The sequence below is a fragment of the Peromyscus eremicus genome, chromosome 4, assembly GCF_949786415.1.
Source record: "Peromyscus eremicus chromosome 4, PerEre_H2_v1, whole genome shotgun sequence".
Lineage (NCBI taxonomy): Eukaryota > Metazoa > Chordata > Mammalia > Rodentia > Cricetidae > Peromyscus > Peromyscus eremicus.
The window spans coordinates 14937747-15043502 of record NC_081419.1 but is presented as its reverse complement, the minus strand read 5'-3'; the positions used below and the strand labels follow the sequence as shown (position 1 = coordinate 15043502).

At 51.2% G+C, this 105756-nt stretch overlaps 9 protein-coding genes and 2 long non-coding RNA genes across 13 annotated transcripts; 7 read left to right on the top strand and 4 right to left on the bottom strand.

Annotated features, from left to right (window-relative positions):
* Nucleotides 1–4327: 4327 nt before the first annotated feature.
* On the bottom strand, nt 4328–11994 carry Lcn15 (lipocalin 15). The gene is given in 5 exon segments (XM_059258804.1): nt 4328–4427; nt 4614–4688; nt 4762–4901; nt 5150–5248; nt 11974–11994. Coding segments are annotated over 5 exon segments (435 nt in total).
* Nucleotides 11995–20355: 8361 nt separating this feature from the next.
* LOC131909058 (ficolin-1) lies at nt 20356–23839 on the top strand. Its single transcript, XM_059260321.1, has 10 exons — nt 20356–20613; nt 20831–20944; nt 21049–21102; nt 21399–21434; nt 21720–21755; nt 22228–22263; nt 22404–22531; nt 22943–23072; nt 23166–23300; nt 23425–23839. Exons 1-10 carry the CDS (start codon nt 20526–20528, stop codon nt 23673–23675), a joined length of 1008 nt encoding a protein of 335 aa, XP_059116304.1. The 5' UTR covers nt 20356–20525; the 3' UTR covers nt 23676–23839.
* A 2136-nt stretch (nt 23840–25975) lies between these two features.
* Nucleotides 25976–28151, bottom strand: LOC131909057 (uncharacterized). The gene is made up of 3 exons (XR_009378731.1): nt 27510–28151; nt 26985–27135; nt 25976–26594 (listed from the first exon to the last, which is right to left on the bottom strand). It is a non-coding gene; the product is annotated as an uncharacterized LOC131909057 (long non-coding RNA).
* Tmem141 (transmembrane protein 141) lies at nt 26945–29107 on the top strand. Of its 2 annotated transcripts, none has more exons than XM_059260319.1 (5): nt 26945–27039; nt 27291–27357; nt 27547–27630; nt 27813–27920; nt 28438–29107. In XM_059260319.1, the coding sequence occupies exons 1-5, from the start codon at nt 26986–26988 to the stop codon at nt 28449–28451; spliced, it is 327 nt and encodes a 108-aa protein (XP_059116302.1). In that variant the 5' UTR covers nt 26945–26985; the 3' UTR covers nt 28452–29107. The 2 variants fall into 2 exon arrangements, with proteins under 2 accessions (XP_059116302.1, XP_059116303.1); XM_059260320.1 differs by having other exon boundaries at nt 27198–27357.
* A 2592-nt stretch (nt 29108–31699) lies between these two features.
* Nucleotides 31700–40420, top strand: Ccdc183 (coiled-coil domain containing 183). Its single transcript, XM_059260318.1, has 14 exons — nt 31700–31857; nt 32323–32444; nt 32837–32914; nt 33117–33284; nt 33902–34006; nt 35770–35892; nt 37377–37502; nt 37603–37657; nt 38103–38203; nt 38827–38987; nt 39203–39371; nt 39470–39580; nt 39654–39750; nt 40258–40420. Exons 1-14 carry the CDS (start codon nt 31788–31790, stop codon nt 40374–40376), a joined length of 1605 nt encoding a protein of 534 aa, XP_059116301.1. The 5' UTR covers nt 31700–31787; the 3' UTR covers nt 40377–40420.
* A 293-nt stretch (nt 40421–40713) lies between these two features.
* Nucleotides 40714–67233, top strand: Rabl6 (RAB, member RAS oncogene family like 6). 2 transcript variants are annotated; one of them, XM_059260315.1, is made up of 15 exons: nt 40714–40962; nt 46568–46702; nt 47719–47766; nt 51515–51567; nt 53245–53336; nt 56761–56901; nt 57297–57402; nt 61640–61743; nt 62894–63222; nt 63495–63648; nt 64444–64653; nt 64744–65011; nt 65377–65548; nt 66087–66145; nt 66265–67233. In XM_059260315.1, exons 1-15 carry the CDS (start codon nt 40833–40835, stop codon nt 66460–66462), a joined length of 2199 nt encoding a protein of 732 aa, XP_059116298.1. In that variant the 5' UTR covers nt 40714–40832; the 3' UTR covers nt 66463–67233. The 2 variants fall into 2 exon arrangements, with proteins under 2 accessions (XP_059116298.1, XP_059116299.1); XM_059260316.1 differs by lacking the exon at nt 47719–47766.
* A 945-nt stretch (nt 67234–68178) lies between these two features.
* On the top strand, nt 68179–73964 carry Ajm1 (apical junction component 1 homolog). Its single transcript, XM_059260314.1, has 2 exons — nt 68179–68648; nt 70135–73964. Exon 2 carries the CDS (start codon nt 70392–70394, stop codon nt 73323–73325), a length of 2934 nt encoding a protein of 977 aa, XP_059116297.1. The 5' UTR covers nt 68179–68648; nt 70135–70391; the 3' UTR covers nt 73326–73964.
* Nucleotides 73965–75115: 1151 nt separating this feature from the next.
* LOC131909052 (uncharacterized) lies at nt 75116–76664 on the bottom strand. Its single transcript, XR_009378730.1, has 3 exons — nt 76572–76664; nt 75506–75627; nt 75116–75309 (listed from the first exon to the last, which is right to left on the bottom strand). It is a non-coding gene; the product is annotated as an uncharacterized LOC131909052 (long non-coding RNA).
* Phpt1 (phosphohistidine phosphatase 1) lies at nt 75417–76870 on the top strand. Its single transcript, XM_059260313.1, has 3 exons — nt 75417–75650; nt 76022–76146; nt 76614–76870. Exons 1-3 carry the CDS (start codon nt 75494–75496, stop codon nt 76704–76706), a joined length of 375 nt encoding a protein of 124 aa, XP_059116296.1. The 5' UTR covers nt 75417–75493; the 3' UTR covers nt 76707–76870.
* A 2139-nt stretch (nt 76871–79009) lies between these two features.
* On the top strand, nt 79010–86583 carry Mamdc4 (MAM domain containing 4). Its single transcript, XM_059260312.1, has 28 exons — nt 79010–79620; nt 79699–79878; nt 79977–80102; nt 80293–80423; nt 80508–80592; nt 80702–80827; nt 81043–81180; nt 81267–81355; nt 81456–81629; nt 81837–81921; nt 82006–82191; nt 82291–82416; nt 82508–82639; nt 82743–82870; nt 82951–83062; nt 83186–83302; nt 83396–83530; nt 83638–83774; nt 83846–84065; nt 84143–84280; nt 84367–84485; nt 84579–84669; nt 84802–84948; nt 85065–85199; nt 85300–85427; nt 85506–85614; nt 86097–86272; nt 86439–86583. The coding sequence occupies exons 1-28, from the start codon at nt 79146–79148 to the stop codon at nt 86478–86480; spliced, it is 3987 nt and encodes a 1328-aa protein (XP_059116295.1). The 5' UTR covers nt 79010–79145; the 3' UTR covers nt 86481–86583.
* A 1197-nt stretch (nt 86584–87780) lies between these two features.
* Nucleotides 87781–92149, bottom strand: Edf1 (endothelial differentiation related factor 1). The gene is made up of 5 exons (XM_059260311.1): nt 91967–92149; nt 89652–89703; nt 89148–89308; nt 88772–88865; nt 87781–88012 (listed from the first exon to the last, which is right to left on the bottom strand). The coding sequence occupies exons 1-5, from the start codon at nt 92042–92044 to the stop codon at nt 87951–87953; spliced, it is 447 nt and encodes a 148-aa protein (XP_059116294.1). The 5' UTR covers nt 92045–92149; the 3' UTR covers nt 87781–87950.
* Between the last annotated feature and the right edge of the window lie 13607 nt (nt 92150–105756).

Genomic DNA, 105756 nt, shown 5'->3' with positions numbered 1-105756 from the left:
GAGCCATTGACCCCCAGAGATCCATCTATCTCCATTCTCCAAGCATTGCACCACGTGATTTCAAATACACACCACCATGCCTGGCTTCTTACCTGGATTCTGAGAAAAGCACTTTATTAACTGAGCCATCATCCCAACCCCAATGACACAGTTTCTAGGGCCACCGAGAATTTTTTAAGGCAATTTTTACTTTCAATACCAACTTTATTTGTGATTGATATTAAAGCCTCTCACTCTTTGGGAAAAAAAAATATAAAACTGGTACTCCCAAAAGGGCTTGGTCGCCTCGGGACCCAACTCTCTAGCTCACAGATTGTACCCCAGGAGCCCCAGGGTACTCAAAACAACTCTACCCAGGTCAGTATTCCTCATCCTGCAGGATGAGGTCTCCAATCTTTAGGACCCACGTGGAGCTGCTTGAGATCTGGGCAGCTCACAGGGAGGTCACAGCTACTGAAGCCCACCCTCCAGAGGGAACCAGGCTAGAGAAGACACTAGGGTGGGCTGCTAGGAAAGTGTAAGGGATGAGTTAGGAGAGGAAGCACACTGGGTAACACAAGGAACCATCCAAAGACCTTGGGACATCAGGAGGGAAGCTGAGGACCTACTGGTCCCAGCAACAGGCTGACAAGCCAGGACCCCTGGGGACACAGAGACGGGTTTGGCTGGCAGGAGTGAGAGAAAGGGAAGTGGAGTGGGTGGCATCTGGTTCTCTGGATGACCAGGACAGGATGAGGGCAGCACCTGTGCGGGCTGATTACTTCTGGTTCTTCTGTTTGAGGACCACAGACACTGATGAGCAATGGACCAGAACTCCAGCACCTTCCGGATACTCACACCTGGCCCTTGAAGTACGAGAACTAGACCCATTAAAAGAATGGGGGTTCTGTGATGTGAAGAAAACAGCAGTAATGGTCCCTGGGAAGGGACCCCTGTACCCCACCTCTCATTCAAGAGCAATACAGAGCCTACATACACCATGGGGCCTGAGCCCGGATTTGCCTGTCATGTGACCTTGAATAACTGGCCCAGCCTCTGTGCATCAGTGTCTTAATCTACATGTGTCCAGGAGGTCTGTCATGGAATACACATGAGAGCTAGTCAAGCAAGGTCTAGGAGCACACTGGCCACTGTCCTGACCCATTTCTCAGGCTCCCAGAGGTCCAAACCATTTGCCCAAGATCACAGCAGTGGTGGGAAGCAAAACCCAGACAAGCCAACTCCATGCCCCTCCTGCTGTTCCAGCTCCAGCTCCTACATCCTACCAGTGAGACCCAAAGGAGCCTGGTAGCCAGGTCCCATGTTTACAAGGTACCTCAGTTTCACCAAAGACACTGTGAACTCATGGATGCCACATATGCTATGCTCAATTTTCCCTGTGGATGCAGCAACCTCCCTGCACCAAATTTAAATGAAACCTCCTGCCCCCTCTCCCAGGAGAACCCCAAGTGGCCAGAGTCCACTTCAGTCTCCCCAGGGGGTCTAGGATCAAGACAGGGCTCACTGTGCCCTGCCCAAGGGCATTCCCAAAGAGTCAAGGAGTCATGGGGATACAGAATCTGTTTGTTGGGTGGAGGGAGAAGGGCAAGACTAGGGACATAATAGGGAGAGGGGTGGGGCCCAGAGTGGCCCCAAGAGGGCCTCACTTGGTTCCTAAGGTCTTGATGAGACTGACTGCTCCTGAAGTTTGTGGAATATTTCTTTACATTGTGTGAATATATGTCACTGTGATTTGTTTAATAAAGAATCTAACTGGCCAATAGCTGGACAGGATAAGGTTAGGGGGAGAGCTAAACAGAATGCTGGGAGGAAGAAAGGCAGAGTCGGGTGTCACAAGCAGACACAGAGAGAAGCAAGATGGGCATGCCACACTGAGAAAAGGTACCAAGCCACACGGCAAAGCACAAAAAAGAAATACAGGTTAATTTAAATGTAAGAGTTAGCTAGCAACAAGTCTGAGCTATTGGCCAAGCATTTATAAATAATACTAAGTTTCTGAGTGGTTATTTGGGAGAGGCCACCAGCACAGGAAAACTCCACCTACAGAGATTGGCTGCTCCTACACAAAAAGGGCACAATCACTCCATCATCACTCCCTGACAAATGTCCTTGCTACTCCCCACAAGCTAAGCCCTGCCCCCAAGGCTGTCAACCCACAAAAACAAGGAACTGTCACCAAAGCTTCCACAAACCTGTGAACACCTCATGCACACACTGCTGCTGCTGTCTCTTTCCCTAGACTAAAGATGCCTCTCCATGGCACCTGCCCAGAGACCTCAGAGACCCACCACACTTCTGAGTCCTTCACTCTTACAGGACTGATAACCCCTGGCTCTGCCAGGCCCTGGGCAGGGGGCCCAAGGAGACAGGAAAATGACAGAGTGATCTGGCATTGATTCTTTCTCCTTATCTTTTCAAAATCACCTGATTATGGAGGCTTAAGTAAGCTTAGCAGGGCTGTTTAGCTCCATGGAAAGTCAAAACAGCCTCTGGGTTAAGCAGCCTGGGAGAAGAGAATAATCAGAGGCCTACGAGGACTGGAAAAGTACCAAGATATAGAGAATTAAGAGAGTAGGAAAATAACAAGAGAGGGCTACAGATTTGAAGAAACACCACAAATGTCTCTCCCCACCATACCAGGACAATCCATAAGGGTGTCACCTCCCACCCCCTAGATGCGGGTAATTTTCACACATTTACAAGTCATCTACTACTTACGGTTTTGTGAGTGCCAAAATTGTTAGCAATGAACTTGGATAGGAACTTGGCAGCTTCTGCTGTGGTTTGGTTGGGTATGTCTCCCCAAGAACCTGTCTGCATCAAGGTCCCAAGGGCTTCTAGTCCAACTCTGTAGTGGGGCAGCAAATGGGAGCTGGCAGTTCTGCCATCATGGGGGTTTGGGGAACAGGATGATACAATTGCAGAATAAGGTGCAAGCCTTGGAGAGTGAAGCCCAAAAGCTAAGAAGACATGGGGGACACTGGATTGAACAGTATCCCCCATCCAGAACCTCTGAATGGTAGCCAAGCAGTGGTGGCGCACGCCTTTAATCCCAGCACTCGGGAGGCAGAGCCAGGCGGATCTCTGTGAGTTTGAGGCCAGTCTGGTCTACAGAGCGAGATCCAGGACAGCCAGAGCAGTTACACAGAAAAACCCTGTCTCGAAAAAGCAGCAACACAAAACAAACAAACCAAAACAGAACCTCCGTATGATGTCTTACTGGAAGAGGAGGTTTCTGCAGACATATTGGTTAGGGATCTCAGATGGGATCATCCTAAGGTTAGGGTGGCCCTAATCAGGTGGGCATCCTTACGGAAGAAATAATTCAGACAGACGCAGACAGGCAGAGGAAAGAGGAAGCTCTGAGAGGAAAGCATCCAAGACTGAAGCCGCCCAGGACAGGGGCCCACCGGAAGCTGGGAGGGGCCCAGGCAAGAGACCTCTCCCAGCCTCCACAGACCTGGATTCCTGACTTCAGCTTCCTGGACTAGGAGAGAATTCTTTCTTTCTCTTTGCCCTGGCTTACGGAGGCGGCCCCAGGAAACCAGGGTGGCTTCTTCCACAAGACATGGCTAAGCTAAAGCCATAAGCATGAGGCTCAACCAGCAGAAGGGACAGCAGATTTCGGGGATGAGATGAAGGCACCAGAGGTCTCGCCATCCCAAGCTTAGCAGAGAACTCACCCTGCACTCGGCCGGGGAAGTGTTGACGGTCGGTCACCCGGGATGCCTGTGGCACAGCCTCTCCTCATTTTGTGTAAGGTCCTAAGGGAGGCTGGGGTGCCCATTTCCACCCTACGCCCTATCTCCTCGAATATCTTTCCCTGAAGCTTTCCCACCAGCCCCCAGCTCTCATCTCTCCATTTTGGGAAGTGGGGGAAATTAAAGTAGAATCAGCTTCAGTCTGGGGGTCCAGGCAGGGAGGCTTACCAAGAAAGGAGGAAAGGGTTCCCGCCCTAAAGAGGGGCACTGCTGTGTCTGGGTTGTCTGGTCCTCAGGGATCCCTCCCAGCAAACCCTTCCTGGTCAACAGCTGAGAGGAGTTACCCCTGCCATACTCCAACGCCCATCTCCACCTACCACCCACCATCCCTGTCCTAGCCAGGCTGTCCCAGATTGATGAGAAGGGGACAAGGAAAGGGCGCAGCAAGTTCCGAGGGGTGAGATGTGGGACAGTCCCAAGCATGACCTAAAAGGGGTAAGGAAGGAGTGAGGAGAAGCTGGAGAGGGCCAGAGGGGAGGAAGATTCTGGAGAAAGCAGTGGGCTGGATGGGGGGAGGGGTACACGGAAAAACAAGGTGGGCCAGAGATAGGGCAAGCCCAGGCCTCTCACTGTGGAGCTGCGGTGCTAAGCACGCCTTCCAGCTCTTTGTAGCTGTAGACCTCTGCAAAGGAGCTATAACCAGCGTCAGAGATGCACACCCTGGTAGTCCAGGGCCGCAGAGGAAATGGTACAGGTGGCTATGACAAGACACGGACAGGAGCTGGGTGTGCCCCTGTTGTACCACACAAGTGAGACCCTGGAGAGGGTGGGTGTGGAAGCAGGGCTCCCCCAGAAGTCCCTTATGTAAGCCCAGCAGACGCTCCCAGGAGACTTCCTGGTCCCCAACAGGATTGACCTGGAACTCAAAAGTGCCCCTGGGGCCCTATCCTCAGGTACTCAGCATCAATCTGGTTACAGCCATCTACCCTGGTGGACATAAACATCACTTCCTGCTAGAGCACTTGGTCCTGTCCAGCCAGCCAGCTCACAGGCTACTCACCTTGGGAACTCCACGTGAACCTTGAGGTCACCCTCCACAGGGTCATTGACAGCTCTGATGGACATCAGCATGCCATCCTTGTTGTCTAGGAAGACTATGCCGTCAGTCACCATGGTAACAACATACCAGAGACGGGAGAACTGCCAGCATGTGGGCCTCCTCACCCAGAAACCCCAGGCACAAGCCAAAGCCCAGAAAAGCAGGGGCCTGAACGGCGGCGTCACACAGTGAGAGTCTCTGTCAGGGTTGTACCACTGATCACTGTAAGCCTTTGTTTCTCACTGTGGAGGGGCCAGGGGTGGCCTGTGCCCAGGTTTAAAGCATTCCCTGACTAGATGCAACTGAAGCTTGGTCACTCCCAACCTGGGCACAGCAGGAGGCCTAGTACCTTTTGGCCATCAAATTCAGGCTGCAGCAAGACCTCAGTGGGAGCCGTAGACACCCAGAACAGCACCAGTATTGAGCTCTGTTGTGGGATATTTGTACACTGTGAAGATGTATTGCTGTGATTGGTGAAGGAAGCAGGATGGGCAGTACAGAGTAAAGAACAGAGCCACATAAATGAATTAGATTAAAAGATATGGGTTAAGTTACAAGAGCTAGTTAGGAACAAGCCTAAGCTAAGGCCAAGCTTTCATAATAAGTCTCCATGTCATTCATTATTTGTGGGCTGGCAGTCCCAACGAGAAACTACTACTACACAGCTCATAAGGACTGGCCCATCCCTACACCTGATCTCAGCCCTGACTGAAAGAACCAAGCAGATGCCATAACAGGCTGCTCAGTCTTCTCTCAGAGATCAGGCCTCAATTTCAGTTTCCTGAGACTTGAGCAAGAAGTTTCTGGGAGGGCCATGAACAAAAGACATAGTCCTTGCAGTAGCTCCCTTTCTGCACATACTCTGACTGCTCAAAGTTCAGCCAGATGTTTACTGTCTGGGACCCCTCACCAACTTAGAGTTATGTGCATGAGTCAAGGACAGAGCCTAGACCATTGAGCCAGCCCCCACAGTCAGTACATGCTAGGCCAGCCAGCCCCCATGGCAGCTCAAGGACAAAGCCTGGGACTTGTCCCGGACAGCCCCCCAAATGATAATTGTAACCCCCAACCAGTAAATTCAAAAGTTACACACCCTCACCCAATTAAAAGAGAGCAGAGATAAAAATAAACAAATCTGAGTTGCACCCGTGCCAAGCCCTCCCAACCCCCTGAAGGGCTTGCAGTTTTTGCCTTTAAAAAGCTGGTCACACAAAGAAAGAGCAACGCCTCCTTGCCTCACTGTATTGGGTGTAGGAATGAGTTCCCTGTCTAGACTTGCATCTACAGAATAAACCTTGCTGTTGCATTCTGGACATCCACGGTCTTCAGTGGTCTCTTTGGGGTCGTAATCTGGGCATAACACTGACAATCAAGTCCTCCAGCCCCAGTGGCACTGGCTTTATAGACCAGCATGGCCCTGGTTTTGGGGTTGGGGGAATGAGTGGAAGGCATCTTGGAAACTCAGACCCTTTTGTCCCTTGGCATAATCACTTGCATGTCCCCTCTGGCCCCAGGGATAGCTTCCTAGAAGGCTCCAGGCTGGCAGGCAGGCTGTCATCTGACACACCGGCAGAGGATTTGTCCTCACACCTGCTAGGCACATCACCAGTCACAACCCCATATAACTGGACACAGAGCATGGCAAAGGCTCTCTCATGTTGTCAGGACTTACATCCCACACACCTCTGTCCACCCTCTAGCCTGCCTAGAGACAGGGTGCTGCTGGGAAACAGGCAGGCTTGGGTTTACCCTGGGAATGCTCCCACACACACCCCTAGGATGTTGATGAGTATCATCTGGTCCTCCCTCTCTCCTCTCTCATATCCAACTCACGGCTGGGTCACTTCTGGGCTGGTTTATGGACCTCATTCTGGGGCACAGTTTGTGCCAGCAGAGCAGTGAGACAGCCCTGGACACCCTCCCTCCAGGTACCCCAAGTTGGGCCTCCTACAAGCAGGCCTGGGACAGGAGGAGCTGGGCAGCACTTAAAGTGGATTATGGTATCAATGGCCACTTTATCACTGGTTTCAGAAGCAGTCATGTGGAAATGGATGTCAGAGAGGCACCAGGGCTGGTGCAAGCTGGGACCAGGGAAGGTCTATCCAAGTGACCTTTGTCTCCACAGAGTACCTATGGACCTTGGCCTGCAAGCACACCACTTAGAACCCTCTAATTAGGATGTAGGGGCCACTAGAGAGGTCAGAGCCATGCCATTCAGAGCAGACAAGGTACTGGATCAGAGAAGGACCCTCAGTGTCCCTCAGAGAGTGAGGGGCAGGGAGAGCCAAAGGCTTGAAACTTCTGAGACATTTCAGAGGTATCAGCTCACCAATGTCACAGGATAGAGCAGAGAAAGCCTTCCAGGAAAGAGTAACAAGGGACTGAAGTCAGACATTATGATGAACTCTTTTTATTCAGCCCAGCACTCCACCCCAGGGAATAGTGCCACAAACAGTTACATCTTACCTCCTCAATTAAACCAGTCTAGAAACGCCATCACGGGCATGTCCAGGGCTTTGTTTACATGGCAATTTTATTTTTATTTTTTTTTTAAAGATTTATTTATTTATTATGTATACAGCATTCTGTCTGCATGTACACCTGCAGACCAGAAGAGGGCGCCAGATCTCATTGCAGATGGTTATGAGCCACCATGTGGTTGCTGGGAATTGAACTCAGGACCTCTGGAAGAGCAGTCAGTGCTCTTAACCTCTGAGCCATCTCTCCAGCCCTACATGGCAATTTTAAATACCATCAAGATTAACCACAACACAAAGTCAACTAAGGTTAACCATAACCTCATCTAAAAATAGTAAACGACATTACAGAGCTAAACAATGTATGAGTTTTAAATTGAGAACAGTTCTGAGTAACCTGATAAAATCCCATAAGGTCCCACTCTGTCTGACCCAGCCTGAGAGTCTCCCTTTCTCAGACCATCCATGTCGTATATGCTGCCCACCAGACCATCACTGGTGCAGCAGTATTACAGGGCTTATCTCCCGGTAGCTCACATTTGCTTGATAATGTCCCCAATTTCAACGGTAGTGTTGCTAGCAGGTTTACTGCTGCCTGGGGGGCCCAGCCCCCAGCAGCACAGGGCTCAAAGGGAAATCCACAGAGTCAGCACATACTAAGACTTTTTATCCGAGAGGGTAAGAAGAAAAGACACTCACACACTCTCTTGATGGTTTCCTTCTTTATTCTTCTGTACTCTTCTGTATACTTTTTATCTGTAGCTGATATACCCCAGTAAAGTTTTTCAAGCAATGTTTTCAAAGTTTTTCAATTGAAGTTTTTCAAATACAATGTGGTTATGTTGTGCCCGTGTCGCAAGACCCCCAAGCAAGACCAGCACAGAGCCGATATCCGATGCAAGCACACAGGGGTTTATTAATAGCAAAACAAGCCCGGGCTTGGTCCATGTCCAAACATTCGACACAGCGAGTGGAGGAAGACAGCCCTGATCACTCACTTCAAGGGGTTTATATAGGAAAGGCTAACGTGCAGAGAGTTACATACTTGAGATTGGATGAGGGGGCTAGGGGTGAGGTAGTTCTTTGAAGTTACTGACTGAACTATAAGCATGAGGTTACTAATGGCTAACAGGATGCAGGGTATCTACAGAGACATACATTTTTTACTCCCTATGTCCTGTTTTTGCTGAGCCCAGGATATATACATTCAGAGTTATTGTTCCAGCCTTATCTTCCCATAAGTTCAATTTCTGGTCAGTTGAGTCCATTACTCCCCATATCCTGTTTTGCCAAGTCCAGGATATATAGATTTATTGTTCCAGCCTTATCTTCCCATGAGTTCAATTTTTGGTCAGTTCTAAAACTGCTGGTCAGCAAATACCTTTAGAGGAGGAGGGGAGGGAGCGTCTCTCAAGAGGGCTACTGATTTTTCCCTTTCAGTTACATTCTATTTTTCATTTTGTTTGTTTGTTTGTTTGTTTTTTGAGACAGGCTTTCTCTGTGAAATAGTCCTGGCTATCCTGGAACTCACTCTGTAGACCAGGCTGTCCTTGAACTCACAGAGATCCGCCTGCCTCTGCCTCCCAAGTGCTGGGATTAAAGGCGTGCACCACCATTTTTCAAATGAATGATTACAATGACTACAAGTAAAAAGCAACATGTTTTCCAAATCCCTTACATGATTAAACATTTTACATATTACAGGTAAAAAACAAATTATCCCCAAGAACCCATGTATGTTCATACCCAAGGCAACTTGTTATAGATTAACAGAGTGTAAGCAAGTTATTTTTCTCAACCAAGTCTTTTACTGGGAGGTTGCATTTTACAGTTACAAAGAAAGGACCAATCACTTTATTATTTATCTTGAAAGGTAATCTTATAAGGAATCTTAAAGGAATCACAAACCTAAACTTTTATATATGAAAAACAGTCAGTTCTACTTTAAATCTTTAGGGTGCATACCCACTCATCAGTAGCTTTTTATATCAGGAGATTGAGGGCAGAAATAGGTCTAAGGAATTATTAATCCTCACATTTGATCATCAACCAACCCTAGCAAGGAAAGTACATCAGCTAATAACTGGGCTGCTTTGTTCTTGTTCCCTGACCTTAACGAGCTCCTCATTCAACTACGTGCCTTTCTAAAACTTTAGATTGTCTTCTCGGGTTTTTCACCTCAAAGCTATTTAATAAAACATCTTAGTCTAACTTTAAGTTATTTTCAAAGCTTTTTTTCAGCATTGATGCACTTTGAAACCTGTGAACACATCTCCCAACATTAACAGTAGAAGAATTTAAACTAGCTGGGCTACTGGGACTCAATTGTTTTTCTGAGTAATTATTCTAAGCCACAGTCTATATGGCTCCTCAATAGAAAATCATGTGTTCTAGCTGTGTGACACTTCCTTGTTTTATTTTTTATCATCAAAACTATTTAAACTAACATTATTATTATCAATTAGACAGTACAGCTTAGGAAGAAATCATCTTCATAATAATCTACAGGTAAAAGTGTCCAGTAGAACGGGATGTTTCCATGAGATAAACACACCACATTACAGGCAGTGGGGATCTCCCCACACCCATTCACACCATGTCAGACACCAGAGGAAGATGGCAGCAGCGAATATGTAAAGGCACAGCAGAAGCAAAAGACATTCTGGACTCTGTGGTCGTGGGGCCTTGTCTATCCGAGACTCACCCATCAGGGATTTTCCTCCTGGTGGACTGACACCCTGAAATCAACTGCCATCTGCTGCTCCTCTGACATGGCCACTGGCACAGATTTATTGTAGTATACTGTTCTAATTGCTTTATATTATCATTAGTTGTTCATTTTTTACTGTACTTAGTTTGTAAGTTTAATTTATCATAGATTAATATAAGTAAAGGAGAAACCATGCTTTGTACAGTGTCCAACGCTATCCATGGTTTCAGGCAACCATGAGGAAGGGGTCTTGTTACATGCCTCCCTATGCATTCTATATAATCAATCTCTGTCTCTCTCTCTCTCAGCTGGAGAGTTTGCTCAGTGGTTAAGGGCACTTGTTGTGAAAGACATGGGTTTGATTCCCCGCACTCAGATGGAGGCTCACAACCTCCTCGGGCACCAAGCACATTAATGTGGTGCACAGATGCACATGCAGGTAAAAACATTCACACACATAAAATAAAAATAAATTTCAAAAATTAAAAATCTCTCTCCTTACACACAAATGCACACACACACACACACACACACACACACACACACACACACACAGAGCGAACTGAAAATGAGTTTCCATATCCCCAATCCCTAATTCAGGATCTGACATATGAAGAACATAAATGAATGACACATGAATGGATGGAGTCGCTGTGACCTGCCATTGCCGAAGTCTAGGGTCTCTATAGAACAGTAGCATTTGAAGCTGACAGGACTTACATGGTGGCAGCATCTTCCTGGTCCGTGGGAGCAGATGATGTTCCAGACCCTAGCCATTAGCCCTGCCAGTCAGACCCCCTACACCCTCCCCTTAGTGTCCAGCACAGGTCATGAGGTATGGGCGAGACCTCCGATATATCCTACGGCCACATATCCTCAGAGAAGAGTGGTGTAAGCCAGTGCACCCCCAGCTCTCTCCTCGGGAGGTCAGCAGGCAGGACTCAGGACCAGAGGGTGGGGACCCTTGGACCTAAAAGAGCCTCCAACAGTGTCTTCCCTAAAATGGCCCCTGGGTTGGCAGCCAAGGACTGTACATAGGTGTAGACAACAGATTGGGGGTGATCACCACCTGTGGGGGTGCACGAAGTCCTGCCCCCGGATCCACTGGGAAGGGGTCCGCCCAGGAATGGGCACTGACCTGTGAGAACTTCCTTCTCACCAAGGAAGAAGTGTGAACTGAAGCAACAGTGACAATGTGATTTTGGAGGGTGGGGATTCTCGGTGGAAGTGGCCGCGTGCCTCTATGCTGAACCTACCCAACCTCCCTTCGTGGGGGGAAGGACCCAGAAAGACCTCCCCAGATTTTATGGGCATGGGCATGCCTGTGGAGTCCCAGTGGCAGGGAAGCTGCATACAGGGAAAATAGGCTGGATGAAGTACCACACAGCATAGCGTTCTGTGAGCCGCGCAGTATGGCGCTTTATGAAGTACAACAAGCTGCGAGGTACTACTTGCCACCAGCCAGAGCCAGACCACAACCCTTGGTCTGCACAGGAGCAAGGGGAAAATACTTAGCCTGAAGAACACTTTCCCTCCTACAGCCACCAGCACCCTCTACTGGCCTGGAGGAGAAAGGCAGCACCAGCTACAGGCCTCCTCTGGTGGCCAGGCCTCCTCTGGCGGCCGGGCCTCCTCTCTTTCTGAATCTTTACTCCTCCCACCCGCTAACTCACATCACTGATCACAGACAGAAAGACTCAAATATAAACTGTGCCTTGGATCACTAGGACATGCCATAATTGTGGTTGTTTGAGCCACAGTGGGAATTCTGTCACTCCTCCCCTAGTGGTAGGTCCATATCCTTAAAAGATAAATCACTGTCCTGTGACTGTCCCACGACAGAGGGGTAGACCCCAAGGCCAGGTCATAAAGGGGTTGGCCACCACTTATTGGTGGCAGGAATCATGAAAACAGGAAAGTACTATAGACCTTCTCCATGTCCAGGGCCTTGGGCAACTCGATTCACGGTCCGCTCTCTCCACTCACCGCGCTGTTGGACTGAACCATCTACCACCAAGGCCTCTATGCCTAAGGCCAGAGCCAGGCTGACTGGAGGATAGTGTTGCAAATTGTGTTCTCCTAATTCCTTGGTTGAGGCCTTAGCACTCACCCTGCCTGCCTGTGGGGATGGTCTGCAGAGACGTGAGCATCATGAGGTGAGCCTGAGGGTAGGCCAGCAGAACTGGAGTCCATAACAACAGACAGACACAGGGTAGGTGCCACCAAGGAAGGGCTATGTGAAGACATGCTGGAGAGGCGGTTAATTCTAGAAGCCAACCCAGTCGATCTCTGAGCTTGTCTCAGAGGAACACAAGGAACAAAGATCAGCTGGAGGTAACTAACAGATTCCACTGTGGTCTCCTAAGGAGCATCCAAAGCCAGCCTGGGCTACACAGGAAGTTCAAGGCCAGCCTGAGCAACTTAGTGAGACCATGTCTCAAGTAAAGATAAAAAGAGGGTTCAGGACAAAGCTCAGTGGTACAAAGCTTGTGTCGCTTGCACAAGGCCCTGGATTCGATCCCACACTACTACAAAAACAAATTTTTAAAAAATGAAAGAAAGTTGGGTCATTGTGGCACACACCTTTAATCCCAGCACTCAGGAGACAGAGGCAGGTGGATCTCTGAGTTTGAGACCAGCCTGGTCTACAGAGCCAGTTCCAGGACAGCCAAGGATATACCGAGAGACCCTGTCACAAAAATATAGATAGATAGATAGATAGATAGATAGATAGATAGATAGATAGATAGATAGATAGATAGAATTTAAAAATATAATAAAAAATTAAATGAAAGAAAATTTAACTTAATAAAATTATCTGCTAAGGGCTGGGATGATGTTCTGTCAGTAAAGTGCTTGCTTGCAAGCATGAGAACTTGAGTTTGATCCCCAGAGCCCACATGAAAAAAATCTAAGCATAGGACCAGGGAGGTGGTGCTGTGGGCAAAGCGCTTGCTGAACAAGTATGAGGACCTGAGTTCAGATCCCCAGCACCCATATAAAAAGCCAGTGCTGTGGGAGGACCCCAGGACTTTATCCAGCCAGCCACTGTAGCCAAAACTTCAGGTTTACTGAGAGACCAAGTAAATATTCCTCTCTCTCTCTGTGTGTGTGTGTGTGTGTGTGTGTGTGTGTGTGTGTGTGTGTGTGTGTGTGCGCGCGCGCACGTGTGTTAAGGAAAATAAATAAGACAACTGAAAAAGACATGGATGTCAGCCTCAGGCCCACACACTAGAAACTAGAAAACTAGAAAAGTAATGCATGCTTGTAATCCCAGCATTGGAGAAGCAGAGACAGGTAGATCCCTGGACTCGACAGCCAACTAGTCTAGCCTAATTGGCAGCTCCAGAGCACTCATTGAGAGGCTCTCCATGCCACCCCCCACCTCTCAAGGAGGAGGAGGTCACTTCAGCAGACCGGATGATCTGAGTTCAACCCCCAGAACCCTGCATACATAAAAAACTAGAAGCAGTAGTGTTGGGGTCCACAGAGGTTTCCTAATGAGATCTGAGCTTGCTTTACACAAGAGAGTCATTTGTTTCTGTAGCATTGTATACTGCAGGCTGGCTTGTTGTGGCACTTCTGGCCAATTCTCCACCTTCCAGCTCCCCATAAAGGCACTGGCATTGCAGACACATGCACTACTTTGCGGGGGGCATGCTCCCACTTTTCCCCCAGGGTACTCTTGAGCAGGGAGAAGTGAGAAATATTTAGATAGAAATATAGAGGAGAGAGAGACAGATAGAAACACAGGATAGCCTCGGGAAGGCCTAGGTCAAAACCCACCAGCCCCTTCTGTCTGGTCTAAAGGGCTATTTATAGAAATGCCAAAGGGTGGGGCAAAAGACCTCCCCCTTGCACAGCCAAGTGCAGACTCTTCCAAACTCCTGGTAACCATGCATGTGGTCAAGCCATTCCCTAATGCAGCCCTGCTGTGTAAAGCAAGCTCAGATCTCATTAGGAAACCTCTGTGGACCCCAACAATTCCCTCTTCTTAATTTTTAAAGAGCCCCCTCAGGCCCCTTAGATAGACTGAGGTCTGTCTTGAGTCATTCTTCTTGATTATTTCTTCCATTACCTGTCATGGAGAGAGATATGCCTTCCATCAAGCATACTCTGTCTTAGGCTGGAAGCTATCAAGAAGAAAGTTGCCTATCCCTGACTCTCAGCCTCTGGCAGGAGGGGGTACTGAGCTTAACTCAGCTCTGGCCCAGGTTCCTATTGAGCTTACAACCAGTGATCTGCATAGCTGCCACACCTCCCAGTACAGGAGTAGAGGATGATAAAGATGGAATATCTTTTTGGAATGGGTCTTTAGATGTCTATAACAGCCTTAGCTGTGCCAAGCCCTTTTCTGTGGTAGTGTTGTGTTTCCCTTTTTTGGTCTTTGTTGGTGTGGGATTATCTATTGCCTGAGTTTTCACGGGTGTGTTTAATTTCCTTAGGTTGGATTTTTCCTTCTAGTGCTTTCTGTAGGGCTGGATTTGTGGATAGGTATTGTTTAAATCTGGTTTTACCATGGAATATTTTATTTACTCCGTCTATGGTGATTGAGAGTTTTGCTGGGTATAATAATCTGGGTTGGCATCCATGGTCTCTTAGTGTCTGCATAACATTTGTCCAGGACCTTCTCGCTTTCATAGTCTCTATTGAGAAGTCTGGTGTTATTCTGATGGATCTGCCTTTATATGTTACTTGTTCTTTTTCCTTTGTGGCTCTTAATATTTCTTTGTTCTGTATGTTTAGTGTTTTGATTATTATGTGGTGAGGGGACTTTTTTTTTTTGATCCAGTCTATTTGGTGTTCTGTAAGCTTCTTGTATCTTCATAGGTATTTCTTTAAGTTAGGAAAGTTTTCTTCTATGATTTTGTTGAATATATTTTCTGTGCCTTTGAGTTGGTATTCTTCTCCTTCTTCTATCCCTATTATTCTTAGGTTTGGTCTTTTCATGGTGTCCCAAATTTCTTGGATGTTTTGTGTTACGACTTTTTTGGCTTTAGTGTTTTCTTTGACTGACAAATCTACTTTCTCTATTGTGTCTTCAACATCAGAGATTCTCTGTTCCATCTTGCATTCGGTTGGTTATGCTTGCTTCTGTAGTTCCTGTTTGTTTAGTCAGAATTTCTATTTCCAGCTTTCTCTCAGTTTGTGTTTTCTTTATTGTCTCAATTTCAATTTTCAAATCTTGAACTGTTTCCTTCATCTGTTTAATTATTTTTTTCTTAGCTTTCTTTGATTTCTTCCAATTTTTTGTTTGTTTTTTCTTCCATTTCTTTAAGGGAATTTTTTATTTCCTCTTTAAGGGAGTTTTTCATTTCCTCTTTTAAGGGCCTCTATCATCTTCTTAAAGTCATTTTTAGGATTGATTTCTTCTGCTTCTTCTGCCTTGGTATGTTCAGGTCTTGCAGGTGTAGAATCACTAGGTTCTGATGTCATAGGTCTTTATGTTGTTGCCTGTACTTTTGCACTGGTGTTTACTCATCTCTTCCTCTGCTCGGTGCAGGCGGTGTCTGTGTCTGAAGGTGCCTCTCTTGTTCTAATTGATAGTCTTGGTCCACTAGGAGTTCTTGGTCGAATTGGTGCTGTTGGGCTCTGTTTCTCTGGAAGCAGCTTAGTCCAATCAGTGTTAGTGGGTTCTGTCTCAGGGAGCAGTTGTTCCCAGTTGGTGCAGGATGTGCTTATGGCTCCCAGTAGTTGTTGGGTTCGTAGGGGTTGGGTTATTTTTTGGGGGTGGGGGAGCAGGGAAAGGTAGCTGTCTGGTCCCTGGGACTCCAATGGGTGGGGCCTAGGGGCTAGAGACCTGATCTGCTGGTGCGGAGATGGCTTACCTGTTCCCAGTCAGTGTAGGGTAGGCTTATGATTCTGGTGATCTGGTTCGGTGGCTGGCGGCGCCTTCTTTTGTGTTCTCAGGTCACGTTTTGCTCATTCGTCAACTCCTCAGCTGATCTTGCTTCCTCAGACTGCAGACTGTAGGCTTCTGAAACCTTTCCTGAATGGATCTCCGCTGAGCAGGTTGTTTAGTAGGGCAATCTCACCAACACCTCCAAGTTGTTGGGTTTCGTAAGATCAGCAGCTGGGCCCTGCGTTGGCCTCAGGCAGAATCGAGATTTCTTAACTAAACTATTTAACAAGCTTATAGAAGAGATTTCTTAACTAACATCTAGAAGAGATTTCTTAACTAACATTTAGAAGAGATTTCTTAGAAGAACTATTTACCAAACTTATATTTAAGAGGAAACTATTAGCAAACATCTAGAAAGAATCTCTTGACAAAACTAACCCATTTTCTTTCAACAAGATAGAGAGTACACAAATCATAAGTGAACTTAACACTGCTTTATTTCTAAGTTCACAGTCAGTTTTGATATCCTTAAAGTTCTCCTGATGGTTGGCAACTGGAGCCTAATTCACCAATGGCTCCTTCAACCCTGGGATTTAGTGAGTGCTGTTGCTAAACAGTACTTTATGTATTCCAGATCTTTTATAAAGACTCTATTAAGAGCTATCTCAGTTTACAGCAAGCTCAAAAAGGAAAAAAAGAGGATGAGGAGAAAAACCTCCTAAGGAACATTCTGTTTCTGGATTACTCAGCCGGCAACTCCACAACAGTCAATTTCCCATCAGGAGAAGATAATTGTCTAAGTTAGAGTGGGGCTCCAGACCTGCGGCCTTCAGCAGGTTCCCCTGTGTACCAGAAACATTGCTGAAACTTCATCCCAGACTCCTCAGGAGTCTGGAGGCCTCCTTATTCTCCTACTATCTGCTGTGTAGGAGCCCAGGGTGGCAGTCCAGGTTCGAACCTGAAAATAAAGACTGTTGCGTGCTTGCATTGGGAACTGGCTCCTTGGTGGTCTCTGGGGGATTCACGATATGGGCACAACACCTCAGCTTGCTGGAGGTGGGGATCCAGGGGGAAGCTACTGCTATGCAAGGAAGTTTGCTTTTCTGATGAACCTCAGGGGTCACACCAGGGACAGGAAAGAGCACATTCAGCAAGAACTGATGTCAGTAAAGCAGAGAAGAGGGAAGTCAGTGGCCTAAAGGCAGGGTGGAGAAGGAAAAGAGCATGGTTTGCCTAATCTGGCCTGCAGGTGGGGAGACCCAGGAAGCTGCAAGTGGACCACTTTCAAGGAAAAAAGAAGAAAGGGCCCCATAAGCAAAAGGGGGCCTCAGAGCCTCCCACCTTTCTCTGTAGTAAAAGAACAGCCTTTGTGCTTTGATGCATTTTCTAACTCATCCACATGGGTATGTCTTGCTCTTGAAAAAATAACGTCTTTTATAAAGTAATGGTGTTTGAAAGGACCTCAAAGTTGGCACAAGACACCTCAAGACCAAGTTCTCAGCACAGAGGAGATTTGTTTACCCCAGAGGGACAAAGTGCAGGGAATAAGAGACAAAGACAGGAGGCAGAGGATGAAGGAGAAGAGAAAGGGGGCAAGGGAGAAGGGAGGGATGATTGCCCCAGAGGGACAAAGGACTGCCTCTGGATAGAGAGCAGACAGAATTGGTCCATAGGCAAATGGCAATTTATAAAGGGAAAGGGGAAATCTTGTATAATATTAGAGGGACCAGCCTTAACATTATATATCCCAGGGGCTCAAGAGAGAGAACTACTAACAGTGAGGCTATTTTTTGGGAAATATAATCTCAGCACACCGAGCTCTATAGTCCACTTGCTTTAATTCCTCTGGCATAACATCCTATTTACACAGCTTCAGTTCTGTTCTCATGTCTAGCTCCTTTCTTACCTGATTTCTCTCTATATTTATCTACTGCTCACTCTAAGTTCTATCTTAATTCTCTCGTCTTAATTCTGCCTCATTTAGGTCCTTTTCACTTTGTTCTTACCCAGCTAGTACTTCCCCATTTGACTCTTCCTCATCTTTCATCTTGTCCACACGTACTCTCTGGTCAAAATCCTCCTTATCCCTCTCCATTCTCCACATTCTTCCTAAGTCTCCCAGGAATCCAGTTATAAACCCAAGCAATAGCAAGCCCCTGCCTGGTCAAGCAAGGTCACCAGGCTTGAATTCTACAGGGTCATAAAGGTAGGTAAGAATTTTCCTCAGGCAGTGACCACCAGGCTTTCTTTTACAATCCAAAATGGGAGTGGTAAAAGAGGAGGTCAACTGAGTGCTAATGACCGGTTAGTATATCAAAAAGGGGATCTATGTGCTCAGTCTACATTCCTAGAAGTGGTTAGGAAAGAAGTTAGGGGTCTGTTAGTAAGGTTGTATAAGAAAGGAGGGTCTCGGGGGCTGGAGAGATGGCTCAGAGGTTAAGAGCACTGCTTGCTCTTCCAAAGGTCCTGAGTTCAATTCCCAGCAACCACATGGTGGCTCACAACCATCCGTAATGAGATCTGGTGCCCTCTTCTGGCCTGCAGCCATATATGCAGGCAGAACATTGTATACATACTAAATAAATAAATCTTTAAAAAAAAAAAAAGAAAGAAAGAAAGGAGGGTCTCGGGGCTGGAGAGGTGGCTCAGAGGTTAAGAGCACTGGCTGCTCTTCCAGAGGTCCTGAGTTCAATTCCCAGCAACCACATGGTGGCTCACAGCCATCTGTAATGAGATCTGGTGCCCTCTTCTGGCCTGTAGACATACATGCAGGCAGAACACTGTATACATAATAAATAAATAAATAAATCTTTAAAAAAAAAAAAAAAGGAAAGAAAGAAAGAAAGGAGGGTCTTACCCTAAATTGCAAAAGAAATAAAGCTATCCGCCTGACCTAGGAGACAGATGTTTCGTATGGCCTTGGATGCTTGATAGACATTTTAGATAAATACACTAAGTATTCTTGGAAGCACACAAGAAAATCATTTTAGGAACCAGCTAATATATATACAAAAGCTAAAATATCACCAAGACTCCTTAAGGCATGGCTTGATCTTTGGAGAAGTCCTTGACTTTTCCAAGCAGTAACTTTTGTGATAGTAGCTGAATTCCATTATGTTTTCCTGAGGCTTGCAGCAGGGAAACCCCTTGTTAGGATGGGGTGGTATATTTTAATTGGACATGTTAATTAGGTGAGCCAAAGGGGACTTTTGATTGCTGGACTTCAATACTTTGATAGCTGGACCTTGCCAGTCAGCCTCAGGAGGAAGAAGTAGCCTAATCAGGGAACCGACCTTGGTGGCTAACTTTAAGAATGTAATCTAACAGTTTAGCAAGGCGGAGGAAATAGGGGAAAGGCAAGGCCTGTCAGAGCCATGTTTGCCATGCTGTGTTGGCCATAGGAACTCTGCCCAGGACTCTAAGTCAGTCCACAGATAATGGGCACAGGGGAAATGCACGGACAAGTGGTGAGAACAGGGCAATAACTTCTGTTGCTTCCTTAATAGATGGAGAAGAAGCAAGATACGGAGCGACAAAGGCACCTTCTGGACGTTGGACATCACACAGCCAGCGAGGGACTGCCAGAGGCCAAGACCTGGCCTGATTGGTTCTAATTCGGTGACAAACAAATGGCTGAGGAGACTGGTGATCTAACCAACCTTCTGGCTCCTTCCTGGGTAGTGATGGCAAACAGGCTCCTCTGGTGGCTGGGACCCAAATCCAGAGACAGAAAGAGAGGAACCCTCTCAGAGTCGCCAGTTGTGTCACAGGGCCTCCTAGAGAGCTTCCGACACAGCAGCTGCCCAGGGGCCAGCTGGAGGTCAGTCAGTACCACAAGCCGAGCAGCCTCAGCACGCACTCGGCACCCTAGCTGTGTCCATCTCCTGTCACCCGCTCTTTGACTACTCCAGCCACTCAGGTCCCCATGGGCACCCTGCTCACTGGCTGCAGTGACTCTGGACTTGCCATACCCAACCCGAGCCAGGCCAATGCCAGACTTTGCAGTAGGTGGGCATTCAGGCATGCAGAGCAGTCAGAATGGCCTGGAGGGCCCAGGCCCAGCTCCCTCCAGGCCCAACGGCCAGCTAGTACCTCAGACCCTCTCTCAGCCAGGCTACTTCTGTCTGTTGTGCACATGAACGGGAGGCTGAGGAGCTCTTAGCACAGTGCTTGGCTCTTAGGGGGCTCAGTGGTTAGCAACACCATCGAGCTGTTTCCTGCGCTTCTGAGGAGCCCATTGTCCAACCTTGCTTTTCAGAGCTCGTTCTTCAGGAATCTTTCCATCAGTAGTCTCCAAGTTTGTTGAGGGCAACTGTCTTCACTAAGGATGAAAAACAGAAGAGGAAGGTGGGGGAGGAAGAGGAAGGTGAAGGAGGAGGAGGTGGCGGTGTCCTCATGCCCACAAATCCCCAGTGCTGGCCACGCGAGTGGGCTAAGCACAGCGCTGTTTGCATGTGGTTCCCGGAAGGCTGAGTTTGTGAGTACTGTACTCACGTGCCACAGGGTACCACTGGGTGTGGGGCTGGTCATCTGCTGACACACAGGAAGTGTGCCTGCCTTTAATTTGGGCTCCTTATCAGGAAAAAGCTGAGTTCTGAGGAATCCAGGCAGGAAAAGCCTTCACCACACACACTGTTCGCTAGCGTCTGGACTCTGGAGCCAGGGACTCAAGGAGTGGCCTCCTGTACCCAGAGGAATGGGGTGGCCTACCCTATGGGCGCTCTCAGCACTGCTCTGTCTCGGCCCCTCCCAGGCCCTGGGCCAGGAGGGAGGTGCCTGTCCAGGTGAGAGGGGTCTGCTCAGGAATGTGGGCACACGCATACCTGTATACGCCTGCAGGTGTGGCAGCAGGAAATGGGACATTAGAATTGCAGCTTGGGAACACATCCAGAGGCAGGCTGTCACTCAGCCTCCTCGGGGTATGAGTGGATGCAGAAAGCTGTGATTTTTCACTGTCACTCCAAAGCCACCCCTTTTTTTTATCTGTTTTATTCTGTGCAGATGCTAAGATTATAGGTCTGGGGGCCCAGGACAAGGTGGCTGTCATCCAAAGTTGCCCTGCCTTCCCTGGCCCACCAGGGCCCAAAGGGGATCGTGGCAGCCCTGCTCAGAAAGGTAGAGATCTGGAGAGGGGGGACTGCCCTGTGGCCTCCCCCTTGGTCAGTCCTCCTCCAGTCCCACCTAGGGCATGGGATCCAGTCTAGTTCCTGTGTTTGCAGGAGAGCGGGGCTTCCAAGGCAGCCCAGGGAAGATGGGGCCTGCCGGCAGCAAAGGTAAGAGGAAACTCTCCTATGGGTCTCTCTGCCCAAGATCCAGACAGGATTTGGGAGCAGTACCCATCACACCTTGGCCCACACACCCACCTCCCCTGTGTGCTATCCAGCTGCATGCTGCCTACCCACTTCCTAGCAGGCTGGGTATTCAGGTCTCCCTCCTACAAGCTCTGCTCACATGGACACCTAGGTGTACACACACACACACACACACACACACACACACACACTGCAGTGAAGAGGAGCCTCCTCCCTTGTGGAGGCCAGCACTGTAAGAATGTCCCTTCTATCTACAGGAGAGCCAGGAACCATGGGACCCCCAGGAGCCAAAGGTAAGCCTGGTAACCAAGGCGTCTCAGGAAGGGAGCAAGGAGGACATGGAGCAATACAGGGTTAAGGTCTTGTTGGTCTGAGGGAGGCCTTGAGCACAAAGAGGGGAGGATGGTCCCAGCAGCACCACTCCAGGATCCCCCAAAGTTTTCCTGGCTCCCTATGCATATCGGAATGTTGGGGACTCACAAACCAGAGGAGAGGCTGGATGCTGGGGGGCAGTGCAGGGCAGAGGATTTGGCAGGATTCCAGCTCCGGGACTAGGCGGGTATGCTGTATTCCTCCAGGGGAGAAAGGTGACATGGGAGCTGCATCATCGCTGGGTAAGGACGTCCTGAAGTCTCTTTACAGTTCCCAGCATCATTACCCTGTGGTTGTGAGTAAAGGAAAACGAGCCCTGACTGGGGCTCAGGGAACCCCGAGTGATAGCAAAAGAGCAGTGGAAGGCACTGAAGCCCAAAGACACAAGGAGGAAGGACTCCCACCCACCCACCCACCCACCAGCCCAGCAGCAGGGGTTGACGCAGCCTGAAGCATCACTGTGCCCAGCCAGCCTCCCAGCCAGAACCCTGACGTATCCCAACCACAGACATAGTCACAGACAGGACAAAGCACAGACGGCAGCCAGACACATAAAGGAGCCTGAGGGCAGCAGGGGCAGCCGGGATGGGTGTGCTGGGCTCTTCAGCAAGAGGGTCAGCACCAGCTATGCCAAGTAGAATATGGAGTGCTAGGGGACATACCTGTGCTGGGAAGGGACCAAGGAAGAGACTGACACTCATGTCTCCTGCCCAGATGAGAAGGAGCTAGGAGACGCCCTGTGCCAGAGAGGTAAGTGACCTCCCAGCTGGCCCCTCCCACCTCCTGCCAGCAAGAATACAGCGCAGGAACCCACATTACTGGATCCTTTTTCTTGATCCTGGAGCACACCCCAGGTACAGCCCAATCCGGCCTGCTTCCCCATGGTACAGGGCCCCGGAGCTGCAAAGACATGCTGGCACGGGGGACCTTCCTGACCGGCTGGTACACCATCTATCTTTCTGACTGCCGGCCACTGACTGTGCTCTGTGACATGGATGTGGATGGTGGGGGCTGGACTGTGAGTAAGAAGGCTCAATGCAGAGCATGTGAGGTTTGTACATGACAGCCACCCTCAGGAGAACCAAAGGCAGATGCCAGAGAGATGGCAAAGTAACCAGAAAAAGAAATGGAGTGCCTCCACAAAGGAAACCCTAAGCACTGATGGACCAGAATCTAGAATTCTGTGGAGTGAGCTAAGTGGGTGATAGGACCCCAGTCATGACAGATGCATCCGAACATTTGGCAGCCCTGTGCTTTGCACTGGGACACTAGAGGCCATCAGTCACCTTTGTATTCACCTCTGCCACCTGCCTCCTGAAGCCTTGTCCTCATCCACTTCCTTATAGGGGCACAGGGGTGGCCTGGACATATCCCTCAAGTCTCTACTCCTCAGAGCCCCATCCCACAGGCTGCCCTGCCCACCCCACAGGTTTTTCAACGACGAGTGGATGGGTCCATCGATTTCTTCCGAGATTGGGACTCCTATAAAAGAGGCTTTGGCAACCTGGGCACAGAGTTCTGGTTGGGCAATGACCACCTGCACCTGCTCACGGCCAGTGGTGAGAAAGCAGCACCTCCTCGGCCAGCGCCTGCCTTCTACTGCTCCGCCTGGCCTCAGCCTTTTCCTTCCTTCCTTCCACCCATGTGGCTAGGGAACCAAGAGCTCCGGGTCGACTTTCGAGATTTCCAAGGTGGGACCTCCTATGCCAAGTACAGCTCATTCCAGGTGTCTGGAGAGCAGGAGAAATACAGGCTGACCCTGGGGCAGTTTCTGGAGGGCACTGCAGGTAAATCGCACAGAACGCTTGAGGCTATTATTGGGGACATAGAAAGGGACCTGCAAGCTGCCTCTGCCCATCTGGGATGAGCTCTGCCTTAGCCCTGAGGGCTGATAGGTGTGAATTTTTCCAGGAGACTCCCTGACAAGTCACAGCAACATGTCATTCTCAACCCATGACCAGGATAATGACGCAAATAGCGGGGGGAATTGTGCAACTTTATACCATGGGGCCTGGTGGTACCAAAACTGTCACAATTCCAACCTCAATGGGCACTACTTGTCTGGCTCCCATAAGAGCTATGCGGATGGCATCAACTGGTTCACAGGCGGAGGCTACTACTACTCCTACAAGGTTGTTGAGATGAAGATCCGGGCATCCTAAGGTGCCCCTCCCCTCCCCCCTGCAGCCATGTCCAGGCCAGGTGGAGGAGCTGAAGGAAGGGATCAGGAGATGGTGTCTGTATGTTGTCTGTTGTGTGCTCCCTACACTCCCCTCTGGACACTGTCCAGCACATGAACAGTGCGCACTAATAAAAGTCAAAGAAGCAAAAATGGTGGCCTGAACTCTGTAGCAGTAAAGGGCAGCAGGCACGCGAGGCCCCCAAACATCCACGGCAGCCTCGAGGCCGAGACCCAGAGAGTCACCGAGACTACAGCAGTGGGGAGGAGTCAGCACAGCCTGCCAAGACCCGCTTCGGGGAACAAACCCATTACTGAGTGCAGAGACCAAAGGGAAGCCAAGTCAGGACCTGCTGCAGCCCTGGACAAGGGTCTCAAGGGGCTTGGAGTCACTTCCCATAGCCTCTCTACCAAAGCAACTCCATGGCCACTCTAGGCACAGAGGACATAGGTCAAAGTGGCCAGTGCTGAAAAAAAAGGGCAGCTAAATGAGGGGTGGTGACCTCAGGAACTCTGGGAAGACAGTAGACTGAATAGGGCCCAGATGGTGGGCACAGAGAAGCTTCAGGTGTCTGAGACTCAGCCAGAAGGAGCTCAAAGGCCAGTGAAGATGTGCACGCTACACCTAAAAGCAAACTGAGGCCCAAAGAACTGAGTAGTGCTGAGAGCCATCCCTGGCTCACTCTCAAGGGACAAGTGTCTCTCTCCCGAAGGTTCAGAGGGTAAGGCTTACAGTATAGCCCCACAGCCATGGAGCAAGTGGTTACAGTGCTATGGCTATGACCAGGCTCAGGCCCAGGAGTACAAATCCAGGATCCACCATGGAAAAAATGCTACATGTAGCCAATCAGGCCAGGAGCTCCCTGACCATTGGTGACCACACACCCGGTCTTGCCACGGCTTCAGGATCTTCAAGGTCATTTGGCAGAGAAAAGTGGGCAGCAAGTACAGGAGGCAGAGGGAGCAACTTGAGTGAGACCTACTGGCCTGGGCCCTAAGAAAGAGGAGCCCCAAAATATCCAAGCTGACAGAGGACGAGTAGAATGGGTCCAGTACTAGGGGGATGCAAATGGTACTTTCATCCATACTGACACACAAGGCCATGGCAACAAAGCAAAGTGACTCCTTGGGGCAAATCCGGGGACACCAGGGACAGCTGCTGCTCCCATGATAGGGAGGCTGCATCTTAGAGCCTCAGCAGGGAACACAAACCCAATCCTTGTCCTCCATAGAGCAGCAGGAGGAGCCAGGGGCAAGTGCAGAACCTGATGAAGAAGGGAGGCAGCAGAGGCCTGGGTGAGAGGCTGGGGTGGGGATCTGACGACAGGGATCCCCACTCAGGCTCCCAAGAGTCCTGAAGGGAACAGGCACTGCCAACACGGGCTGTACAGTCTTCCTCGTGTCTCCTCCACTGTTAGGCACCAGCAAAGGCAGTTGATGGGACGTGGGGGTGCATTTTTATTTTTAGGAGCATCTGTGTTTCTCTAGGTTTCATACAAAGTATTAATTACTTTAATTAATAAGCAATAATCAATCTTTTTTAATTCCATGTTATATACGTGTTTTGCCTGCATATATGTCTGTACAGAATGTGTGTGCCTGGTACCTATGGAAGCCAAATGAGGACATCGGATTCCCTGGGACTGGAGTTACAGATGGTTGTGAGCTGCATGCGCATGCTGGGAATGGAACCCAGGTCCTCTGCAAGAACAGCCAGAGCTCTTAACTGCTGAGCCATCTCTCTAGCGCACAATTGTCAATCTTTTTACTGGGGGGGGGGGGGTGCATGCCTTTAATACCAGTACTCAGGAAGCAGAGGCAGGTAGATCTCTGAGTTTGAGGCCAGCCTGGTCTACAGAGCAAGTTCCAGGACAGCCAGGGCTACACAGAGACCCTTGTCTTGAAAAACAAAAGCAAAAACAAAAAGAAGAGGAGGAGGAGGAGGAGGAGGAGGAGGAGGAGGAGGAGGAAACAGTGGGGGGGGGGGCTGGAGAGATGGCTCAGTAGATAAGAGCATTTATTCCTCTTACAGAGGACTGGAGTTCAGTTCCCAGCATCCATATCAAGCCTCTCATAGATGCCTGTAACTTGGATCCAGAGGAATTCAATGCTCTCCTGACCCATGCAGGCACCTACACACATGTGCACATACCCACACACAGACATACATAACTAAAAAATAAAAAGATGGAGCTGTGGAGTTAGCTCAGTCTTTAAGTGCTTACCATACAACCACAAAGACCTGAGTCCAAACCCCCTCCCTCCCCTCCCTTCTCTCTCTGAAACAGGCCCTCAAGTTTAGCCCAGACTGACCTTGAACTCAAAATCATCCTGCCTTCACCTTCCTTCACCGAGCGCTAGGATGACTCGGGTGCACACCACAGCCAGGTCCTCGACACACTTTTCACCCAGGCATAAACATCTGGCAAACCCTAACCCCACCCAAACCTGCCGTCCACAGTCTCTGAGCCCAACCCATACAGAGTCCTGCCACAGACAACCAGACTATGCCACCAACAGGGCTTCTAATCTGGAGTGAGGGATCTGCAGGGACACGCCATGGAAGCCACACAACCCACTGCATTCCCTGAAACGCATTTACTGGCCCTCTCTGACTCCAGCTCCTCTCATGCTCAGGTGGCAAAGTCAATATCAGGTAGTCCACCCACCTGTGTCCTTGCCCCTCTCTAGCTCCGAAACAAGCCCCAGAGTTCTTTTTCACATACCATCTAATAATCCTCCCCCCACAACCCCCTGCTCACACTTTCCAGAACGTTCAGCCCACCTGCTACCCTCTGGGAGCCTCGTGGATGTCCTGGCATCTCCCTGTCCAGCCAGTACCTTCCGACCTCCTGTGGGCAACCAGCCTAGCTCTATGGACTCCTCCACAGGATCCCAGCCCCTGACACAGAACAGGCACCAAAAATGGGCTCAGTTGAACTTCTGGAATTCCAAAAGTTTCTACTTCGTTGTGACTTTTGGAGAGCCCTAACTGTAGTCTTAAAGCAAAGCCCCATCTCACGTAAGAAAAAAACGACCACTGCGCTCTTGAGTGACGAAAACCAGGGCTGCTTTCAGAGGCACAAAACCCCCAAATTGAACTCTAAGACTTGCACCGGTCCAGGCGAAATCCAGTCCCTCCCCGCCCCGCCCACATGAGCTCCTCTAGGTTCCTCCCCTTAGGCGGGGCATTCGGGGACCTGACCCTCTCTGCCACGTTCTGCGCAGGCCCAAGTCTTAGGCTCCACCCCGCCTCCAGTCTGACCATCTTTCCTGGCGGAATCTGACCAACCATGGTGAATTTGGGCCTGTCCCGAGTGGATGATGCGGTGGCCGCCAAACACCCGGTGAGAAGGCTGGCCTCGGGTGCTGGATCTAGGCCTCAGAAGCTGACCTGAAGGCAGGGGGAGCCCCGTCAGGGGGCGGCGGAGGGGGGGACCCTCCTGCCATAGAGATAGAGACGCTGAATGAGTTTAGGGGAGGGTGGGATATATCCAGTCCCCAGTGTCCCTCTCCAAGGCTAGGTCGTGCCCAAAGGAGGAGCAGGAGGGAAGACGGAAAGGGGACTGAGCCATGAACACCACCACCCTCATCCCAGGGTCTCGAGGAATATGCCGTGTGCCAGTCGAACGCCTTCATGAAGGGCGTTTTCACCCTTGTCACAGGTAGGCTGGTTCCAGGGGTCTTGGAGCGCAAAAAGAACACACAGTAAAGGGAGAAAAAAAATTGTAACCTACTGCCCCACCCTGTCTGCCCAGAAGGTGGCGCCAAGTCATCTTGCCTGCACTGCAGGTGCGGTAGTCACCAAGACCATCACCTTGCAGGCTGACCAGTGGTTCCTTGGCTCTTGGCAGGCACTGGTGCGACTTTTGGCCTGCAGCTGTTCATTAAGCGGAAGTTTCCATACCCTGTGCAGTGGAGCTTCCTGGTGGCTGCCGGTGAGTTCTCCATGGTGGGTGCCTAGGCCCTGAAATACATCCGTTGCGGGGGACTCTACAATATTGGTGTGTTTCCGATAAAGACCCGAATGTGATCCAGCCCCAGTTTTGGCTGGAGCCCACCCACCGTGTGCGGAAGCTGAGGTCCCCAACCCACCACCCTCCTGCTTCCTGATCTCCAGTTGTAGGATCTGTGGCCAGCTACAGAGTGACCAGAACGGAGTCTCAGAAGTGCAGAGATCTCTGGCTCTTCCTGGAGACAGGGCAACTCCCCAAAGACATGCGCACAGGTGAGATAGCCCCAGAGAGGCAGCAGGAAGTTTCAGGAAGACAAGCCCAGGAGACTCAAATAGACTGCTCCCCTTCCCGCCTGCCAGTCTTGCTTCCCCCCAGAGGGGCTGAGGCTAGAAGGTTGAGCAGTGCATTCTCTGGAGGAAGATCCAGGAAATTAGGGTGACCCTGAGACAGAGGGAAGGGCCTTGTAAGGTATGGGACAGGGTATAGCAGTTACACCGGCAACCCAAAATAGAGTGGCCGGGACTGAGACCCTGAAACCAAGTGGGTGGCCCTCAGGCCTGCTTGTCCTTGGTACAGAACTCAGATTTTTTTTTTTGTTTATTTTGTTCTTCTGAGGAAGGGTCCATTGCTCAGGCTGACCTTGAATTCCTGCTTCTACCTCCTAGGCTTGAGATTATAAGCCTGTGTAACCACATCTGACAGAAGCTCCGTTCTTGTCATGATAGATCAGGGTCAGGGACCCTCAAAAACCACAGACATGAATCAGCTGTCTCCCTTTGCCTCTTACAGATCATCACAACTAGAAGAGCTCTGGCTGCTGGGTGTGGAGGAGCTGAAGCAGGGAAAATCCTGGACTTTGACACCATCCAACTCCAGGCTGGTCCTTCCTACCTCACCACACACACACACACACACACACACACACACACACACACACACGCACACGTGTGCACGAGCCCTTGAGTGTGTATGGGCAGGCCGACCTGACATCTGTGATGGCCACCTGCTGCCCCAAATCCAGGACCCGCCCAGGAGTCCAGTTCAGAAAAGGGCTTGAGAGATGGGGGCGGGCGTCTCCTCCAGAGCAGCAAGAAGCCAGGATATCAGAAAGGGTTGTATCCTGTTACACACGACTGTGGGGGTAGCAGCCTGCAAGTGGTGAAAAAACTTGTGTATTTTCTCTGGTGCTTTGGGGTCCCTTGGGGACCTCTGTGCCCCAAGTCCATGGAGAATTGTGAAGGGTTGTGGCTAATAAACAGCTGTCCTTTTCCCACCTGAGCTCTAAAGCCAGTAAACAAGGGTCGGTGAGGTTGTTCGGTGGGTAAAGCACCTGCTGATAAGCCTGATGACTGAGTTTAATCTTCAAGAACCACATGGTGGAAGGAGTCACAACGCCCACACATTGTCCTCTAATCTCTACTATGGTATATGGGTTCCCATACACATGCACAGGAACACATGAAATAGATAAACACAGGTGTAATATTAAAAAGAAAGCCCGGGCAGTGGTGGCGGCACACACCTTTAGTCCCCGAACTCGGGAGGCAGAGGCAAGCGGATTTCTAAGTTTGAGGCCGGCCTGATCTACAGAGTGAGTTCTAGGACAGCCAGGCCTACACAGAGAAACCCTGTCTCGGGAAAACAAAAACAAACAAACAAAAAGAATGTAGGGATGAGAAGATGTGATCGTGCATCTCTGTGGCCCCACAGCTGACACTGGAGGACATGCAAGAAGTTCCTAATGCAGAATCCCAGAACTGGATGTTCCTTCCAGCCGTCTGGGCCATGTAGTTAAACCGATGCCTCTCCTCCTGGAAGTCTGCAGCTATACGACACAGGCAGAGGAGCAGAACAGAGGCAGGAGCAGCCAGAGCCCAGGCAGGGCTTGGCCTCAGTGAGGCCCCTTCTCCAAGGAACAAGCAGCAGAGCTACACAGGAAATGGCAGGGGGAGGGGTAGTCCAGCCCCATTCAAAAGAACGGAAATGGTCTCAACCTTGGCATCAAACCAGGAGCACGAAGACTTGGCCTTGGCCTGCTCCTACACCTCTACCGAGCTTGTCAATTGGATGGTCTGTGAGAACAAAGCAGTGGGCAGAGTGGCAGCAGGCCTCACGTAGTAGAAGCTTGAGCCCAGTTAGTTTTCTTATAGAAATCTAGGTAGGTGGTCTATCAGTGTGTGTGCTGCTGCCAACAACACGCCACAGACTTGGGCAGATTATAATAAAAAAACAATTGTTTTATCCCATGGTTCTGGAGGCCAAGGCCCGACGGCCACTTGGTGGTGGTTGTCATTCTGGCAGAATCTCCCAGGTCATCACATGGCCAGAAACAGCACACACGTCACTTCCTCTTCCTATAAAGCCGTCAAGGTTTGACCCTAGTGGCTGTACCCTGGTAACTTAAATTCTCATCACCTCTCAAAAGCCCTACTTTCAAGGACACAGTCCTGTTTTCTACCCCCTTAAACCTCACAATGGGGTGGGGGTTTGGGAGGACAAACCATCTTCAAACCCCAGCCATGTTTTAAGAGCTGTGCTGGGGTCAGGGACCCAGGCTTCCTTCAATCTCTTCCCTGTTGTAATGGCGCCCACTTCTCGATCCAGCTCATCGTGCCAGGTGGCTCCACCAGCTCCAGCCGCTACATCTTCAGCCCATTTAACCAGAAGAAAGAGGGAGGCCGGCAGTTCTTCCACCATGTCTGTATACACACTTCTGGCCAGGACTAAGTCACATGGTACATATACTGGAAGGAAACCGGGGAAGGCAGCCTTGCTCTGGACAGCCATTTGTCCCACTAAAATTCAAGAGTTCTGTATCTGAGGGAAAAGAGCCAATACTAGGGGATGTAAGTTGATTCTGCCTCAGCTGGATACCAAGCTGGGCCACCAAAAACTAGGGAGGTAAGGTGAGCAGCCATGGCCATAGCAGGTCCTTCCAGCCCTCTTGAGAATGAGGCATAGACCAGAAGGGAGGCAGGGGGGTGAACACAGAGTTCAGACTGGACAGGAAAATGGCTAGAAGGTAAAGGATTCATGTGAGAGAACATAGGAAGATAGACACTAATGTGTCCTGTGTTATACACATGTTCTGACAACCTAACCCCCTCCCCCACAAATTCATACACTGAAGTCCTAACCCACAGGACCTCAGAAGGCAACTACTGGAGATGAGCCCTTTAATGAAGTGATTAGAGCTAACTCATGCTATGGGGACTAATCCAGTCTTTCTGGCATCCTTATAAGAGGAGATTAGGACACAGATGGGCACAGAGAGCCACCCACATGAGATCACAGGAGCAGAAAGCATCTACAGCCAAGGGGAGACACAGCGGAAGAACCAGCCATGTAACACCCTGACCCAGCCTTCTATTCCCAGACCGAAGACTAAATGCCTGAAGAGTAAGCTGCCCACTGGTACTTAGTTATACAGACCCACACAGACTGGGTTGCAGAAAGTGTCTGTCTCACATACCCCATGGTGTTCTGGGCTGCTGATTGCTCCTGGCACACTGCTCTAAGGGAAGGGGTAGGGTATAGATGTGTGGACTTGCTTCTGCCGATAATTTGTGATCCAAGGTCCAGGGGGCTGAGGGGGGCAGGAGTCAAGCAGGGTGGCACCAGACAGGCTGGGAAAGTTGGAAGAGATGGAACAGTGATGGGCAGAAGCTGGGGTGGGGTGCCAGGTCACCCAGTGCCTGGGCTTTGAACTAGGAGTCTGGGTTGGGGAGAGGTCTCACCAAGCACTGACACTGAGGTTAGATGTGGGAGGCACAGTCAAGCTGCTCTGTGGTCCTGGGAGCAGGGGAGGGGACAAGCAGGGGTGGGGGGCAGTGGGTGAGGTGTTATACTAAGCCATCAGAAATTGCCCACCACCACCTAGAGGTCTCTGGTGTCCAACAGAGCTCCTAAGCAGCAGCCTCAAGACTCATTTCCCTTAGGACAAGCACCCAGAAGTGACCTTGAGAAGGAAATTCTAGAAGGATGAGATTTCAGGGTTCCCTGGGCATTGAGAATCTTGGTCCCATCACAATGACCTGAAATTCCAAGGACAATCTCAGCTTCGGCTCAGTTGAGCAGGCAACTAACTGAACAGGGAGGGTGAGAGGCACACAGGACCCCTGGAGGACTTCTAGGCCACCATGAAGGTTCACAATGAAGCAGCTGTGGAGGCACAAATACAGGAGCTAAGGACCATCACCCGGCTCCAGGGTGAGCCTCACACCGGGGACTGCCACTCGGGCTTGCTAATAGACAACTTGCCATCCTATTACCCAGCCAGGCCCCCACAGTGGGCAAAAGTCACAGAAGGCCCTGCCATGTGAGGGGAGCTCCAGGGAGAGTTATACATTTACCACAATATTGTTTCAAAGTTGGAGGGATTGGAAAGGGATCTGCCTTTTTCTAGACACAGGAGCTCTGAAAGAGGCAGGGGTTTCCATCCCTGGTCTTGGCCTCACCCTCTTTACTGCCCTGCATCCATCCCTGAAGAGCCTTGTAGATTACCACTTAGAGCAGGGAAGCCTGTGTCTTCCAGAACAGGGAGGGGGAAGAGGAGACATGGTCGCGGAGGCAAAGCCATATTCCGGTATAAAACACCCCTGCATGTTTTGCTGAAATTCTCAGCCAGTGCTTTGGCCTACCGTCTGGTAATCTTGTTCCCTCCATCACCTACAGAACAATGCCGGGCACTCCAGATCCAGGGCGTGAAGGAGAAAACAGCACAGAATAAGGCTACAATGGGCCTTCTGCGCAGCAACCTCCGTCGAGGGGCCCACGAGTGGGCTTTGGCAAAGAAGGTGCAAAAGCCCCACCCCCTTCGCAGTCTGGGGATAGGAGATGGTGGCCCACTTAACACGTGCACACATCCTAACCCTTCTCTGGACCAGAAGGCTTGCAGGGGTGGGTACTTTGACTGGTGCCCAGGGCAGGTTCCCCAACATCCACCCGGAGTGCTTAGCACCTACAGTAGGGACTACCTTGGGCTGACTTCCTTTCGGGGGCGCCCATCACACCGGAGCAGGGATGGCCCTGGAGGGGTCCTGCGTGCTCTACTCAGGGGTCCCAGGACCAACGGTCTCCTTGCTGGGCTAGTGGCGAGTAAAAGGCCCTGGGGGTATGTCTGAGTACATCAGTGCCAAGGGAAACGCAAAAGGGCCAGGCTCCCAGCTCAGCCGCTGCCGCTCCACAGTATGACCAGTGGACCATCTCCAAGGCCTGCGGGAAGGACGCGTCCATGAGGCTGGCACACTGCCGCAGTTCTATGGAGGTAACGAGGCAGCGGGGAGGGTACCTAAAGGATCCCTCGTCCCTCTCAGCCCTGAGGCCCGCCCACAGTAAATGTTAGGAGGCCGGCGGAAGGCGAAGTGCGTGTTCCCGTGGGGCAGCTGCGGGTCCCCGACCCGCAGCATTCCTGGGGTCCCCGCAGCGCTCCCCTTCGCACCCACGCGCGGGCACTCTCCTGGACCCAGGTAGCTCGAGAGAAGCTGCGCAAGTACGTCTTCGACCGTGTGAATGCACACAACGTGCTGATTCATCTGGCTCGTCGACGGGGACAGAAGCTGGAGAGCTTGCAGGGGGAGCTGGCCAGCCTGCGGAACCAGCCGGATGCCACTAAAGACGAGCTAAAGCTGCTGCAGGTGCCCCGGGACCGGGCGGGGGCGTGGGTCTGCGCCGGAGGGCGTGGAGATTCTGTAAAAGGGACGGAAGTCCTACATTCAGACAGGGATTCTGTATCAGGGCTGGACCGCTGATTAGGCAGGGTTCTGCGGGAAGGGTGTCTCCTTTGGTGAGGGTCTTTGTAAGAGAAAAACACTTTAGCAGGTGAGACTGGCCTCCAACAGAGGGGTGGGACTACATCAGAAGGGTGGGACCTCCGGATGGGCAAGACCCTTTGGTTAGTCCGTACCTTTACATGGCTGTGTACAAACAGGAAAACTTTCTAACAAAGAGCAGAAAACCGATGATCTGAGGTAATGTTTTTATCACACAGCTGTAAACATGAAGTTGGGAATCAAAGCCATTTTACACATGGTGACTGGGTGGTGGATAAGAAGTACAAAAATGACTTCGTCTGCCGGGCCTGGTGGCAGGGGCAGGACTAGGGGAGCTCAACACCCTTGTGTGAAAGCCCAGCCCCCCATCCCGTGCCCTCCCTTGGGCAGGGTTCACCCCTTTAACACGTGATCGGAGGTTGTGGGGAGGTGGGTCTTGTCACCAAGCCTTTTCAATGATCCAACTCCACCACTACCATCAGATTATCCGCCAGCTGGAGAACAACATTGAAAAGACCACGATCAAGATCACCACCAGCCAGAACATCCACATGCTGTACACAGACCTGCTGGATTATCTGAAGAAGGTGAGCCCCTCACCCAGGGAGTCCCACCTGCAACTCCATTGCGGGCAGCCAGCAAAGCGGCCCTAAAAATATGTGGAAACTGCTTAGAGAACTTCATTTTTGTTGCCCCACACAAGCATATTATGGGGTACACCCAATTTGGGGGCTTAAGCCTGGGCATGGTAGCATGGTCTGTGATCTCAGCACTCAATAGGCTAAGATGGGAAGATTACATATTCCAGGCCAGCCTGGGCTACACAGTGAGGCCCCGTCTCAAAAACAGATACAAATCATCACAAACACACACACACACACACACCACAAAACCACAGAACTCTTTCTTCCACATATTAAATAGTTTAGTTTGGGTCTTTGAGGGTCAGACTTCCCCTCCCAGGAAGTCCCCTAACATGGTTTGGGACAGACTCATCTCCCACTTCCCAAAATATGCTGAGCACACAGTTTCCTGCCTACTTTGGATCTGGCTACCCTGCTTTCTGTATTGGAAAGCCAGAAGGAAGCAAATTCTGGCCCATGGAAGTCCCAGGGAACCATGACCGTGTATCTCACCGAGCACATTCCCACTATGGCTCCCATAGAGCAGAGCATCTGCAGTGGAAGTGAGGGAGAAAGGGCTTCTGGGCAGCAGGGTACTGAAAGCAGCGTGGTGGACAGGCCTGGAAAGGTGGCCAGGAGAAACCGCTAATGCCTTCGCCCTAAGAAAGGGAGGTAAATGAGTGGCGTGGCATCACTGGAGAGAAAGGGTTGGTATGTGTGCAGATGCAGCAGCTTTTCCCTGCTGGAGTCATATCCCTCAGCCAGGATCTCAGCATCACGCTCTGGTCTATCCTTTTTACCTGACCCTCATGCTGGAGGCTCAACTGGAGGCCCTGCCCACCCTTCCTTCCTGTGTCCACCCCTTCCCACACTCCTTCACCTGTGTGTTCTTTGTAGAACTTTCTCTCCAGGACAAACATACTTGAATCAAATCCCCATATCCACATTTTGTAAAATCTGCAAAGACTCAGCATGTGCAGGTTTTAACAACAAAATATCAATAGCTAAGTGTCCTTGCCCACGATGCACCTAGCCTTGTGCTAAATATGCTATCTTATTTCTCCCTCCATCCTAACAGAAACCTTCCAAAAAAGTCAGGATCACCTTAGAAAGGCTAGGTGTTATCCCAAGATCATACAGCTAGCTGCTTAGACGTGGACTTCACTTTGAGCCCTAGCTGGCTCCAAGCCCATCCTTCACGCCCTTCTGTTCCACTTCAAACCAAAGATGCCCCCCCAAGCAAACCCTCCTGGAGTTTTTTTGTTTGTTTGTTTTTGATTTTGGTTTTAGACAAGGTTTCTCTGTCTAACAGTACTGGCTGTCCTGGAACTCTCCTTTGTAGACCAGGCTGACCTCGAACTCACGGAGATCTGCCTGCCTCTGCCTCCTAAGTATTAGGATTAAAGGTGTGTATCACTAACGCCTAGCTCCCTCCTGGGTTTTAGAGTTGGCCTTTGCTGGGGTAAAGTCACATCCTCTTGTCCTGGGTAGTGAGAGTCCATAGGTCACCAATGACTATCCAAACTAGAACACTTCTTTCTCCTTCTCTGTGACTTGCCCAGAGGCTGGGCCACAGACAGAACCCCTATCCTATCCCCAGAGCTCACACAGTCTGGGAGTGAAGGATAGAAGAAAATCAGAGGGCTCAGGAAAGCCAGCAATAAGGTATGATGGCACCAAAGGAGCCCATGGCTTCATGACCTTGTTGCCTTTGCCCATACTGATAGGTGCTGGCAGGCTACCCCACAGAGCTAGACAAACTTCAGAACCTGGTGACCAACTACTGCTCGGAGCTGTCAGATATGACAGTCATGTCCCAAGATGCCATGATGATTACTGATGAGGTCAAGGTGAGTCCCGGGATTGGGGGGCCATCAATAGCTGGCTCACCTGATCCTGTCTTATTCAGGACCTATCTGGACATCCTATGCCTACACTACCCATCATCCCTGGAGAAATCCATTGTCAGCCCTACCAGCTGATCTGCTCACCCAGGGGACAGAGAAAGTCAATTTGGGCACAGAGGCCATAATAGATGTGGCCAGGACAATGGGCGTCTATTCACCTTGTCACTACCAAGATCCCTGTCTCTAGGGAGATAGGGCTAGGGAGGCCAGCAAGCCCCATCCCCCTGAAATGGGCAATTCTTCTAGTAGTCCACCTCATCATATCTAGGTCAGTATGGCAGACGGAGGCAACGGGCTTCTGAAGTCTCTAGGGTGGCTTTCCAAGGAAATATGCTTGAATGGGCTCTGAAGGACCAGTGAAGTCCAGAAGTAATTAGAGCTCAGGAGAAAGGGCAGAAAAGCCAAAGCTGTTGCCACATGTGAGTGCACAGAAATTGACATAGCTTCCCTGCATGAGTCAGTGGAGGCTATAGGGTCCTCAGGCTCACAGCCTCGGAGAACACAGAGGGACACATGACCACATTGTGCTTTATGCCAGGTGTGGTAGTGCACGCCTTTGATCCCAGCACTCAGGAGGCAGCGTCAGACAGATCTCTGATTTTGAGGCCAGCCTGGTCTATGGAGTGAGTTCTGGGACAGCCAGGGCTACACAGAGAAACCCTGTCTTGAAAATAAAAGGGGGAAAAAAACACCACAGATTGTGGGGTGTTTGTTTGTTTGTTTGTTTTTAGAGACAGGGTTTCTCTGTGTAGTTTTGGTGCCTGTCCTGGATCTCATTTTGTAGACCAGGCTGACCTCAAACTCACAGAAATCCTCCTGGCTCTGCCTCCCGAGTGCTGGGATTAAAGGTGTGCACCATCGCCGCCCGGCCAGATTGTGTTTTATAATGGCACACATTAACTTCAGGTACCAGAAGGTGCCAGAGCAGAAATACTGTGTGGCCAGGCCAGTAGTAGAGTGGGGGTGGCCAGAAGTAGACAGGGCAGGAAAGTCTTTAAGGGGTGACCACAGTGAGCTTTAGTGATAGGAGTGGGTGAGAGAAAGAGAGCAGAAGGAAGGAGTGAAGGATGATAGTTTTCAGCCACAAAAGCAGAATGGAGGAGAGACCAGCTTTGAGAATTAAAGGGGTGAATTACTTTTAGATATGTTAAATCCAAATTAATGGGTTCTAAGTGGAACAGGCCAGGAAGCAACTAAAGGCAAGGGCCTAGAGGAAAGAAGAGAGCCTGGGCTAGAGGGAAAGTCAGTAGGCATGTGTTAGCCAGGAGTCTCTGCACACAAGAGGACAGTGGGAGGAGTAAGAAGAAAAGAATGGCCAGCTTCCTTCCACCGTCCAACAAGATGAAGCCTGGAAACTGACCACTGGCTTTAGAACCACGGAGGACCCTTGGTGAGGCGGTATCCCCATTGAATCTCTATGTCCCCAGAGGAATATGAGGCAAGGGGAGGCGACCTTCATCGAGGAGCGAAGGGCACGAGAGAACCGGCTGAATCAGCAAAAGAAGCTTATTGACAAGATCCACACCAAGGAGACCAGCGAGAAGTACCGCCGTGTACATCTTAAGTCGTACCCCATGGCTCTCCTTACCCACTGGGGGAAGAGCTGGGAGGACCCTTCAGTTCTCATTCTCACCTGCTTCTTTCTCCCACCAGGGCCGGAGGGACTTGGATTTCCCCTCCAATCTGATGAGTATGGACACCATGAAGGGTGAGTCTCAGCTCCTTGCCTTGTACAGCCAAGGTCTCCAGTAGCCGGCAATGACTGGGACTGCCCGGCCAGGTACCATGAGGCCAGTGGTCACTAGGGTGAGGAAGACAGACAGCCCCTGCCTCTTCCCTGACTGTCCCTGAAGAATCTGAGAGCCTATGGCACAAGGTGGCTGCAGAGATGCTATCTCTAGCAGCTAGAGCTCAGTCACCCAGTGACATCTCAGAACTGCTCCCCAGAGCCACATGCTGCAATTCTGCTCCTGGTCCTTGTTTGTCCTTGTGTTTCCCAAGGTACTCTGAAGGGTCAGGCTGGGGAGAACAGGTACAGGTCACATGAGGGCACCCAACACCCTAGGGGTCTTCTCTGAAGCCTGAGTGTCTGTAAAGCCATCAGAGAGCAATTCCTACACACCGACTAGGCCCCCCTTCTCTGTTCTGCCCAGTGAGGAAAAGAGAAACTTCCATAGCAGACATGGAATACCAGACAGAAGTGACTGCTTTGGTCGAGAGGGTCAAATCTGCTGTGCAGTGCTCCCACCTCTGGGTAAGTCTCCCTGGCACTGGGAGGGTGACTAAGCTGGGCCAGGGCCTGGGGTGCTCTGCAAAAAGTTCACAAAGCTTAACCTCCCCTTAGACATTCCCAAACATGATGCTCCCAAGCCTGGAAAAAGTCTGGGTTTTTTGAGGTATGAAGATAACCCCAGCATATGGATGGCATGTCCCCACCATATCCTACGTACAGGACAGAGTCTGCCAGAATGTGGAAGTCCAAATGCTGAGGACCTGACCTCTCACCACAGCTCTAGCCCCTTCCCAGGTTGACAGCCACAGTGAACAACTGTCATAGACCTACCTGAGTTTCCACTGTCAGGCCTTGAGCTCCCAGCCACAGCATCTTAACTGAAGGTGATACATGGTCTCTTCATGGTAGATGGGGTTGCTTACCCTCTGCCTGTCATGAAAGCTATGTATCAGGACATATACAGGTTACCCTTCTGCCCAGCCCCTCATAAGCCTTAGCGCCCAAAAAGTATTCAGTGTCATGACTGGGCCCCAAGTACCAAGAAGCTGCACTATCCATCGGGAGGAGCCCAGGAGAAAGCAGGGCTATGAGGCCCTACTGCCTTTCAGGCCCACACCTGTTATTCTCTGCCCTGGACTGGTTAGGACATAGCTGGCCGCTTCCTGGCTCAGAAGAATACAGAGGAGAACCTGGAGCTACAGATGGAGGATTGTGAGGAGCGGCGGACCCAGCTGGAGGCCCTGATGAAGAAGCTGGAACTGGAAGAGGCACTGCTCAAGTTCCACCAGATACCCAGCTCTGCTGGGTATGTTCCAGGGCTGCTGGACGGCCCCGCGGGTACAAGCTAGTAGCTGTCCATGTCGATTACCAATAACCCCGTGCATCTGAAGAAGAGCTAAGGACTCAACCGGCTTGGAGCTGACTTCATGAGCCCCTGAAGCTGACATAACCCCTGGTGCAGGACCCCCGTGGGCCCTGAGTACTGTCCCGCTCTTACTGCTGTGCTTACCTCCTCCGCAGCTTTAGTTCTATTGAAAAAAAGATGAAGAGCATGCTAGAGGAGGAAGAAGCAAGGCTCCAGCTGGCCCACAACAACATGACCAAGAGCCAGCAGCTACTACTGGCCATTCAGACAGGCATTGACAACCTCTACATCCGGCTCATCGGCATCACCTTGCCAACTACCCAGGTACCAGCCCTAGGGGCGCGGGGGGGGGGGGGGAGCTGCTGTGCACAGGGTCCTCATGTGGGGCCACCAGAAAAACAAGCTGCTCCTCTGGCCTACAGAAACAATTATCAATATCTGACACCCTTGATGTGTATGGCAAGCTGGACTATTGCGAGGGAAAGCTCACATATCTGGCTGACCGCATGCAAACGCAGTCCAGAAATGAGGAGGTAGTCCTGGGCCATGGAGGGGTACCCACAAAACCCATGTCCTCTCCAAGCTGATAAGGGTGCTGCCCTGCAGGTCGACGCAAAGGTGAAGGACGTCCTGGAATCATCGACTCTAAAGGAGAAACATAATACCAGAATTACCTTTGAGGACCAAGAGGAGGACATGATAGGTGAGGCCCTAGATGTCAGCCACAGGGAGGAGATGGAAAATGGGGAACAGGGACGATAGCTGGAACTAACTGAAGGCAAGAGATGGCGTACACTGTCTGACTAGAACATACTGGCAGACTACATGCTAAAGGGAAAGGTTTTAATAGAGGTGACAGAGGTTAACCTTTATGAGAATTTATTATTTTTTCTGAGACAAAGGGGCATACCATGGTATGGGCCATAAGGGAGCTCAGACCAGACCTTTAGTGGAATTTCTGCCGCAAAGGCAGGGTAGGATGAACAGAGAAGGATGGCTAGTATGGGTGATCCTGGCATATCCTGGTTCCTTGGCACCTGGCCTTGGGTGACTTAGGGCAGGGGTCAGATCACAGAAAGTCTTCAGTCATAGGTCCATCTGTGAGATGAGCTCAGACGCCAGAGAAAGCCCATAGTAGCAAAAAAGCAAACGGGTAAGGGTGGGGAGGGGGGTCGGTCTCTGGAAAGTCACTCCTTTCTTGCCTGTGCAGAAACCTTCCAGTTTGCGGACGTGGACCATAGCTACGTCCCTTCGCGGGCCGAGATAAAAAAACAGGGCCAACGGCTGATCGAGGGGAAGCTCAAGGTGTCCAAAAAGAAGAAGAAGTAGCCCGGGCCGGGCTTTAGTACACAAATAAACATTTTTCCAGAACTGCTCTAGAGAAACGAGAAACCCACTGGACCTTGAGGGCGGGAAGGCGGGGCTTGGACGGGGAGGGGAGGGGCTGCTCGAAAGGGGCGGGATCTAGTGCGCCCGCTGCGCATGCGGCGTCTACGTATCCCTCTCGGCGCTCCGTAGCCGCGCCGGCGCCAAGATGGCGGCGCTGACGGATGCTTGGCCGCCGTGCCGAGGGCCACGGGAGCCGGAGCGGAGCCACAGAGGCTAAGGCCTCAGAGCCTCGCTCGAGGCCGCTCCCACCGTCGGGCCTCGGCTTGTGGCCGCGCCTGCCTCGGAGGAAGCCTGGGCCGGCCGGACATGGTGCGAAGCGTGCTGCACTGCTGCTGCTGCCGCTGCCGCTGCCCCTGAGCTCGCGGGCCGCACCCGGCTCGCACGTCCAGCAGGAAGATGTTCTCGGCGTTGAAGAAGCTGGTGGGGTCGGAGCAGGCCCCGTGCCGGGACAAGAACATCCCCGCCGGGCTGCAGTCCATGAACCAGGCGCTGCAGAGGCGCTTCGCTAAGGGGGTTCAATACAACAGTGAGTGCGGGCCGCGCCGTCGGGCAGGCCGGGGCGGCTGGCGGCACCTGGGGGTGTCCACCCAGCCCTAGAGGACCGGGGTGGACGGGGTCCCTGGGCTCTGAATAATGGTCGCTCCTTGAGGGCCGTCACCTGACAGGAGACCTCCAGAGGAGAGCTGTGCAGCGACACTGGCGGAGCAGCGGTGGAGGACCCTGATTGGCGCGGGTACCCTGCCGACAGAGACCATTACATAACGCGAGGGTGCACGCGCGGGTCTGTGGCTGGTGGCTGCGTGCCAGCCTGCCTCCCCTCCGGACCCCGGCGCGTGCTCGCACTTGAGTCTCCTGCAAGTCGGTCGGCGCTGGCATTGAGCCGTGGGATTTTTTATTGTTGGTCACTTCGAAGCCGGTTTGCAAACAATAGCCACCACGCCACACGTTCTCACCTTTTTTTTTTTTTTTTTTAAAGAAGAGTTTTGTAAGGGATATATTTTTTAAAAGTTCCAAAAGGCACTAACTGCATCCCTGGCCCCACAGGAAGAAAGGTCCGCTCTATCCTTCGTTATAAATTATGTATGTATGCAGCTAGAAGCGGACCGTCCTCTTGACCTCCTTAGACTTTTTCCATTTGCGGGCTCTTTTCTAGGCAGTCCCCTGGTCTGACATTGTTTACTTCTCAACTGTTTGTATACTGATAGGTTTTTGACCCACACTCCCCAACACACTACGTACTGCTCACTTTAATCGGTGTCTTTCATGGTCAGTGATAGTTGGGTAACATTATGAACTGTATTAGGAGCAAGCACTTCATACCTGTTAACTTGAAAGTTTGTATTGGTCAGTGATAGTTGGGTAACATTATGAACTGTATTAGGAGCAAGCACTTCATACCTGTTAACTTGAAAGTTTGTATTTCTCTTGAATCTACAGAAGAGAATATTAAGTCGAAATATTCAGAGGTTTGTGTTCTTTGGAATCTACATTTGGATTCCTTATTTAGTTTTATATAGTATTACTTGAAACCTAATCCTAGAAATTAGGTCTGAACTGGAAGTTTCTCACTTTCTAAACCTGCTCCCTACTGACCCCGCCCCCTGGTGGTCCTGATAGGAGGGACCTAAAAGAGCTGCTTTTCCAATTTTCTGAGCTATCTTACTTAGAGAAACTAACCAGTCGTACAATAAATACAGATTCACAATTCTTGTGAGTAGGAGGCACAGTTAACTTGATGCTTTCCAAACTTTTAATTGTCTATTATAGAATGCTGTCCTCCAGGGTCACAACAACCTTTTTTTTTTTTTTTAATGTGTCAAACTAATAATAACTCAGACAGGGTGTGGTGACACATGCCTTTAATCCCATTACCTGGGAAGCAGGGACAGGTGGATTTCTGTGAGTTTAAAGACGTCCTTCCTGGTATATCTATGGAGTTCCAGGACAGCATGGGCTGCACAGTAAGACCCTGTCTCAAAAAAGCCATAGAAAAAGAGCAAACTCCAAGAATTCCAGCGTTTTGACACACCCGCAGATCACCACATCATTGTGAGTTGTCTGAATTTCAAAAGCAAAAAGAGGAAACCATGCAACCAGAGTAGAGAGACCATGTTCCAGAGAACTGATGCCAGAATGCTGCTGTTCAGTGTGTGATTGACAACTTGCTGAACAAAGATTCCTGCAAAAGTAAATACTGAAGGGTATTCTTTAGATAAATGGAACTTAAGCTGAAAAGATAGGCATGGGATTTAAAAAAAAAAGCAAAGGTAAGCAAAGGAATGGGTTCATATGTGGTAAGCCCTTAAATAAGCAGTGATTATACTAGTCATGGGTAATAATGGTTTTTATGGGCAATTGGTTTTTTGTTTGTTTGTTTTTTTCTTTTTCACAATATTGAAACAGTTGGAGTCAGCCCCTAGTACAGAATGGAATTGATCAGAGTTAAGGCATTCAGATTTGGGAAGGAGGGGTCCGAGACAGGATATTACTATGTAGCTTTGACTGTTCTGGATCTCACTATGTAGCCCAGGTTGGTCTCGAACTTGTAGATACCCACCTGCCTTTGCCTCCCAAGTGCTGAGATTAAAATGGTACACCACTGCAGCTGGCATGGCATTCAGAAATTTGTTAACCCTAGATAGTAAGTGTGAATGTTAAAATGTAGATACAACTCTTCCAACTATATGCCAGGCAAAATGAGGAAACGTTTTGCCAACTTAATAAAAGGCAGAGATGGCCGGGAGGAAACTATAATAGTAACTTAAAAAGTACTATTTAAAAATGTATTTATTGGGGCGATGTGCATGTGTTGGTGTACATGTGACAGTCAGAGGACAGCTTGTAGACGTTGTTTTTCTCCTGCCATGTGACTCCTGGGCATCAAACTAGGGTCGTTAGGCTTGGTGGCAAGCGCCCTTCACTGCTGAGCCATTTCGCCAATGTCACTTTTTTTCTCTCTTTTCTGTTATTGGAGATTGAACCTAGGTTCCCACTGAACTAGTACACTACTGCTGAGCCACATCCCCAGCTCCTAAAAAATTACCGAATAACTCCATTTCTTTTAGTAGTCACAATGCAATCAAGAAATTGAGGGTGGGGGAATTCCCTATAATTGGGCGATATGATCTTTGAAAGATACATTTAGGCCAGGCGGTGGTGGCGCACGCCTTTAATTCCAGCACTTGGGAGGCAGAGGCAGGCGGATCTCAGTAAGTTCAAGGCCAGCCTGGTCTACAAAACAATAGGATAGCCAGGGCTGTTACACAGAGAAACCCTGTCTCAAAAGAACAAAAAGATACATTTAGAATATAACAGCAAAGGGTTGAAATGAAAGAAAAGGATCCTGGGTATGTCTGACTATAAGAAGACTGCCCAACTATGGTCTGGTCAGCTGTAGGTTCAAAATTGTCATGCAACACACACTTTGAGGTGATGAGAATGGGTTGTAGTAAGGGAGGTGAAGGTCTGTATTCTGTGTTTTTGTTTTGTTTTGAAATAGAGTCTTACTATTCTGCTCCATTTGTTGAACTTGTATGCTCATCTGGTCTTCCTGTATCAGTCCCTGAGTAGCTGAGACTACAGGCATCTACACCCAACTCTCAGGTTTCTTTTTGAAGCTTAAAAGCTGTTCTTTATTCTCCAATGGCTACATATGGGACAGTCAACTTATGAAAAGTAAAAGTTTGTCACTCTGGCAGCAGAGGCAGATAGAACTCTGTGAGTTGGAGATCTGCCCGGTCTACTTTAGCTCTGCAAAGAGTAGAGGGGCATGTAGATTCCATTCATGGCCTCTTGGCCTGTTGCTTTGAACCTGTGGCAGCACGTCATTGTGGGAATGCATGGTGAAGCAAGACCACTCAACGTGTGGCATCGAATATGTGCTGTAGGGAGAGAACCCAAGTCCCACTATTGCCTCGGATTCCACTTTTTTTTTTTCAAACCTGTACAATGTGTGGTTTACTTGCATGTACATCTGTGCACCCGAAAAGGGCATCGGATGCCCTGGAACTAGAATTACAGGCAGTTGTAAGCTGCCATGTGGGTGCTGGGAATTAAAGCTAGGTCTTCTGGAAGAGGCTTTTAACTACTTAGCCATCATCTCTCCAGCCCTAGGTCCCACAATTTAAAGGTGACCTCCTAACAGAATCATGTTAGGACCAAACTTTTAACACATTGGCTAGAGTTGGGGGGATTTAAGATCCAGATGGCAACAGTTTCCAAATAGTTTATGAGTCTGTGAAGAAATTACTTGGAAATTAGAAAGTACTTTCTGTGAGCGTGGTGGTGCAGGCCTTTGATCCCAGCACTTGAGAGGTAGAGGCAAATCTGGTCTACATATCTAATTCCAGGCCAACCAAGGCTACATAGAGAGACTGTCTCAAAAGAAAGGGATGGGGGTCTGGAGACATAGCTTAGGGGTTAAGATACTGGCTGATTTTCCAGAGGACTCAGGTTCAATTCCCCGTACCCACATGCCAGCTCACAATAGTTTATATCTCCAGTTCTAGGGGATCTGACACCTTTTTCTCCTTAGGAGCCTGCATATACTTGAGGCACATAAACTCACACAATCACACATACATACGCATAAAAGTAAAAGGTCTTTTGGTTTTGGTTTTGTTTTGTTTTCCGAGACAAGGGTTCTCTGTGTAGCTTTGGAGCCTGTCCTAGAACTCGCTCTGTACAGGCTGGCCTTGAACTCACAGAGATCCATCTGCCTTCCAAGTGCTGGAATTAAAGGCGTGTGCCACCACTGCCTGGCAAGATTTTCTTTTTTCTTTTTCTTTTCTTTTTTCTTTTTTTTTAAATTTTTTTAAAGCAAAACACAAAAAATATATCTAGGGCTGGAAAGATGCTTGGTGGTTAAGAGTGCTTGTTGCTTTTCAGTAGGACCTGAGAGAGACTTTATTGGAGCTTACAGTGGCAGCAGGCAGGTGGGCATGACTCTGAGAACTTACATTTTATCCACAAGCAGCAGGCAGAGTTTTGTTTTTGCGGATGTTGGGGATGCTAGGTGGGGTCAGGTACATCCTAGGACTCCAGCTGAGCTATGAGGCCAAGGTGGCCATTGGCTTCTGGTACTATAGAATGGTTTGGAAATGGGGAGGCACTTGACTGCAGGCAAACTAGACAACCTAGGATAAAGAAGCAGGTTGGCAGAGGAACCCACAGCTTCGCCTTGCTTTACCTCTTAAGCTTCCACATCTTTCTAGACCCTTTCCTGACCTGCCCTTGGAAGTCTTACAGACAGCCTGAACCTCCTGCCCTTAAAGGTGTTTTGGTGGCATTATTAACCCTCTCCATGTCCCATGGGACTGCCCAGGAAGCACCAGCCTAACACCTATGCCTTCCCTGCCCATCTCAGCATCCTCAGTCATTCATGACTCTTGTCACACCCACCTAAGGTGTCAGTCTTCCCAGCCAAATGCCAAGCCTGTCCCCACTCTCTTTTGCTCCTATTCTTCTTGGCTTTGTTGACAGCATCAGTTCCATACTGCTCTTTATTACCTTTTCAAAAAGCCGAGTGGTGAGTCTGTCTAAAAGGTATAGGGGCATAAGGACAACACCCTATTCTATTCACCTGTCCCTGCCCAAAGCCAGCAGGGAATTCAGGCCTGGTAAACATTGGAATGAGTGAAGTAGGATACAGACTTAGACAAAACTGCACCCAAAACATCAGAACTATGAGAAAAACAAGTAAATGGAAAACTAAGTACTGGGGTACTGTCATGGGCCCTGCTCTTCAATTGGTCAGATCAAGTCTCTGTGCAGCCCAACCCTGATCCTAAGGGTACCTGGCAGTCCCTCAGAGTATATGACTCTAGGAGAAAACCAGGCCCAGAGGAAGTCCTCTACTGCTACCTCCTACCATCAGCCCTGGCTTCTGTTCTTGGTGCTACATTCTGCCCATTGCCGAGCACCATTGTACGTAGGGAGAATCTGTCCTGCTGAGCTACAATTGACCTGTTGGGAAGCTGCTGGCATTCTCACCTATTCTTTCCCTGCATGCCAGTCACCTGAGAAAAATACGAATTCAAGGTGAGATGGGAGAGATGTGATACTTTAAAAGTTTTTAAAGTGTGACGGATTAATCTTCCTTTCTCTTTCCCCTTTGCCTATCCTTGCCCCAGTGAAGATTGTGATCCGGGGTGACAGGAACACTGGCAAGACTGCTCTGTGGCATCGACTGCAGGGCAAGAAATTTGTGGAAGAATACATCCCCACCCAGGAAATCCAAGTCACCAGCATCCACTGGAACTACAAAAGTGAGTTCAAGGCTTGTAATAGTTCAGGAACCCTTTTCTCCCTATGCAATAGAATGTCCTGCCTTCCACCCTGGTTCTTTGAAGGTACTTTTCTGAAACTGAGAAAACAGTACCCATGTGGGAGGCCCCACCAGTTAAAACTGCATGCGTTTTGAATCTGTGAAGTTCCTCCACACTCGTGCCTCAGGCCCAGGACACTCATAGTTGGAAGTGAAAAAGCAAGGATACACCTTCAAAGACTAGAATTGCCTGGACACCTCTAGGAGCACACCCACCCATACACATCAACAGCACACATACCTGCTTTGCCCCATAGGAGTGCATGCTATGAACCCTGCAGGTGCTCATCCCTGGAGAATAGTGTGACTGTTTTACCCCTTGTCTTCCCCTTCTGGGTCCTGGGGTGGTCTCTATCCTTTCAGCTCCCTTAGCCTCTAGGACATCCCAGAATGGAAAATTGTTGCTGAGGAGGGGTTGAGGAGATAGCAGGAACTTGGAAAGCCGTTTCTATTCTCATGAGGCAACTCAGGACTAGCAGTATCAGAAAAAGCCTTAGGAGACTGTAGAACAAATGGCCAGGTAGGTTGAGGGCTGCAGCCAACGTGGGCCTGCTCAGATGGCCCAGCATCAGCGCTGTAGCCTCTAGCACTGACTTGCATTCTTACATTCTGCTCAACCCTCACTGAATACTGACCAGTCAGATGAAGAAGTGAACTTGGGGGAGAAGTGACTTGGACAGCTGCATTGCGTTTTTTTAATCTGTCTAGGGTGTGAGCATCCACTTAGGTACCTGGACTGGCCCAGGGACCCACAGGCTACTGAGTGTGATGGCTTTGTCTGTGGGCCAGTAGATGTATTGCTCATGCCAGGGCCTAGAGGAACAGCCTTGCAAACCCTGCAGCATGTATTACAGAGGCCCCAGGAAGCTAGTGATACCAGAATACCCCTGACCCCATTTGGGAGCCCAGACGGGGCTGTGATGCTAGGCACTAATCTGAGAGTTTTCCTTGTTTCAGCCACTGATGATGTAGTGAAAGTTGAAGTCTGGGATGTAGTTGACAAAGGTAAGGTACATTTTCTCCTTAATGCTTAATAGATTCTAAATAGGGCCCCTCCTTGTCCATACATGCACCTCATTTGCGTGTCCTCACGCCCATTACTTCTGGTCTGGTTATTCTCTCTCGGGCCCCATGTCCTACTTAGCCTTGTCACACAGAACCACTTGTGGTTCAGAGACATGTCACAGGCACCAGCTATATCTACTCAAGAATATGAGAGTTTGGGGGTTGCTACCAACTATTAATGTCTAGGTTACATCAGAGTCCCTGTCTGATCCTTACCTGATCTAGGTTCTGGATCCTAGTCAATTCCCTCCCTTGTCTGGTAGACACGGTAGATGTGCAGCAGTGGACCTGTTACATATATTTTGAGTATTTGTTTAGTTACTAAACAGCTGACCATTGGAAGGTCTGGGTATGCTTAAAACCCTGACCCATATGAAGCTGTTCTCAAAGCCCTCCTGTGTGTTTCCCTTGGTACCCATAGTCACACCGGTTCCTAGAGCCTTAGTGGTTTGGCAGCCCTGCTGAGAGAGCCAGAGGTAACCTGGACACTCACAAGACACCATCTGTCAGATACTCTCTTACTAGGTGATGGCTTAATGCCAGCCATGTTGTTTGACCATGATTAATAATCCCTCTAATGAAAACTTGTTTTCACAGGCAGACACCCACAAGGCTCTTGTCTGACTCTGGTCCAGTTTATAGCTACCTATTCTACCTTGTGGCCTGGGGCAGCCCTAATTATTGAGATGGATAGTCTAAGTGCAGTGCACCAGCACAGTAGAAACATGCAAGACTGCATGAATCAGGAAGGCTATGAGAGGTGGGGGCAGAGTCAAGTGGAGTAAGAGCACATCTTGGGCCGGGTGGTGGTGGCGTACGCCTTTAATCCCAGCACTGGGAGGCAGAGCCAGGCGGATCTCTGTGAGTTCAAGGCCAACCTGGGCTACAGAGTGAGTTCCAGGAAAAGCGCAAAGTTATTCAGAGAAACCCTGTCTCCCAAAAAAAAAAAAAAAAAAAAGAGCACATCTTGGGGCCAGCACCCTGGCTTGTTCCAGATTTCCCACAAGGAGTTTTTTTGTTTGTTTTTTTCCCACATGGAGTTTTCATTCCGTTTAGAGAGAAGGCAAGGTGGAGTTGCATGTTGTTACTTCAGCCTATCTGTGTCATCCATGTGATGGAGGTTAGGGACCTATATATAGCATTTCTTATAGAATGGGTCACCAAGTCCAAGTCCCTAGCTACACCAGCCACACAGAGACTTAGTCTCATCTAAACGTGTAGAGGGCATCAGCAGAACTCCTCAGAGTGCACTCATGAGAGCATCTGATCTCATTCCTTTTTTTTTTTTTTTTTTTTTTTTTTTGGTTTTTCGAGACAGGGTTTCTCTGTGTAGATTTTAGAGCCTATTCTGGAACTCACTTTATAGACCAGGCTGGCCTTGAACTCACAGAGATTCACCTGCCTCTGCCTCTCGAGTGCTGGGATTAAAGGCGTGCACCACCACCGCCTGGACTAATCTCATTCTTATCTTTTGTTGGGTCATTAAGTTCCTCTGTGATCCTAGGGGTGAGAGCTCATAGTCTTCCCTGGTGCTGAGGTTGTGTGTGTGTGTGTGTGTGTGTGTGTGTGTGTGTACACGCATGCAGGTGGTTCTAAGCACTATGAAATCACACACCTTAGCCTCTGACCCCTCACAACCCCTGACTTTGTAGGCACCACCTTTGACCTGACCCCTGGCCTCATCAGCATGGCTGAACTACATGTCCTTCAGTTCCAGGACTTTGTAGGAAGATGTGTCTCCAGGGCTCTGGTTTCTGGCACAGGGTGTGCTTTCTCCTCCCTCCTCAGCCAAGTTCCTTTTGAGTATGAGTTTGGGTCAAGTGTTGAGAACAGCTAAAGCCACTTTTTTCTGTGGTTCCAGCAGTAACACAGCCTAGTTGGACCCCATCCATTGAGCCTCTGTTGATCTCCGTATGTCTGTACACTTCTGCATGCTTGTGTGTGCATCTTTGGAGCATTGATAGGTGACCTGCTATCTGAGGCCCATCACTGGATATACTGTGATGACAAGAGTCATATCCACATGAAGCCATCAGGTGGCTTAGGTCAGCTATCTTCCACAAGCCATGAACCCATCAAGTCAGGAGATACTTGCTGCTGGTCCACAGAGGGGCCACCACATTGGAACCAAAGTGCCTTCCTTGTCTCTTGCCTCTGCTCTTGTCTCTATGCCTCCCCCTGCTGCGGTGGGAGGCACTGTCCTAGAGACAAAGTTTTGAAGAGTGGGGTCAGAAGTTGGGTCTAGCTATCAGATGGGACCATAATGCAGCAACCTCAACCTCTCACTCAGGACCCTTCAAAGTGGCATGCTATGCCTTCAGTTGGCCCAAGAGCCCATGAAGCAGAGGTTGCCACCTCCACTGCCCAGGAGTCATCGAGCACCTTTTTTCCCACTGTGTTAGACTCAAACATCCTCTACCCTCCCACTCTCAGGGATCCACTCATACATATCCTTGCTCTGATGAAATCAGGCTGGATCCCAGCAAAGAGCGGTCCTAACTCAGGGAGTGCCTGCATGCTCATGGCTGCTATCACCCATTTGCCAGAGGGGCCCTTAGAAAGGCTCTTCTGCCCCATCCCCCCACCTCCCATCCCCATGGTCCACAGTCTGCCTAGTTCCCACAGCAGCAGAGGACCTTTCAGATGTGACAGAAGTTAAAGTAACTAAGAGCTCAAGGGCAGTGGGTAGGTTCTCCAGAAGATTGGGCCGCTCAGCAGTGCTCACAGTGCATGTTCAGAAGCTTTAAAAGGGAAGTTTGATGGAAAGCAGCTTGGCAAGTTTTTGCTTACTCTGGCCTCCCAGACCTACCAGCTCCTGTCCAACACTTTCCTTCTGCCCCAAGAGTAGTTCCCACAGACACTACAGCAACTTGTAGGTAGTTGCTGCTTGTGCCAGAGGCTCCTGACCTAAGTGTGGCACACCCTGAATGGCCCACCTGCCATTCAGCCCATGAGGGTCAGACTGAAACATCCACTGCACCCGAGGGGGAGAGAGGCTGACTCCCCAGACTGACCAGAGTGTAAAGGTGTTCAGATAGGACTTGGAGAGGGATACGGGGTTGGTGTTTTAAGCAAATAAACTGAGTTTGTTCTTGGGGAATATTTGTTTGCTATGGAATTCCCAAGGTTGTGAGCAGCTCATTTGCCCAGTTGGAAATTTAGACATGAAAGGAGGGAAGGACAGTGAGTGATGTATGTCATCTTGTTATCTCTAGATAGCCAGACCCCAGACAGGACCTGTGGCTGTCTGTCACATGAAGTACTTTGATAACCAGACAGGTAGTGTCAGGTGGGCTGGCCTTCCTCTCTGTCCCTGTGTGCTCATGCCATAGTGATACAGCAGAACTGTGGAGGGAATTCCAGATTTGGTCTCTCTTAGCTTTGACCCGGTGGAAGCCCTTTACCTCATACTGACTTCTATGTCTCCATGGACACTGGGCTGTCAAGAGAGACCCCTTTCCTCAAGGCAGGTTGGACTGGGCATCTTACTTCCTGGCCTGTCTGTCGGCTGCTGAGGCCTGCACTTCCTATCCACTGCTGGCCTAGCTGTTTCACACAGTTCCCTCTCTCTTAAGGCTGAGTGGAGCGTTGTGGCAGGTAGGATGGGTCCAAGGAAGGATACTCCCCCACTTAGGCAAATCCTGGACCCAGCAGTTACATTCCTAATTTGTGTTTGTCTTTTAAAAAGGAAAATGTAAAAAACGAGGTGATGGCTTGAAGACGGAGAATGACCCCCAGGAGGTGAGCCACATTGTCAGGTGGGTCTGTGTCAGTGTCCTGAGCAAGGTGCCTGTGGTCCCTCAGGGTGGTCTCCAACCCTGCAGTCCCGGCCTCCTGAATGTTCTAGTTATGCCACAGCTGTAGTAATCACTGACTGTCCTTCACTACTCTCAAGACCCGTGCTGCCAGTGTTCTATTTCAGGGTTGCTGATTACTTAGGCTACCTGCCCTATGTGAGTGATGGCTGCTCTGCTTCACTCTGCAGACATCGCAGGAAACTGAATGATGTGAATGGCCTGTCAGGGGCCACATTTTACATCTCTGTCACAGTGGCTTTGTCCTTAAAAGCACTGGCATATCTTGGAGATGTGGCCCTGGCACTCCAGGTGGGGCTAGGTGATCTGTGTTTGCTCCCCGCAAGCTGTGACACAGTGCACATGTTTGTGTGGTCCCTCGACACACCTGCCTGCCAGTTGTTCTAGAGAACTCTGCCCTGTTTTCTCCCTCTGTGAATAGAAGGCCTCCTTCCACTTCAAGGCTGGAAGCTTAAGTGATACATACACCCTCCCTGGCCCTCTTCCATGGAGTGTGTGTTCTGGAACACATCTTGATTGATTTTTTTTTTTTTTGATTTTTGTACATTTGTTGACCTTTTCGTACACGCAGATAATGCATTCTATTTGCTCTCTACCTACTCTCTTAACTCCCTTCTACCCCTGTCATCCACTCCTTTCTACAAGTCCTGTCCATCATTTCCCTTTTTGGTTTTGTGACCCATTGATGATTTTTTGTTGTTGTTGTTGTTTTTCTGGTTGTCGAGACAGGGTTTCTTTGTGTATCTCTGGCTGTCCTGGAACTCACAGAAATCCACCTGCCTCTGCCTCCCCAGTGCTGGGTTTAAAGGCCTTCTGCCTGACCACATGTTTGGAATTACCCTAGGCATTTGGTGTGCTTACTATTCGGTACACAACTGAAGATAATACCTACCCTCCCTGGAATCCATCAGTAGCCGGTAGTTTAACAGGGGTAGGGCCCCTGAGAGCTGACCTCCCTAACCCATGATTGGCTGTTAAGAGTTTCGGGCTTGTGCAGGCCACCACAACTGCTGATAGCATTTCACAGTCCTCTCAGTCTTCCAGCTCTTAGATTCTTTCTTCTCGCATTATTTCATGATGTTCCCTGAATCTGGTTTGGGCTATGCATTCAACTGTCATTTATTCCCAACACCTTGAGCAGTCAAAAAGAGATTTTTCTGATTAAGGATGAAAGTAGTGTTTCTCTATGGATATAAACATGTTTAGAATGTAGTTTGGCTCCATGCCAGTTAGCTAAAGAACAGCTGTGAACCCACCCACCCCCACCCAGGACCTATGACTTCCCAGCTATGGGGTTTGACCAGGTTGGACGCAGCGTTGAGTTGTTTTTGTTTTTCCTCTGGAAGCCGTCTCAAGGGCAGCTGACAGCTCCAGTACTTGCTTCTAGGAGTCCTAGGGCAGGCCTCCCGTAGAGATGAAACTTGCTGCTCCAGTTCCCACAGCTAACATGCACACACCCACAAGTGTTTCCTTGTGTTTTTCCAAACAAAATGACTTTTTAGATTAGAAAAGGCCCGTTCTGCATTTGGGGGGTGTTTCAGGGTCCACAGGTGTGGGACTTGGCCAGGGACACAGTCTTACCCTTTCTTCCTCCTGTTTCTAGGCAGAGTCTGAAATGGCTCTGGATGCTGAGTTCCTGGACGTGTACAAGAACTGTAATGGGGTGGTCATGATGTTTGACATCACTAAGCAGTGGTAAGAGGGGCAGGCAGCTGGCAGTGGCTGCATGCCTTCACGTAGTACCATGTGAGTTCTCTGTTGGTGTGAGCTTCCTGCTCTGCCAGCTGTGGGCAGAACCCCTAGATGCTGAGGCATCTAAGCCACAAGATGGGCATAGATTCATACCTCTGCAGAGGGTGGGGCAGGGGCAGGCTGCTGGCCAACAGTGGTAGAGATTAGGTGCTACCTTCCACAACCCCGTTGTCCTGAAGATACCATATAAAATTGATCAGAATCAGGTGGCCTGTTGCAGGGGTGGGGAGGGTACCAGAAATAGGTTCCTACCCACACACTTTCAGGCACCAAGAAGACACAGCTAAGATTCATGACAACAAAGGACAAAGAGAAAAGTGAGCAGTGGGTCCAGAGGTCAGGTGTAAGCCTCCTGAGACCACCAAACTCCCATTGAGGGGGACACCATGAGAAATGTGCTCAGGAGACTACATCACACATCATCGTGAGACTGGGAGCCTTCCTGTCAGAAACAACAGGAAAACACGGAGGAGGCTCCAGATAGCTCACTGGAAAACAATCTCTTAAAATACTGTAATAGCCAGACGTGGGGCTGTACACCTATAGCCCCAGCGCTTGGGAAGCAGAGGCAGGCAGATTTTGTGAGTTCAAAGCCAGTCTAGTCTAGAGAGTTCAAGGGCAGCCAGGGATACATAATGTGACCTTGCTTTAAAAACAACCACCAGCTGGGCGCCTTTAATCCCAGCGCTTGAAAGGCAGAGGCAGGCGGATCTCTGTGAGTTCGAAGCCAGACTGGGCTACAGAGTGAGTTCCAGGAAAAGCTCCAAAGCTACACAGAGAAACCTTGTCTCAAAAAACAAAAAAACAAAAAAAAGACAAAAAACAAAAAATAAATACAACCACCACCAAAAAACAAAAAACAAACAAACAAAAACCCATACATTAAAAGAAGCCTTGACAGCAGCCCTTTTAGAAGTAGCCTTGGAGATTCACCTTGCCTTTTACTCTGCTTTTACAGTTCTATTATTAGTATTACATGTACAATCTGTGGTTGGATTGAAAAAGGCAGAGAAAAGCATTCTGTTCCGTCTTCTAAGACTATCATTGCTGACAGCCAGAGCAAACCAGCTAGATTTCCTGGCCCCATACATGTACAATGGGACCTTATCTGTCTAGTTTTGTACTCACTGGGTGGTGGTGGCACACGCCTTCAATTCCAGCACTCAGGAGGCAGAGCAAGGCCGATCTCTGTGAGTTCGAGGCCAACCTAATCTACAGAGCGAGATCCAGGACAGGCACCAAAACTACACGGAGAAACCCTGTCTCGAAAACCAAAACAAAAAAATAGTCACACACTCATACACCAGCCTCCATCATGTGCTTTGGAGTGAAGTTAGCACTGTGCATGACACTGATTCTGGTTTGAGGGTCCTGAACCTATAGATCCTTGGTAGCCACAGTCTACATTAACGTACTTCCTACGGCCTTTGCATAGTATTTACAGGCCCAGATCCAGCCCTCCCAACCTTCAGGGACCTATATGTTTGCCTGACAGCCTGGCAACTGGCACATGCTAGAATCCTCTCAGGGCTATAGGAGGCAGACTGGGCCACAAGCTCCAGTTTAGCAGTAAACATGTGTCATAGACATCCATATTCAAGGCTATACTCCCCTCTCAGGTACAGAGCAGAGATGTGCATTTTGCCTCTGTGGGTGATCTAGTAGTGGGGACATGGCTTTGCCTCTGGACACTGAAGGCTCCTGTACTCCACTGAAGTGTTCTATGACCTTTGCAATCTAACGTCACAAGACCCTGCAGCTATCGGGGTAATGCAGAGGAGCAGGTAGTGCACTTAAGAGCAACGAGGCGCCGACAGCTTGGCTGAGCATTAGGACCTGAGTTTGGGGCTAGAGTGGATAGGAGGCTAGGCCAGATCAGGAAGGATGTGCAGATGCTTATTTGGCAGCCATGAGGCTTTGTAGGCCCTTGTGCTCACAAAATACCCGTTGTCAGGCCGCAAGGATCACAGTCATTTCTCGGTTTCTGAGATCCCTGGACACCAGCATGTTTGGTTCAGCTAGTACCTGGGAGGCAATAGTCACTTCAGAGCTGCAATTACAGACCAGTGAGCACAACACTCCAAGAGGATACACCAGAGTCAGGAGAGGCTGCCATCGTTACAGGCATGTTGCATTTTCATTGCTTTCTTTCGGCAGGGAAGCTGGGTCATACGCATTTCACTGGTTGTGGGAGGTGTTAGTGGATTTTGTTTGTTTATTTGTTTTTTGTTTTTCGAGACAAGGTTTCTCTGTGTAGTTTTGGTACCTGTCCTGGATCTCGCTCTGTAGACCAGGCTGGCCTCAAACTCACAGAGATCCTCCTGGCTCTGCTTCCCAAGCGCTGGGATTAAAGGCATGCGCCACCAGCGCCACCCATGTGATATTAGTGGATTTTATAGAAACAAGGTCTCTGTGTAGCTTAGGCTAACTTGAAACTAACTATGTAGCCCAGACTGGCCACAAACTCATAATCCTCTTATCTCAGCTTTCTGAGAACCGGGGTTATTAGTATGTACTGTCATTTCTGGATTTTTGTTGTTACTGCTTTTGGTGGGGAGTGGGGGGCAGAGGGCAGGTACCAGAGATTGGACCTTGGGTTTTTACACATGCTAAGCAAGTACTCAGCACTGCATCGAGTCCCGAGTCCTGGTTGTGTCTTTACAAGTCGTTTGGAGACATTGGGTGACGTGTAAAGTGGAGCTGCAGACACTCCCACATTAAGTCAGTCTTGGAGAGGCCAGCAGACTTTGTAGGGGTATGGTTCACTGTAGAATAAGTGAAGCCTTGGATAGGAAAGTAGCCTTCATTGAGGATACTTCAGTGATGGGATCCCTGAAGCAAAGCCAGCAAGCAGGGAGAAGCAGATGAGCTGCAACCCAGCCTCAGTGTGCAGCAGAACCGAGGGGCATGTTACCCCAGGATACGTACAGTTCAGAATGATGCTACAAACAGGTGAGGCTCCAAGCAGTTCTTATTTATTGGTTGATTTTATTTAATTAATTTTGGGGTAGGAAGTTATGTGATAGAGACCAGAGGACAGGAGTCAGCTCTTTACTCTACAGTGTGGCCCATAGATCAAACTCAGGCCATCAAGCCCAGTGACAAGCACTTCCATCTACCGAGCCACCCCACCAGCCCTTGAAGCACTTTCATAGGGACACAGACAAGTGGCACACCGATCAAGGCAGGAGAATGGCACCTTGATCTGGGATGCCTGGGAGAGTCAGTGGTCAGGGATGCAGGCTGAGGTTATAGCACTTGCTGTTCGTTCGGTGGCACGTGCTCTGGGAAGTTAGACAAAGAGGTAGTGTACACAGCATTCCAAGGGCCACCCAGCTAAGGCGAAACACTCCCTCCCTTTTTGAAGGACCTTCAACTATGTTCTCCGGGAGCTTCCCAAAGTGCCAACCCATGTGCCGGTGTGCGTGTTGGGCAACTACCGTGACATGGGTGAGCATCGAGTCATTCTGCCAGATGATGTGCGTGACTTCATTGACCACCTGGACAGGTGGGTGCCGCTGGTTTTGCTCCCGTAAGAAGGTCCTATGTTGTGCTCTCATAGTCTTGGGGGAAGCTTGTAGACAAGGCACGATCTCATCCTGTGTTGGAGACAAAATGTCAGCATCCTGGCCCAGGAAAGGGATTATGGCCAGAGGGTGAGAAGTTCCAGGTCTCTGGTAATGATATAGAAGATGTGAGGACCATATGCCAGGACTGGGGGCCTTCCTGGCCCTTGTCTAGTTCTTCCGATCAGCCCCAGAGGAGTCAGCTACAGAATGTCTTTAGGAACCTTCTGCCAGAAGGAAGCTAAGTAGGCAGGACACCTTAGGCTTAGGTGTAACCCTTGACGTAGGAATCAAGCCACACTGCCCACTAAGTTCCTTTATCTTTCTTTGAAAACAGACCTCCAGGTTCCTCCTATTTTCGATATGCTGAGTCTTCCATGAAGAACAGCTTTGGCCTAAAGTACCTGCATAAGTTCTTCAACATCCCATTTTTGCAGTTACAGGTAAGTGCTTACCAGGTAGGGCAGACAAGTGGGTAGCCATCACTTTTGTGGCTCTGCATAAGGGTTGGCCTTCTCCCTAAGCCTGACAGCATTCTTGGGCACCTTCTTGGAAGCTGGCTACTAACATGTATCTAGTGGGCTGGAGATGGCACACACAGCACTCAAAGCAGCGGGCCAGAAGTGGCTAACATGTCTTGCTCTTTAAGAGCATCCGGAAGTTTCAGTCCACCATATAGAGCCCTTATGCCTCTGTGGGACACTGACTAAAGTGCAGACCCCTTTACCAGATGCACATGTAGCTATGGAGGTCCCAGTCACACAGAGCTATCTATCTGTCAAGAGGCAGGTTCCAAGACATGAAATTTCTGTGACTCTCCATGCAGATGCTGGGCTGACTATACTCTAACCATAGCCCTCTGGCCATCTCATGAAGAACAGAAAACTGGCACCCTTGTCTGAAGCATCAGCTTCCTTGATGCATTTGAGGCAAGTAGGGTGGCCTACCAGGGTGAATAGCTGCACCTACCCTGCTTTTCATTGAGTGTTCCTCTTGGAATCTTTTAGATTAGATGAATAGAAGTGGCATAGGCTGAGCATGGTGGCACACACCTGTAATCCCAGCATTCAGAAGACTGAGTCAAGAAGATCACTTCAAAAAAAAAAAATAAAAAAAAAAAAAAGAAGATCACTTCAGGTTTAAGGCTATGTACTGAGGCTCAGTAAGTGGGAGACCCTGTCTCAAAAAAATTAAAGTGCTGGGCATGGTGGTACATACCTGTAATCCCAGTACTTGGGTAATAGAAGCAGGAGGGTCAGAGGTTCAAGGTCATCCCTAGAATGTAACAAGTTTGGGCTACATGAGACCCTTTCTCAAACACACAAAACAAGCCGGACGGTGGTGGTGCACACCTTTAATTCCAGCACTCAGGAGGCAGAGGCAGGCAGATCTCTTGAGTTCGAGGCCAGCCTGGTCTACAGATCAAGTTGTAGGGCAGGCAGGGCTGTTACACAGGGAAACCCTGTCTTGAAAAACAAAACAAGGGCTGGAGAGATGGCTCAGAGGTTAAGAGCACTGACTGCTCTTCCAGAGGTCCTGAGTTCAATTCCCAGCAACCACATGGTGGCTCAAAACCATCTGTAATGAGATCTGATGCCCTCTTCTGGCCTGCAGTCATATATGCTGTACACATAATAAATAAATAAATCTTTAAAAAAGAAAAAAAAGAAAAACAAAACAAAAAGCAAAATGTTTCAGATATAGTACAAGATGACCATATCGTCACCTAGTCCCCAGTGCCTCCTGTTCATGTTTCTACATTTGTCAAGGCCAGGGAACCAGTGTAAGTCTATAAACTAAACCCAAAGCTCCATGTAGTCCCAGATTCCCCCCAGGACCCTACCCTGCTTAAGCTGTGGTCATTTTCTCTAATCCTGAGGTATGTTGTAGCTTCTGAGAACTAGGAGAGCAGCAGAGTAGGCAGAAAGTGGAACAAGGCTCTGGATTCTAAGCATAAGAACAGAAGACCAATCCTTTTTGGAAACACGAGCTGAAACAGCTTGGTGTGGGGTCTCTGTTGAACAAGAAAGCCAAACAGGCCTGGCTACCTTTCTGGACTTGGTGACCTGTAGCTTCCCCTGAGTGTATGGGCCCTTCATACTTTATCTAGGACACCAAACTCAGGAAAGTAAAGCCTTCCTTTTCCTCCTCTCTATGTCCTTTTGAGAAACATGAGATTCCTGCAGGTGGGGTTATGCTGAGGAGCCGACAGGATCAAAAGGAGCCTCTACTAAATGCCTTCCCACAGAAGAGTCCTGTTGTGAGACAAAACTTTACCTAGGGAGACACAACACGCATCTGCTCACCCCAGACAGGGATCCCAACAGACCAAATTCCGGATACCACCAAAGTCCAGCCTGGTGAACCAGTGAGTTTTATTGGGGTTACTTATAGGAGCAAATGACCCAAAGACAGCTACATCACCAAAGCCCACCCCAGTACAGGTCCTCAGCTTATACAAGCTGGGAACCTGGTCAGTGCACAGCCTACAGGCAGCTCAAAAGGTCAGAGAGTGTCCTTTCCAAGTGACTGGTCAAAGCTGCTTTGTAGCTGGTTTGGTCTGAGTCTTCTTTGCCACCTGTCTCCTCTGACAGTCTTCTTTTCATCTCAGCACCCTTCCCTCTTAAGGGGGACTCTCAGCTGTTATTGCTTACTCAGGCAGGAAGGACCTAGTGAATCTGGCCAGTTTCAGGGACGTCCTGAAGCTGTTTTAGGTTGTTTACCTTCATGCTTAAAGAGCCCTGCAATGTGGAATGTTTCCATCTTGGAGGAAACTGTTAGAAAACAACTCCTCACACTGCTCCACTCTATGAAAGCTTTACCACTGCCTCCTGCCAAGGAGACAGAGAGATGCCAAGATAGTCACTGGTGCTAGAAGCCTGAGCTGAGATCTAGACCAGCATAGCTTTCCTCCATGGTTATTTGCAGGGAATGTGATGGCCACTGTTTGCTGGCAGGGTGGTGGCTACCTGGAAGTAGCCATGGATTGAACCATTCCATCTTGGAGGGGCTGGCTGCTCTTCTAGAAGATGGCTTTCCAATTCCCAGCTCCCACGTGGTGGCTCACAACTGTCTGCAACTCCATTCTCAAGGGATCCAAAATGCCTTTTTGGTTCTCTGGGCACCAGGCATGTACATGGTATGCAGACCAAACATTTATATACATTAAATAAATAACTTTTTTTAAAATGACTTTTTGGATTCAGGATGTAGCTCAGTTGTTAGATTACTTGCCTACTATGCACAACACTCCGGGTTCAGTCCTTCATGCTATATAAGCCAGGTGGGGCTTTTGCCTATAATCGCAGCAGTGGGGAGGTGGAGGCAAGGAAGAAAATAAATTCAACACCATCCTTAGTCATGTAGCAAGTTCAAGGCCAGACCCAGATACAGGAGACAGCCATGAGGCTGGAGAGATGATTCAGTGGTTAGTAAAGCCTGCTGCTCTTCCTGAGTGCCTGAGTTCAATTCCCAACAACCTCATTGGGTAGCTCACAGCTGTCATAACTCTAGCTTCAAGAGATCCAATGTACTCTTCTAGACTCTGGGCATTCAAACGTGGCTTTCACACATACTCACATAAAAATAACAAAAACAAGTCTTTAAAAAACAACTGTAAGGCTGGGCAGTGGTAGTGCACACCTTTAATCCCAGCACTCTAGAGGCAGAGGCAGGAGGATCTCTCTGAGTTCCAGGACATCCAGGGCTGTTACAGAGAAACACTGTCTGGGGGAAGGGGAAAAAAAAAACTAAGTTGAGTATGCTGACACACATCTTTAGTCCCAGCACTCAGAAGGTCAGCTGGTCTGCAAAGCAAGTTCTAGGACAGCAAGAGCTACACAAAGAAACCCTGTCTGAGAAAATAAACTATAATTCCAGAATTATTTAAATCACCAGTTAGTGGTCAATATGCAGAGTAAAGTCTCAGTAGACTTAAGTAATGTATTTAATGTACCTGTCTAGGTTTTTCTTGGTATACCACATCTTTAGTTTTAAATTAGGACCCTCATCTGTCTATTATATATGCCTGCTTGTCCTGAGTGTTGATCTGCATCATTCTCATGTATTTCTTTTCATTTGTCAGAATATAAGCAGACTCCAGGTCTCTTGGTCTGTAGTTACTCCACTTTCTCCATTTGGTTTGTTTGCTCTGTGCTGAAAAGCACTCCCAGTGTAAGCTTGAGGCATGCCCAGTGCCAGGGTCATGTGTCTTGTGATAGCAGTGTCTATCCGGGGGACCTTTTCCAGCTAAAAACGCAGTCCTAGTTCATCTGCTGTCCCTTCACACAGCCTGAAAGCTGCTGTATTTTAAGATTAAATCTAAATGCAAGAAGACATGGCAACTGGACCCAGAGGCTTGAGCTGATCAGCTTTGGTCATCAGGCTAGAAGTGTACGGTTTGCTCAGTTTGTACCTGGGTTTTCACCCAGTTGCCCCTGGGGCTCCCCAGATGTCTTAAACACCTGCTGCTATGGTTTTGTGGCCTGAGAGGCTGTTGTAGCCAACAGAAAGTGCTAGTGACAACTGAAAGTATGATGTGGAAACAGAAGGTGGCGCTTTCTGGTGTGGCTCCGTGTGACTGACCTGTGTCCTCCAAGCCACACAAGCTGACCTTGCAGCCAACCAGACCTCATGCCTCGTAGGAAGAGGCATACTCAGCTATGTCTACTTCCTCTACAGAGAGAGACACTGCTGAGGCAGCTGGAGACAAACCAACTAGACATTGATGCCACACTGGAGGAGCTATCAGTGCAGCAGGAAACCGAGGACCAGAACTACAGCATGTACGTGAGCCAGCAACTACAGATGTGCAGGCCCTGACTACCCTGAGTGGGAGGGTGGGTACTGCACTGTATTGCCAGTGGGCCCTAGTGTCCACAGAGAGAGCCAGGTGCTAAGCTTTGGTCTGCCCCTGTGAGGCAGTGGAGAAAGCACCATATGTGTGCATGCATGGTAGATCAGCCAACCTGAGTATGCTAAGGTCTTGGCTGAAGAACTCAGTGTGGAGCAATCTGGGGAATAGCTGAGTAACATGGCTCAGCAGCTCATCTCAGCCTCTTAGGACAGGTACTCCATGCTATTAGCCAAAGCCCTTCCTGTTCATCTAATAAAGTATTTAGTCGGAGCAGCACTGTCTAGAACAAGTGGATTAATACTGTGAATTGAGCCATGCTGATCTGGGAACAGTTTCAATTTCCCTGCAGCCCCCTGAGTTCTTGTAGAAAGTGAGGGCAGATATTCCTGAGGGTGGGCTGTGTTGACTCTGGCATTCTATACCCCCAAATACTTCGGAGCCAACAGAACCTACAGAGTACTCAGACTTCTGGTATGGTTCCTACATGTGGATCAGCCCAAACCTGTGACTAGAGCAAACTACACTTGTGTGATTAGCAACTCTACCCCACTGGCCATAACCAGCCACACCTCCCTCCTGGTCACTAGTTGGGTACTGTTGACAGCCACTGGCCTACCCAAATCCTGTAAGAATAGTTGGTCTTGAGGGCTGGAAAGATGGCTCAGTGGTTAAGAGCACTCACTGGCTGCTCTTCCAGAGAACCTGGGTTCATTTCCCAGCACCCACATGGCAGCTCACAACTGTCTGTAACTCCAGTTCCAGGGGACCTGACACCCACGGCAAAACACCAATGCACATAAAATAAAAATAAATTTTTAAAAAAAGAATAGTTGGTCCTGGTAGGCTCTGGTCATGCATCTGCTGTGAGACTCAGTTCTCCAGGCTGGTACCAGTATAAAGGGACAGGATAAGCGAGGCAGTAGTCTGGATACCAAAGACTGGGGCAGCTGATTGGCAGGCAGGCCCTATTCTCTACTTAATAGTGTAAATGCAGAAAGGACACTGATGGCTGAAAGTCTTTGAGAAAGAGGTCCAAGGGAAAGCCAGCTCCTCACTTCCTATCCTTTTGCCGCTCCTAGCTTCCTTGAAATGATGGAGGCTCGAAGTCGAGGCCATGCATCCCCTCTGGCAGCCAATGGGCAGAGCCCATCCTCAGGCTCCCAGTCGCCAGTTGTGCCTCCAAGTGCTGTATCCACAGGGAGCTCCAGCCCCAGCACTCCCCAGCCTGCCCCCCAGCTGTCCCTCAGTGTCTCTTCCACCTGTCCCCAAGCACCATCTCCTGTACCCCCTTTGGAGGCCACGCCCTCCTCTGTACAGCCTTCAGCCCCAGCTCCAGCCCAGCGTCGCAGTATCATCTCTCGGCTGTTTGGGACCTCACCAGCTGCAGAAGTGACCCCTTCACCTCCAGGTAGGCCTGGGAGCAGCCCTCTCAACATGTGGTTTGGGGGCTAGCTTCTGGCATCTTGAGCCTCATGTCCCTCAGAGATTGGAATGTGGTCCCTGTGCCCCTGACAAGCTCCTCCCTTGTGGGCCAGTCACTGCCTGGTCCAGTTCTAAAGTAGCCTATGACTTTGAGCTAGGGTGCATGAATTGTCAAGTCCCAATCCTACAGGCCCAGTTTGGGGCTTGCCTAGCGCGGGGTCAGGAACCATAGAAGGAAGAAACAGCATTTCTCTACAGAGCCAGCTCCAGCTCTAGAGGCCCCAGCAAGAGTCCAGAATGTTGAGGATTTTGTCCCTGAAGATGGCCTTGACCGAAGCTTCCTGGAAGACACAACCCTGCCTAAAGACAAGAAGAAAATTGGAGCCAAAGGCCCACAGCAGGATAGTGACAGGTAATGGTGATTTGGTGGAGCTCAGCACAGGGTCCACCTCAAGGGCTAGTCAACACAGCCTCCCCATCCCGTTCATACCTGCATCTCCCAAGACACTGCTGGGTTGTGGACACAGCCTTTCTTGTGCTTGCTTGATTGGCAGTTAGCTCTGAGGAAAGGGCTCAGGCCATGTGCCAAAGGCCTGCTTAGACTAATCACCACCCTGGAGTAGACAGACAGACAGACAGACAGCTCACCCTGGAGTGGGGCAGTTCATGCCCACAGCAGACTGGAGAGCACTGAGCTGGAATCTTCCTCGGGCAGCAGGAACCTTGGCAGATGGCCTAGCAGGGACAGGGCACTCTGAATACATCCTGGCACAGTCTGTGTAGGTAGAGTGAAGGCTACCTGGGTCTTTCCATATGGACCCAGACAAGCAGGCCTTGGCCAGGTCTGGCTTCCTGCAGCTAGCCCTTCCCACAACCCCGTCTGTCTTTTAACAACACCCTAAAATCTGTCTACAGCTAAGCTCTGAGATGACTCCCTCTAGCAGGTCAAATGTTGAATGACTGTTAGCATCTCCAGCATCACCATGTTCAGTGGGGTCAAGCGCTCCTCTCCACCGATTGCCCCATTGGCCAGCAACAAGGCAGTGTTTCCCTCGCTCTCACTTGCACCTGGACTCAGCAGCCCCTGGGAGAGCCCAGGTCTTCCCTCTCGAATACGGTAGTGCAGACAAGGCAGCTCTACAGGCACTGGGGTGGGGACCAGCAGCAGGTAGCCCCCCAGAACTGTGACCGCCCCCCCTCTTTGCAGTGATGAGGAGGAGGCCATAGGAGGGAACCCAATGGTGGCAGGTTTCCAGGATGACGTGGACATAGAAGACCAGCCACATGGCAATTCCCTGCTGTCCTCAGAGCCCATCCCCAGTAAGAACATCAGTCTTTCCAGTGAGGAGGAAGCCGAAGGGCCGGCAGGCCACCCCAGAGTGGCTCCTCAGCAGTGCTCAGCGCCTGAGACACAATGGTATGGGCTGAGGTCCCCAGGGTATGGCCAGCTGAGGTAGTGGCAACCTAGGGTGGCCTCAGAACTCCTGACATTTCTTCTTATGTGAAGGTCCTCCACCAAGGCCTCACATCCACAAAAGAAGGGTGCTCCCACACGAGCCATACCCCCATGGTCAGATGGTCTCACCGCTGGCGCAGGGCCTGACCTCGGCAGTACCAAGCCACCCACTGATGGCTCTCATAGACCCCAAGAAGGGAAGGACAAGCAAGTGTCATCAGAAAGTGATCCTGAGGGGCCCATTGCTGCTCAGATGCTGTCCTTCGTCATGGATGACCCTGACTTTGAAAGTGATGAATCGGACACACAGAGGAGAGTGGTAAGGACAGGCTGCTGGCTGGAAAGCTCAGCCTCCATCCTTCCAGAGATAGAGGACAATCAAGGTCTGTTTCCCAGAGCAAGATCTGAAGAGAGGCAGGAGAGTGTTCCTGGCTCCAGTGCCCCGAGACGTAATCCCTTCTTAACATGTTTCTGAAGCCTGCTGGAGAAAGTGGACAGGAGTCCAGGGAGGGGTCCATTGTCCACATGAAGGCCCTGCTGGTCTTTCTAAATCTGGGTCAGGGTAACCCTCCCATTCTACCCCACCCCAGCCCCTGGATTCCCAGAGGGACTTGCCACCTTGTTTCAAAGGTCCAGGGGCAGTGGTCAGGGATAACAGGTCCACTAGCTAATCTCTCTCTTCAGGAGGCGTTCCCAGTAAGAGAAGACCTCTCTGATGTGACTGATGAGGACACTGGCTCTGCCCAGCTACCCCTCCCCTCCAAGCCCCCAGTCTCTGCTTTCAGACTGAAGAATGACTCGGATCTCTTCGGGCTGGGCCTGGAGGAGACAGGGCCTAAGGAGAGCAGTGATGAAGGTAGGAGGGCCTGGAGCTTGTCCCTCTCATTGGAGCCTGGGATAACTCGGAGGTCCTCATCCTGTGCTAGTCCAGGGACCTGTGCTTAGAAATCCTAGCCTGCCTACCGCTTTTCTTCATCATAACTATGAGAGTCTCTAGAACGGGAGGAACTGCCCAAAATTGCCATCCAAGACTGTCACCCATCACCCTGTTCATGGTTCCGTATGGGTCCCCCTCTGTGCCATCTGCTCTGACAACATTCCAGGCTTTCAGGTGTCCCAGGCCTTTGGGACAGAGCTATTTTGGAAAAAATGATTGCCTAGTAGATGTGCTTGGAATTGCAGCCCAGGGGCAGACTTGGGCCAACTCAGCCCTAAAAGGAGGGAAAAAAAATTTCATCCCGGGCTGGTTCAAAGCTCACCAGCTCAAAAATACATGGGAACACCCTAGATTGCCGGTGGGACCAGGCCTTGGTGGGAATGGGGTATCTGCAGCAGCCTCTGCCTGACCATACGAAGTGGTTGCAGGTAGGAGCTCAGTTGTCTTCCTTGTGCAGATAAAGACAACAAACTTCCCTCTAAAGAGAAGAAGAAAAAGAAGAAGAAAGGCAAAGAGGTACATGCCCTGCCCACCACTGATATCACAGCTAGCCTGGAGAGCCCAGGGTCCTGGAAGGTGGGATGTAGCCTTGTGGGTTGCCCATTGACTCCAGATCTGCTCTTCATGACCTTCAGGAGGAAGAAAAGGCTACAAAAAAGAAAAGCAAACACAAGAAGAGCAAGGACAAGGAGGAAGGCAAGGAGGATCGGAGGAAGAAGAGGAAGCCCCCTCGGAGCAAAGAGCAGAAGGCTGCAGATGAGCTGGAAGCCTTCCTGGGGGGTGGGGCCCCTAGCAGCCGCCACCCTGGTGGTGGGGACTATGAGGAACTCTAGGCTTGCCAGAGGCAGTTGATTGTCCTGGGAAGAGGGGAACTGCCAGTGGCTGATTTGGGGAGGCTGCTGCCTATGCACCCACGTTCCCAGGACCACCCTGCCACCTATGTCCCCCAGCCATTGTGTCTGCCCTCATGTGGTCTGGCCCACTCTACATTGATTTTTGTGCTGGAGACCTTGGTGGTGGTCAGGCCCTGGGGTCAGGCGCTGCAGGTACTGGGCATTAACCCAGCAGAAGCCTGCTCTGCAGGGAGGGAGGGGACAGAACAGAGTTGCAGCTGGTTTGGTGGACCACCTGGTCCTCCCCAGATAGAGCTGCAGCCAGTCCCCGGTGTTTCTCAGGGATGTGCCTGGGGCCGAGAAGGGACCCACCAGGGTCTGTTTACAGAGGCAGGGTGTGGGACTGCTTGGCTTCTCAAATGTCCACCACCCAGCCCCACTCCTGCTTGCCTTCCTGAGCTCTCCCAGGGCCATAGCATGGCTTGGGTTGTGGACCTTCTTCCCCATGGATCCAGAGTAGAGCAGGGTCATGCCCTGAGCACAGATGTGTACTCGGGAGGGTATGGCAGCATCTGCTACTGCAAAGTGGCCAGGCCCCGCACTGGGTAAGGCTGGCAAGAGAACACAATGTACCACCTCTCCTATGGGAGAGGCACTAACAGCTTGCCACTGTGTGCCAGCTGTGCCTCTGCCTGTTGAGCGCCTGCGCAGGTGAGCCTAGAGGGCGCCTTCTTAGACACTCCGCCCAGACTATAAAGCTCTCTGATTTTACTGCAGTGTGTGACTGTTTTCTGGTTCCCTAAGCTGCTTAAGATGAGACCACCCAATCTGGGGGCCGGGTTCCTGGCATGAAGCTGAAGAGCCATTTTGGAGAGGTAGCTCTTCCAAGAGGATCGCTCCACAATGCTGGCCCAAAGTGGTCTGGACTCAGTACCTAGCCATAGCATGTCAGCCAGAGGACCTGCTTGGCCAGGGCTCGGGGTTTACCCCACAAGCTGATGCAGGATTACTGCAGGGAAAGTACCTTGGGACCTCCAGCCCTGGGAAGGCAGTTGTGTCCCACTCTGCTCTACCGCCCTGCCTGCTAGGAGTCCGGGGGCGCCTGCAACTGAGTATTTCGCCCCCGCTGGCAGCTCTCCATCCTCGCCCACTGCGGACATGTTACCATGAGAACCCTCCAGAGGCAGGCAGACGTTTAGCACTGTTAGTGACGTTGGGGGCGGGGCATATTGCTGTGCCTTCTTGGGGGCCAAGGCTGAGTGCGCTTTCCTAGGCCTGGGAGGGAGGGTTTCCCTTACTTTTCTGCTATGAAGCTGTACACACAATACAAATGGGTAGCTTGGACCCCTGATATGGAGAAAGGGTCTATAATAAATTAGCCCAGGACTGCACAATGAGCCGTAGCAACAGGATCTTGCCAGGCCTAGCGCCTAACAAGGCAGGTCTTACTCTCAGGTCTGACATCTGTGGCCCATCATCTACCAAGTTAGAATGCTGGAAGGCCCAGTGCCTCTGGCAAGGGGCAGGCAGGGCTAGAATGAGGAGTGGACCACATGAAAACCTCTCCCAAAGGAAGCAGGCGGTGGCAGCCCAGGCTATTCTGGACACTGGAGGCTGCAGCTGCACTCCAGGCTGAGCAAGCCATCTGGCTCCCAGGTACCTGCTGGGATTTTGGCGTCTTCAGAGCCAAAGAGGACAATTCCTGGGGAAAGGCCAATGGGGCAGGGAATGCTCATCTGCTTCTACCTGGGTCCAACCACAGACGTGCATTCTGGAAACTCCCCAAACCCAGATTCTCTGCCACCAAGCCAAGATTTTGGGTTCCTTGCAAAGCCCTGCCTGGAATCCTGCTGGCAGGCTTTTCTTGGTGCAAGGAACCCCTGTTCAGACCCAAAGACTTGTACTTTGTGTATGCTATTCGTGACCCTTCACTTTACACGGCCCAAATGAGAGCTAGGGCAACCAATCGTATCTGGACCCCCACTATACACCTCCCTTCCAGCGCGGCCCCTTTAAGTGCCACCCTACTAATCGCCGCTGGGGGCAGCACTGAGCAGCCAGGCCAGGATCAGAGCTGCTGCCTCCAACCTTCTGCCGGTACCGGCTATATAGCGGGGCCAGGTACACACCGGAACCGACTTGGGTTATGCAGTCTACCTGGGCTCAGCTCGTGGAGAAATAACCAGGTAAGAGGCCAAGCCAAACTGTCCAACATGTGGAGCTGTTGGCACGGGAGGGGGCTGCACGGAAGGATGAGTCCCCGCCCCCAAGCAACGCAGACTAGGTCCTAGTGATGGCTGCTCCGGGACAGGCCAGAGAAGGGTTGCTATGTGGGAAGGGGCTTCAAAATACCTAGGATACAAAAGCAAGCCCTACCCCCAGCTCACAGCGAGCGGGTGTCACAGCGCCCAGCTCCTGACAGCTGCAGCCAGCAAAGCGTGCTGTCACCTTCCTGGGGCGGAGCCTCAGACCCTGTCATCTAGCCCAAACTCTGACCTGGCATTGAGTTTAGAATGAAAGGGGTCTGAATAGGGTCGGCATAAACCTGGGTTTGGAACAAGCCTTGGTACTTAGTAGCCCTGCTTCCAAAATGCAGCCCCTCTAACAGAAAGCCCCTTATACACCCAGGACTAGAGACTGACCCTGAAAGGCCCATCCACCTACAAGTCCTGCCAGGCCCCAACACACTCAGCTTACTCTGGAGCAAATGTCTTGGGAGTAGGTGCCTTATGGGGGAAGGGAGTGTCATCACCTTCTGAAACCCTCTTTCTCCAGCCAGCTCCAGGCCCTGGGGACCATAGACACTGGTGGCCCACATCTGAACATTAGCCTAGATCCTTTCCAGTCCATAGCGCCAGGGATGAACAACCACACGTTTCCATGGAGCTTTCCAAAGCCAGAGTGGGGAAGACTCTGTCCTGGGGGGTGGGGGGCTTTTCCACTCTTTCTTCTGCTTTCCCACCCTCTCCTCTGCCTCCTCCTAGCTGGCAGCCTCCTGCCTTGGTACACTAGTGCTAGTTTGCAGCTCAGGGAAATGACACTGTGAGCTCGTGGCTCACATGGCCCCCACGTGGTTCCGCACCCTGGCTTCAGGAACGCCAAGCACACACTGGGGGTGGGGGTGGGGGGTCACTGCAATTACGAAAAACAGGAGGGGCTTGCTCTGCAGCCTTCTCTGCCCTAACAAGCTCAGTGGGTTTCATCCAAGGAACTGGGGTCAGAGATTTATCCAAAAGGAAAAGGGATTTGAGACCCAAGAAAACTCTTTAGGGTCATTTTTCTGCCTAGGACCTCATCAAACTGAGGGGACATAGGCTTGGGTAAAAAGGACTGTCCCAAGTGCAAGGGCACTTGCAGTGCTAGGAGAGGAGTTCTCAGCCCAGCCTAGTCAGCAGGCAGAGACCACTGTCTCATCTGGGACTTAGCACTATCAGAGAGGGAGCTCTGCAGTGCTGGTGGGAGGGGGCTATAGGCTCACCTGTAAGGAAATCTTAAAGCCCATCATTCCAACTGTAGGCACCAGAGGGCAGTAGTCCTGCCACACATTCCGCGGTTGAGCTACCCAAGTCTGGCCAGCAGACCCTAGCATAGGGAGAGACTCAGGAGTTCCCGCAGCGGGGACAAAGATGGGTTCACTGTAAACTAAATTCTCCTGGCATATCTGCCCCACAGGCTGCATGGACTGTGAGGTTTCTCCTGCAGGTACTTCTAACACAGATATGGATCCAGCACCAGAAGCCCTGACCAAGACCTGCAGCCAGGGCTGCTCCATCCCCTATGCCCCAGGTAAGCCGGACCAGTACGTGGGGTGGGGTGGAGGTAAAGGGCTTGGGGTGCAGAGGAGGCTGCCCTGACCGGTATCTCCTCCCAGGGCAAAATCCCCGAAAGGCCGAGTGACTGGAGCTGCCAGCCTGGGGACGTCTTTTAAGATGACCCGCACGGACCCGCCGGACTTGCTGGTGTCGACCGTGTACCAGGACATCAAAGTGGTGGCCCCAGGGCTTACGTCCAAACGCCAGCCATGTGAGCGATCCGTGACCCGGCCAGCTGCGCCCGCGCCTTTCAACAAGCGCCACTGCCGTAGTTTCGACTTCTTAGAGGCACTGGACGAGCCCACCATGGAGACGCACCCAGAGCCGCCACCTCCGGAGCCCGCACCACCGCGTGCCCGGCCCCGAGACAGCGAGTCTCGGCGCCGCACCCGTTCCAAGAGCGCACCCCGTGCGCCCCATGGCCTGGCGCCTGCTCCAGCTTCACCGCCGGTACTGCAGCGCAGAGGCCGGGAGGCCCAGCGCTCGGTGAGGTTGGAGGGGTCCCCGCACCGGGAGCCCTCGTACCCTGCGCTGCGGGCTCTTGCCAATGAGCTGCACCCCATTAAGCTCCAGCCACAACGGGGCGGCCCCGGACGCATCGCGCCTCTGTGCGCCACCCCAGGCCGTTGTGCGCCGCCGTCCGAACCACCCACAGGACCTGTCCCCCACGTCCGCTGCCGTTTGGACATCAAGCCGGACGAGGCAGTGCTGCAGCACGCCGCCCGAAGCTCGCGAGCTTGCGCGCCCAGCGAGGGGACGCCCTGGGCTCGCACTGCTCCTCCACAATTCCATGGCCTCACAGTTCCAGGGCCCCGGCATGTGGCCCTGTCACGTACTCCCACCCCTAGTGACTTATACTGTACCGACCCCAGAGCAGTGTACTGCGACGGGCCGCTGCCTGGGCCCCGTGACTACTTGGAGCACCGCAGTCAAGCCTTCACAACGCCCCCAGGTCCCACCCAATTTTTCTACACCGAGGAACCTGAGGGCTACGCAGGCAGTTTTACCGCAAGCCCAGGCCTCCCCTTTGATGGCTACTGCTCCAGGCCCTACTTGACCGAAGAACCCCCCAGACCCAGTCCAAGGCGTGTGGGCGGCTACTATGCTGGGGAAGTACGCACCTTTCCGATCCAGGAGCCCCCCTCCCGCTCCTACTACGGGGAGACACCTCGAGCCTACGGCATGCCTTTCGTCCCCCGGTATGTCCCAGAAGAGCCCCGGGCACACCCCAGTGCCCGCACCTTCTACACAGAGGACTATGGGAGGTTCCGTGAACGCGACGCAATGGCTCGGACTTACCCGCATCCGCGCAGCAGCCCAGCCTGGGCTGATTGGGGTCCGAGGCCTTACCGCACCCTTCAGGTGGTGCCTCCTCCCGCCCCTGGACCACTGTTGGCCTCGTGGCATGGTGGCACCGGCACAAGCCCGCCTCGGCTGGTGACAGATAGCCGCCACTACTCTCGATCCTGGGACAACATCCTGGCTCCTGGTCCTCGCCGTGAAGACCCTTTAGGACGCGGCCGCAGCTATGAGAACCTGCTGGGACGCGAGGTTCGGGATACACGGGGTTCATCCCCTGAAGGCCGGCGTCCACCAGTCGTCGTGAACCTGTCCACCTCACCCAGACGCTATGCAGCACTGTCGCTGTCCGAGACGTCACTCACAGAAAAGGGCCGTGGTGGAGAAAGCCTGGGCCGCAACTGGTACATCACGCCAGAGATCACCATCACCGACAACGACCTGCGCTCAGTAGAGCGCCCGACTGCTAGGGGCTGGGAATTGCCTGGAGGCCGACCGCGGCAGCCCGCACCCACGGTCCCCGAGGGACCTGCTTCCAGCCGCCAGCGCAGCCTCGAGCAGCTGGACGAGCTCATCACCGACCTGGTCATCGACTCACGGCCACCGGGCCAGGCACCGGAGCCTGCCGCCGAAGGTTTAGGTCGCCAACTGCGCCGCCTGCTGGACTCACGGCCTGTGGGCCCTGGAGGAGCAAAGGCGCTGGCGCCGTCGCGCTCGCCCCCAGCCTCGGCTGGCAGCAATGAATTGGAGCCCACCGGCTCCGGGGAGGCAGCCGACGCTTCCCCGGAGCCCAGCGCAGACGAGGACGACTTGATGACCTGCTCCAACGCGCGCTGTCGGCGGACGGAGACCATGTTCAATGCCTGCCTCTACTTCAAGTCATGCCACAGCTGCTATACCTACTACTGCTCGCGTCTGTGCCGCCGAGAGGACTGGGATGCGCACAAAGCGCGTTGCGTGTATGGCCGCGTGGGCAGCGTGTGCCGCCACGTGCTGCAGTTCTGCCGCGACAGCAGCCCAGTGCATCGCGCCTTCTCGCGCATAGCGCGCGTCGGATTCCTGTCGCGCGGCCGGGGCGTGCTGTTCTTGGGCTTCCCAAGCCCGGGCTCTGCCGACAACTTCCTACGCTTCGGCCTGGAAGGGCTACTGCTATCGCCCACCTACCTATCACTGCGTGAGCTGGCTACACATGCGGCGCCCCTGGGTAGCTATGCACGAGAGCTGGCGGCTGCCGGGAGGCTCTATGAGCCCGCGGAGTGCTTCCTGCTTAGTGTGTCGGTGGCCGTAGGCCCCGGCGCTGCACCTTCCGGAACCGCTGCCCGGCCAGCACCGCGCAGCCCTGGGCCCACCGTGCGCAAGTTCGCCAAGGTGGCCCTGGCCGCCGGCAGCCCGACGCGGCCTCCTCCTGCGCGTGGTGGAGAGCCAGACATGGAAACGCTGATCCTAACGCCACCTCCAGGCACTGCGGGCCTGGACCAGGAGGGTGAGGCCGGCCGGCGCGCACGTGAAGTGGCCTTCATCCACATCCAGCGTGAACTGCGACTGCGCGGCGTCTTCCTCCGCCATGAGTTCCCACGGGTCTACGAGCAGCTCTGCGAGTTCGTAGAGGCTAACAGGCGCTTCACGCCCACCACCATCTATCCCACGGATCGGCGCACTGGCCGCCCCTTCATGTGCATGATCATGGCTGCTTCCGAGCCACGAGCACTCGACTGGGTAGCCAGTGCCAATCTGCTAGACGACATCATGTGAGCTAGACGACATCATGGGACTGTTAGGCCCAGGCCCTGACCAGAGCCCTGCCTGATCCATCAAGACCCCAGAATCTGAACCACCTGGCTCAGCGCCCCGCCAAGTCCCCCGGAGCCTCCCTTAGTCTTCTACAAATTCTCTGCCCTGAGAGCCCCGCCCACTCCAAACCTCTAACTTTGCCTAGGAGCCCACCCCCGCCCCACCCCCGCCGTCCTGTTTCCCATCAGCTGCTTCTTTTCCTTCCTATTCTCAGCGAGACCACCCAGATCCCACATCCTGGGCTCTCCCCCAGTCAGCCAGGGAGAGGGGGCTCCCCAAGAGCCCGGTCCTCGCCCTCGGTGCTCCCCGCTGGGAGGTGGGGTGGGCCTGAGGACCGCTGGGCTCTGCCTTCTAGTGGAAGGTTACTACTACATACATCCCATGGGGACAAACTTGATACACATCGTGGGTGCTTGCTATAGCTCCCGAACCCTAGATTCATCCCCTTTCCTCCTAGTCCAGAAGTTCATGTTGACCAAAGCCTAATGTAATGTAAGCACTCCCCTAACTTTTCTCCTGTGTCTGGGGGGTGTCAGGCTCAGAGGCCTAGTCCTTGTGCATCCCTATGCTGTTGAGGCAATGGGCAGGGCCGCACACACACTAACAGTGCTGCCTATCCTGAGGTTCTCTCACCTCTGATCACGTTGGTCTGGACCCTTGCAGAACCAGTTGGAATACTGCGGGGGAGGGGTCTTCAGGCCAAGGCCTAGGCACAAGCCACCCAGCCAGAGGAGAACCTGAGCAGGGGAAGCAGAGTGTAGGTGGTGGGCAGGCCAGACTCAAAATATGACTGGGCGAGGGGTTGAGTTCGCCCACACCTACTCAACAAGATGGCCCTAAAAAATCCACCTTCCAGAGAAGATGGAAGCTCAGGCCTTAATCTCCCGGGGAGGTGGGAAGTGTGTGCTAATGAATTAGCAGGGGACCCTACAGAGAGCAACAACCTACCTGCTGACTGACTTGGGATGAATAAGGAATAGGGGCTGGCCCTAATTAGGAACTGGTTGGGGTGCAGAGTAGTGAGCCATCAGGTGTGGGAGCCGTTAGGGAGCCAGTACTGAAGCCTACCCTGAGTCCAACCCTATGCACAAACGTGCCGCATACACGCCCTGGCTGAGCTCCAAGCTGAGAGTAGAAGCCAAAGCCTGGCGTGTTGTGGAGAGCGTAGGCCTAGGCAGCCCTGGGCCCCTTGCTGGACCCATGCAGGCCTAACTGCACTCGGGTCCGCGCCCAGGGCTCCGTGGAGGGTGTGACCCAGAGAGGCTTGAGACCAGAAGCTGGACAAGTGCTCTCTAGGAGCCCGCAGCCCCTTCAGAGGCAGGAGAGGTCAAGTGCGAGAGCCTGGGACAACTCCCTGCAGCGCGCGAGGCGCGCATGCGTCACTCCCCTCCCTGCTGTGTGCCCCGATTGCCGCTCTTGCAACACTTGCTGCCGCTCAGCCTGCCGCCCTCCCCAGGGGCTCCACTTTCCTTCCTGCGGCAGGCTGGCAACAGTGCCCCTGGCAAGAACTCGCCCATTTCTAAAGGGCGAGTGCTTTCGAACCAAGTAAAATAGAACTTGAATGTAGCTGCTGCGAACTCTGTGGTGACGGTGGTGGGGAGCGTTGGGTAGAGGCTTTTGGGTCCTAGGAGCTTAGCAACAGACCTTGGACGAGAGGGTATTGTGGAAGGGGAGGCCCGAGGGTGGAAAGGGGTTAGGTAGGGGAGTCTTTGAACTTGGAGAGGGGGAAGCGAGATCTTCCGGCTTATGGGTGTGGGGGAAGAGAAGACCGGATTTAATGGTTTATGCTAGGGGACTGAAGCCCTAGGACCCAGGAGTGGAGCCGGGGTGCGTCACTGCATCCTCTTTTGCTGCCCCACTTGCAGCAGCTTGATTTGCAGCATCACTGATTTCCCGACATTGCAGCTCCTTTAACTGGTACTCAAGATCTCAAAGCTGCAAAGAACTGGATTGCAATTGGCTAGTCAGTGCCTCGGGTCGGAAGTACAACTGGTTGAGGCTCTGGGCCTCGGGAAACATCCCCTCACGCGATTGGCCAGGGCTGCCAAAGGGCCCGCCTCCCCCACGCTAGGCCTCGGTCGGGCTGGGAAAGGGGTTCTGGGGTCCTGAGGCCGAGCGCTTTGGGGAACATGGCGGCGGACCTCGCTCAGATTCCTGATGTGGACATCGACTCGGACGGCGTCTTCAAGTACGTGCTGATTCGAGTCCACTTAGGACCGCCCTCCGGGGATCCGACGAAGGAGTGCAAGGAAATCGTGCGTGGCTACAAATGGGCAGAGTACCACGGTGAGGGTGGGGCCTCTGCGCCTGAGGGGTGGAACGAAGGTTGGGGGCGGGGCATGAACCCAGCAGTTGCTAGTGGCAGGGCTGTGAATGCTAATGTACCGTGCCTTGTACTAACACTGAGCCAGGCTGACCTAGAAAAGTCGGGGTTCTGGGCAGAAGGAGTGCGAGACAGAACCCTTTTTAATTCCCTCTCCCACTTCGAAAGTATCTTCTTCCGTTCATCCTTGTGCTTGCGGGGGAGGGGCTCATCTCCACTGGGAAAAAGACCACCAAGACCTGGAGCTTCAGACCCCCATATCTAGCACTAGAGTCCATTATGGGGCCAACAAGGGCGACTAGAGCATGTTCTGAGGCCACTCTCCCCACCTCAGCGGATATCTATGACAAAGTGTCAGGCGAGCTGCAGAGGAATGGCTATGACTGTGAGTGCCTAGGCGGCGGACGCATCTCCCATCAGAGCCAAGACAGGAAGATACACGTGTATGGCTACTCCATGGTGAGCTCCAGTCCCCAGCCCAGACTGCAACACTCATCCTTGTGAGCCTGACCCCCTGTCCTGCCACTCAGGCCACCTCTGAGACTCTCAAAGTTGAAGTACAGAACCCTTAAGGGCTGTGGCTTTCCATTTCCCGTATGACACCAGGGTGGTTGGAAGCCACCTGCCTTGGGCTGCGCTCCCTCCTTATCCTAGATCCTTATGGGTCTGTGTCCTGGCTCTTTGGCGGGCCCTTAGGGCAGTCATTGCTGGGGTCAAATCACAGCCCTGACCATCTCCATCTCTTTTTATGAAAACCACTCTGGAGCTTCAGGCATCACCTATCCACCCCTTCAGTCCCCTTTCTGTTCCCGGCATGGTTAGGATGGTAGGGTTTGGTTACTTTTCCTATGCCTGCTATTGCTGTGGCTGCTGGGTGGACTCACAAAGCAAAAGGCCAGGCAGACTAGTAGTCATCTTCTCTCTAGGGTTATGGTCGTGCCCAGCACTCTGTTTCAACTGAGAAGATCAAAGCCAAGTATCCTGATTATGAGGTCACCTGGGCTGATGATGGCTACTGAGGCCCTGCCCCCAGCAACTAAGTCAGGACTCTGTTCTTCCTGTGTTGTCTCCAAGGGGCTGTCCCTGTGCTTTCCTTTTGTACCTTGGGCAACATGCCACCTGCCAGGCCTTAGAAGCCAGACCAATCTGTCCATAGGAATTAAAAGCATTGATATGCCTGCTAGTCCCTGACTTGTGTCTTGGCTTCTCTCCCTTTGGGTTGCCACAGGAGAGACCTACTCAGCTCCAGGAGGCCCTGGGGGCTATTGGTGCATACTCAGCCCTTTGGGTTCAGATAAGGGGCCCCCGAGTTGCTGCCATTTATGGCCTGATTGCTCCTCCATGGAACTGCTATCTCCAAGGACATCTGGGAGGAGGCCCCACGAGGCCTTGCACAAGAAGTCAGTTCCTGCCAACCAAAGCCTGGGGTGCCCACAAGTGCCCCCTTCCTGTAGTTCATCTAGGAATCCCAGCAGGAAAGGGTCCTGGCAGTCACTGTCCTGGCTGGCTGACAGGCTGCATTGTTCATCTCTTCTCTGTCCAGCCAGCAGGGAAGGTTCAGGATGTTACCCACAACTCCTAGGACCCTGCAGCTGCAGGCTAACTGCCTGTGTCAAATTCACTGAGGATTCCTGACTTCGTATGTGTCTTAGTCCCTGGACCATTCACAGCTCCTGAGCCTGAGTCCCTGTACCAGCTCCACCTCACTGAACAGGACAGGAGTTAAGGACAAGCTTTACCCCTGCTCTAAGAAGTCCCATGCACAGTGTGTGATTATTGTAGGTACCAGAGAAAGCCAGGGCTAGGGCATCCCTTACCATCCTTGGGCCAGCCTTTGTCAGCTCATGGCGTTCCTGTAAGACTGCAAGTCAACACTACTGAGGTACCCTTGTATAATAGGCCAGCAGACAGGCCCAGGTGAGACAAGCCCCAAGGTCACACTAAGATAAGTCATAGACAGAGCCTAGCTCCATATGACAAGCTCTTCAAAACTCTGACATTCCTCCTGCCTCACCTGTGGGAAAATGAACTTATGGGTTCATCAAGACTTTCCTATCACTGACCACCCAGCACATGGCTTCTCAGGACAGTTTTTAAAGATGAATAAGAGGCTAAAGACAGAGCTCAGCTGGCTGGAGCGCTTGTCTAGTATACATGAAATTCCCATGTTCAGTTTGGAGTACCACATAAACTATGTGGCAAGGACACCTATAATCCCAGCACTTGAGAGGCGGAGGCAAGAGGATCAGAAGTTATCCTCAGCTACATAGCAAGTTCAGGCCAGCCTGGGCCACGTGAGACACCCCACACACACACACACACACACACACACACATACACCCCAGAATAGTTGGCAGGTGGCACAGCTTGAGTTACAGGTGCTGTGGAAGAGAGGACACCACATCCTGACATAGGACTTGTCCTGGTCCACAGAGGCAAGCTATTGACCCTGGACTTGTCCTGATCTGATCCCCTAAGCAGAGAGGAGGAAGCTTGTGGACATGTACTGGATGGCCATGTGCAGCCACTGAGTAAACTGTCCTGACATCCTTGGCCTGCACCAGGGTGGCGCTCTAGGCCCCCTTAGAGAATCTTAGAGCCTTGCAGGTGGGGTCCCCAGCCTTTCCACATTCCAATAGAAACTTCCAGTGGGGTGGGCAGGGCAGGGCAGGGCTGGATGGATACACAGGATGGCCAAGACCTGACCTTTGGTCAGAAAGAGCCAAGCAGGGGCCCCCTTCCAGAGATACTTTTACAGCTGGATGCTTGGCCTGTCATCATTGCGTGGGACCCAGCCAAGGGGCTGCAGGTATAAAGGAGCTGAGCCCTTTCCAGTGAGAGCTAAGTCAGCCCGTGAGGCCACTGTGGACTGATAACTGCGTAGTCTCCTCTAGGCTACACAGCCTTCCTAGCCCTGGGACATCCCAGCCTGGCCATGCACCTGCATAGCCACCTCGTTCCCACCTTGGTCCTGTTTATGGGTGAGTAAACTCCTGCCTGGATGCCAGTTGGTGTCACGGCAGATACAGGAACTTGTCAGAGCAGGTTGTCCACAATGGGGACATCCAGGACAAGCCAACAGGGCCGGGGATTGCCCACCTACATCTTATCTCCCTGTCCTAGAGGAGAGGCCATGGGACATGATCTACCCAGCTCCCTGAGCCTTTGCCTGCCACCTTCCCTGTTGGAACATGTGGAAGTTCCTTGGCCGTCCTCAACGTGTCTTTTTATGTGGGGTGGGGTGGGGTGGGTGTGGGGGGATGGACGACACGACGGGACATGGGACCCTACTGGAAACTTCCAATCCTAGTCATGTGGGCTCCTGTGCCTTCCCTATGGGGTGTTTCTTATCAAGAGCCCTTTCCCCTCCCTGGCGTGCAGGGGCTCTGTGGGGCTAGGAAGGTGGGAAGGCATTTTGTTTACTCTTGATGTAGAGGCACAGTGGCAGTTCTTGGTAGATGTCATGTTCCTCTCTATATGATCTCATAGGGCTGAGCCCTGAAGTCAAATCGGCTAGTCCCTTGGCCTGCTTGGTCTGGGGTTTCTCTGGACATAGAATTTATACTGTTCAAAGCAGCCAGTCAGAGCTGGCAGGATGGCTCAGAAGGTACAGGCATTGGCTGTCAAGCCTGAGGGCATTTGTTCGGTCCCTGGGTCCCACACAGTGGAAGGAAATAAACGACTCCCACCTCAGTTGTCCTCTGACCTCCACACCTCTTGCACAGCACATATATGGACACAAATGCATACATCTATATGTTTTAAAACTAAAAACAGCCAGCCACACCTTGCCCTCCGCTCACTTGGCTGTTACTCTGCCAGCTGCACAATCCCTAGGCAAGACCTGGGTGCCCAGCCACTGCAGAAGTCCCATCGAAGCTGTGTGCAACTTTGTGTGTGACTGTGGAGACTGTTCAGATGAAGCCCAGTGTGGTGAGCTGGTCGGGGGGGGGGGGGGGGGTAGCAGGGAGTGGCGGTGTAAAGGCAGACCCTGACCACTCACTCTCGTAGGTTTCCATGGTGCTTCAGCTACCCCAAGCATGAGCATCCCTTTCACCTGCAACTTTGAGCAGGACCCCTGTGGCTGGCAGGACATCAGCACCTCAGGCTACAGCTGGCTTCGAGACCGGGCAGGGGCAGTGCTGGATAGTCCTGGGCCTCGTTCTGACCATACACATGGCACTGACTTGGGTAAGGCCTAGGGAATCCGTGTACATGCACCCTTACTATTCCACCACCCTTCTGCCTTGGTTTCCTGTCTGGCCTCCTAACCTCTCACCCTGGGCCAGGCTGGTACATGGCTGTGGGAACCCACAATGGGAAGGAGGCATCCACTGCGACTCTGCGTTCCCCTGTCATGCGTGAGGCAGCTCCTACCTGTGAACTGAGGCTCTGGTACCACACAGCCTCTAGAGGTATGCGCTGTGGATCCCTGAGGTTCAAGGTCAAGTGGCTCTGGGAAAAGGCTGGGCGAGGAAGGGTGTGGCTATAGACACAGGCGGATACTCCAAACTGTGGGCCAGGGTACAGCTGGTAGGCTAGAGGGAAGCATCAAGGGGCTGGAGATGCCCCCCCCCCCCACCAAGACCACTCAAAACACTACAGATGTTGCTGAGCTGCGGCTGGAGCTGACCCATGGTGTAGAGACACTGACCCTGTGGCAGAGCTCAGGACCCTGGGGTCCTGGCTGGCAGGAGCTGGCAGTGAACACTGGCCGTGTCCAGGGTGACTTCAAAGTAAGCTGTGTGGTCTTCCAGGTGGGGGACAATGGGGAGGGTCTGGGCACCGACCTAGATCCTAAGGATCCGTCCTCTCTCCAGGTGACATTTTCTGCCACCCGAAATGCCACACACAGGGGTGCTGTGGCCTTGGATGATGTGGAGTTTCGGGACTGTGGGCTACCCAGTAAGGCTGCACACACATCACCCTGTCCAAAGCTGGGCGACCCTCACTGCCCACCTCCATCCCAAATCCTGGGGCCAAAGTGGGTGTTAGTTAACTCTTTTCCACCCAGGTCCTCAGGCCAGCTGCCTCCTGGGGCACCACCACTGCCAGAACAAGGCTTGTGTGGAGCCCCACCAGCTGTGTGACGGGGAAGATAACTGTGGAGACAGATCTGATGAAGACCCGCTCATCTGCAGTGAGGCTGGGGCCATCTAGGGCTGGGCAGGGTGAGGGACTGCAGCATAAGACCCTGACTGCAGGTCCTCCAAAGAGCACTGGGGCTAGTCCAGGAAAGTGGACATTGGCACAGCCATTCTGGGTGGGACAGCCAATGTTTCCCTGGAAACAGGGCCATCTGACTACAGAAAGCCCTGCTCAGTGTCCCCAATAACCCTTCACCCCACTCCTTAGGCCAACACATGGCCACTGACTTTGAGACAGGCCTGGGACCGTGGAACCAGTTGGAGGGCTGGACCCGGAACCACAGTGCTGGCAGCATGGTGAACCCTGCCTGGCCCCACCGAGATCACAGCCGGAATAGTGCATATGGTGAGGTCTCCAAGGGACCATGGCCATGGCCTTTTCCACCCACCTGTCTCCCAATGACCCTGGCCCATATTTGCCCTCCCTCACAGGCTTTTTCCTGGTCTCTATGGCCAAGCCTGGCACCACGGCTGTCCTCTTGAGCCCTGAGTTCCAAGCCTCAGTCCCCTACAACTGTTCGGTGAGATGGATGTGTGAGAAAATAAGACACACACAGGGTTGCCCATCCTGCTTGTCTGATGCCAGAGGCCCCTGACAACCTGTGACTTCTTCTGTTTCAGCTCACCTTCTATTACTACCTGCATGGGTCTGAGGCCAGCCGCTTCCAGCTGTTCCTGCAGGCACAGGGGCTCAACACCCCCCAGGATCCTGTCCTGCTGCGGAGCCACCATGGAGAGCTGGGGACAGCCTGGGTCAGAGACCGTGTTGACATTCAAAGTGCCCATCCATTCAGGGTGAGGCTAGCCAGGCTGTGACTGGGACCCAGGGACCCCTGCCTAGAGCATGCTCAGGAGCACATGGGGCGTTTTGCAGTCACTCTTGAGGGCTGCTCAGTGGGAGAGGTGGAGAGTATCTGGCAATGTATGAAGTACAGCAGTGAATAAACCGGGGTATCAGAAAGAAGACAGGACAGAATAATGCTTGGCCCTCCCTGTCCTCAGATCCTTCTCACTGGGGAGACTGGTCCAGGAGGCATCGTGGGCCTGGACGACCTCATCATGTCCAATTACTGCAAACTTGTCCCAGGTGATCTGCCTAAGGCCCTCCCCTGGCCTGCCCAGGAAAAGCAAGGTCCTCACCCACTCTGACCTGGCTTCAATTCTGCTCCAGATGTGTCCACAATGCAATCACGTTGTGGATCTGAGGCATTAGCCCTCTGTCCCCAGACATCCATGGAGCTGCCTCAGGAAGCCTGTGAGCCTGGACATCTCTCCTGTGGAGAACTGTGTGTGGCCCCGGAGCAGCTGTGTGATTTCCAGCAGCAATGTGCAGAGGGCGAGGATGAACAGAAGTGTGGTGAGGCCAGTCAGAGCCTGGGTTCCACATGTGCAGGGGCCCAGGCAGGCCAGGGAACTGGGCTTTGCTGCCTTCTGGAGCAGGCTATTGCTGTTGCAGGCACCACAGACTTTGAGTCCGCCTCTGCTGGGGGCTGGGAGGACACGAGTATAGGAAGGCTGCAGTGGCAACGGGTTGCAGCCCAGAACAGGAAGCTTGCCAGGGATGCTGACCGGGATGTTCCTGGTGAGGCCACGTCCCTACAGGAGCTCCTCCTCAGAGAGTCTGTAAATTAGGGCTACCAGAGCAGTGAGGGAGTACCTTGCTCTTCCCATAGGGCACTTCCTGTCTCTACAGAAGGCCTGGGGGCAGCTAAGATCTGAGGCCCGGGCTCTCACACCTGCCCTGGGCCCCTCAGGCCCTCGCTGTGAACTCCACATGGCTTACCGTTTTCACAGTCATCCCCAAGGTACTACATGCCTCCTGGCCCCAGGCCCAACCCCCAGGAGCCCCCTGTGTGGTGGACAGACAGGGTCTGAGGATGACCCACCCATATAAACTCCCTTGGTCAGGCTTCTTGGCACTGGTTGTGGTGGAGAATGGCTTCCGGGAGCTGGTGTGGCAGGCCCCAAGCAGCAGCAGCAGCAAGGGCTGGACCGTGGAGAAGGTTCTTCTTGGGGCACGGCACCGGCCATTCCAGGTGAGGATGGCGGTCCAGGATGGGGACTCTGTAATGAGCCTGCCCTTAGCTGACAGCCTTTTCCCTCCATCTGCTTAAAGCTAGAGTTTGTGGGTCTGGTGGACTTGGATGGCCCTGGCCAGCAGTGGGCTGAGGTGGATAATGTGACCATGAGAGACTGCAACCCCACAGTGACCACCGAGAGTGACCAAGGTTTCTCCTGCCCACCTCCCATCCCCACCCAGGGGCCGCTACCCAGTCTACTCTAATCCTTATCACAGCTGGGAAGGGGGAGGGGGTAGTGCTGACCCCCACCCACCTCCACCCCACCCCTAGAGGTCTCCTGTAACTTTGAACGGGACTCCTGCAGCTGGCACCCAGGCCACCTCACAGATGCCCACTGGCACCGTGTAAAAAGCCATGGTTCCGAGTACGACCACACCACTGGTCAAGGTAGGGGAGTTCCCAGACCCATACTCTCTGAGGCCTGGGAAGGGAGTTCAAACTGGGAGAGCGTTTCTGCAGCTCAGCTTTTCGTCCTGTTAGGCTTTCTCATGTTCCTGGATCCCACAGACCCACCTGCTCGTGGACAAGGTGCCCTCTTACTCACAAGACCCCAGGTGCCGCTTGTCCCCAAGGAATGTCTCAGCTTCTGGTACCACCTGTATGGGCCCCAGATTGGTGAGAGTCTCAGCTGTTAGAGCCTCTGGATGTATCTGGTGCCCATTGCAGCCTGAGGCACCAGGAGTTTGGGGGGCTGTTCCCCTCCAAACTCTACTCCTCTTCAGGGACACTGCGCCTGGCCATGAAGAAGGATGGGGAGGAAGACACACTACTGTGGTCCAGGTCAGGCACCCATGGTAACCGCTGGCACCAGGCTTGGGTCACTCTTCACCATCAGCTAGAGGCTAGCACCAAGTACCAGGTGAGGGTGAGCTTGGCACTTGGTAGATGGTGTAGGGTTGGCCCCCGCCAATTACCACTCTCCACCCTCAGCTGCTGTTTGAAGGCCTCCGGGATGGGTACCATGGCACAATGGCCCTGGATGACATGGCTGTACGGCCAGGCCCCTGCTGGGCCCCCAAGAGCTGTTCCTTTGAAGACTCTGACTGCGGCTTCTCTCCAGGGGGCTTGGGGCTGTGGAAGCGCCAGAGTAATGCCTCAGGCCATGCTCCTTGGGGTCCTTGGACAGACCACACCACAGAAACAGCCCAAGGTACTGGTATGGCTGGGGTGGGGGTACAGAGGGCTGGCCAGGGGAAGGAAAACTGATGCCAGTCTCCTTTCCTCCAGGGCACTACATGGTGGTAGACACCAGCCCAAATTCACTGCCCAAGGGTCATGTGGCCTCTCTGACTTCAGAGGAGCACCAGCCCCTGACCCAGCCTGCCTGCCTGACCTTCTGGTACCATCTGAGCCTCCATAACCCAGGTGAAGGGCTATAGGAAAGGGAAAGGCCCCTGTCCATGACTGGGGAGCCCCCAAGGCAGCTAACCTGGCTGGTTCTTGGTGGGTAGGCACCCTGAGGGTACACCTGGAAGAGAGCACAAGGCGCCAGGAGCTCAGCATCAGTGCCCATGGTGGATTTGCCTGGCGTCTGGGCAGTGTGAATGTGCAGGCTGGGCAGACCTGGAGGGTGAGTGCCTGGGTGGGTGGGAAGAGGAAAGCCTTCTCATCCTCAAGGGTTGCCAGGACCAGCCTGCATGATCTGTGGCTCTATACCCTGTAGGTAGTGTTTGAGGCTGTGGCTGCAGGTGTGGAGCATTCCTACATGGCTCTGGATGACCTTCTCCTCCAAGATGGGCCCTGTGCTCAGCCAGGTAAGCAGCTTGCTGTGGCCCGAGTACCATATGTATGCCAAGAACACCTCTCTGATTTTTGCCCCACCTGGCCCTGCCCAGGCGTGGTGATGCTTAGTGGGGCAGCTCTGCTCACCTGCTAGTTCCTTGCAGGGTCCTGTGACTTTGAATCCGGGCTGTGTGGGTGGAGCCACCTTGCTTGGCCCAGCCTAGGTGCATACAGCTGGGACTGGAGCAGCGGAGCCACCCCATCCCGCTACCCCAAACCCACAGTGGACCACACCCTAGGCACAGAGGCAGGTGCGCATTGGCTTACATGGGGCCCGGGCTGATACCACCTCACAAAACTGGGCTGTCTGTGCTCACCCAGCTTCCCTCTAGTTAGAGACCATCACATCCCACCCTCTCATTTCCAGGCCACTTTGCTTTCTTTGAAACCAGTGTGCTAGGTCCTGGGGGCCAAAAAGCCTGGCTTCGCAGTGAGCCACTGCCAGCAACTACAGCGTCATGCCTCCACTTCTGGTACTTCATGGGCTTTCCTGAGCATTTCTGTGAGTGGCTGGGCCCTGGGTGTAGGGGAACGGGGCTCAGGTTAGGCACAAAAGTGTTCCCCGGGAACCTAAACTGACCTGCCCTGGTTCCTGCTCTCAGATAAGGGTGAGTTGAGAGTGCTCCTGAGCAGTGCCCAAGGCCAACTAGCTGTGTGGGCCCAGGGCGGGCACTTGCGGCACCAGTGGATACACGTCCAGATCGAAGTGTCCAACTCTGAGGAGTTCCAGGTGAGGTCCCGGGGGAGCTGTCCTCCCTTCCCTCTCTTCTGTCCCTCCAGATACTCACACCTTTCCCTTCCCTGTCAGATTGTTTTTGAAGCCACTCTGGGTGGCCAGCCAGCTCTGGGGCCCATTGCCCTCGATGACGTGGAGTACTTGGCAGGGCGGCACTGCCAGCAGCCTCCACCTAGCCAGGGTAAGCACTGGGCTCCGGGATGGCAGACTTGTCCTGAACCTGCCAAGCTTCGGTTGGTGGCTCCGATGGTACAAGTACTCTGCGGCCACTCAGGAAAGCAGCTGAGCCGAGGCTGGGCTGTGCTCTCCCCGCTGTGGTTTTCCCCACAGAACCATACCCGTGTGGGGTGGGCTGTACATAAGTGCTGCATCAGCTTTCACTGTCTCCTTCTGGCCAAGAACTGTCTTGAAGGAGCTGCCGGGTTAAGCCGGAGACCACAATGGGAGCTGTGTTGGGCAGTCACTGGCTGCCATCACGCTGGGAGGAAGGGGTGGGGCCGCTCTCAGCACTGTGCTGACAGATCAAGGGAGCACCTTGGAGTCAACAGGGGCTGGAGGGGCTGGGCATCCCAGGCTCACCTCTGGCCAGCAGTCCAGGAAACAGAACCCTGACACAAGGACTGGGAGCTGTGTGGAGAACTCAGGCGCCCTCTCTGCCCTCAGGTGAAAGGGCAGCACCTGTGTCTGTGCCTGTAGCTGTTGGGGGGGCCCTCCTCTTCTTCATGTTCCTGGTGCTCCTGGGCCTTGGGGGTCGGCATTGGCTACAGAAACAGCGCTGCCCCTTCCAGAGGAGTACAGATACAGCAACCTCTGGTTTTGACAATATCCTCTTCAATGCGGTAGGAACCCCCAGATGTGGGCAAGTGGGAGATTCTGCCTCCATGCTTAATGATGGGAAAGCAAGAAGTGGTGGGCCAGGACTCAGGAAGAGACACCTTGCCCCATCCATCCAAGTCCAGACTGCCTTTCAACAGCCATTGTCCAATATTCCTCCCTTCTTCCTAGGATCAAGTTACCCTCCCGGAATCTATCACCAGCAGCTCATAGACCAGACAAGGCCTGGCCCCTCATGCCAACTCGCACAGCATTCGGCCCTCACAGATACCCAAGCTTCTACAGCTCTTCCTCCGTCTGGTGGCTTTGCCCTCTGGTGTGATCAAGGATAGAGGGGTCCTTGCACTGTGAATAAACGTTCTACACCAGTGAGGGCAACCCAGGCTTTCAGGCTGCACTTCATATATGCTGTACTTGGCAGGACATACCATAGCTGGAAGATGGGTGTCCCTCCCAGGGCTCAAGACCTAACCTGAGACAGAACTCAGAGAATGGGTGTGGAACCTCCTCATTGACTTTAGTGCCCCTCAGAAATTACAGGATCCACCTAAGGACCCACCACCCTACCCAGCAAGAACGGGCTCAGCTTCTAACTGACCAGGTGGTTTTATACCCAATGAGGATGGAATCACCCCCACAGATTCGGGAAACTGGGGGTGTACGGGCACCTGAATATGGTGCCATGAAAACTGGTTTGGTGAAGAGAAATGCCACCACCTCAGATAAAGGCCTGAACAGCCCTAGGGCTGCAAATGGTGAGGCTGAGGTCACTGGGTGTGCCCATCACGCTTCACAGCAGGACACCCGAGGGAAGCTGCTCTTTAGCCTTTGGACTACAGGACTAGAGATGTGAAAACAGCTCAGGCTGCCACCCTGCATCAGGACGTTGTGATCGTGACACATCGGGAGTAGTTTCTGAAGTCCCCATCTTCCACATAATGCCTCAGCTGTGGCTTCACTGAGGGCCCTGAGGGCTGTGCTCAGGGCAAAGGAGTGGCCATCCACTCCTCAGCAATCAGGTGCTCCCTTCCTATCCAGGGAAACCTATCCTCACCATAGATACCATATGTTCCAAGCCAGGCTCCTGCCTGTTCAAAACTCAGCTCGAGGGGAAAGAGGTGGTGGGACACAGCCAGGTACCACCCTGCATCTTCAGGTACTACAAGGCTGGCTGATGGCCACTTCTCTGAGCAGACAGAGAAAGATCTTTTAAATTCCTCAGGTCCCTGTGAGGTATCGATAGATAATAAGACGATAACGAAGGAAGTGCTTTCATCCCTCAAACTGTGATCTATGGTGGAGAACTGGAGGCTGCAGAGTGCTAGGCCCTGCTTCTCTCCAGCAGAACACAGGCTCTTAGAAGACATCACCTCCTCCCAGGCACTACTTCCCGGGGAGTTCTTCTACCTCCAGATCTGAACTCCCCACTGCAGCCAGCTGTCCGTGGGACAGAAGGTGCAGGTCCGCACCCCTGCTGAGGTCAGAAAGCAGGGAGGAAAAAGCCAAGAGGCTATCACTTTGCAAGGTTTTGCTTTGTTTGACAGCAGGTATGGGTTGAGGGGGCACACAGGCCTGACCCCCGTGTTCCGTTTGACCATGTGAGGAGACCCACGGCAGTGCTGGTGGTCCTGGGGGACCAGCCAGAAGAGCTCAGCCGGAACCACTGGCTTCGAGGCTTTGTGTTCATTTCGCCTTCGGCCCCTTCTCGATAGGCTTCCCGATGTCCTTCCCCCGGAGCTTGAGGCCTGAAACGAGCCAGCAAGATGCTGACCACTCTGCAGCTTCCTGCACCTACCCAACCTCCCTGCTCTCCTCGAGCTTTCCATCACTGCCTACTGGCATCACAAGGCCTCCACACGGAGGGCTGCTTTCACATCTGACATTACAGTGTGGGCCAAGCATCTCATAAAGGGTTGAGGACCAGGCTGGTGACTCACACCAGCAATCCCAGAGCTCAGGAGACTGAGGTAGGAGGACTGATGGGAGTTTGAGGCCAGCCTGAGCTACAGAGAGACTATATAAAAAATAAAATCTAAGCCAGACGTGGTGGTGCACGCCTTTAATGCACATAGGAGGCAGAGGTAGGCAGATCTCTGAGTTCAAGGCCAGCCTTGTCTACACAGTGAGTTCCAGAAAAGACAGAAAAAAAACCAAAATAGTAATAATAAATAAAATCTAAAAAGATGAGCAGACAAACATCTTGATCTCTTGTCCCAGCAGAACTGGAACACTGCACTGGGCCTCCATGGAGGTGCACTGTAGAAGTAAGCGTGTGCCATGTAGGCACCCTGAGGGCAGTGTGTTCTGGCTGGATGCTAGCTATAGAAGGACCCAGACACCATTTCCTTAGGGTTCTGGAGTCTCACCAATCCACCAATCCTCTAGCCTTTAGGCAGGAGTCTAGTAGTATGACGTCAAGAGGACAGGGGCCTGCCCCCTCAGCCCTCGCCACCCCTCACAGAAGGGCAAAGCCTCGTCCAAAGACTGCCAGGGAAGACACTCACCGATGGCTCTCTCAATTTTGCCCAAAACCTGGTTATTCGGAATGGCCCGTCCGCTTTCATAGTCTGCGATGACTTGCGGCTTTTCATTGATTTTCTGAAGAAAAGATGCACCTTAGCCATACTATAGCTCAATAAGATGTGTTGTAGAAGCCAGGAGAGGTGCCCACAGGCAGCCATTTTTGTTTGGGGTCCCTGGTACCCCCATACAGACAAGTCTTGTGCAAGAGAGAGCTACAGCTTCTCTGACTTAGCTTTCCCAGAGGATTTGGGGTGTGCTAGGGTAAGGTCCCAAAGCTGCCATGCAGGAAGCCCACCTTCCCTATGCTGTCTAAGCACCTGTCCCCTGTCCCCACTCCATAGCCGCAAAAAGCCTCACCGTGGCCAGGTCTTTCTGCGTCAGGCCCTTGCTCTGCCGGCCCCGCTGAATCACTTTGCCCACCTCCAGGGTCACCCTGTCGTGATGCAGCTCCTCTGTCTCCCGGTCTAGCTTGGCTGTGTTCTTAGTGATGGAATGCTGCTTGTTCTGGCCAGCAGCCCCTGGAGGCAATGTGAGCAGAACAGAGCAGAGATGGTTTGCAGTCAACATGGGGGAAAGGATTTCAAATGGAAACCAGACTGACAGGATCCCAGGCCCAGCTGACCTGGACTTCAGACCTCAGAGCCCTGAATCTGAATCTTCCCACAGTGGTGAGAAGAAGGTGGAAAGTTAACAGTCCCTGCTGACCTCACACCACTCAGAACTGCACGGACAGGTCAAGAATATTTCCTGCTGCCCAGGTCTCTGCTCCTGACAGGTCCCCAGGGCACTACCCAACCATACCATCAGGCAAGCAATCCCACAGCACATCCTTGCTTTGCAAGTGGAAACTTGAGTACCTACATTTCTTGGATGTCTCCACATCTTCTCCTCGTCTCTGAGCTGCTAAGATGGCCTAGAAAACCAGAAAGTGGTTTTCAATCAAAAGGTGCTTTTGGGGAGTGTGGGGCACAATTTGGGCAGCTGTTTGCCAACCACATGCTAACTGTTCTAAAAGACTAACACACAATGCTAGGTGAAACAATCCAAAGTCATCACAAGAGGGTCCTCCACCCCACTCTGGTTTCACTTTCCATGTTTTTTGTTAATCCATGGTCAACTTTAGTTCAGAAACATTAAATTCCAGATAATAAAGAATTCATAATTTTGAAATTTTGTATGTTCTGAAAAGTGTGATGTGGTCTCGTACCATCCCCATTGAGACATAAACCATGCCTCTATCCAGCTGTGTCCATGCTATATGCATGCTACCTGCTTCTTACTCATCTACCTGGCAACCTCTTTGGTTACCAGATAACTGCCAAGGCACCAAAACAGACTTTACGTTCAAGAAATCATGATGTAGGAGCCTAATGCTACCTTAAAATGGCTGTGTGATTCACATCACTTTAGGGCATCAAATTAGATAAGGTATCATTTCACACCATCCCTAAAAGAAGAGGAATGTAGGAGCCTAAGAGACAACTCTTATTACAGTGCACTGTTATAATAGGTTTTTTTCCCAAACATTAGTTACGACTGGCCCTTTTTTGGATGTATTTATTTTTATTTTACACGTATGAGTATTTGCCTGCATATATGTCTGTATACCACATTCATACAGTGCCCACAGAGGCCCGAAGAGGTGTTGGATCCCCGAGAACTGGATTTATGACAGGTGTAAATTGCCATGTTGATGTTGGTACACAAACCTGAGTCTTCTGCAAGAGCAGCAAGCACTCTTACCCACTCTTAGCCCTCTCTCCAACCTTATTACTATTTCTTACTGTGCCTCATTTATAAACTTGGTCATGGTTATATATGAGTAGGAAAAAACACAGTACATACAGGATCCAGCACAACTCACAGTTTTAGGCATCCACTGAGCAGCCTCAGAATGTGTCCCCAAAGAAACAGGGGTATACTGTACACAAATCCTCAATATCCAAATACCCAGATAATGTGCATTAAACTACTGCTAAAAGAACCAACTCACTTCTACACTAAAACAGGCTTGAGCTGGGTGTGGTGGCCCACAGCTGTGACCCTAGTACTCAGAAGGCTCGGAAGGGAATCCAGGCCAGTGTCAGTTACGGGGCAAGATTTGCTTAGTATTAAATACACAAGGTCCTGGATTCAATATCAGCACTACAATAAATAAATTATATATATATATATATGTGTGTGTGTGTGTGTGTGTGTGTGTGTGTGTGTGTATATATATATATTATATGCTAGCAGGTTCTTTATTGAAAATAGAGCTATTTCTCTTCCAAACCCTGCAGGAAGGAGTGGAATGCTGGCCTGGCTTCCTCAGCCAGTATGACTCCTAATGAGAGATGACACACCCCACAGAACCCTGTAGTCTCCCTGGAAACAGGACCACTAATAGTGATGCCTGGGTCACAGTCACTGAGTATTAATATAATGTTTCAGAAAAGTGGCCTGTGAGCCATTATCTGTGTAGTATGTTCCGACTTTCTACACACTTGTGATGACTCCAAGTTCCCTTGAAAAGGACTGGGAATTTGGCTTCGACTATGCAGCAAATAAAGCCAAAGCTGGTCAGTACTACTCAAGGTACCATAGCACTCAGGGCTCAAGAAAGCAGAGTGCACCTATGGAGAGGACACTCGGCCACAGGAGACCACCACTGCCTCAGACAGCACTCTTTATAGGCTCAGATCGCATGAGTGCGCTTCATGGACACCAAGCCACCAGTGATGCCCGGACCAGCTGATACCAGGTAGGGACAAAACCTTTAGCAAGAAGTCTGCCCCTGCCCTGGCTCCCAAGTCTCCTGTGCCTAACGACCCTGCTCCCCACCCCACATTTAGTGACCAGCCAGGTTCTCTGACCTACTCTTGCACCTGTCCTCAACCCTGTTTCCATCTCCATCCAGGTCCCCACCCAGGCCTGTCCCAGTCCAGAGCTCAGGTCACATCCCATCCCCCAACCCCTGACCCTTGCCCCAGCCTCGCCCAGGTCAGCTGCCCTCTGCTCCAGTCTTTCCCCCTACTTGGTCCCCACCTGTTGTCCCACAAGGTCCCCACCCTCGTCTGTTCCCTTCGGGTCCCCACCCACTGGCGGATTCCCCAGACTTGGCCCAGCGACCCACAGCGCACAGCGCGGCCCCGCCGCTTCCCGCCGCTCCCCGCCGCCCCCCGCTGGCTGGGCACCTGCTTAGACTTGGCCTGTGCGGCCGTGGGGCCCTTCTTGCGCAGCACCGTCACGGTGTCCCAGTCGCTCTCGGCCATGGCGCGGCGGGGGCGGCGGTCCGTCCGGCGGCTCTGGCAGCTGCTCGAGACCCGGCGCGGCAACGCGACGTCCCTTCGTCGCCTCCCCGCTTCCGGCGCCTGCGCCGCGGTCCCGCCCCTGGCTCCCATTGGTCGGTGGTCCCAGGAGCCGGCACTTCCCGAGCTTCGCGGCCAATCCGAGCCCGGCTAGTCTAGGGACCCGCCGGGGCTGCCCGCGGGCGGCGCATGGAGGGCGACGTCTGATCTTCGCCACTGATCTAGTCTTCGGTTTATGGGGATAGGAGGGGCAGAGCGCCTGGGCCGGGAAGAACGTGGGGTCCAAAGGGAGCGGAGAGGGATCTTAGAAGAGAGAAGAGCAGAGGGGACCTGGAGAGAAGATGGGAGGACTTAAGAAAGTGGAGGACCCAGACCGGAGAGGAGAGTGGGGGACCCAGACCGGAGAGGAGAGTGGGGGACCCAGACCGGAGAGGAGAGTGGGGGACCCAGACCGGAGAGGAGAGAGGAGGAAGAGAACCTGAGGGAAGGGTGGGGACCTGTGGGGGAGCTGGGGATCAGAGGGAAGGAGCATGGGAATCTGAGAGGAGAGTGGGAAACTGGGCGGAGAGGGGCGCAGGCGACACCCGCCCCTCATGCTAGCACCGGTGCTGTTCTAGTGGAGAGAAGGGAGTACAGATCCCACTGATCCCAGCGGGTCTCCACTACGTTCCTTCTGAGCAACCTGTGCCAGCGTCCCCCACACTAGTCGGTACACTGGTACACGTGTCTTCCAGGCCACGCCTTTGGGGGTCCTGAGATAGAATTCAGGTTCTGCTGAGCTGCAGCTTTGCACTGTACCAGCAATTTGAAGTTCTGGTCCTTTGGAGGTGTGCTGGGGGCGGGCGGGCGGGGGTGGGGGGGACAACAGTTGGCAAATTTTGTGGGCTCTGAAACGTGAACCTTAGATGGCTTTCTTTGGAATACAAGAAAACAAAATTGGTTTAAAAATAAAAACTCAGGGCGATGGTGATGCACACCTTTAATCCCAGCACTCGGGAGACAGAGGCAGGTGGACCTTTATGAGTTCAAAGCCAGTCTGGTCTACAGAGTGAGTTCCAGGACAGCCAAGGCTGCACAGAGAAACCCTATCTTGAAATAAATAAAGATTAAACAACTCAGGGCTGGAGAGATGGCTCAGAGGTTAAGAGCACTGCTTGCTCTTCCAGAGGTCCTGAGTTCAATTCCCAGCAACCACATGGTGGCTCACAACCATCTGTAATGAGATCTGGTGCCCTCTTCTGGCCTGCATGGATACGTGCAGACAGAACAATGTATAAATAATAAATAAATAAAATCTTTAAAAAAAAAAAAAAAAAGATTAAACAACTCAGGCCGGGTGGTGGTGGCGCACGCCTTTAATCCCAGCACTGGGGAGGCAAAGCCAGGCGGATCTCTGTGAGTTCGAGGCCAGCCTGGGCTGAAGAGTGAGTTCCAGGAAAGGCGCAAAGCTACACAGAGAAACCCTGTCTACAAAAACAAAAACAAAAACAAAAAAATTAAACAACTCACCTTTGTGACACCAATACTTGGGATGTGGAGATGGGAGGATCAGAAGTTAAGTTTCTCTTTAACTACATAGCAAGTTTGAGGCCACCCAGGGCTACATGAAACTCTGCTTGAGAGAGAAAAAAATGATTATAGAGGGGCTTAAGTGATTAAGAGCATTTGCTGCCTTTGCAGAGGACCCAAGAACACCCACATCAGGTTGTAGCTCCAACTCCAGAGGGATTGATACCCTTTTCTGGCCTCTGAGGGCACCAAGCACACATGTGGTAGGTATACAGACAAATAGAAAGGCCCATACACATAAAACAAAATGAAACACACACACACACACACACACACACACACACACACACACACACACAGCTGCCTATTTCTGACTTCCAACTGCTGGGATTAAAGGCATGTGCCATCAGTCTGGGTACCAAAAAATACTTTTTAAAATTTTAAAAATGGGGCGGGGGTGGCTTGGCAGTCAAGAGCACCGACTGCTCTTCCAGAGGACTTGGGCTCAATTCTCAGCACCCACAAGGTGACTCACAGTCATCCCATGGGATCTGATGCCTCCTGGCCACCACAGACACTGCACACATGTGGTGCATAGACATTCATGCAGACAAAATGTCCATAAATATATAAAGGCTCAAAAAATGTGTTGTTTTGAGACAGGGTCTCACTATGTAACTTTGGCTAGCTTGGAACTTGATATGTAGACCAGGCTAGCCTCAAAAGTCACAGAGAAGCACATGTCTCTGCCTCCCAATTACTAGGATTATAGGCTTGCACCACCACTACAGACTAAAAAATTTTAAATCTTAACAATAAGTTACAGAAAAAAATTTTTTTTGCTTGATGTGCATTTATTTTCAATTTGGGGAGAGATGGTGTGTGTGTGGAAGTCAGAGGACAACGTTTAGATTTTATTTTTATGTGTTTGAGTGTTTGGGCTGCATGTATAGGTACCACTTACATGTCTGTGCAGGTCAGAAGAGGGCATCAGATGCCCTGGAAGTGGAGTTCCAGAGGGTTGTAAGAGGCTAAGTGTGGATCCTCACACCTTTAATCCCAGCACTTGGGAGGCAGATAGATCTCTGGGCGTTCCAGGCCAGCCAGGGATACACACTTGAGGGCCTGTCTCAGAAAATAAAAAATTATGATGATAATAATATAAATATAAATTGTACACATCTCTTTATGCTTTTGCTTGCTGTTTTCAGCTGTGTTCTCTCTGATTGCCTTGTTAGGATTTTTGCAGAATTATTTTCTGAAAAGAGTAGAAAGAAGACTCAGTCATCTTCCTAGTTTTTGACCAGTTTTCTCCATCAAAATCAGCATTAGCTTGAGAAAACTCAAAACTTCTCACTGATGTAATCACTGGTAGCAGACACTACAAGTTGGAGAGTCTTGTATAATTTTAGAGGGACCAGCCTTAATATCCCAGGGGCTCAGGAGAGAGAACTATGAACGGCGAGGAATCTCAGCACACTGAGCTCTTAGTCCAGTCATTTATTCTTTTTTTTTTTTGGTTTTCCAAGACAGGGTTTCTCTGTATAGCTTTGTGCCTTTCCTGGATCTTGCTCTGTAGGCCAGGCTGGCCTCGAACTCACAAAGGTCCACCTGCTTCTGCCTCCCGAGTGCTGGGATTAAAGGCGTGTGCCACCACCGCCACCGCCCCCAGTCATTTATTCTTCCAAATCTTCTTCTCTGTCCCATGCCCTGGGAGTCCTGGTATATATACACTTACATACAAGCAGTAATCCCTTGGCAGTGCAAAGCCAGGCTTCCAGGGTCAAATGGAGGGGTGATAAGAATCACAAAGAGGGGCAATAATTGTTAATTGTCATTTGCAACCCAAAAGGGAAGTGACTAATGGAGAAATGAATTAACTAAAGGCTAAATTCAGGTAATATCTAAGAAGAGGGATCTTATGTGCTCAACTATAATCTTAAATATGATTGGTGGAAAGTGTTAAGAATCTATAAATTGCTAGGTCAGTGAGAGAAAATAAAACTTCCTTTTTTCCTGTGGCTCCTATCTGTCTAAGCTATCTGCCGTTTTTTTCTGCAGGGTGGGGGAAAGTGTGCTCGGTCGCTAGGCAACCTGTGTACAGCTAGATGCCTCTGGTGATAGTTAAAGGGAGATCTGGAACTAGAGGTAAGATTTGGGAAAGGAGGAGTTAAGCTTAATTGGCACATCCACCAGGCCTTCTCAAACAGGTAGCCTGGATACTTAAGTCTGTTTTTTTGTTTGTTTGTTTGTTTGTTTTTTGTTTTTGGTTTTTCGAGACAGGGTTTCTCTGTGTAGCTTTGAGCCTTTCCTGGAACTCACTTGGTAGCCCAGGCTGGTTAAGTCTGTTCTTAAGAGAGTACAGAGGTATCTCTGATAAAGTACTCTCCTCCATCTGTGGATGGACCTGGCTGGATGCTGCCAATGATGATAATTACAGGGAAGCTTGAACTGGGGTTCTGGCTATGCATAGCTGTCAGCGCAGAAGGTTATCTAAATATTCCTAGAATTGGTTAGGTACGGAGTTAGAGGTCTATAAAGTTAGTAAGGCTGTAAGAAAGGAGGGTCTGAGCTAAACTGTGTAAAGCTATTACTTAAGGTCCACCTGACCTGGATGGTGTCTCCTTGTGGATGGTGGTCTGAACTGTTATTTCTGTTAGTCCTTGAAAGTGGCTAAGGGAGATATCTGATTCCAGTGCTGAAAGGGGAGAAACATATGGGCTGGGGGGAAGGAAGCCTTTCCTGAGTCTGTTCTCCAAATACCTTGAATGTATATGTCCAAGGAGTGATCAGTCCACACTGTCAGCCCTTCTTAGGGGAAAATCAATTGGGAAAACTATGAAGGCACACATGACTTTCATAACAGAAGACAGCTGATCTATAACAAGCCAAGTAACACCAAATACTCCTTGGAATTTGGCTGCTTCTGAAGGAATTCCTTGATCCCTTCAGGTAGTGGCTTTGCCATAACCAGCTGAGTTCTTATGATATATTCCTGCGGCCTGTAGCAGGAGAGGAAAGGGTTTATTTGGCTTACACTTCCAGATCATAGCCCATCACTGGAAAAGGTCAGAACTCAGGAGCTGATGCAGAGGCCATGGAGGGGTGCTGCTTACTGACTTGCTTCTCATGGCTTGCTCAGCCTGGTTTTTTTGGTTTTTTGAGACCAAGTTTTCTCTGTGTAACAGTCTTGGCTGTCCTGGACCTCTTTATAGATCAGGCTGGCCTTGAACTCACTGAGATCTCTGCCTGCCTCTGCCTCCCAAATGCCAGGATTAAAGGCATGTGCTACCACCGCCTGGGTCAGCCTACTTTCTTATAGAACCCAGGACCACCAGCCCAGGGATGGTACCACCTGCTATGGTCTGGGCCTTTCCCTGTTGATCACTAATTGAGAAAATGCCTTACAGCTGGAGGCATTTCCTCAAATGAGGCTCCTTCCTCTGATGACTCTACCTTGTGTCAGGTTGACACACAAAACTAGCCACTATAGTCCCTGAAACTAGAATTCTGATAAATACAATTCCATCCATGAATGAAAACACATCCATAGTGTTGTAAATTGAACTCGCATCTTTCAATGAGACAGATTTTTGTTTGCTTTGTGTTTTGCGGACAGGGTCTCACTATGTAGCTCAGTCTGGCCTCCTCTCTCAGCCTCCTGAGTGATGGGAATGCAAGTGCCTAGCTGATGAGAGTGTTTCTTTTTCTTTTACATTTTTAAAATTTATTTTGTGTGTGCACTCATGTGTGGGTGGCGGGCATGAGTAATGCGATACACTTCCAAGGGCAGCTTTTAAGAGTCAGATCCATGTGGATCCTGGAGATGGAACTCAGGTCCTCAAGCCCTCAGGCTTGGCAGCAGGTATTTTAATCTTCTGCAACATCTCACCAGCCTAAGAGTTTTAATTCTATTCAGGTGGAGGCAGCATCAATTCTGTTTACATTTTGTAACTTGGATGGATTGATTGGAAAAGACTCAGCACTGGCCTGGCGTGTGCAAAACCTCTTTCTCCTTCACCTCTGGCTGACTTAAGTGTCCAAGCACTGTGAGGAGGCATCCTTAGGAGACATGCCTGTCTATAAGCCATCTTAACCCATTCCTCTTAGTTGTGAGTCACAAGTGCACATAGTCACTGCAAACTGTTTGACTCCAAGAGAGTAAAATGAGGGAGGAGTCCACCTAGATACCTGATACAGGCCGCAATCTAAGGAATTGTGGTCAGATACCCTATTTGGTGCTTGATATGCATGAACACATTAGGAGGCATCTCCCAGGCCGTGGGTGAGCTCTGCAAGAACAGCTGAGCCAGCTCCATGGTGTATCTGCTCTGGCTAGCTTGGGCTTGGAGAGGACCCCCTCTATCCCCTGCCATTGTTCAAGAGACCCATTGTCCCACATGGCTCTCATCAAGAATCCAGCCCTGATGTTTCCTGCCCAGTCTTGACACCCCCACTACCCTCTAGGCTCAGATAGATGCCATGAGGCTGCCCTCCTTTTCTCTCTGTGGGGTCACTAGGCACTTTCAGTCCCAGCTCAGGGTCTTTCAGTATGTTCCAGGCTCAGAGGTTGCTGCTTTGGAGCAAAGTCTCAGCAGCTAGCATGGGAAACTATATCTACCTCCAGAGACAGTGAGTTCTCTGTTCACAGTATTTAATATAAGCAAGCTGCCAACGTCAGTCACTTAATCATCACACATTTCTGTAGCCTGCTGGAACACCAATTAAAAAGGGTGATTTATTTATTCCTTTCAGGATCTGAGTGCTCTCCAGTCTTCAGTCTGGATACCCATCCTCTCTTCATTCCTTTTTTTTTTTTTTTTAAGTCAGAGAGATAAACATTGGATGTCTTCCTCAGTTGCTTTTATTTTTAAGACAAAATCTGTCACTGAACCTAGAGCTCCACTAGACTGGCTGTCCAGAAAGCCCCAGCGATCTTCCTGTCTCCACCTCCCCAGGACTGGAATTATAAGTGTCCAGTGCCTACAGGGCTGCTAGGGATCTGAACTCAGGTCCTCAGACTTTCATGGCAACCACTTTACTGAATGACCATCTCTCCAGTCCACCTTTCCTCTTTCCTTCCTTTTTTCCCCCTCCCTACCATTAAGCCATACCCTAGGACAGCATGTATATTTATTAATATGTAAGGTTTTGTGTTATGTTAATTACATAATATCTTAAAATAATCTTGTGTGGGGAAAGTCAGTATACTTTAAAAAAAGGACACCACAGCATTACAAAATGTAGAAAGATAATTGTATGAATCAATAATTATAGGATTGAGTTACAGCTCAGTACGCTGGAAATAAGCCCATTTCTTTAAAGAAAAATATAAAGATTTTTATTTATTTTGAGACAGAATATCAGTTATCACTGTGGAACTCACAGTGATTCACCTGCCTGTATAGCAGGCTATCGGGGACTATGGGGGTCCAGCCCCTCGATAGTCCCCTCCCAGAGTCCGGGAAGAATCTACAACCAGCTGATAATTAATCTTTGATAAAAAGAAATGTATCTATGTACATGAAACTCCTTAGTTCATACACTTTACTATTCTGTGATAGTTCTCTCTCTACACAGCTTCTATTCTGTTCTCATGTCTAGTTCCATTCTTGTCTGATTTCTCTCTATATTTATCTACTGTCCCCTCTAGGTTCTATCTTAATTCCTTCATCTAGTTCTGTCCCTTCTAGGTTCTCATCTATCTAGTTCTTTCCCCTATCAGCTCCTCTCCCGTCTCCCTCTCTCTCATCTGGGTCTTCCTCATCTTGTTCTTCCCCATCTGACTCTTCCTCATCTTCCATCTCGTTCCTCTAGTCCTCTCTTCTAGCCCTTCAGTCTAGTTCTTCCCCATCTCAGTTTGTTCCTCTCAAGTTCTTACCCATCTAGTTCTTCCATTCTCTTTTCTCTTCTCTCCTTTGTGCCCTGGAAATCCCGGTATATAAAGGGAGGGTCCGAGCTAAATTGTGTAAAGCTATTACTTAACGTCCACCTCTCCTAGGCAGTGTCTCCTTGTGGAATTTACCTCAAGTCAGGAGACTTGCATGTGGGCTGCTATCATTGTTAGTCCTCGGAAGTTGGGGCCCACCTGGGCGGTGTCTCCTTGTAGAATTTAAGTCAGGAGACTTGAAGATTGTTAGTCCTCCGAAGTTAGGCGCCCACCTGGGTGGTGTTTCCTGTAGTCCTTGAAAGTGGCTAAGGGAGATAATCTGATTCCAGAGAAAGCCTTTCCTGAGGCTGTTCTCCAAATACCTGAAATGTGTATGTCCAGAGGGTGATCAGTCCACACTGTTAGTCCTTCTTAGGGAAAAGTCAATTGGGAAAATTATGAAGGCACACATGATTTTCATAACAGAATACAGCTGATATATAACAAGCCAAGTAACACCAAAAACTCCTTGGGATTTGGCTTCCTCTGGAGGAATTCCCTGATCCCTCCAGGCAGTGGCTTTGCCATAACTAGCTGAGTTCTTATGATATATTCCTGCGGCCTGCAGCAGCAGGCTTTTACTTTTGGGCCACCAACCAGCTCCCAAATCATGACACGAAGACTTATTATTAGTTTTGAATGCTCAGCCTAGCTTAGGCTCATTTCTGGCTAGCTCTTTTTAACCTAAACTAACCTGTTTCTCTTTATCTACCTTTTGCCCCGGGGCTTTTTATTTTTCTTTCCTTCCGTTTATCTTACTTTCACTGCTTCTTGTATTTGGCTGGCTGGTGACTGCCTGGTTGGCCCCGGGTGTATCCTGGGTCCTCTCCTCTTGTGTCTGGCTGGCTGGCGACTGCCTGGCTGGCCCCGGGTGTATCCTGCGTCCTCTCCTCTTGTGTCTGGCTGGCTGGCTGGTGACTGACTGCCTGGTTGGCCCCGGGTGTATCCTGCGTCCTCTCCTCTTGTGTCTGGCTGGCTGGCTGGTGACTGCCTGGTTGGCCCCAGGTGTATCCTGCGTCCTCTCCTCATGTGTCTGGCTGGCTGGCGACTGCCTGGCTGGCCCCGGGTGTATCCCTGTTCTCTCCTCTCTTCCTATTTTGTTGTTCCTCTTGAGCCTGTATTTCTCCTCCTATTTATTCTCTCTGCCCATCAGCCCCGCCTATCCTTCTCCTGCCTAGCTATTGGCCATTCAGCTTTTTATTAGACCAATCAGGTGCCTTAGGCAGGCAAGGTGAAACAAATGCAACATTATCTTTTCATAATTAAACACACATCCTTACATCATTAAACAAATGCAGCATAAACAAATGCAACACACCTTTACACAGTTAAAGTAATATTCCACAGCATAAACAAATGTAACACATCTTTACATAGTTAAATATTCCATAACATCACTCTGCCCCGCCCAAGATATTTTATTTTTAATTTTGGGTATATGAGGTGGGGGGGGGGTGTTGTACATGTGAGTTCAGTGCCTATAGAGGCCAGTAGAGGGTGTCAGAGACCCTGGATCTGGAGTTACAGGCAGCATCACAGTCTACCAAAGCAGCCGCTCCTGTTGCTCTGGGCTCTGCTTTGACCTCCTCAGCACTGCAAAATCACTACACTGTGTTTGGTCTCCTCCTCCCTGTGAGAGTATTGGAGAAGCGTTCTAAACAGAAAGCCAGAGGGAACATAGGCAACATCACCTGTTCTCTCCTCTCTCAAGATTCTCGGTTCTGTACTGCCTGTTGCCCAGTGCTTACAGTGGCTTCTATATCCTGTCAGTTCTCTATGGTTTTTTATGGTGGTCAGTCAGGGACCCGACACTGTGTTGTGTAGCTGTTTCCTCTGGGTTCCCCATGATCACTACCATCTTGAAGCAGAGAAGCAGTGATCACCCATAGGAGACCCTCAGGAGATCAGAACTATTGCCATTCCCTCATGTAGAGACGATACTCATAGGCCCCTTCTTGATGAGTAAGCAGCAAATGGTGGTATAACTGCCTGCGGGTTGCACAGGGTCTTTCTGGTAATAGAGCTGCCTTTGAGTCGCCTATACTTCTGTCCTCATTGTGCTTCAAAATGGACTTGGACAGAATTTTTTCTGTGATCTGCCATTGCTCTCTACCTCTTGGGTGAATGAAAATAGTATCCCCAGAAAAAGTCACCTACCACCTTGTCATGAATAAAAGTAGCATTTCTAGAACTTTCTTATTCAACTGTCCCTTGGTCTCTAGCTTTAGGAAAACAGTTCTTAAAAAACATTTTTTTAAAGCTGTGCAGTGGTGGCACATGCCCTTAATCCTAGCACTTGGAAGGCAGAAGCAGGAGAATCTCTGAGTTCGAGGCCAGCCTGATCAAGAGAGTGATTCCAAGATAGCCAAGGCTACACAGAGAAACACTGTCTTGAAAAAACAATACAAAAAAATTTTTTTCAGTTTTTTCGAGACAGAGTTTCTCTGTGTAGTTTTGGCACCTGTCCTGGATCTCACTCTGTAGACCAGGCTGGCCTCGAACTCACAGAGATCTGCCTGGCTCTGCCTCCCGAGTGCTAGGATTAAAGGCGTGCATCACCACTGCCTGGCTACAAAAATTATTATTTTTTTTTAAGATTTACTTATTTGTTGTGTATACAGTGTTCTGCCTGCATTTATGCCTGCAGACCAGAAGAGGGCACCGGATCTCATTACGGATGGTTGTGAGCCACCATATGGTTGCTGGGAATTGAACTCAGGACCTCTGGAAGAACAGCCAGTGCTCTTAACCGCTGAGCCATCTCTCCAGCCCCCCCCAAATTATTTTTTAATTATGTGTGTATGTGGGGGGGTGCACATGTAGGAACAGGTGCCCACTGAGTCCAGAATCCGGCAATTAACCCCCGGAGCTGCAGTCACAGACAGTTGTGGTTTGTAGTATGTACTGTGATGTGGAAGGTTCGTGAATCCTTACTGAACACCATATCTGAGGTACATCACTGAAGTTCTTCCTATATATTCGTGGGTTCAGAAGAAAACTTTTAAAGTTTACTTTGGCAAAAGGTGTTCTGATCCATTAGAAGGAAATATAGATTGGCAAATGTGGCTGAACTGTCTATGGCATCTGATAACCACAAGACAACCAAGTTTTTTCTCTTTATTACACAGGGTCTGTGTACTCCCGGCTGGCCTAGAGTTCTTCTGTCTCAGCCTCTGGAATGCTGGGATTACAGGTGTGCATTGCCGTGCTTGGTTCAAACGATCAGTTTTGATAAAGTTAAAGTCAAATTCGCAAACATTAAAACTCAAAAGAGAAACTGGACTACACTGTTATTTCAAAAGTCGGTACATTTGGTTTAAGTGGTGCTTTGGAGACCTCCTCCCGTGTACCTCAAACTGCTCTCAAGCTTTCCTGCCTCCTGAGTTCTGGGGTTACAGGCATGCACTGCCGCGCCTGGCTGAATGAGTGTTTAATCCACCCTCAAGTTTACTTTGTGCTCTTTTCACTAGCATGATGGTGCAGAGGAAGCTCAGGGATGGTGATGGAGCTGGCCAAGTGCTGCCAGGCCAATCTTCTCCACCAGCAACGGGGAGCCCCTGCCAGCTGCAGAACGTGGGATGGAAAGACAGGGACGGGTCTGCGTGAATGAATGGCCGCAGTGAGGGGTTGTGCTACGGTGGAAGAGTAGGTCAGATAGCCTAACATCTAAGGAAGCAGCAGACTGTGTCCAAATTCCAGGGCCAGGGAGAGAGTCTCCATTTGGCCTGTTCTTTGGACCAGGGAATAAGGGCTGAGAGAACGTTGGTGTTATGCAAACTTTTCCTGGGAGACACATACAGGCGCCTACTCATACCAAATAAGGCACCAACGGGAGATGAAGGTACAATTCCACTGAAGTCCAGCTTGGCAAACCATTGAGTTTATTGGGTAATTACAAAGCATAGCTGAGTGGTTACTTAGAGGAGCAAATCTCAAAACAGCTATAGAAGTCTCACCCAGCACGGATAATGACTTCCTTATGGCTGCATAGATGGAGTCTCCCTTTCAGTTAACCTTTCACATTACATATCCTAGCACCTCCTGAAAACAAAAGACTACGTATGTCTGGGGCAGAATTGTATATATCTGGCAGAGGGTGAAGGAAGGAGGGGCTGAGATCTCAGGTCTGTGACCATCCCCACCCAATTCTTCTATGAAGGGATATCAATAGTCCTGATCTTGAAGATCACCTGTGAATAGTCACAGCTGCTTCTGATGCAGGTGATAAGGTTTCTTTCTTTTTTAAAAAAAAAATTTATTTATTTATATGTATACAGTGTTCTTCCTGCATGTATACCTATAGGCCAGAAGAGGGCACCAGACCTCATTATGGAGGGTTGTGAGCCACCATGTGGTTGCTGGGAATTGAACTCAGGACCTCTAGAAGAGCAGCCAGTGCTCTTAACCGCTGAGCCACCTCTCCAGCCCGTGATAAGGTTTCTATGCTTGGAGGACAGCATCCTACAGCAATAGGAGCACCTATGGAGATTGTGATATGGAGGGACAGGGACACCCAGCTGCCACAGGTGAAGGGAACCCGTGGGATCTCGAGGGTTGAGATTACAGCTGTACATCGCCACAGACCTGTGGCTGCATGGCCTTGGGCAAGTGACTCTAGTTGCTAAGTCTGAGTGGGAGCAGAGCTGGTACAGGTGTGTGGGTAACAACAGTAAGCCTGCCCTGGGGGGTCCCAGTCACCTGTCAGATGCCAAGAAGGTCCTCCTGTCCACGGTCCTTTCAACAATGCTCCCACTCCAGTATCCTCTCTGGCCGGCAGGTGGCATACTTGTTGTTCTCTGAGAAGCTAGGAAGACCTGTGCTCTGCCCATCATCTGACAGCCAGCCATTGTGAATGACGGAACTGGGTCTTGGACCACATGGGTCACAGTTCAGAAATGCTACCACTACATCTTGTACAGATGATGGGTCTGTGGTCATGAGAACCTAGGGTCACCAAGAAAGTCAGCAGCTTTAACCCGAGTCTCTAAGGCCTGAAAAAGGCCCAAGCCAAGCACAGGGAGTGTGGTACAGCTTAGTGCAAAGGGTTGTGGCCAGGCTGGGCCTCTTCAGTAGAGCCGGATCACCAGGACACATGTAAAGCCAGACGCGGTAGCTCACCTCTGTAGTCCCAGCATGCCTATGGCAAGATAGGAGGCAGAGAGAAGAAAATTGCTGGAAGCTCACAAGCCAGCTAGCCCAGTCTAAGTTAGCAGTGGCAAACGAGAGACCCTTTCGCAAGGTGGAAGGTGAGGGAAGACACCCAAGGTTGTGCTCTGACTTCCACACACATGTTGTGGTACACACTCACCTGTCCAATCACCACAGTCCACCCTAACAAGCTCTGTCAGCACGTGAGGTCCCAACCTGTTTCAATGTGTCACCTCAGCCATCTTCAGCACAAATGCCCCCGCGCTCCATGCAGAGCCAAAGGCTCTACTGAAGAGGGGGTTCTTGGCTGCTCCCAGGACTCAGGGAGTGAGCAGGTGCTGTGTGGGTCCTCCTGAGACTGCCCAAGGATCACCCCCAACCTCTGCCTGGCCCTCAGTGGTTGTCTTGCTGGGTAACTTTTGCTTTCTTTTTAGCAGGGAGGAACCCACATGGGAATCCCCTGAGTTGTCCAACAATTACAACGACTCACCCATTTCCCAGCCAGTGAGTGAGGTGAGTCCCCAAGATGTCACCCAGTTTGGTGCTTGTGGGTGGGGCAGTAGTGAGGCCACTTCCCATTCAGGACACCTCCCATCTCTTGACCTGGTCTAACTCTGTACACTCTACACACCAGTCCAAAAAACAAAAAGTGCACACAAAATCTCAAAAGTAGAGAAGTCTAAAGGGACTTGTGGTGGCAGCATTGGGCAGTAGATTACGGTTAAGGTTGCTATGGTAATGTCCATCTCTGGCTCGGCTGCCATTAAGGGCAGTGGGCAGTGTCTTGCTGGTGAAATTGTTGGTGGATGTGGGTGAGAGGAGGCCTGGAGGATGGAACAGACACGCATTTTGCCCTCAGGGAAAAGATGCTCTGCTGTGAATAAACCTACTTTCTCTCAGGCTAGGCTGCTAGCTTCTCAGGACGCCCTCAGGCCTCTCAGGTGCAGCCTGGAGGAAATACCTCCTTACACTGGTAGAGCTGAGTTAGGGGTCTTGAAGAAGTCCCTGCAGTGGGGACTCACTAGTGTGAGTGAGTCCCATGGCTGTTTGCTTGGGGCAAACAGGCTCTAGGAAGCTAACTGACCAATGG

What these genes read in the sequence shown, in the direction of transcription:
- Ccdc183 (XM_059260318.1), top strand. Translation starts at nt 31,788, where the DNA reads ATGAAGGTTCACAATGAAGCAGCTGTGGAGGCACAAATACAGGAGCTA. An exon ending in AGTGGGCTTTGGCAAAGAAG is followed by an intron (nt 32,445 to 32,836) that starts GTGCAAAAGCCC and finishes GCCGCTCCACAG; the next exon opens with TATGACCAGTGGACCATCTC. An exon ending in CCAGCGAGAAGTACCGCCGT is followed by an intron (nt 37,503 to 37,602) that starts GTACATCTTAAG and finishes TTCTCCCACCAG; the next exon opens with GGCCGGAGGGACTTGGATTT.
- Phpt1 (XM_059260313.1), top strand. Translation starts at nt 75,494, where the DNA reads ATGGCGGCGGACCTCGCTCAGATTCCTGATGTGGACATCGACTCGGAC. An exon ending in CAAATGGGCAGAGTACCACG is followed by an intron (nt 75,651 to 76,021) that starts GTGAGGGTGGGG and finishes TCCCCACCTCAG; the next exon opens with CGGATATCTATGACAAAGTG. An exon ending in ACGTGTATGGCTACTCCATG is followed by an intron (nt 76,147 to 76,613) that starts GTGAGCTCCAGT and finishes TCTTCTCTCTAG; the next exon opens with GGTTATGGTCGTGCCCAGCA.
- Tmem141 (XM_059260319.1), top strand. Translation starts at nt 26,986, where the DNA reads ATGGTGAATTTGGGCCTGTCCCGAGTGGATGATGCGGTGGCCGCCAAA. An exon ending in CGTTTTCACCCTTGTCACAG is followed by an intron (nt 27,358 to 27,546) that starts GTAGGCTGGTTC and finishes GGCTCTTGGCAG; the next exon opens with GCACTGGTGCGACTTTTGGC. An exon ending in GAGCTTCCTGGTGGCTGCCG is followed by an intron (nt 27,631 to 27,812) that starts GTGAGTTCTCCA and finishes CCTGATCTCCAG; the next exon opens with TTGTAGGATCTGTGGCCAGC.
- Rabl6 (XM_059260315.1), top strand. Translation starts at nt 40,833, where the DNA reads ATGTTCTCGGCGTTGAAGAAGCTGGTGGGGTCGGAGCAGGCCCCGTGC. An exon ending in TTCATTGACCACCTGGACAG is followed by an intron (nt 56,902 to 57,296) that starts GTGGGTGCCGCT and finishes CTTTGAAAACAG; the next exon opens with ACCTCCAGGTTCCTCCTATT. An exon ending in CCACAGCAGGATAGTGACAG is followed by an intron (nt 63,649 to 64,443) that starts GTAATGGTGATT and finishes CCCTCTTTGCAG; the next exon opens with TGATGAGGAGGAGGCCATAG.
- Edf1 (XM_059260311.1), bottom strand. Translation starts at nt 92,044, where the DNA reads ATGGCCGAGAGCGACTGGGACACCGTGACGGTGCTGCGCAAGAAGGGC. An exon ending in CACAGGCCAAGTCTAAGCAG is followed by an intron (nt 89,704 to 91,966) that starts GTGCCCAGCCAG and finishes CTGGTTTTCTAG; the next exon opens with GCCATCTTAGCAGCTCAGAG. An exon ending in CAAAATTGAGAGAGCCATCG is followed by an intron (nt 88,013 to 88,771) that starts GTGAGTGTCTTC and finishes GGCTCGTTTCAG; the next exon opens with GCCTCAAGCTCCGGGGGAAG.
- Ajm1 (XM_059260314.1), top strand. Translation starts at nt 70,392, where the DNA reads ATGACCCGCACGGACCCGCCGGACTTGCTGGTGTCGACCGTGTACCAG.
- LOC131909058 (XM_059260321.1), top strand. Translation starts at nt 20,526, where the DNA reads ATGGGGTGGCCTACCCTATGGGCGCTCTCAGCACTGCTCTGTCTCGGC. An exon ending in GGAGGGAGGTGCCTGTCCAG is followed by an intron (nt 20,614 to 20,830) that starts GTGAGAGGGGTC and finishes TATTCTGTGCAG; the next exon opens with ATGCTAAGATTATAGGTCTG. An exon ending in TGGCAGCCCTGCTCAGAAAG is followed by an intron (nt 20,945 to 21,048) that starts GTAGAGATCTGG and finishes CTGTGTTTGCAG; the next exon opens with GAGAGCGGGGCTTCCAAGGC.
- Mamdc4 (XM_059260312.1), top strand. Translation starts at nt 79,146, where the DNA reads ATGTCATGTTCCTCTCTATATGATCTCATAGGGCTGAGCCCTGAAGTC. An exon ending in TTCAGATGAAGCCCAGTGTG is followed by an intron (nt 79,621 to 79,698) that starts GTGAGCTGGTCG and finishes TCACTCTCGTAG; the next exon opens with GTTTCCATGGTGCTTCAGCT. An exon ending in CACCCTAGGCACAGAGGCAG is followed by an intron (nt 84,949 to 85,064) that starts GTGCGCATTGGC and finishes TCTCATTTCCAG; the next exon opens with GCCACTTTGCTTTCTTTGAA.